At 45.5% G+C, this 144,179-nt stretch overlaps 1 protein-coding gene and 1 non-coding gene across 3 annotated transcripts; one reads left to right on the forward strand and one right to left on the reverse strand.

Moving 5' to 3' along the window:
* Nucleotides 1-5,690: 5,690 nt before the first annotated feature.
* ELOVL5 (ELOVL fatty acid elongase 5) lies at nt 5,691-63,495 on the reverse strand. 2 transcript variants are annotated; one of them, XM_074348916.1, is made up of 8 exons: nt 63,341-63,495; nt 26,802-26,867; nt 23,750-23,937; nt 12,603-12,680; nt 11,351-11,522; nt 9,497-9,621; nt 6,950-7,084; nt 5,691-5,980 (listed from the first exon to the last, which is right to left on the reverse strand). In XM_074348916.1, exons 2-8 carry the CDS (start codon nt 26,857-26,859, stop codon nt 5,837-5,839), a joined length of 900 nt encoding a protein of 299 aa, XP_074205017.1. In that variant the 5' UTR covers nt 26,860-26,867; nt 63,341-63,495; the 3' UTR covers nt 5,691-5,836. The 2 variants fall into 2 exon arrangements, with proteins under 2 accessions (XP_074205017.1, XP_045365180.1); XM_045509224.2 differs by lacking the exons at nt 26,802-26,867; nt 63,341-63,495 and adding an exon at nt 15,095-15,172 and having other exon boundaries at nt 23,750-23,827.
* Nucleotides 57,769-57,841, forward strand: TRNAA-GGC (transfer RNA alanine (anticodon GGC)). Its single transcript has one exon. It is a non-coding gene; the product is annotated as a tRNA-Ala (tRNA).
* Nucleotides 63,496-144,179: the final 80,684 nt, after the last annotated feature.

Genomic DNA, 144,179 nt, shown 5'->3' on the forward strand with positions numbered 1-144,179 from the left:
TCTCCAGTGCTTTCATTCCATCCGTGTTCCTGTCTCTTCCTGTTGTCTTTCTTCTCTGCTTTTCCTGCCTCTGCTTCTTCAGAAACCTCATTACAAATCCTACTGCAGGTCCTGGGACGTGGGCCACGCGGGCTCGGATGCTGGGCTGGTGTGGACACTGGAGGTGCTTGAGTTCCTTGACCTCCTGTCTTAAAGAACCACAGTTAAATCCCCTCCCATCAGTTCTTTCCTGTGTTGGGATAATTTTAAAGCATACTGTAAAAAAATAAAAATAGAAAGTTCTTAAACATTGTCGCCAAACATGAGGGATGAATCTAAAAGAGGCCAAACAAAATGATGCTTTAATAAATCCAGACAAGAAAGGTCTCACCTACTCTCACACTGAGTGCTCTTCTTCAGGGCTGCTTTCCCAAGCAGCCCCGGGCCCCCCAGAGCCGGAGGTTTACTGTGCACAGGATTCCCTGCGTTATACGCCGTATGTGTCCAAGGTCTCACCTTGGATATGTGCAGGAAGCATTTTCTGCCCTTACATCAAGGTCCTGGAAAGGCAAGGCGCTAGGTCCAAGTCCTGCTTTGGAATCACGGAAGGTTCCATGGTCGGGGCCAGAACGCTCCTACCACCTCCTCCTTTACAGGTGAGACCCAGCGTCTCAGGCTGTGCCCTCCCAGAACTGCCTGTAGAGGATAACTTTTTTGAGTGACCACTTATAGTAAGACAATCCTATTTAAAAATCATTGGGTGAGGGGATTAAATTAAAACATTCAATTCATCCAATTAATTTTTTTAGAAATTTGAGTTCCCTTAGCAAACGCTAGTATTAACTGAGCTTCAACCCAGGACACCTTAGTGGACATAGTTTGTGTTGAGCAACAGAATTTAAAATCTGAAGCAAAGCTGACGAATGCAAGCCTTTTTCCTCATTTACTTACCCACCTGGTCCTTCATCCTTGATGATAAATGGGTGGCTTACTGTAAAGCCGTGTGCCAAACACTTCCTGTCTCCTCCCGGCACTTAATCCCTCGTGGGAGCATGGCGTGACTTTGGTTTTGGTCTTAAAATACATTTTACTGGAGGGCTGAGCTCTGCATTGACCAGCACGGTGAGCAGGCAGGTGGGGCTTGGCGTTTCACGGTCCCTTCAACGTTTCTGAACTTGGAATGCTGTCTCCTCGGCAAGCTGCAGCAGTCACCTACTGAAACCCAGGTCGTCTCTGAAGTCTCAGATTGAAGCAGCTCTCGGTAATCACCGTGCTAGGAGAATTCTCTCTCCCTGGACTCCGAGGGTTTACAACAATCTCACGCACCCACCACAAAACAGAGTTATCTGCGTGTATGCACGATCCCAACCCAGCAAAGGCTCCTCTGGGGACTGAAGTCTTTTCTCACAGTACACCTAACTCAGTCTTCCGCACCAGGAACACTCCTAGAGAACTGGGTAACATGCTTCGAAGGTCTGGTCCACACAAAAACATACACGGGCAACAGAGGGGGCAGTGAGCACCACTCGGGGGAGCCCAGATGACCTGAGGACACCCCTGACCACCAGGATTGGCGCTCTGCCACCACCACAGCACCAGTCACTGTGTCCCACTCTGCCTGTTCCTACAACTTCCAACCAGGAGCCCCAAGCCATGTTCTTCCACAAGCTTCGACCACAAGTCGGTGGCAACATGCATGCAAACACACCAAAAGTCGGCTGGGGAACTGTCTCCCTTTGAGTGAATGCCATCAATATGTTGGAAAAGAGAGACAATGAAGCTCATTGGATGACAAAAGATGAGTTTTATTTATTTTTAAAAATTTGGGGGGGGGGGAAGGTAACTAGATTTATTTATTTACTTATTTATTTTTAGTGCAGGTACTGGGGATTGAACCCAGGGCCTCATGCATGCTAAGCACGCACTCTACCACTGAGCTGCACCCTCTCCCCACAAAATGAGCTGTAAATCTCCATCTGGAATGAGACCTAGTGGCTGGCGGTGCCATGCTGGGAGTCAAGAGCAAACCAGCGAAGGTGACCACTCTTTCGTTGCCAGCTTCTCCATCCAGGACAACAGCCTCCAAGCGAACATGGAAAAGAAAAGCTGCTTAGTATTGGAGTCCAGGGCTGATGGGGGGATGGTGGGAGACACCCATTTAGAATTAGTTCACGTGGGACACGCCCACGGCTGCAGGTGGGACTGCGAGGCTGCTGTCAGAGCTCCGGAGGGATGATGGGCAACAGCAGACCAGGGACTGATGGACACTGCTCTGTGGCCCCAAGAGGAAGTAAGGCAGATGCTAGAAATTCCAAAATGGTAAGTCTAATATAAAACTTTGGCAAAAACTAGAGTAATATAGATGGTAAACATTTTGGCTCCCAATAATTGGTTTCTTTTCAACTCTTGAGTCAATGAAGTCTCACATCAAACTAACTTCCTCTCCTTGGAGCGACCCACCAAGGAAATAACAGTAAAACAATAGACGATCCTTTAAAGAGACCAGAGGGGTGGGCTGAAGGTTCCAGCTAACACAGTTTACATGATGCGCTAGCCGTGGTTGCAAAAGCTTCGTATGTATTAACGTATTCAGTCCTCCTAACGACCCTGTGATGTAGGGGCTGACGTTATTCCAACCTGGCAGATGGGAACACGGAAGCCAAGTTAAAGCAATTCCAACCAGGCCACGGGGCCCCCGGGCTGTGCTTCTCATGTGAGGCTGCACTGCCTTTCCTATAAATGGCGAGGCTGCTCTAAAGGGGAAGCGGTGAGCAAGTGTGCCCTTCCACTCCCACGCTGGAGACAGAAGAGGGCGGGGGTACACCCGGCCTGCCCCGCCCCCACCCACCCACATCTCTCAGGGGAGGAGGGCGTGTTCCGATCGCCAGGGTTGGGAGGTACCGCTGAGCATGGTAAGGTTATCCGGGCAGAACCTGTTACCGCAAGGGAGCTTGGAGTTTACAGTGGGTAAATTCCAGGGCTGATACTCAAAATATCTTAATAATGAGACCAACAGACTGGAGGAAGCCATAACCCTGGTGTGCCCGTGCGGCCCCGGACGTCACCAGGGTTATTGGTGGGGGCACTCAGCAAGCCCTGCTGCGGTCTCTGTGCCGCCGATCCGACCTTCTCAGTAACAGACGAGCTATCCTGATCTCCATCAGTCTGATTTCTCTGTCTTTTCAATGTGTTCTGGACTCAAGGGGCAGGACAAGGATATAGTCATCACCACCCAACCCCAACAGTCCTCTGCACTCTCCAGATGACGTCTCTAATACTAAGTTCAGTTTCTCAGGACATTTTGAAGGTGATACTGACAAACTAGAACGCACTGAGAAGCCAGGGTCACGCCTGCACTGGGACCATGCGCTATGACTCCCACTGTGGGTGCAGACGGGCCTGTACGTCAGACTGGGGTGGGCCTGGGGGAGGGGGAGCAGCATCTGTGACACGAAATGGTCTTTGGCAAAGAAGATGCCAGAGGTGGGCCTTATTACTCTAGAGTTGGGGTCAGGGAACTCTGCCCACAGACCTTCTGTTTGCAAATGAAGTTTGACTGGAACACAGCCACGCCCATCCACCTCCATCCTGCCGCTGCTCTTGTGCTCTACAAAGGCACAGCTGAGCAGCCTGGACAGAGACAGTGTGGACTGTGAAGCCTAACATATGTACTATCTGGCTCTTGAGAGAAAAAATTTGCAGACCTCTTGTCTAGACCTAGGAGAGTAACTCTAACAGCCTGGCGGTATAGAGAGGGAGAGAGGGGCTGACGGAGGGAGGGAGGGAGGGAGGGATGGATGTATGGGTGGGTGGATAGACGGATGGATGGATGGGTGGGTGGGTGGGTAGATAGATGGATAGATGGATAGATGGATGGATGGATGGATGGATGGATGGATGAAGGAAAAATGAGTGGGCTTAGAGCTGGGGCCTTTAGTGGGGAAACCGGGAAAGGCTAACAGGAAGGGGCTGGGGTGGAACCCCCCTCACCAGGCCTTCCTGTGTGGGACTCCCTCCTCACATGAGCTGAGCCAGGCTGAATTATTTACACCTAGCTGGGTGAGTTGCTAGATGCTGAAGAAAGCGGATTTTTCTCTCCTCTTTGAGGATGGGCAGCATATAAACAATGTAAAACCAAGCACAGGTAATCAAAACCGTTTTAATGATTACTGTTTAGACATTAACATTGTGGGAGTACCCCGATGAGCTGAAGCACACTCTGACCGCACACTACTGAGTGTTATAGTTTCTGTATTGAAATATGTAAAGACGTTCGCAAACTAGTACCTAGGGAGACACACATTTACAAATACACACATTCTAGATCGGATAAGGTAAATGTAAACAGAGGCCGAACTCCTTCCAAACAAAACCCACGAGACACGTTAGGAGAACCAACCAGCTCCCTGTAATATGAATGTGCAAAATTAAAGCATGATAAACTGATATTTACATAAATACCAAACCAACAATTAGCTTCTACATTGTCAGTGACCTTCTCAAATGTGTCACGAGTGGTTTTTCAATCCCCTCCTTGGAGAAGGTGGTTCGGAGGCTAAATTCCAACACTTTTAAAATGACACACACTACCGTCCTTACCTGTCCGACCACGGCCTCGAGGGCATGAGACATGATTTTATGATCAGCAGTCTTATTTTTAAACAAGCAGTTCTAAACGAATCTTTAGCTTCTAAGTAGGGAAGAAAACAAAAATTACAGTTGCTATTAGATTTACACTGAACAAATGATCCAATTCCCCAGTTCTCCTATGCTGTAGCTGTCTGTTTAATTTTACCTTAAATTTTTCTAAGGTCCCTTCCCCTCCCTTTATTCATTTTGGTAAGCTAGGCACATTTTAAAAGGAAGTTTGTGTCAAAACAGATTAGCAGTACAGAAGGTAACCCAAATTTGGACCCCGGCAACCAGTTTACCAGCACTCATCTATGGGACTCTGTCAAACAGTAAATATTCAATCCTCTCTCTTGAAAAGTATCTCTCTTCTCTCACAAGTGGAAAGCAAGACGGGCTTTGTTTCCCGAATAAAAACACTTAGCACTTCTGAAATTTAAAACAGCCTACTCAACCCACACACTTCCTAAAATCTTGAAGACAAAGAATATACATTTACGTTCCATCGAGACGGCTTTAGAACCTCCCCCCTGCCTCGCTTTTTACATTATTCATAGTGGCACTCAAAATAAAAAAATAAGATCTGTTAAAAAGTTAGACTGACTATTCCACTAGATTTGAGCCCGTCTGACTTAAAGCCAATATTACAAAACCGAAGGTGCCGACTTCACACGTACAAGTCACTTGACATTATGTGTCACATGATAGTTGTGTAAATCACAATCTTTGATTTTTCTGGAGCTATTAAGAAAGGAATGAAAACTTGAAACATACCCTAATTGAAACTAATACACTTTGGGCCCTGCTTTTTAAATTTTAAGGCATGTGTGTTTCTCTGCTGTAACAACATTATACAAATTTACAATCACATGCATGATCTACAGGTTAAAAAAAAAAAGGTTTGGATTACAGTGTTCTTCAGTTGTGAATCACAATTCAGCACCCATCATGTTACAACTAATAAGGCAACAGCAGTGTCGGGTACCGCGGCAACACTCCCTCCAGTCTAGCGCAGGGGTCGGGGAGAGCCCAGAAATGTTAAAAATCTTATGCCTGCTTGGGTAACCTGTCTACGTTTCCTAGGGGTTTGGAGCTGATGGAAGAGGTCCTACGCGAGTCACGCTATGGAGGCCGGCTAGTGACAGCAGCTGTGAACGAGCGACGGGCACAAGTCGTACTGTGCTTACGATCTGACCACGTGGTTCCAACCGGGTTCCGCGCTCGGTCCTCAGTCCTTCCGCTGCCTCCTCGGCTTCACATTGTTTTCCAGGGAAGAAAACCTGCCGGCGTGGCCGTTCACGGCAGCCACGGAGCCATTCTGGTGGTCCTTCTGCTGCTCTCTCCTCCGCGAGGCCCCCTTCTTGTTGTAGGTCTGCAAGACAGACGGGCGGGTGGGAGCTCGGCCGGGGACCCACTGCATCCCCGGCGCCAGGCCTGGTCCTTTTGGGGCCAGGTGCCATCTGCGGCCAGGCACCCAAGAAAGCCTTGCCCTTCCAGTGTCTGGAGGGCAGGGGAGTGGGCCACGCTGGCCCCTCCCGCTGCAGTACCTCCTCCTCCTGTCCCCTGGCATCCTGTGCCTTCACACTCAGCTCATGACTTTAGCAGTCACTTCGGCCCTTTATGTACGAAGTGCTCTGCTGCTAAGAGCAGGTAAATCAGGTGTGGTTTCGGCTTCGGTGGGCCCTGTCCTTTAACCTCCCCCGTGCCTGGTCACTGCCCCAAAGTGCAGCTCAAACCTGCCACCCCCGCTGTGTCTGGGGAAAGGTGTTGGTCTGCAGGGGGCGCAGGAAGGGGCAAACGCACTGAGCACCCCCCTGCCTGGGACACATGAGGTCCAGGGCTGATGGGAGGCAGGTGGGGGGCGTCCAGCAGCGGCCACGAGAGGTCAGGCTCCCTTTAACGGACCCTCCCATGAGCAGAAATCTACATCACGGGACATACTTGGGAAGGACCATCGGCCCCACACCTGAGCAGTGGGCATGTAAGAAAACCAGGACTTGGGGCAGATTTCTATCTACAGCTGGGGACTAAGATGGAAATTTCTTCAGATGTTTAACTTAGCCCCGAAGTGCAGGGCAGTGGGGCTACGACACCTTGGCCTGTGAATCCCCTACTGCGTGTCTGCAGTGGCGGCGGAGGGAAAGGTCCGGGGTCTGCTGGATAGCTTTGCTTTCCCACGTGGACCCCAAGCCTCCCTGGCCAAAGACCTGCAACTCCAGGGGCCTGGGGCAGACTTCAGCCCCTCCTACACTGGCAGTCACTCCCTCCCCCAACCCAAGAAAGATGGGGGCCTTGACTGAAAAGATCCCAAATCCCAACCACACAGGAGAGTGAGATTTACCTGAATGTAGAAGTTTGTGAAGAGGGCGATCAGAGAAATCATGTATCCAATCTGGAAATACAGCCACCCAAGAGGGAAGGCACACGGCCAGATGACCCCGCAGGTGGTCTGGATGATGGTCAGCACAAACTGAAGCTGGGGGTTGGGGACAGGGGACACAGCTAAGAAGTGCAGCCACCGCCCATGGACAAGGCATCTGCCAAGTGGACGCTCTGCCCTGTACCCCCGAGTGTGGGCACTAAGACTTACAAACCTTCCTGTGGGTACAGTCATCTCAAAACCACGGTGCGCCCTCACTGTGTCCCCAACTGTATATGCACCTGTATCTGTCTTATGTACGTGTTTCTCCACTTTCAGCTACTGGAACCACCTTCTCTAAAGCTCACCATACTCTATCACCTGGAAGTTGCCGAGAGGAGATCTGAAAACTTCCCACTGTGAGAGATAAAAATCCAACTCCATATGGTGACAGATGCTTAACTAAACTTAACCGCTGCGACCCTTTTACAATACACACATGTATCAAATCACCATGTTGTACAACTTAGACACTGACTTCAGGGACACAGTATGGGAGAGGCAAGAGGTTTTTTGTTTGATTTTTAAAAGGCAGGAAGGGTGCGGGCTGGTGTTTAGAGGGACTGGGGACATCCTGGCAGGGCGTGCGCTCCCACGGCACACTTTCCCCATCCTTATCCTTCTGGTTTGGTGAAGGCTGAGGCTGGTAAGCAGACTTACACTGTTACTGGGATATAATGCTAGTTCTGTAGATTATTTCTGATGCGCAAGTCTCGACAAGCAAGTGGGACTGCTTGGGGAGACAGGGAGGAGGGCTTAAGATAAGGTGTAGCTGCTGGAGGTGTGTCTGTTTAGAGTAGTAACAGCCTGGGGCTAGGCTCTGCCCACTGGATTTCTGGGCCACCTCCCAGGGTTTCTATATAGGGAACATTGTTTGGTTTTGTTTCCTTATTTTTTTAAGGTTAAGTATTCTAGACTGCCAAGTAGGTAGGAGGGGTGCTCAGAATAAATCTAGGCACACTGGGCGTAATCTTCTATGTCAAAGGGCAGACTGGATACATGTGGGAGGCAGCGCTCCAGTCTGTTCTTCTAAATCTGCTTTTGCAGAGCCGCGCTAGCTGCACTGCTTGGTGTCTCCCGGTCTCTGCATCACTTCTCCTCGAGGGTCTGGTTAAAGAACAATTGTCCTCCCTCACAGGTGGGTGAGAAAAGCATTAACAAGGATGACAGAGCTGCCAGCAAAGAGGTGGTAACAAAATGTCAAACACAGACGCAGCTCAGAAGATGGAGGACTTTTTCCCCCAGGTTATTTTTCAAATGGGAAAAATCACAGCTGACTTGGAGGGATCTGAATCAGGTGGTTTCGTTTATTCTTTTCTTTTTTTTTCTTTTTTTTTTAATATTTCACTAGGCTTTCTTTCTTTTTTTTAATTTTTAGTTTTTTGGAGAAAGGTCATTAGATTTACTTATTTGTTTTTAGAGGAGTGACTGGGGACTGAACCCAGGACCTCGTGCATGCTAAGCACATGCTCTACCACTGAGCTCTACCCTCTCCCCAGCTTGGTTTCTTTAGAAAAGAATGTGTCAGTAAGGCAAGGCCACGGCTAAGAGTTTCATATCTGCTATCAACAGGTCAGCGAGCTCTGGCCTACTGCCTCTGTGTCCTTGTCTATAAAACAGGGGTAATAACAGGAAATCAGGCTACAGGAACAATCCGTGTAAAACTGCTTGAGTGCCCGGCACACAGTACACTCAGCAAACGTCAGTGTTTAACGTGAGCAGTAACAGTGTTAATGATTAAATAACAGTAATAATAAAATACATATAATATATGTAAGATATATAATAATATTATATAATTAATAATAATAAAGTTTATGAAAGCAATCAGGAGGGGAGAGGAACAGGGTGTATGCTACACTGGCAAGTGAGGAAAGCTTAAGAATGGACGGTCGGTAATAACCACCAAGTGCGAAGGGTTGCCGGGGGCCCTGGTGTGCGAGTCCGGGCAGGGGGCCATCACCGGAAGCACAGCAGGCACCACTGTCCCCACTACACAGGCCGGGAGGCCACCTGCCTCAGCCAAGCATCCCTGCTGCCTAATGAGCTACCGGGAAAGAAGCCTGGGCCCATGCTCCTCAAAAGCTCCTCCCGAAACTCCTGAAACACAATAAACACATTTCACCTAGGATCTGGATCATAGTTGGCAGTTGTGTGGATGCACGTGTGCTGTGTGCACAAACTAAGAACAAAGAAAGGGCTGAACCTGAAGTCAAGGAACCAGATTCCAGTCCTTGTTCTGCCATCCAACTAGCTACACACCCACGGGCACGGTTCCCCCATCGACTGAAGTGAGCAGAATTCCCGGCTCTGTCCACTTCAGGGAGTTTAACTCGTCCAAGAGAGGGGGCGGGAGAGGCACAGCTCCGGTGCTGGTCAAACCCCATGAAGCCGGGCAGAGCGCGTGGCCCAGGGAGAGCTCAGCGCCCCCCCGTGGCGAGGCCTGGGGGGCGAGGCTGCGTCACTCACCAGCTGCCCCTGAGTGATGTACTTCTTCCACCAGAGGTACGGCCGCATGGACGGGATGGATGACAGGCCGTAGTACGAGTACATGAGGACGTGGATGAAGCTGTTAAGGGTGGCACCGAAATAAGCTGCCGGGACAGAGAGGGTGGGGGAGGGGTGCATCAATGCTTTACATACAACAGGTGAAAAATAAATAAAACCCAAGATTCTTGTTAAATCCAAAAAAAAAAAAAAAAAGTTTTGATCAGGGGCTGGCAAACGCTGCTGCAGCAAGCCCTGCACGGGCGTGTGATCAGTCAACTCCCACCCCAGCAGGGCAGGCAGCCGCAAGGCTGCGTTAAGCCCAGCTCAGCTGTGGCTGCACCCAGCCGGGGGCGGGGTGGGGCGGGGAGGGCAGCTAACGCAGGAGTCAGGAGCCTAAAGGCTTTGCTGCCAGGCCCCCACCAACCCCCAGAGGCACCTTCCCGAGTGCCTCCAACTGCTGCGTGGGCGACTCGGGGAGGGCAGCCGACGGCGGGACGCTGGAGGCCAGAAGCCAGCTGGCTCTACACACCTGCTGACGCTGGAGAGAACCACCGCCTAACTCCTCCCCGGGCTGAGGCGCGCAGGCTGTACGCGCAGCCTTGCCAGTCATCCAGCCCCAGCCCAGCTCCTTGCAGACGAGAGACCCATCTTTCATCTCAGGCTTCGTAACCTCCAGGAGGACCACCGGATCCTGCAGGCTCTCCGTTCCCTGCCGCCACAGCAAGCAGCCAGGCAGAGCCCCCCGCCTGCCCCCGTGCGGGCAGAGGCCCCCCGCCTGCCTCCATGCAGGCAGAGGCGCCCGGGCCGGGGTCAGAAAATGGGCTCTACTCCCCGGCTGTGACAGTAACTGGACAAGTCACGTCCACTCTCTGGCCATCTCCCGTTGGCCAGGTGGGGCTGGCTGCAGCCTGTTCCCCTGCGGGCTCTCTGACATTTCTAGCCCCGTTCCAGTGTCGGGAGGTGCTGTTCCTACTACGGTTATGCCAGGTCACCCACTGCCGAGGTGCAGGCTCTCCCAACCCTCCCACAACCTCAGGTCTCTCCCACACCGGAAGGAGTCGTACTTGCAACCTTTCTGGTTCTAAAATTCTCTGACTGTGTGGCTATCGGTGGGTCGAGTTAACCAGGGGCAGCCTATCCTGGGGGAAAATGTATGTAAGTAGACTCAGAGGCTCCCAGTCAAATTTGTCGGTGACAGATGCGGGAATTTTGACTGGGACACGCTAGAACTCCTGGGCTGAAACTGGTGGTGACAACTTAATCTCTGAAAATGACAGGACCCTTCAGACCACAAGCTTTCCAAAACCACCCATGTCCTCTCTAGAGAATTTACGTCAAATGGTGCTTGTCACAGAAGCCGCCCAGCCAAAGGGGCTTCAGGGTAAGAGTCGCTGTCTCAGAATACACACAGGTCCCTGAGGTTCTACTCAGGTAAAGCTATTCCCTGGTGCCCACTCAGTGGTGTGAGTCCCTCTTCCTGCTCTGTCCTTGTCAGTCAAACACCTTCCCAACTGTAGAGAAATACAGATGAGAAATCGCCTGGAAAAGCACCCTTGATGATGAAGAACTCTGTTCCAATTTCTTAACATGCCCCAGGCTGGGAATCTGGTATCTCCTTCATCCTGCCAAACTGGCACAGGATGTGTCCCAAACTGGAAAAAGGGTCCGTCGGCTCGCTGGGTGCACAGCCACACAGACTATCATAAGAAGCGACCTGGACACCAAGCTCAAATGCGTGACCCAGACATCTACAGACACTGCACCTTTTCTCAAAGCCCCAGTTTCAAATTCAGCTTCTCCGCTCACAACTGTCCCCAAAGACATGAGACTCACAGTGGCCACAGGGCACCCAGTTCATCACGAACCACCAGATGTTGAACATGCTGGCGTGGTGGTAGACGTGCAGGACGGTGATCTGGTGGTTGTTCTTGCGCAGGATGAAGAAGAAGGTGTCCATGAACTCGATGAGCTTGGAGAAGTAGTACCACCAGAGCACGCGGATGATCTAGGAGGAAGGGGCCGTCAGTGCCTCCTGCCGGGGTCCGCTCCCTCCCGGCATCCCGCGGGAGCCCCTGCATCCGGGGGCGCCGGTCACTCTGTGCTGCCTCGAACCAGAACACCAAGGAGGGGGCCCTCAAGTGACCACAGGGAAAGCTTTAAAAGGGCTGCAACACCCTTCAAGCCCTTAACAAAACCTGCTCCCTCTGCAGGAGCCTGCTGAGCCATTGGAAGAGGGAAGCCACGGGGGGGGGGGGGGGGCACTTGCGATCTCAGGGGCCGGCAGGGGACAGAACACGAGGCAGAGGAGCGGAGGAACTGGGGCCCCCAGCACCAGGTCCTGCCCAATTAAATATGCCACACAGGGGCTCTAGGGGAATGACTGGCAGGGGAGGGTAGACCTCAGTGGTAGAGCACATGCTTAGCATGCACGAGGTCCCGGGTTCAATCCCCAGTACCTCTGTTAAATAAACGAACCCTAATCACACATCCCCCAAAAAGAGAATTAAAAAAAAAAAAAAAGGAAACAACTGCCCTGCTGAGTGTACCCTGATAGCCCTTCATTAAAAACAAAAACCCCCAAACACTCATGGAAGCTGGAATCTAAAGACCACACTTGAGGGCACTTAGAGGAATGGTTTAAGCATTTAAGACATTATCCTCACGATTCCGTTTATATTATATAAACAGAGCTTAAATACTGATAAATGCAAGCACATTTTCCCCCTCCCGGAAGCTGTTAACAGGACTTAACCTTTGCAGAGAGGGAAATTTTAGTTTCCACTCTATACCTCCTTCATGCTGTTTAACTGTTCACAACATGTGTACATATTGCTTTAAAATTTAAAAAAAAAATGTCAGCAGGGATAACCTGAACAGCCACCTTGTCTATTGTACAATTTCTTTCTTTCTTTTTTTTAAAATAGACTTTAGAGCAGTTTCAGGTTCACAACAGAACTGAGCAGAAAATACAGAGTTCGCACACAGCCCTCCCCACTCACACACATACACTCCCCTGCCCTCAGCATCCCTCATCAGTGCGGCATATTTGTGTACAATTTCTTAATTAAAAAAAAACAGACAGTACCTTCATATCTGCTTCTCCTGCGCTGTGTGTGCCCTGACAGAAGTAGTTATATTTGCCTTCCCATACTCCCATCACTAACTGGAAAAGAAAGACAAAAGGGAAGCGCCGATTAGCAACAAAATCAGAACCAGGACGAGCCCTGATGATCAATTAAACTTCATTAGTTTAGGAATCTGGGCGAACTGACCTTGGGCTGTGCCGAGGCAAGTCTGCTCTGACAACACGCATGAAGATAAAGGTGTGTGAACGGGGGTTTAAACCACGCCTCCTCTTCACATGGGGTGGGGGGCCGGGGTCACTCGGGAGGCCCTGCTTTGCTAAGCGGCCTCTCTCCAGACCCTTGGTTCCCCTGGGTCCCTCACGGGCACCCAAGTGACCCCATCATGGCTCTGGTCCTGCCCTGCATGGCCTCAGGGAAGCCGCAGGTTTTCACAATCAGACTTTCCCTAAGCCAAGCTTTCTCAGACTTGCCAGTGCAGGGCCAAGTAATCTCAAGGGCACGTTGAAATGCTCATGGCCGGGAGGCCTTTCTGGCCCGTAGGTCTGGGTGGTGTCCAAGAATTCCTATTTCGAGCACTTCCCAGGTGATATGCTGGCTGATTCCCCCAGGCGGAGAGCCACTGCTGCAAGCCTGGGGGTGGTGGAGCCCAGCCTCAGTCTTCATGACTCCCCGAAGCTGTGTCATCCCCTGATCTGCAGACCGAGGAAACTGTGGCCAGCCTCAGAGTTCACCTGCAGCAGAGCAGGCACTGTGGCATTGCAGAGAGGGCACCCGGCCTGGGGACAGGCCCCAGGGAGCAGGGTGGCAGGGCCCCCAGCACTCCAGGAGGGCCACAGATGCCTCATCTGCACACGGGGACGAGGCCCGGCCAGGGTGAGCCCTGCGGACCTGCTCTGGCAGTCCAGAGGGAAGGTCTGATCTGGCCACCAGGTGTGTGACCATGCCATCTGTCCACTATGTTCCAGACAGAGAAACCTGCATGAGATGCTCCTTCTTCACGCAGACGGCGGCTCACCGCCACGTGTGGGAGCCCCAGCACCCTTCAGGGGTCCTGGTGGCTCTCCCTCTAGTGGTCAAGTGGGGCCGCGGGAGGAGAAACCTGGGGTGGTCCAATAAAGAGGAACTGACCACTGGGCCTCAAAGTGTGGTTCCTGATGTGTCCCCCCAGTCTGGAGCACGAGCACATGTGGGAACTCGTAAGACATGCACGTTCTTGAGCCCCGCCCAGACCTTCAGAATTAAAACCCTTGAGAACACAGCAGTGCGGTTTACAAAGGGTGCCCCACCCGCCCTCACCGCAGCACCAGAATCACCATCACCCAGCATTGCCCAGGAATTTGCTAGAAATAAGAAACCTCGAGCCCCACCCCACACCTACTGAATCAGAAATTATTGGGTGTGAAACCCAGTTACTTGGCAGGTTATTCTAATGTAACTGACGTTTGAGAACCTCTGGCTTAACGTCCTGCTGCAGGATGGGCTCCCCTGGGGAGCTTTTAAAAAATCACTAATGCCTGTCCCACCCCCACCCACCCAGCAGACCATTAAACCAGAAGCTTACAGGGCCTTTTACCAGCTCTCAAGCTCCCAATGGGCAGCGAGGAGTGGGAGCCACTGGTTTCGTGCTACCTGATTCAAGTGAGAAACAGTTCACTTCCAGTGCTGTGGGAAGACGCAACAGACACGGGACTCTAGAGCCTCTTGCTGCGCACCTCCCCCCCGCCCCCAACTGTCCTTGAGCAGAGTTTGCTGCGGGAGCCACACAGATGCTCTCCGGGAACAGAAGCTGATCACAAGGGTCTGAAGACAAACCGTTAAACTTCCACCCAGTCTGACCTCAGAAATAAAAGCCAGCAGTGGGTGCATCCCTGCTTCAATCTGATTTTGTTTCTGATCACAGGAGCAACTAGCTGAGACGGTGTGGATACTTCAAAGAAAACTCATCATCACTTCTGGGCGTCTCCTCTAAGCCCCTGGGCAGTAAGAGGCAAACATTTTTAAATATACCAGGAGAAAGTAAAATCTTTGTTCACAGAAGACTTCCTTTGAAAATAGAAATTTATAGTTGTTTTACATCATTAAAGAAGGAGAGGCAGGTGGTGCATTTAAAAAATACTATGGAACACCAGACCACACCTGCCATCTATTTCTGTAAATAAAGTTTTATTGGAACAAAGTCACTCCAGTTCATTTACAGTGTCTGCCGTTCATGCTAAAATGGCAGACTGGCTCACAAAGCCTTAAAAAGAAAGCAAAGTTGTGGACCTTGATGACATTTTCATAGGTCTACCGCCAATGAGAGAAGTAAGTACAACACAGCAAAGTTCAATGAAGATAAAAGCGTGCAACTTATACCTTTATTTAGAACAGCATTACTTGGCAACATTTAAAATTTACTAACACATGGTTATCCTCACTAGATATATTTTTTGGAAATTTCATCATCTTAAGAATCTAAAATTCTACATGGCTGTGTTCACGATTGTCTTACCTTGGCAGGGCTTGAGAAAAGCCAGGAGCGCTCGGGAAGAGGACCCATCCTTCCCCACAGTCATGCAGGTGCCCCAGCCTGCAGGGTGGGCCGAGACGGAGGGATCTGTCAACTCTCCCGGGAGGGACTCTCTGGCACATGACTCCTGTCTTTCAGAAGAAATCCAGGTGGCATTGCCTCAACTCTTTAAGCAAATTAATCTAAAATTCCATCTGCCTCTCCCCTTGTAACAGGAAAGAAAAAAAAATCTCTGTATAAAACACTGACTGTCTCTGGAGGCTAAAGAACTGACACCGAGGTGCTGGGTGGTGCACTTGGCCGTGCTGAAGCACAGAGCAGAGGCACGAACCAGAAGCTTCTCACTCAGGGCCCCTCACTGTCTGGAGGAGCCCACCCCGCATCTTCCACCTGCAGAGGCTCAGTGCAGGCGCCCCCATCACTGCTGCCCCTGCACTTCTGCAGGGGGCCCTGGTGCCTCTCCAAGCACTGAAGCCTGCGTTCAAATCCTTCAACGATTCTCACTACCTTCAGATCGAAACCCGAAACCCTAAACCCTAAACACAGCACGCAGGCACTCATGACCTTCCAAGAACGTACCTCCAAGCCGATCTTCTTCCCTTCCTCCCTTTCCCCCAGCCAGACCATGGCCCCTCTGCTCCCCAAGCACGCCCTTCCTTCAGCGGCCAGGGAGCGCGGGTAATCAGCTCCCCCGCCTGGTTTGGCCAGGTGACCTGGGACAAGGAACTCCAAGCTTTTGGCCTCAGTGTCCTCACCCCTCAAACAGGATAAAACAACTCTCTCGCCTGCCCAGGCTGCCTAAGAAGCTGGAGGTGACATGATGCTCACCTTGACCCACCTGGCAGAGAGGCAGCACAGGAATTTTCATCCTTTTCAGCTGCAACGCGCTCAGCACCCAGACCCCCATCGCCAGCTTCCACCATCCCACCTGTGCGTCCGAGTCTGGCTCCAACCCTCTCTTCTTCACGACTGCCCCCCCACCCCCCGAGCACTCCTGTGGAAGCCCCTTCTCCTGCCTGAGCCCACCCCGCCCTATCATTTGCTCACCTGCCCCCGCAGGCCCTCCGTCACTAGCCCTGTAAACCCTCGGAGGTGGTGGCCGCCGTGTCCACACCCAGAGCCCAGCGGGGGGCGGGGGGCAGGGGGACTTGTATACAAGAGGTGCTGGACAAATATTTGCCAAACTAACGACCAAGAATTCAAGGTGCTGCTTTCTGTCCCATAAATCTAGGCCCGGTGTTTTCTTTGCGGCAAAAGAAAAAAAAAAAGCAGCCGCAACTTTATTTCATTTCTACTTTGCAAATAAAGAAACTGAAGTATGAGGAAGTATGTTAACGAGGCTTGACTGTGACAATTCTGCTCCCAAGATGAAAACCAGTTCCTCATCAAGCGTCATCCTGGTGACACAGAAAGTTTAATTCTTACACATCCTTGGTTTCAGAAGGGATAGAATGGTCTAATACAGGAGGACCAAGCCCCCAAGTTGAAGTTTATTCCTCTAAGCCTCTCAGCCGCCCTCCACAGAAGTGGTCCAGATCAAGGTCCTGCCTCTTCCTGCATTCCCATCAGAAGAGAACGGCTTGTCCGTGGGTAACAGACCCCAGGGGCTCTCGGAGCCGAGGCCTGGCCTTCCCTGCAGCCCCCGAGGAGCACCTCGGGGTAGAGACAATGCTCGTGCCTCACCAGGCTTCTTTCCCAGAGCCGCTCTGGTCCCGCCCTGGAAACTCATCACTCTGCGGCCACCGTGGGGAGAGGGCCCCAAAAGTGGGACAAAGCGAGGCGCTGGCAGTGAGGGCAGGACTGGGGCCCCGTGGACAAGAAGGCCAGGCGAGCGGCTGGCCACTACCTCTGCAGCTCCTGAGACCACCGGCTACTCCAGGAGCAGCCGAGGGGCACTTGTGACCCTACCTGGCTTTTCCCAAGTAACCAAGATGCACACAGCACCGCTGCAAACCCCACGTGCTTTCTCCTTCTTTGGAGTAAAGCAAACTCTAATCAGGCCGGAGGCTTGTGCAGGCTCTGATGAAAGCGTAGCTAAAAGCTCTCTTCTCTCCTTCTGAGAAAATTCAGTAAAAGATGGTCTTGTGCGTCCTCTCATGCATGAAAGAAGAAAACCGAGGTGGGTCTCCTAGCTGGGTCTGGATGACGCAGTTTGTGGAGTGAATCATCTCTTAACGGTCAGAGCCGACTTCTCTCATCGGACCCCTCGATTTAACCACAGATGAGGTATACCCCGCCCCCAGCACGATAACCACTTCCATGGCACTTTCTGGAATGCTACCAAAGCATCTCAAGAAGCAGTCATTCGAAACCCTTCAGGCAGAAAACTGTCTTCCTGTGTGACCCTTATCCGTCCTTCACCCCAACATCCCAAGATGTCAGAACAAGACGACCCCTTTCCAAAGGGGCTGACCAGTTTAGTGATGAGGGTTTGACAAGTGCAGTGGTTATTATTTACCCCCTAAGCAGAAATGGAATGAAAAGTAATGAGAACAGGCACCGTCCATGCTGAGACTCAACTAGCCCAGGACGCGGGGACTTTTCTAAGCAACACCCCCAGAAGAATGTGAGGCTGACGTCTTCACAGATTCCACCATTCCTGTGTCAATCTCCAAATGCGTAGCTTTTAGGTCTGGGACAAGTTCATGTTTTTAATAAGGAAACAGAGATGAGCAGTGCTACAGGTGGTCCAAAGTCACACAGCTTCCTGGTGGCACCGCTGGGACCAGCACCCAGGAATGCCAACCCTCGGTCCACGTGCAATCTCCAATGGCATTTCCAGGCTCCTCTGACCTTCTCTGTCCGGTGTTGAATCCTCAGGAAGAGCTCGATGGAGATACTCTACCCACGAACAAGTCTATGAAAAAGTAGGCCTTCCACTGCACTTGTATCTTCAGCAGATGTTTGGTTTGAAATGAACCATCAGCTATGCCAAAATCGACAGCCCCTCCATGGGTTAGCTGGCCCATCCTGGCAGCGCCCTTGTGGAACAGGGTCCAGTCCGAGCACCTGGGTTTGAATTTCAGATCTTTTATGTCCAGAGCGTAAGGATGCTCATTACGATAACTTCATACCCGTGACCTCCAAAAGTGTTTTTCCCCCTTAAGACCAGGAACACCCCTGGGTTATGGCTGAACGCAACACTCCTGCGTCATTTACTCCTAAGTTGTAAGGACAGGCTCCAGACCCTAGAGAAGCCTTCAGAACAAAGCACAAGGAAACAGCTTGTCCTCAGCCCAACCTGCAACAGGCATGTCCGGCATTCTTCCCTGCACCCGCGGCCCTTCCCTCTGAGGCTGGCAGGACTCTCCTCTCACTCTTCAGTCTCCTGAGAAGTGCTTTCTGGTAGGTTGCTTCCACGTACCCCAGGAGAAATGCTCATTTTATGTTTTGGGGGGTGCTGGTGGCTGGCAGAGAGAACCCACGCTGAGACTCAGTGTTCTAAGGCCGTGAGCACAGCGGGCTGAAGCACTGACTTGAACTTCGGGTCCCCCCGGAGCTCTGCCTCTGCAGAAGGCGGCAGGAACAGTTCGATGAACACTGAGTGAGTTAGCTCCATACTCGGCACACAGAAGGCCCTATGTGTGTCTTTGCTATGATTCCAGCCAAACATCTGCTCTTTCTGCTCCAACATGTGAAGGCTCCTGACTAGGTGTGCAGTGGTGTTGCTCCTACTGTATACAGAAGTCCCCCAGAGCATCCCCTGCAAAATTTCAAGAGGGCTCTCCAGCTTCCTTCCTGACTGAGGATTTGCAGAGTGGTTCTGGGTCATACCAGCAGCGAGGCCAAGGTTACCAAGGTCTGTAGGTCAATGCAGGCAAGTCAGGTGTGGCTCCAGACCAATGCCAAAGGCCCCTCTGCACTGGAAGGCATCCCCTCCCTGTCCCCTGGGTGTGTGGCTGTGGGGAGGGCGGGCTGGGCTAAGTCCTTCTCTCAGGGCGATGCCAGGTGCACGGACAGGTAAGTAACCCAGGCAGTGTTTCCAGTCTCTGAGAGAAGCTTCCTTCTGAGCAGGGAATTTCAGTTGTGCAGGAACTAAGAGTGACAGGCGTTTTAGGTAATGGTCAGGCCTCTCTTCCAAGTATCAGTCTCACCAGGGTTTCAACTTCTCTGCACCTCTGCTCAGTGGGGTCCAGCAGAACAGTCCTGATGGTCTTTTTCAAAGTATTTTTTGGTACACGTAAGCATTTTTTTTTAATAAAACTGGCCAATTATGACTGGCCAGGTCTTTTAAGTGTTTTTTCCAAATCTTATTTTCCCACAATAACATAGCTATTTTAGGAAAGCCTGAAGGGAAAGAAAAACAACGAGACTGTTTAGAATATGATGTTTCCAGAGCAGCTGCTCTGCATCTCCATCGAGGACCTTCAAAGCCAGAGCCGGGAGGCAGCGCAGTCAGGTGCCCGGGGGGACAGGGGGACGGGGGGGGGGGCCGGATCCACGGCACCAACTCCACAAAGGGCAGAAAGCCGAAGCAAAACGCCCTTCCCATCAAATGCCCCATTTCTTTCATCTTCCCAATAAAGCAGCATCGGAAATCTTTAAAAGAAAATTCAAACAAAAAAACTGACTTGTGGTTCTAGCAAAGCTGTGAACTGAAGAAAAGCAGAAGCCGCTCCCCCACTGTTAATGCAGAAATGCTACGTGAAGCGCCAAAACAAAACCCTCCAACGTTGCTGATGCCTAACTATAAGGTGAGGTTTCCCCCAGAAAAAATAACTCAGAAAGAGGAAGTGAGCTTACACTCAAGTCCTTTTGAAAAACTCTTTATTTGGGGAGGACACAGTTATCTGAGATGACCCCAGCAACACTAGTTTGGGATGCTCATACCCAAAAAACCATTCTGGTTTTGTTTTTAAAGAGATAAAGAAATTTAACATAGCTATAATAATTATTCCCAGAGGCACGACCTCACAGACACAGCTAAAAGAAAACTTTTGAAAGAATATTTTTAAAAGCAATACAGCAAATGGTTAAGTTTGAGGTCATGGTCATATCCAAGCTATGGAGGGAAAAAACCTAACAATTCCTTGTTATGGGATGAAAAAAGTCAAGCAGGGAACTTTCAGAAATAAAAGATGTAAAGTAAAACCAAAAATGGATGGAACAGCACATCAGACACAACTGAAAGTACGAGTGAATCAGAGGAGCTTGGAAGGCGGGCGTAAAGATGCAGAAAATGTGAGAGGATGTGCAGAGGGTGAGAGTCCAACACACGTCTAACAGGAGCCCCAGACGGAGCCGATGGAGGAGGAGGAGATGATGCCTGAGCACTTTCCTGAATTAATGAAACGTGTAAACTCTCAGAGTGAAGGAGAGGCTGGGGTCACTGCTCCCACTTGGTGCCATCACGATGTCACAGAGGAGCTGACCTTGAGCTGGGTCCTCAGAAACGAGACAGGCACTGTCAAACCAAGGCAGGCTTAGGTTTAAAGGAAGCAGTTTCTAAGGGAGAACCAGGATTGGGGTGAGAGGAGCCCTGGCATCCGTGCACAGACCAGGGGGTCAGTGCAGACACTGCCCTTTGGACTGTGACAAGCCAAGCAATCAGATCCTCGCTGCTTAAGGTGACAGGAGTCCAGAGGTCAGGAGAGGGGTGGACACACCAAAAAGGCTGCTTGTCAGGACAGAGCAGGTGCCTGAGTGATGTGTTAACTAAGGGGTCATATTACCGGGACGGCCAGGGGAACCCGGAGTCCAGCCCTATTTTCCTCATGCAAAATGAGGAAAAAGCCACCATCTGGCATCGGGGAGATGAGGGTTCTCAATCTCGGGGACAAAGGGAAAGATATGGATAGTTTGAAAAAAAAATTGGGGGGGCTTCCACTGAGATGAAATAAGCCTTAGATCTTGGGGGGTAAAAAGGTACACAAGATTTTTATGTTGGCTATGAAAACAGTTACAAAACTGAGGAATGAACGCAGACTAAGTTGTTTCTCTTCTGTGTCTGGGCATTTTAGTCCTGAGCCGTCTCCACTGACTGATCCTACATGACACCTAATTTAACAAGTAAAAGCTAAAAGGCTTGCCCTAAAGTCCTCTCCTTCTAACCTAAAACGTACCACTGTTCAAATACGCGTCTATTCAAGGAGCTACGATTTTCTTCCCTGAAATAAAGGACAAGTTCCCGAGGCAATCAGAAGTCAGGCCATGCCTCTCCTTTTAATTTTCTTTCTACCCAACGCAGAAGCCAGGAACAAGTCCACATTCTTTCTACATCCTAAACTCAGTCTCACAGTTTTGAGACAGTCCTTTGGTTATTTTCCTTCTGGCCATTTTAAAGCTTCAGTGATTCCCCTTTCAGTTTCCTTTTTATCTCCCTCTTCCAAGATTCTTCCTTGTCGTCTTTAAGCAACAGTTCATTTCATTTGCATCAGCCTAGAACTTTGCCAAGGCGGCTCTGAATTCATACCACAGGGTTAAATAAACAAAAATATCAATGGCTACATGTTTATTTTTTTAAATTTCTTATAGACCCAAATAGGCAGATAAGCAGGAGGATAAATAGAGGCTAACAGTGTGACCACACCAGTGGTGTGACCTCAGGCAGTGGCTTCAACCCTCGGGGCATTCCTCTGAAATGAGGGGCCCAGCTGGGCCCTGCAGTATTCACTGGAATATAAATGCTAAGCGGGGAAAAAAAAAAAAAAAAAAAAGAGAGAGAGAGAGAGAAACCAGTAGTCAAAATGAAATTTAAAAGCTGACCAAAAATATGAGTACTACAGATGGGCTTAAGTAAGTATAGGGGGAAAAAAAAAGAAGAATCAGACAAAATCAAACACAAATATCAACTCAGGTGGGTAGTTGGGTTTATTTTCAACTCAGGAATATCTGATCTGGGTGTTATTTTTATAAACTTGATTTAAGGAATTACTGCCACCTTATCTATGACTTCTCTACGCACGTTGAATTGTGGCTTAAAACGGTTATTTTCCTCCTCTGTGTATTGCCCGAATCTCTATATTCAGGGCTTAGACACTGCTCCGTGTTTTGTAATGCTCTCGCCAAGCTGTCGGGGGAAAATCTGTACTTCCGATGACAGTGCTTTCAGGACCCCCCAGACTCACTCACGTGCAGGGAGCAGCCATTTACACAGCACTTGTCTTCCCCTCTTTACAGGGAATTACCTGCTTGAGAGAGGTCGACCCCGAAGTTGTCATTGTATCTCTAGGGCTGGAGAAACACATTAAGGCAGATACTTAAGTTCTATGAGATTTAACAGTCTTAAATATGCCTTCTCTAGAATACTGCTACGTGTGATAAATAAACTCTACAAAGCCTTCTTAACAAAATGGCTCTACTGTTAATCGATTACGGGAAAGCGAATAGTTCACCCTGAGACCTGACAGCTGGCTGTGGCTTTGTCCCTGGAACACGGAGATGAGCTCGGTGCCGGGCCCAGTCCTGGGCACCAGCCTTGTGATATCCGTCTGGGAGGCTAATTAAACTGCCTTCGCTCTAGAACACGGCAGGGAGAAAAAAAGCAGAAAAGGAGCTGTAAGCATTTCACAGAACGTCAGGCATAAAAGCTGTGACAGGAGCATCTATCTACCACCCCAGTCAGAAATCTCTCCCTGGGCTTCCGAACCAGACCCGGATCTCCCAAAGCTGTGGGTCCTCCTCTGGCTCCTGCAGCCACCCACCCACCCACATGCAGCCGGGAGACCCCTGTCACCGCCCTGGGCTGATGGGGGATTCATTTTCAGATGCGTAGTAATTTCTCCCCTTCTCCTTTACGAAGCCTTGGAGAATTAAAACCACACTGAAAGGTTAAAGATCTAAGCAGGAGTACGTGACAGTGGTCACATGGGGCTGAATTCACCCCAGAGATTCAGCAACAGTTTTGTGTTGCAAACCTCAACGGTGCAGTTCTGCCCCTAAAAACGTACACAAATCGTGCTTTCCAGGGGAGAGAGCTCCCTCCCCTTCTAGCTTTAAAGGCTCATTTACTAGATTGTCAAATAGGGAGGCGTTGGCTCCGGTGTGTCTTTCACTCTTATTTAAGCCTCTGAGATCATCCGATTTGTTTTTCCACATCTCTGCTATATAAGAGAACTAATCCGACCTGAACTTACACAGACCATGCAAACCCTCAACCTAGACCCCACTATCCACTCTACTTAGCTTTTAAAAACTAACCTTTCGGATTGCGGCTGTTTGCAGCGATCTGATCAGGAAGGGAGGCTGACTTACCCAAACACACCCAACTCACGCACCGCCCACCTCTTCCCTCCATCAGCTTCCAAACAAGAACCAGGCATTTATTAAATGCTGAATAACAAAACGCTCACAGGGCTGGGTTTCACGTTCTGTTCGTTTTCCACTCTGTATTTTGCCTGCATAAGAGTATTTCTGAAGCATTTATTTTAAGTCTGAGTATAACACAAAACATAAATAATGAAAGAATCAATAGCCAAGGCTTCTATTTTAGATATTCCAGAAGGCGCATTTGTACAAATAACTCTGGCATTTTGAAAAATCGATCTTAAGACATCCTCGGAACACATTCCTGTACCAGCCCTCCTCGGTCCCGCCACCCACCCCCCCACCTCTGCCCTTCTTCCCTTAGGAGCCCAATTCAGGGCAGCAAGACCAGTACCTTCCAGGGAGAGGGGGCCGCGCCGACCTCTGACCTACCTCACAGAACATATAAAGAGACAGCAGCGTGAGTCCGAGGTTGTACACCACCAGAATCCCCCGGCAAGAGAACGGCTGCCTCATCTTCATGTATTTTGGTCCCAGCCATACAATCAGCAAGTACAGGATGGAGCAGACCAAAGTCGGGATGTAATTGTCCAGGAGAAACCATCCTTTTACCCTGGGATCTGGGACACAGTAAAAGAACAACATTTCATGAGTAATAACGTAGATATAAAAATAACCAGAATGTCTTTCAAACGTTTAAAAACAAAAAATGTCTCTAACCACAATTTTACAAGTCACCTAACACTGACGTTCCTAAGCCAACAAAGCAAAGAAGAGGACATGTGAGTCTTTGACACACAGCGTCCGGGTGAAGCGTTGGTTCACGTGACAACGTGCCTGTCAGTCATGGGTTTTGCTAAGTAAAATAATTTTTAAAAATCCTTTCCAAAGACTCTTCAAGAAAACAAGGAGAAAGCTAATGTTTCCATTAACTGGACTTATTAACCAGGCTGGCTGAATTATGCATGGGACAATGAAACCCCGACACACTGTCTCTGGGCGCCAGAGTCCTCCGTCGCTGCCAAGGGTCAGCAGGTCTGCCAGCAGGTGTGGACTCAGAAAACGTGCCCTCGGCCAGCTCAGTGACGGTCCCCAGTCCCACAGGCAGTGAGTGCCGTGGTCACCAGAAGAGGAGACAATGACTTTTTTTTTAAAGGGAGGTTGTGAAGCAGCAGTTATCGACTTAAGCGAGGAGACCTACATGGATTCCAGAAAATTCCTGGTGTGGGAGGGAGGCTCCTCTGCCCCCCTCTCCTTTCTTAGGCAGGAAGGAGTAAAAGGGAAATCAGTTCTAAGAAGCTGCTGGCGGCATCCTGACAGCCCTCCCTGGGATGGGGGCGAACTCCCTGGCAGCCAGATCCCCCAGGTGTCACTTGTCCCCTGCAAGATTTGACTCTATCCACTGGCTGATCCCAGGAAGCCACCTCTGCATCCTGCTATGGGGAGCCCCCAAACCTGTAGCCCCTCCACCTATCTACCCCCCTGAGCCCCACCCACCCCCAAGGAGCGCCGAGGCACCTGCGGGTTCCATCCCACCTTCTAAGCAGAAGCAGCCAAGAGGGTACAGTCTTCGCCCCTCCTTGACCTCCCGGCCGGACCATCTTGCTTCTCTCTCTAGCGCTCCTTCCCTTGACCTTATAGGACAAGCAAAGGTGAGGGAGCACACAGGACCCCTGGGGGAACCACCATCAGTCTCCTTTCTTGCAGACGCTCTAAATTCCCCACCCCCTGTCAGTGTATCTTCCATCAGCTTCAGAGGGAGACGCCCCCCCACCCCCACCCCACAAGTGATGCAGGGATGCTGGAGGTGGTTACTGTCGGCTCTGCTGAACTGTGCTTCTCAGAAGCCCTTCAGGGAAGGGGCTGCCCTGCTGAACGATTCTCAACACCTTCTATTCTCAGCTCTGGGCCTTAAGCTGTCAGTTCTGAGAAAACAAGTTCCTGCTTAGCAGCTAACATCAGACTGTTCCATACGTTTGTGTGCACACACGTATGTGTCACAAACACAGCGCACACACAGAAACCTCCCATTTACTTTTACTGAAAGCTGTTTTGCACCTTGCTTTTTAAAATTTTATAACAAATCTCCACTTTTCCGTGTCACCAAGGCTCCAAGTACCTCCTGGGTGGCTGGCCCCAACCCAGGTGGTAACTCCTTGGGGATCTGGCCGATTGTTGAGCCCTCACCCCACACCCTGGTGACTGGTTCCAACTCAGGCACCCCTGAGCTCTGAGGAGGTGTCAGTTTGTGCGGTTAAAATCATGCAAACGATCTGATCTCTTTCCCTGCCTCTGGAGGTGCAGCCTGGAGTGGCAGCAGGCAGCCTGCAACCACGAAAGGTGGGGGAACCTCTCCCGAGGATGCAGCTGCTCACTGAGGTATGCGGAGTAGGAAATGAGAAGATGGGTCCCTGGGTAACATCACTGAGTCCCTGAAATAACCCAGAGCTTGTAACGTAACCTAGTAATTTTACTATTGTTTCAGCCTTTCAAAATTTGATTTTTTTGGAGGGGGGGTGCTCCCATAAAACTAAAAGAAGGCATCCTCCCAACACAGGCGCAGATAGATCTGGCTTGTTCCTTTCCACGGGCTGGACGCTAACCTGTCCCCTACTGATGGGCATCTAGAGTGATTCCAGTTTTGACAAGCACTGCTGCGAAGGACGGTCCTCACTCTGCTGAGGGCATTTTAATTTCAACAGAAAACACCACTGCCCCCCAGAGAGTTTACCGCAAGTGAGACTCTCTCCACATCCTCGCTATCAGCACAGATGGTATCAGCCTGATTTCATCTCTGCTGTACTAACAGATGAAGTTCCTTCTATTGCTTCCTTTTCTATTTTAAAAATCATGAGTCAAACTGAGAACCTCTTTATCTGTTTAAAAGCCTCTTGCAGTTTCCCAATGACTCGTTCTATGAGCCTAAAAGTTCCTTCTTTACAGATAAGACGTTAGATGACACTAGAAGCAGGTGTTGTGTGAAGCTGACTTGCTTCCTACAAGATAATAAAAGAGGAAGAGCAGGACAAGGAGCGAGCCCGGGTGTACACATTTACACACCGAGGTGCCACAGCACGGGAGGACGTGAGAAAGCCCTTAAAATCGTAAAAAGGGAAGGGTTTTCACTCCTCCTGCAGTGCCGCACTGTGAAAAGCCATTTCAGCTGGAGAGTCACAAGAATGGAGGGAGACGTGGCACCAAGCGTGGCGAGACCACTCCCCGGTTACAAGCTGCACATCTCATCTCCCGCTCAAGTCCGCGGAGGGTCAAAGCGCCCAGGTCTCTGCTCCGGCAGCCAGGGTACCCTGCACCAGGTCACGACCTCAGGGGACTCCAAGCCCCTGGTGTCCAGGACAAAGCATCAGTTTAATCACAGGAAACGCTGATGTTTTTTAGAATCTCTTCATGCAATATTTACAAGTGCCTGTAACAAGGGGCGGGGGAAGGGAGAGGGGAGAGTAAGCAGAACCCCAGACCACCTTACCTCGGGTGCCTAGCCATGCCTTGAAGTAGGTACTAAGTGAAGCGTCAAAGTGTTCCATTTTCAAACCTATTAAGAAAAAAGAAACATGGATTAATCTCTACTCAAAATGCTTCTTATAAAGTACTTTTTCATAGAACAAGAACAAACGCTTCGCAAAGAATATGCTCTAGATGAGGTTTAAGTTCCTTGTGTTAAATTTTTTTTTTTAAACTCACAAGAGTTATGTGCTAGTTCTAATTTGAAAATCCAGACGAAAGACACCATCCTGTGAATTCACTTCATAAATGAAGCACCAGTTCTCTGTGCTGCTTTTCTCAGTTCCGTAACAGCTCTCCCGGTGAAGATGCGGTCTCGGCGGGGAGGAGGGGAGGACTGGGTGAAGGGGGAGCGGGGGTGGCGCAGGGGGTGGGGAGCCGGCAGACAGGCACGCGGGTTGGGGGGAGAAGGCGGTGTCCTCTGCTGGGTGCTCTGACCAAGCACTGTCTTAAAGCTCTTCACGTCCACAGGAAAAAAATCCCAACAGTTAAAATGAAAAGAGGAAGTGAGAAAAGCTCATCACTTGGCTCCAACACAACCCCTCAGCCCCACTTTTAGAAGGAACCCACTGGTACCATTTCTTAGGTGTAAATTTCAGAGATTTCTCTCTCTTGAGCACAAAAGAAGTCACACCAAATGGGTGTGTTGACCATTGTGGATCACGACCCGTGAACAGATGATCAAGTCAATTCCTCATTCAAAATAACAAACTGGTCATAATAAGAGAGCTGAGCCCTCGGTGAGAATGAAGATACACTGTTTCGTGAACCTTCAGTGTTAGTGTTACTGTATCTTCTAAGTATGATGTACTGAGCTGTGATGTGAAATATATTCTGTGGTAACCACAAGAAAAAAAAAGCTGGAAAAACACTTACAACTGAGTAGTGTATATACCGCTTGCTTATTTTACTGAAGATGGATATACAAGCACTGATAGACTATCTCCACCTCCTAAGATTTTATAACTCCCTACATTTTCCCCCCATTTAAGATCTGTATTTACAGGGTAGCTTAGCATCTTTTCATGGCATATTGGCTAGATTTTCTATATTAAAGTTAGGAGGCATATGTTTTCAACTTTCTTGGTCATTCCTCTTATAACCACTTTCTAAGGGCAAAGGCAAAATTGGTTTAATTAACTAGGCAGTTAATAATTTAATGCTACCTCTCTCTTTGGCCTGTCACACTATAGTGTATGTATCCTTTGCCTAATTTCATTGATAAAACCCATGAATATGAAATTAATATATAGAAATCTGTTGCATTTCTGTATACTTAACAATGAAATAGCAGAAGGAGAAATTAAGGAAACAATTGTATTTATCATCACACCAAAAAGAACAAAATACCTAGGAATAAACCTACCTAAGGAAGCAAAAGACCTGAATTCCCCAAACTGAGCTATTTGTAGACAAGTTAATTGGACCTCCTGCCCGTGACACGGAGGAAATAATAAACTGCCTCTACAGCTGTTAGGAAGAGCAAATGGTCTAGTGCAGCCAAGGTCCTCAGAGCAGCGTCCAGCATGCAGCAAGCCCTCCCGTAAAAGTCTCCTACCGTGTGTCCGCCGCGGCCTCTCCTCCACAGTGGCACTGCCGGCCGGCCACGCGTCCTTGCCCACCAAATGCCACCAGTGAGCCCGCAACGCCCACTGCAGGTCCTAACACCCCTGGAGGGACAGCAGCCGAAGGTGGAAAGACATCTCAGGAGACAGGAGCTTGTCAGCAGGAGACGTTATCTCAGTAAGAAAGACAAGGCTGATGTGAACGTACTAATTAAATACCTACTGTGTACAAAGGACAGTGGAATAGGGAAAGACACAGGGGCACACCTGGAGACCTGGAGCAGACTGGACGTTCACAAGGGGGGAGAGGCAGATGCTGAACACCAAAACCAACCCAGGCTGCCAATGAGAGGATGTGCAATGTGGCATGAACAAGCCGTGCATACACGTGTAACACCAGGCAGGCTGTGAAAGTCCCGCCAAACAGCAAGTGTCCTGGGCTCTAACGCCCGGGGCACATCTGACAGAGCAGGGAGGGCATCACTCAAATCTGTAACTAAGAGCCCTTTCAGGGGCCTGGAACCGGTTTTGGTTTCTGTGTAGGGAGGATGCTGCAGAAAAGCCAGAAGCACAAGAAAAGGCATGTCCAGAAACGACAGGACAGACCTGTGGCATGCACGTGGGGGACCTAGAAAACCATCAGGGGACTTAGAAAACCAAGAAGCCCAGGAATGGGGGTAGGGGGCCAGTCGTTACAGATGACGGTGCTGATGTCACGGCAACAGAAGAGCGGCCAGGGTGACTGTGAGGCACAATTTCAGTCCAAACGGGCGAGACCCAGAGGCGGGCTCCCAAGGGACGAGGAGTGCGGCCTGGGGAGACACGGAAGATGTCTGCCACCGGCCGCCTGTCCCGAATGATCCGAATCCAAACCCGTCCTGAGCGGCGGCCCTGCGGACTGACGGAGCACGCGCTCCCCGATGGAGCACCTCCTCCACGAAGGCACACGCGAGAGGGGCTTGTCAGTAACGGCACATCTGCTCTTTGCCGGCATCTCTTCCCAGCCTGAAAATTCTCCCCTTAGGTCTGCAGAACTTCTCACGGTCAAACTCGGCACACGTGAAGGAGCTGGCCCAATGTTCTCTGAAAGAACATGTGCAGAAAATCCCAACAGTGAGAATTTTCAAAGAGAGTTGCTCCTTATTCCTGAAATGTTGGTTAAAACGAGGTGGAACATGGGCCCCTAACCTGCAGTGTCCTGGTCTGGGAATCACAGGCCTGGTTCTGGGCTGGACTCGGCCACGTTAAATGCGTTCCCCAGTCGCTCCCCCTGCCACGCCCATGACTGGACACGTCCTGGGACAACCTTGGGGGGGGGTGTTTTTACACAGGTGACCAAGGGACGCCTTCACCAGCGGCTTCTTTCCTCATCTATTTAGCACGGCACCACCATGCTACTGTCCAGCTGGCCGCACATTCAGATCCCTTGACACCATGGATCCATCTTTTCATTCACTCCCATGCTGACCACGTGCTACCACGTGCCAGGCGCAGAGGCACAAAGGATGCAGCAGGGAACGAAATTCCAGGCTGAGGCAGGTCAAAGAGGAAGAGATCAGAGTGGAGATTTACTTTGGAAAGTGTAGTTGGAGGCCACCCCACGAAGGTGACCGCAGAGCAGAGAGAGAGGGCACTGCTGGCTGAGGGCAGTGATCCAGGGACACAGGCCGCCTGTCCTTCCCTCCCTGCCCACCGTGGTCCACAGAAATCAGTTCCACAGTGCAGAGGGCACATGGCCGACAGGCACGGCACCATTCTTAACCGCACCCCCACCTGTCTGCATCCCTGCATCCCCAGAGCAGCCTGCCTGCTAGCACCGTGCCCGCCCCTTCACAGCTCCCTGGCCGCCTGTCCGCTGTGCACAGGAACAGGACAAAAGGTCTCAGCGAGCGAACTCCTCTGGCCAGGCTGGCCCACCGCATTGGGTGGACTGGGCACTTGCTGAGCGATGGCCTGTGGGCTGAACTTTCCTCTTTTGTACTTTTCTAAAGGAACGGGAGAGGCACGGGGCCCTGCAAAGCCCTTGACACACTGCCCAGTGATCTGGGATCACGGGAACGGCATGACCCACTTTGCACAAGATGCCCAAGTGCATGGCCAGGTCTGTGGCCAGCCTGACCGCGGCGGATCCCTGTCTTCCGAGCTGGACGTAGGCCAGGGACGTCACTTCTGAGCAACCTCTCCAGGCAGCCTGGACAAGTGGGGCCACAGCTACTCTGGACCATCGTACTGGCAGGGACGGAGCCCAGGAGCTGAGGGGCTTTGGTCCTGAGTGCAGCAGAAGAATAAGCCAGTCTCTGATGTGACTGGTTCCCCACACGCAGACAGGGATAGGGTGGCCATCACCTCCCGAGAGCTGGGTCACGCTGACACCCCGCCAAGCATTGCATCCCCATCCTCTTTAACCAGGAATCTTCAGCACCCACTCAGCCTATGGGGGGCTTCCCAGAATTACAGGTCTTGTCGGGGAGCGATCAGACCCCTGAAAGAGAACGCCAACCACAACAGCTTGGAGGAGTTCCTCACCAGCTCACAGGCCATACGTGGAAAACGACGACAGTGAAAACGGGGCGAGGGAAGGCAGCAGACGCAGGTGAATTAGCATAGCCATTAAATTCTTTTACGCACATTTTCTCAAAGATACTCTTAGTTGAAAGCCACTGCTCACTATCAAATCCCAGTGTTTCTGGTAACCAGGCAACTGTATTACAACTGTGCCTCCTTGCAAGTTTCCTGCTAAGAGAAGAAATCATGAATCGGAGCTGACAGTTCTCTATAAATGAGCCCATATGTGAAGGGGACGTGAGGGAGTTCAGCACACCTTCACCTCATCGAGGACTCGTTCTGCGACCTGGGGCAGGTTCCTGGCACGTGTGCTGAGGATTTGAAGACTGAGGTGAGCCTCAGGCCTGGAGCCAAGAGGAAGGTCAGGACCACCACAGCTCAGAATACACAAACTTGGAAATGCTGATGCCAGCAGGACACAAAGGGGCAAACCCTGGATCCCCCAGAGAGAGCCCTGCTCCCATGGGAGATCCATCTGTCCGTCTGTCACTCTCCCCACAGGGGCAGCGTCCCGGGTGAGTCAGCCACGTGACGTTACCCAAGCACTCGTGTTCACTGGGCTCTAGGAGCAAACTGGAGGCTTGAAAAAAGAGTCCATGATAAGCTTTACAATAAACAAGGCCCCTCCCCTCCCCTCTCACTTCACCCCAAGAGGGACAACAAAGTGTGAGCAGATAGGGGCGGTGGGGACAGCCAGGATGGAAGGTTGCTGGGGCTAATGGGAGGTGGCCCTGGGGACACTCCCATCAATCTCAAGATAAAGGTATCCGTCTGGATAAGAATGCAAACGCTAATCATCTGGGCCGTTTACATCTGGAGCAGGAGAACGTGAGACAGCTGCTAAGCGAATGAAAAGTACTGGGATCTTAAGGCAAATCTATTTTAACAGATACCAAGACTTTAAAAAATTATTATAGCAAAGGAAGTTAATTTCCTAAACCCACAACCAGACTGTCTGCTGACTCAGGTTTAGCAGCAAAGATTTTTCAGGGTCAAACCTTGGTTTTTCTTGCTGTCAAGGCAATGGTAGCAGAGGGCACTTGCTTTGAAAGCCCCCTTTCCTGTGAAATCAGTCAAGTCACACTGCTTTTGGTTTGAAAACATCTTTGTTACTAGTTTGAAAAGATACAGGCACCCCAATGTCCACAGCAGCAGCATTTATAATTGCCAAGAGATGGAAGCAACCTAAGTGTCCACCAACAGGTAAAGATACAAAGACGTGGTGTGTGTGTATATATATATATATATGTATATATATATATATATATATATATATATATATATATATACATATATATATATATATATAGGAATACTACTCAGCCATAAAAAAGAATGAAACAATGCCATTTGCAGCAACATGGATGGACTTGGAGGGCATTATGCTAAGTGAAATAAGTCAAAGGCAAATACTGTATAATATCACTTATATGTGTAATCTAAATACAACTAGTGAACACAACAAAGAAGGAGACTCACAAATACAGAGAACAAACCAGTGGTTACCAGTGGTGAGGGCAGGGTGGGGCAGTAGAGGGGTGGGGTAGTGGGAGGTACAAACTACTGGGTGTAAGACTGGCTCGAGGATGTATTGCATAACATGGAGAATACTTTGTAATAACTGTAAATGGAAAGCAACCTTTAAAAATTGCATAAAAAATATTAAAGTGGAAATAAAAATGTGTTTCCTGCAGATGTTGAACCACTGTTAACTTCCTCACCAAGTCCTGTTTTCCTTTTTGTTTTGAATTGTCGCAGTTCATTTGAAAATGAGTCAGCGAGGCTGGGCTGACAGCTCTGTAGGGACAGAGGGAAATCTCCCTCCACCTTCTGCCCTCCTACCCTTAGCAGTCTTGCATCAAGCAAGCACAGGCACATTCTTCAGGTTGGCTGCCAACAGCACAAAGCACTAAAGGGTGCTTTAATTTGGTAGGCGCGGCCCTGTTTCTTGAATTTAAAAAGGTTTTCCTAGGCTGGAGAAAATCAGCTCCGGAATGAAAAGGCAAAAAGAACCACACCTGCTTGGGAATGTTACAATATCAAACGATGTCGTCCCAGAACACCAAAAAATAACCGCTGTCACGAAGACGTAAGGGAAAAACCAGCTAAGAACTAACGAGCTTCCAGATAGGAAAGCAGCGTGACAGGAGAAGCCCTTCAGGATGCTGACAGTTAAATAGAGGGTAACCTGAGATGAGATCTTGGCTGGGGAGAAGTATCTGCCCCATGGACAGCGGTCCCGTCGTTCTGACAGCCGGGGGGGGGGGGCTTACTCTCCGGCCTTCATGCTGTGGGCACGTCCAACTCTCCTTGAGATTCTGATGGAGTCACTTCCTGCTACCATACAGCATGCAGGTGAGAAAGGACACGGCTCTACACGGGCTTCAGACAAGTCACTGGGGAACCGGGGCGCCACCTAGTCCCGCAACAGGTGGGCACTGCGGTTAAAGAGGGCTGAGCCCTCAGCCTGGTGGGAACTGTAAATGCCCCAACACTCAAGTCCTCCCTTGAACAAAAATAAGACTAGACAGGTTAAAAGGGAAGCTCCATCACCTCCAGCTCCTTGGCTGCCACCGGTTAAGTGAAAAGCACTTTTCTAACCACTGCTGGAGAAGGACATTCTATTCTTTGGAGAGTCCCCTGGTGGCTTTGTTCTTAAATGAATCATCCCTGGTCCGCCCTCCCTGATCTGTCCTCACTGTTCTCCAAGGCCCAGATTAGGTATCAGATGCCCCCCGCCTTTGGTGTCTCCTAACTTCAAGGAGAATTCCTATTCACAGCTAAAGAACAGAATGTACTGTCAAATTCAAAGTGCTTCCCCTAGTTCTTGGGAGCGGCGGGGGCAGGTGGGGGGGACACGGACCCCACACACCAATCCACTTACCCGACAAGCATTTGGAGAGGGGTTCACTGTAGCAAAATCATTCTTGGATGACTTCATGTTCATCTGAACCAGAAGACTAAGCACCAGTGATCTTCGGCTTGAGCTGAAGCACACTGCCACTTGGAGGACAATGCTAATTACACAGAGTGCCCCTTGCTGGTGGGTGAAGGCCAGACTGCTGCAGGCAGAAGGACAGAGGGACGGACGGACGGATGGAGAACTTTGCTCCCAAAAAGCTCGGCTGACAGTAACTCACTAATCCCCCCAAGGCCGCCGTGAGACAAAGTAAAAGATCCAAGGGCCGGGATCAGGTTGTCCCCAGGGCTGGATTTATTTCTATGGGTTTCTGTGTGAGGCTCAGAATGACTGCCTTTCATGCTACCAGTCATCGGAAAGGCAGCTGTCTCACTAAGTTAACAAATATTTAACAAGTGCTTACTATGTGCCAAGCAGTGTACTGCTCATTAGGAAAATGACAGTAACAGAGACAGATGTCACCCCATCCTCCTGAAACCTCAAGTGGTGAGCAAGCCATGTGCAACGGCCCCGCTGGGTCACCCACCCGTGGGGAGCAGCGGTCAGGAGCACGGGCTGCAGCCAGATGGCCTGGGTTCCAACTCTGCTCCACCTCCGAGCAGCTGTGTGACCCTGGACAAGTCACCTAACCTCCTCGTAACTTCGTTTTCTCATCTGTAAAACAAGCACCTTCCCCATGGGGCTAAATGAGCGAAACACTCCCAGCCATGCATGCACACAATAAACGCACACGTATCTGTATTGTTGTCACTGCAAAGACCTTTGGCACTGACCGATTTCACATATTTCTGCTACACATAACGAGGATTTACTGTAGAGCACAGGGAACAATATTCAATATCTCGTAATAACCCATAATGAAAAACAATCTAAAAAAATATATATATATACTGAATCACTTTGCTGGACACCTGAAACTAATACAATATTGTAAATCAACTATAGTTCAATTAAAAAAACAGTTGTGTTCCCCTAGGATGCTTGGTAACAGAGGCCTCAGAACTCCCTGTAGTTAAGACCTATCTGGGAAGCCAGTGGGAAAAGGCTGGCAGTCCTCCTGGGCCTCCTTTTCACACGCCCATCATCACTTCTACTGTATTTCAATCAGTGATGAAATCCCAGGCTTATTTTTTTTAAGTGCTGTGATTGTCAGTTACACTGTAATCATCTGCTCATTTGTTCACAACCTCATTAAGCTCCAAGCTCTCCTAGGGCAGAATCTCTGATGTTCCCACTTGCATCTTCAGAGCCTGGATCTGTGCCTGACAGATCGCTGATCACTGGCTGGACCCATGAACGACTGAGGGAGTGAACGAACACCTTCATGCCTTTGAGAGTTTCACATCGATGGGTTCTCCAATCTGTCTGCATCTCAGAATCTACTAGAAGCTTTGAAAAACAGATTTCTGGGACCCACCCCGAGAGACTGATTCAGGAGCCAAGAGGCTGAGAAGTTTGGTGTTCTGAAAAGTTCCTTAGGTAATTTTGAGGAGCAGCCTTCTTTGGGAGACACTTCTATGTACATAAACTGGGCTATCAGACCCTAATAAGCCTGCTGCAGACAGTATCCAAACACTGCACTACAATGGCAGAGTCTAGACCAGGACAGGGGTCACAGACGAAGTGTTTTTCATTCCTACAAACTCGGTTACAACTCCCCGTTCGCTCCAACTCTGCCAGCCGGGGTTGGGGTGCGTGTGGAGGCGGGGAATCACCTTTCAAGCTGAACTAAAACCCCATTAAGGTAGAGATCAGTTCTCACATCTCTCAAACACGGCGTTACCCACGACACACACCACACCGCCAGCATGCACTAAGTGGTGCAAGCGCTTCGACCACTCGGGAATGTGGCTGTAAAGGACATCACCGTCGGTCCGTAGGGAAGAGTGTTTCCCAAGCCGGGCATCCGTGGTGGCCGGGTCTGGGAAACTCAGGACGGCAGGTCTGTCCTGCTCCCTGTGACCCCGGCAGGTGCACACAGAGGGGATTTAGCAGCCACCTGCCTGAGCCTACTGAGCTGGGGCTGCGTGGGTACCACTGGGTGGCTCACCCTCACCCACAGCCAACTGGCCGCACTCCTTGGAAGGAGGCAAGGTGGACGACGGGCAGGAGCCGGACACCGGCTGAGAGGTGGGCTCTGGCTCAGGCCTTGTTATCAACCCTCAGCTGAGCCTCTCCCGTCAGCTTCCTTCTTTCCCTGGATTAGAGGATTGGGGTATCTCACGTGAACCTGCTACCCGCGGAAGGACTCCGGACCCAGGGCTGTGTGTGCCACCAACAGAACACAGCGAAACTGATGGTGTGTCACTTCTGGGATCAGCTTATAAAAGACACTGTGACTCTCTTCGTGGTCAGTGTGCTTGTGTTCTCAGACCCCTGGCTCTGGGAGAAGTTGGGCGAGGCCCTGATGCAAGTCATCCTATGGTGAGGCCAAGGGGGCAAGAAGCTGAGGTCTGCCCAAGATCACCTGAGCATGAGGAAGCCACCCCCTGGCCCAGCCTGGCCGGTGACCTGACCCCCCACTGCCACCTCATCACAGACTCGGTGCCAGAACCACCCAGCCAAGCCTCCCCAGGACTCTGACCCTCAGAAACTGCTTGGGACAACAAATATTTGCTGTTTTAAGCTGCTGGATTTTGCAGGAACCTGTTACTCAGCAGTTGACCACATTAATGGGTCTGTGGGGCTAGAGGGGGTTCTTCAAAGCCAGCCCTCCCTTCCCTTGATGGCCTTCCTCCTGCCCTCAACCAAGGCGTCAATTAGAAGCACGGCCCTAAAAAATAAATACCCCCTGGACCTTTGATTTCATTGGTGTCAGGAAGGAAATTGAAAGGCTTGTTACCTAGAGCGCAGAATTTGGTTATAAAAAGAATCTGACCCTCGCTGCTAGCCCTGCAGCCTAACAGACAGGGGAGCTAACGTTTATTATTACGCGCTCAGGTTTTCCAAGACTCAGTAAGGAATTATCCCCTTACTGAACTAAACTTCAGAGATTTTAAGTAACTTGATCAAACAACCAACAGACTCATTTAGTTCGCTGCAGGTTTATATGACTTAGGGTGGTCACCTGTTTTGGTTTATTGGAATTGGATTTCCTGGGACTCAGCATGGGGGGAAAACCCAGGGACGTCCCGAGCACACGGGGAGAGTTAGTTACCCACCTATGTCCAAGTCTTGTGCTCTTTGTAAACCACCACATAGCTGATTTTTTTTTAAGTACATTTGAAAGCTATCATTTTGGTAGTGTATGATCTGCAATGAATTTTGAAACGTCACCTATGAAAAGGAAAACCACAAGCCTTTCTAGCCTTTAGCTCACAGAATCCAAGAAAGACTGGGTTTTTTTGGTTTGTGTTTCCTGTGAAAGAGTAAAACACAATTGCTATTCTTATGATACAGGTCAGGATGAAAACTTTTCAGCTTCAGAGTTTCTGCAGGGGGGAGGGTATAGCTCAGTGGCAGAGCGCGTGCTTAGCATGCACAAGGTCCTGGGTTCAAACCCCAGTGCCTCCTCTAAAAATAAGTAAGCCTAACTACCTCTCCCTGCCCCTTCCCCCCCCCCCCAAAAGTTTCTGCAAACTTCTGTTCCACAACTGGCAGCTCCCCCCACCTCTGTGCCCTCGCAGACCCCAAGTCTAAGTCAGTTGCTCTGGCCAGGAGGGGCAAGGAGGTTCACAATCTCCTCTTCTCCTACAGAAGCCCAGAGACAGCCTGCTGGCACCACTGGAACCTCCCCACATGGGCACTGCTCCCGGGGTCTCTGTACCTGGTGGGCAGGTGGCTGCTACCAGCACAGCAGCACTGGCCAAACAGCCCTGGTCCTTCCTTTCTGTTTAAAAAAAAAAAGAACCCATAGAACACCCACTAGGATGGCTATAATCAAAAAGACAGATGCTAACAAATGCTGGTGAGGATATGGAGAAACGGGAACCCTCGTGCACTGCTGGTGGGATTGTCAAATGGTACGTTTACTGTGGAAATAGTCTAGCAGGTCCCCAAAACGTGAAACAGGGATACCATACGACCCAGCCTTTCTCCTCCCAGGTACAGACCCAGAAGAAATGAAGACGCGCGCGTGCGTGTAAAAACCTGCACACAAATACTCACAGCAGTGTTATTTACCACAGCCCCCAAATCGGAACCACTCAAATGCCCATCAACTGATGAATAAACAAAATGTCATCCAGCCACACAATGGAATGCTTCTCAGCCACAAAAAGGAATAAAGTGCTGGTATACCCTACAACACAGATGGACCCTGAAAACACGCTACATTAACGAAGTCAGACATCAAAGGCCGCGTATTACACGATTCTGTTTTACAGGAAAGGTCTGGAACAGACAAATTCATACAAAGTTCACCAGTGGTTGCCGGGGGCTGGGGGAGGGCTGGGTGGGAACCAACTGCTCACGTGGGTGATGAGAACGCCCTGAAATTAGATGCACTTAAAAACATTAAAAATAAATTTTAAAAAATGAGATACTTTTTCTTAAAGGCTTTAAAATTTCGCATACTCAAGCTCACTTGTAGAAATCCTTATACTAAGAGAATAAAGGCAGACGTGCGTTAAGATTTACTTATAAGACTGTCATCAGTTCTACAGCAGCAGAAAAATGGGGGGAGGGGCTTTAAACACCCATCTAAAAGTAACCTGCTAAATAAATTATGACACAGGCATACAATTAAATAGCAGGCCATCCTTGAAACAAAGTTACTGGGCATTTATGTATTTATTCCAGAGAAATGTGGACTGACACTCACACCTGCACGTGGATGTTCACAGTAGCTTTATCTGTAATGACCCCAAACTGGAAACAACCAAGCTGCTCTTTTAACAGGTGAATGACTAAACCGAGGTGCACCCACCCCATGGAATACTGCCCAGCAAGAGCAAGCGTTTGATACATGTAACAACCTGAATGAATCACCAGAGATTTGTGCTCAGTCGGAAAAAGCCAATCCACTTACGTAACTTTTTTTTCTTGGAAAGGACATTACAGAGATGAAGAGATTAGTGATCTGCTCAGGTCAGAGGTGCGTGAAGGCAGGAGGAAGCAGATGTGGCTATAAAAGGGCAACGTGTGCTGATGAAACATTCTCTGAATCTCTCCTGTAAGATGCCAGTAACCTGGCTGTGGGCTGTCCTGCCCCACGTTCCCAGGGAGGGGGCCTGGGTAAAGGATTCTTGGGATCTGGGAGCTCCGTGTTATTTCTTACAACTGCTTATGCACCTGTAATTACCTATGAAAATAACAAGTTACATTTTTTACAAAAGATCCGTAAAAGTGAGGAAAGCCAATAAACAAGAATAAGCATTTGATTTTTTAAAAAATTCAAACATCCCCACCCCTACCCCCACTAACACACAGTTGTGACTTTCGGGCTGGAAAGGAATAGTCTGAACTCTGACCTCACTCATGAAAGCTTAACCCTCCACCTAAATGCCGGCGTCTTTTTTGCTGTGTTAGTTTTCACAGCTGTCTGACTTACTGTTCCTCTAGCCCCTTCTTTATCCGGACTCCTCGGGACGGGGAACACTGGTCAGTCTGACATTCTCACCCACTTCAAGGGGTCATACATCTGACACCAAAGCATTTTCATAGAATAAGAAGACCATTAAATATATCAAACAAAATCTTCCTGCATGGAATCTAACCTTTGATGATTCGGGGAAGGGGGTCATTCTGGGATCTTCAAGTGTTTCAGGGTCAGAATTAGGAATGCCAAATACCCTTTTACAGGCCGTGCGTGAGCAGGCAGAGATCACTGGGATAAATCTGTGAACCTGCGAGGCCTCTACGTTTAAGCAGTAAGTTCCTGCAATCCGCTGTTTCCTTGCCACTTTGCATTCTCATCCACGGGCCGTAGAAAACTTTAGATGTCAATGGTTTCAAGTTGTCAGGTTCTATGTGTTTTCTGATAGTGAAAAATACCAATACAAGCTTATCGCATGACGAAAAATACAAACGGCTTCCTTCTATCTTTGGGGTCATTTTCTTGTCAATCCGCTGAAAAACGAAGTGTTAATAAGGAGCAATGAGGAGCACGTTTACAAAGTGGTGGAGTCATTTGTGACTCCACAGTTCACTTCAGGGCCTTCCAGGCCCACCGCTCTTCAGGGCAGGGAAACCATCCAAGGAAGGCGGAGGGGACGTCTCTGTAACTCTCTCTGGAGAGTCTCCAAGGAAGAAGATCAGATCTCTTCCTAGCAGAGCTGGTCTCCTCTCCACCAAGGGCTCCTGTCAGCAGCTGCCCCGCTCTGTTTAAAACACCCCCTGACAACCATCAGAGGCAAAGCCCTGAGAGTTAGGCCCTAAGGTGATCACACATTAGTGGAGCTGCAAGTACTTTTGCAAAAAAAAGTTCACGTAACTGAACACTCCGACTGGCTAACGACAAGACTTTCCCTTCATTTCAGTTCTCCCCAAGTGCCAGTGTTCAATTCCAAACTGTCACAAAAGCCATTTTGCTGGAACCAAGTGAAGAAAGGAAAGTCAGTGATCAAATTCGCATGAAGTCAGTTAGGTGCCCACCCACGGCCAGAACAGCAAAGGAGAGACACACTAACAGGCCCGAAAATGAGAAGTGGGCACAAGTTAAGGAGGGGGGAAAATACTTTACTTGCATAAAAGAACTTGTAAAATACCTTTCCTAGACACGTCAACCAGGTGAAAATTTTAGGAAAAGAACTGAGGTTGTAAAAGGCACCGATGACAGTTAACAACACACCTTCAGCCCACCAAAAATGCAGAAGGCATCATGGCAGCTGGGAGAGACTGGGAACGTGGTCCTTCTGAAGCTCAGAGAGCCAGCTATCTAACATCCAATCGGAATTCACATTCTGAGCTCATTTGAAAACACAAATTCGGCACAAATCAACCACAGGGTAACCCCAGCCCAAGACAAGAACATTCAATTGGTGGGAGGGAGGGGGACACAAAAGGACACACAATAGCCCACTTTGATTCAGCAAAGCTACTGTACTTCCTAGGCGGGGCCCAGCACACTTACTTGAAGGAAATCAATGGGACCATGCTGCCGATGTATCGTGGTTTGCCCCAGGACTTTTTCCAGCCACGTGAACGTCGTCGCAGGTGCCCTGGCTGTAACAGGCACGCAGACGGCAGCTCAAACAACAGATATCTCCCTCTCACGGTTCTCGGGGCTGGCCTGACCAAGGTCAAGGCTCTTCTAAGCCCAATTATCTCCCAAGGGCCTCACCTCCAAACACCACCCCACTGAGGGTTAGGGCCACAATGTAAGGAATTGGGGGTTGGAGTTGGGGGACAAATATTCAGTCTCTAACACAGAGATGCTTTTAAGAGGTAAAGGGAATGACTGTTTACAGTCTGAAGAAAATTGCTACTTTTTGAAAAACCTAGTCTCTAAAGTGAGTCATTTTCATTCATTCATTCCTCCAACTTATCAAAACACATGATCTCTAGTTTTACACAAGGGTCGTGTTCCAGATGTTAATTTGTAAACCAGTCATATGGCCTTTTCTGTATTCTGTTGTCCATAGAAATAATGTTCTGGACCTTTGGGGGATCCCACAAACAAATCATAAAAGCATGATTAAAGCAAAGGAGACCCTCTATCTCCAAATGACAGAGTTGGGATTAAAGTGACATTTAGAGTCCCCCGAACCCCAGGGACCCTCAATTCCAGATGAAGAAGATTAGCTGTCAGTGGATGCCGGACCTCCAGATGGCCCGGCACCACTCGACTCATAATGGTGTGGTGCACCCTCACTATTTCTATGAGAAAACAAGCTCACGTAACACATATAAGGTGAGGTTCAACCCTCTGGGCTCTGACACTTGTCACCGTAACGTGGTCTTTGGTCACCGTGCAGATCTCAGTCTCCTGACTGATAGGCGTGTACGTAACGATGCCAGTACCCCACGGGCTTGCTGTGAGATTACATGAAACACTTGGTACGACGCGTGGGCACCTTGATTCACAGAGGCTGTTTCCACGATCACCAAGCACACGTTCACTACACTGGGTAAGCGCGGGGACAGACGCCAGGAGACCACATCTGCCTCGGGAGAAGTCAGAGTCGAGCCAGGGGGAGAGAAGTGGTAACTAATAAGATGAGGGGGGGCCTGGGCAAAGTGGGTGCAGGGAAAACGGGGACAAAGAGAGCGCGGTTGACTCTGGGGAGGGACTTGCAGGTCACAGGGTCAAGGGTGAGGTCTGCCAGTGGAGGGGCGGGAGAGACAAGTGAAAACCCACACTGCAGAAGTGACGCCTCTGGTGCTTGATTCTAACCCTGGGTGGGGGGAGGTGAGGCTGGAAAAGTGAGATCAAGGTCAAGTCAGAAGACAGCCACAACAGCCCATGGGAGATGGAGGACACCGTGAGGCCACAGCGGGGGAGAGACCACAGTGAGGGATGTCGGGGAGGGCGAGGCGGGGAGAGGAGGAGCCCAGGTTCTGGTTCTGGCTCTCACCCTGGATGCTGTGCTCTGGGCAGAGTCGGGGAGCGCAGGGATGAACAGGCAGGGAGAGGGGAACAGAAAAGTCGTGACCATCTAGACGCGGACCGCTGGCCACGAATTTTATCAACCCCCAGACCAACTGTACGGTTTCAAAGGCACCTGCTGAGTCAGTGAGAATTACGTGCAAATTAGTGAACATTCACTGTAAAGACACGTGCTCTTACAGGGAAGAGGATAAACTGTGCGTTGAGTTTATCGTGTGACGTCTAAGCAGTTCAAGCTCAAGCCAGGACCGAAGCCGCATGTTTATTTAGGGACTTACGCTCTTGTTGGCCTCAGAAAACACCAACCCAGCTACGCTCTAACATGAATGACACACTTCAGGGAGGTTGAATTATTTAGCAAATTGCTATTTCCCTTCCCTAAATGGTCTGCTAATGACTGCTACAAAGCAGCTTTCCAAAGTCATTCTCCTATCGTGCCCACATCTCTCCAGGAGAACCTGAAAACCACTTAGGACCTAGCCCAGCCCACCATTTCAAATGACTTTATTTTCAAGTCCTCATCTTTGAAATACCAAGAGCAACTAACGCTCAGCCCTTACTGCGTGCCAGTCTCCCTGCTATAAATTCACAAGGACAATCTCACTGCCCCTCACGCCAGCCCTCGCACACCTCCCCTTCATCACAGGCGAGCACCCTGAGCCGGAGCAGCGAAGTCGTTGACCCCAGGTCCCCGCAAGAGCAGACAGCGACCCTTCTCATCACCACACGCTCCTGCCTCCCCACGTTAAAGATAAAACAGTGATGTTTATTTGCAGAAACTTGAAAAAGCAAAGAGGGGTCCTTTTGTTTCATTTTAAGGTAAAAACAAAAAGCATTTGAGCACGTGGCAGAATCCATGACCCCCTTTCTCTCACTGACAAGGAGACGGATCTTGGGCAAGTTAACCTCGGAAAGCCTCAGTCTCCCTGCCTGGAACAGTCCCTTCAGATGGGAGTAAAAACAAGACCCAATCAGATGAAATGGTGTGTGGACAGCTTTTAGCACAGAGCTATGCTAATATCATATACTAAATATATAAATAAAATGCAAATATATTCCACGTTTTTCTATGCTTTCAAATACTTGTGTAATCTTGCATTTCAACACTGCAGCAAGGACTTTCTTCATGAACCTAATTTGAGTTTTGAAGCAATATTTATATAAATGCTTTAATTATTCCCCCATTGTTAGTCATTTCGCCTGTTTACAAGTTTCTACTATTCTTTTTCTGTATGTATACTTTCACTGAAGTATAGTTAGTTTACAATGTTGTGTCAAGTTTCTACTATTTTTAAATAATATTGTGATGAACATCTTCGAATGTAAAACTTGAGCTGTATATTAAGTTATTTCTTTGGATGAGATTTCCCCAAATTGGCCAATTACATCAAAGCTCTTTATAGCACAAAATTTCTTCCCAAAACATTCTCACCTATTAACATTCCCACCAGCAGGGACTCTGTGAACAGCATATAAAGCTCCCTCCTTGGCCGACACTGGGTAATCTCATGAAGGAAAAAGATTTTTTTTTAAAGTCTAATACAGCATGCTCTATGTATATATCAAAAATATAAATCATACAGAAAGCCCAATAGCTGAATAAATAAACACTGAATATGGGTATAAGGAGTCATTTCTGGCTAATGTTCGTAAAAGAAAAATACTAAATTCCGTGTATGCTCCACTTCCTAAAGGACTGATTTGTGACTGTACGCTGGTATTTGCAACTGGCCACTTAAAAGAGTTTTTCTTTCTCTCAGGTTATTAGTAAGTGGAATTGTCTGCATTCCACAAACCACCCTCCTCAAACCAAGGAGCTCAGTCTAGTCACCAATTTTTAAACCCGTAAGAGGAGCATTTGTCTTACATGCACAATAGTGACCCTGAGGACAGCAGGCATCTTAAAAAGCACAATTCAAGCATTTACTTGTTAAGTGTCTATTTTGTCCAGGGACACGGACTGTTTTTTTTTAAAAAACTGAATCTACAATCCCAACTACAAAGGAGCCCCACCAAATAACAGTAAAATCTGGTCCTAGTAAAAGAGGCTCAAAAACCCAGCTTTTAAAAAGCTGAACGTTTTATGTATCAAGACGACGCTTCCAGGTGGTTTTTCATCCGTGCACATGACATTTTGCAGAAGACAGACTTCTTCACCAGTAGTTGAAGTTGGCCAAATTCAGTTTATGTCATTAGTATTACTGTCAATAAAGCACCATAAAACAGCGTGGTTTTTCCAATCCCACGTCGGCCCTGTGGCAGCAGTTAGAAAAGCATTCTGACTTGCTCGTGGAGAAACTTCACGTGCGTGTCTCAGGACACATGCGGAACCCCACCCAAGCAGTCCCCTGGTCTGCTCAGTCACCACAGCCGCAACTAACAAAGTGGCCCAGGACCCAAAGCTTCCACTCAGAGTCAGCCAGCTGCTACTCGGGCCACACAAACTCTCGTGGGGACAAGCCGGCCAGCACCCGAGACAGAAGTCAGGCTGCAGGAAAAACGCGATCAGCACAAAGTCAGGCAGGCACTGGGCTGAGCTATCCGAGTGCTAATAGGATGAGACGGCATTAACTCTGGCCTAATTTGTTCCAGCATCAAACCAGTCCCGGATCATTGCAGGCTGGTAACGCCTCACTAATGAGTTAAGAGGATTTCATTATGAAGTCATAATCGTCTTCCCTGGGAGAGCCCCTTGGCTTCAAGATGGTAACATCAGAAAACACACACAACACAAGCATTCACATATAACTGAATCACGCTGCTGTACACCAGGCACTAACACAACACTGTAAACCAGCTCTATTCCAATCCAAAAAAAAAAAAAAGACAACACAACAATGGTAACAGTCAGAACAGTAATTAACACTGAACATTCAGTGTGTGCTAAGCACCACAACTGAGTTCTCAGTCACCTTGTAAAGGGTCTTTTCCTCACTACGGAGAAGTGGAGGCCCCGGAACTAGAAAGGACCACATACGACCGGAGCCTGCACTTGGTTCATGGGATTCAAACAACCTGAGCTCTTAATTGCCTCTCACGCTAGAATAAGGCTAAGTTTAACTCTGCTCGGAAAATATAAAAATGCATCAAACTGGCCAAATACCTGTAACAGCCCCCTGGGTTCTAAGTAACCATCCAAGGTTTTGTGAGAACGATGCAGGCCCAAGGCCATCTAGCCCCTGAACAACGGTGCACAGAGTGTCGGGGGCCAGCGGTTACGGCTGGGTACGATGCTTACGAGGCACAGGCTTGATCTGGTTTTCCTTCCCCGCTCAAACGAACCGTCAGGAAGAGGCTGGCTCCTGCCGACAGCACCAGTGAGGTCTTATTAAACCTCAGGCAGCAGGCCTGCTTCCAAAGGACAGAAAAGGAAACACTGGTGATAATGTAATCTAGGTGAGGCTAAGGCTGAAAAAAAGATCTCAAGGGGAAACTTCTGGTTTGGTGTCCTGGAGGATAACACGACTGGAACGGGAAATGTGTCCGCCACATTTGGTCAGTTTCCAGAGCCAGCAGGAGTCATGAATTTTTCCCTTATGCCTTTAAAATATGGATACGCAGCATATAATAAAATCAGCAATCGATCTATCTCTAGATATTAACTACATCAATTTATAGAACTAAAAATACGTATCTTTTAAGAACATGAATACACAGTTAAATGATCAAAACAAAACAGAGAGACCTATGGCAAAGAGTTTGGGAAAACTATCTAGTCTAACCTAGCTGAAGAACGGGAGATCATAAAAACCAGAATGTCTCCATCTCCAGAGTCGGAAAGGAGGACGAGCTTGAGGTCTGAGGTGGAAGAATCCGCACAGAAGATGTGCAAAACACCAGACAGGCCGTGGGGATGCTTCAGTGGCTGGGAGTGCAGATTAACCCGGAGCCAAGGACAGTTTTTTAGACGCTAACAACCCCACTCTTACATGGACTGAAAAAGTCAGAGGCACTGTGTTAATGATCACCGGGTCTCCTGATTCTGCCTCACCCCCAGGCCTACTTTTCGAGGTGAAAAGCCCACGGGGTTAAGTTCCACCAGGAGGGTCAGTGCTCCCCTCACCCTCCAAAGCGCTATTTGCTCCACACTCCACTCAGCACTGACCAGTCTCCCCTGAGTTTAGACTTCGGTCCAGGAATAAAACAATGCGTGGAAAGCTACTGCAGAGGAGAACCACATGCGTATGACCCTTCAGTCCAAAATTCTAGGGTCAGATACTGTTACTGTGTCATAAGCCAAACACAAGACACTCATACCCAAATGCAGGGCGAGCTCCCTTAGCCTCCTGCCGTCTCCCTGACCTCAGCTCTGCTGAAAGGTCCTTCACTACAGGGTAACCTCCCGACTCAGCTTCACCCAGGACCCAGGCCTGGCTCTGGCCCAGACACAAGTAGGCTCTGGTTAGGGCCTAGGTCCCGGGGGCCGGGCCGGGGCCTGTCTGGCTCACAGGTATCGGCTCAGCGCCTGGCACACGGGCGAATCTGGGGAGTGAGTGGTACTGGGTGGAGAGGCTGGAGAGCAGACTTGGGACACAAGGGGAGACCCTGAAAGTCCTGTGACCTCTACTCAGCAGGCAGTCGGGAGAAGGCAGCTGGCTCGTGGCAGCCTCGCAGGCAACACTGCTATCTCCATCGCTGCTCTCGGCACCAACCGCGGCTGACTCAGCTTTACCACCTTCACCAGAGGAAGCGGCCAGCTCGTCCAGGTCGGCCGTCCATCCCTGTTTCCAGTGGCCAGAGCAGCCCTCAGAGCAGCAGGGCAGTGCCATCGCCCAGCCAGCAGGGCCGGATGACAGTGCTCCCACCTCGCCCGCCTCAGATGTGGTCCATCCCCCTGTTCATGGGGCAGGCAGCATGGGGGATCCAGGTCTGCCGACAGAGGACCTGGCAGACGGGTCTACCTTGGGGCCCCAAGTTTACCCCATTGGGAAACAGAACACCCTCTTGCCTTACAGGTTCCTCCCCTCCCCAACCCTCCCCCCACGCCCCCGCTGGCAGTCAGTTTACTCCTGGTGATCACCATGACCAGATCCAGATCTTGGGCGCCTCCATCCTCCCAGCACTGGCTCTTGGGGGGGTTGTCCACTTGGCCTGGACCTCAGCCGGCCATTCCACAAACACTCTGGACACCACATCCGCCCCCGGGGGAAGCCAGGCTCCTCGGTAAACCCAACCATCTGAACTGACTCGTTTTATGGAGATTCAGGCTGTCAGCGTGAATCCCTCAAAACTCCCTCTCCTTATAATGTCCCGTCTCTTATTACACAACAGGGACCTCGAAACATAATGCCAAGTAAAAGAAGCCAGACACAAAAGGCTACATGTATGATTCTATTTGCACGAAATACGCAGAACAGGCAAGTCCACAAAGATGGAAAGATCAGTGTTGCCTGGAGGCTGTGGGGGAAGGGAAGACAGAGAAGGGCTGCTGACTTGGGGGAGGGGGATGAAAATGTTTCAGGATTGGACAGAGGTGGTCAGAGTACAACACTGTGTGTGAACGCAGTGTTGCTGAGCTGTCCACTTTTAAATGGTTAATTTCATATTACGTGACTTTCACATCAAAAAAAATACTCAAATACTTAAAAAACACACTTTCCTTTCCAATTCATACAGAGAGGCTCAGCCTCTCTACCAGCTCTCAGGATCCCTAACTGCCGCCAAGCATTTACTATTTGACTCCCATTCCCCCGTTACCTTCCACTTCCTCTCTCTGTAGGATTCTTTTTCAGCTGATAAATCTGTTCAAGTCTTTCCAACCTAAAATCCTTCCCTTAACCATCTTCCCCTCGAATCTCACCTAGAATCATCACAAGATTTCATAAAATATCAACAACCTCCACTTTTTTACTCCGACATTCCCTCTAGTTCCATTTCTGGCGGCGAAGCCGGCTACAGGTGCTGAAACCTACCTGCGACAACACTCAGAAATTGACAGACAAAATATATACAAAACTCTTGTGAAAATGAATCGGATGAGTCTGCAAGAAACTGTGGAGTCAAGACCGAGGCGGGCACGAGTCAGCAAAAGGAAGCTGTCAGAGACCCTGGGAGTTGCACGTCCAGTAAGACAGGGGCCACATGCGGCTACTTAAGTGGAAACTTAAATGGAAAAGGCCCTGCATGAGCCACATTCCAAGGGCTCAATAACTGCTTGTGACTGGTGACGATGACAGTGAACAGTGCAGAATGCAACGCACAGAAACATCTCAGCATCTGGAACGGAGCAGCTCAACGTGTACCTGCTCAGGCACCACAGAACGCAAGGTTACGACAATCTCGAAAGACGTCCCCGAGAGCAAAAGGAAGGGGGAGGGAGATGCTGTGTTCATGAGTCCCCAGAGCAGAGCTCCACCTGATCAGACACACAGAAAGGCCAGAAGAACCTTTCTGTAGCACATGACATTATAAAGGTTAAATGGTTACACAGAATACGCTGGAGATGTGGGGGCATGATGCAGCAATGAAAAAGGGCGCTGCCCAAAATGAACAGTAATTTTAAAAAAAAGTATCTACCCATCAGACAGGCAGGAAACAAAAAGAAAATCAGGCATTTAAAAAATTCTTCCAAAAGACAGACGATCTGAAGGACCAAATATTATAATGCAGAGATGGCAGAGAGAATGGGATAAATAAAAGTAAATAAAGTGAACATCTAAAAAGCTATGAGTGCCACACTGAGATCTTACCCCCTTAATTTACTCTTTTCTGTCTGGATTTTTATTTTAAAAACCGACCACCACAGCCCTCGACAGAGCACCCATGCAGGCGACCCACGTTGTCAGAGGACACGAATCCACTTTTAAATATCATCCCACCTGAGAGTGGGACCCGACAGATACACTTACTTCACAAAATGATCAAAACTAGTCTGCCTGATGAAGTTTGCACGTGAAGGTGACACTCAGAGGTCCTCCTGTGGCAGAAATTAAGAAACTCATTCAGCAGAAGGAAGCAGGGGGCCAAAGGTGATGAAATAAGAACCCTTGCCACTCCCCCTTCCCCAAAAAAGGACATTTTCACAGCCAAGCAGAAGGGCAGTCCCTTCTCCTGTGAAGTAAGAATCTGCCTGTGATGTTTCCGCGCCCCAAGCATGACCTACAGAATCCAGATGCATGTTCCTCTGAAAGAGGGCAGTGTCCACGGGAGAACAAATCCTGGGTGAGGTTTAACACTTCCTTGCTATAAAAGTGCACTACAGTACACCAGAAACCAACACAACACTGTAACTGACTGTACTTCAATTAAAAAATGTTTTTTTTAAAAAAAAGTACACTGTGTCCTCCCATCTGCTGTGAGGAAACCCGGTGCTTTTCAATCAGAGCTCAGGGCGTCCACCTTACTTAGGTCATGCACATGGAGAAGATATTTTACAGGTTTCTCTCCACAAAATGTTTTCTCTGTTTGCTGTCTTAGTTGGAAAGCGTCACAGAGAGATGCCTGTATGCCAAGCAGACTGTCTCATTAGGGGAAATCAACCTGATTTCAAGAAAGAAAAAAAAAATCCTGACCGCGTACAGGGAACAGCATGGCGGAAAAGTCAAAAACGAGCATAAGGGAGGGACCCCCAATGCTTCCGCCTCTGCCTCCCCCACAAGCCGGCTCAGCCCTGCTGCACCTGGTTTCTGCTTCCTGGATGCTGTGGGGGCTTTGTTTTATGGGGACACTGATTAATGTAAAGGATAGCCCACAGGGAGTACCCGTAAATCTTATTTAATCAAATCAAAGAGCAAAGGGAAGGGAGAATACAAAGTTTTGTCGGTTAACTTAGAACGAATGAGATCTCTTGCGTTAATCCTATTTCCTTTACTGGAGAATGAAATACAAGTAACTCATTGACATTAAAGTGATTTTCACGAACGGTGTATGGACGTCATTATTCGTCCTAACTCTTATCTTTCTTTATAGGCTTTACATTTTTAAAAAATTATATTCAATACAGTCCCCACCGAAAACTTGTAAATTCCAATTATATGGTGTGACTGCCACCAGGCAGAAGGACAGTGATCACAGGGCTAAGACAGCAGCACTAGACAGGTAGGAAAGGAAAACATCCCTCGTGGCCATACATCCCACACAGCAGCGTGATGTGGTCACTCTCATTTCTCAGGAAATAGGCTGTAACTTCAATCATTACAACCAAGTTCGTTATGAAGAACAAAGGGATTCAGAAACCAAGAACTTTCAGGATGCAACCACGTCTAAAATAAGTGCATATATGGCTCAGTGGCAAACTAACGTTTTAAAAAACAGATGCGGAAATGTTACAGCAATTACCACCCATGCCCCTTTTTCTAGCACAAGCCAAGTTTTGTTTAGGGCTCCATTTTCCCCAGCTCAGTAGGTGAGATCTGATCGGGTCAGGACCCGGAGGGGACAGAGCATGTGACCCCCAGTGACCTGCTGGGTGACAAAGACCAACCAGAGCCAGCGAGGCTTCCGGGGCGATGACCTGCGGCACAGGGTAAAATGTGCAAGGAAGGGTCACGAGTTACGCTATTTTTATTTGTTTTTTTAAAAATTTTTACTATTGACCTTTTATTTACTAAAAAAATTTTTTTAAAAGATACACAGAATTCAAATGGTAACAAAAATAATTTAGGTAAAAAAAAACACTGGAAAAATCTTAATTCTGAGGTTATGTGGCATGTTAGACTCTTCAAAAGGGTGGTGAGTCTCTTTACTGGAGAGATTTAGAGGGTACAAACCAATCATGACCAGTGACCCCCAATCCTGTAACTCCAGCCCCACCCCAAGGACTGGTTTCCACCTGATCTACCTATAATACGTGTGGTGCTTCTTAACCTCAAACTCAACAAGTCAACCTTCCTCCTGACCCCTTCTTTCTGCCTAATAATCTTCCCAGGAACCCAGCCCTGAGAGCACCCTGCATGGGTACCAGGCCACCCAGGGCTTCGGGTCCTGTTGAGGGGCCCTGCAATTCCAGCCATCCCCCAACTCCCACCCCTGTCCTGTCTCATCCTCGTCACCTCTTAGCCAGAACCATCTTCTAAGCCTCCGTGGGCTCCTGAACAACCCCCCCTCCAGTGCATCTAATACATGACTCTGCCACGCTGACCTCTGAAAGCACTGTGCCCACTCAGCAAACAAGCACCAGCAGCTGTATCCATTTCCAAGCGCTGCTGTAACCAAGGACCACAAACGAAGTGGCTTAAAACAACACAAGTGCGCCTCACAGCTCGGAAGGCCGAACGGATCTCACTGGACCACAACCAAGTTGGGAGCAGTGAGGGGTTCCTTTCTGGAGGCTTCAGGGGAGAACCCTTTCCCAGCCTCCAGGGGCTGCGCACATCTCTCCGCTCATGTCCCTCCTCCTTCTTCAAGGCCAGCAACAGCGGACCAACTCTCCCCATGCCCGCAGCTTCCAGTTCCCCCACCTCCCTCCTCCAAGCGTCAGGACCCTCGGGGTTACACCGAGCCCCCCTGGGTAATCGGGGATGCTCCCCCTGCTTCAGTCAGCTGATCAGAAACCTTAATTATACCTGCAACCTTTAATTCTCCTCGGCCTGGAACCCAGCATCTTCACAGGGGCTGGGATTAGGACATGTACATCTTCTGGGGGCTGTTACTCTGCTGACCACAAGCACCCGAGGAAAGCACCTGGGCAGAGGGATGGCCCGGTGCTGCCCGCACCACCTGACCTCCCAACTTTGCCCTCATCATCTGCCAGGTGAAAAGGTGGGCCAGTGTCTACATCCGTTCCCAGTTCTTAGGCTCTATGAAACTGGGAGGGTGTGTATCCACTTCTCTGGATCCCCAAGGCCGTGATCTGGTCAAGGCCACCATCACGTCAACGAGATTAGCACACCCCCTCTGGAGGGTCTTCCTGGCCTCCATCCTACGTTGCTCCCCCTCCCCACTTCAGAAAAGCCTCCTTCTAGGCTACTCACCTCCTGAAATCCAGATTAAGGCTCCAAATGTCCAAACCCCTCAAAGTGGCCCCTGCTTTCTCCTCTGATGTTCCTGACTTTCAGTTCCACACAGGCTACCTGCCCCTGCACCTCAGGGCCTCTGCCTGCACGCCCATGTCCTCTCCTGCTGACTCTCCAGGCACCCTTCCCATTTACAGAGCCCACAGCATCCTGGGCAGCGCTCCTCACAGTCCTCCTCACTGTGGGCTAGTGTCTGTCCACCTGTCAGCATCCTCCCCAGGCTGGGACGCCCACGTGGGCAGCACCGTCTCATCCACCACCTGAGGTACAGACCAGTAGGGGAGGCCCAAATCCTGGACAGAGTAGCAGGCCTGTGAGCGGACCACAGCCACCCAGAATCATGACGCCATCTCCCGGTCTCTCTTATAGCCCCCTGCGGCTGCATGTTTAAGTTCCACCCAAGGAGACGTGAGCAACATTGTCCAGAGGCAGAGAAAGCACCAATGAATCTCCCGCCCCTTCCACTTTCTTTGTCTCTTCCTCCATCCTGCTGCCTAGAAGACAGGCCACACCCAAAGCCAGATACACAGCGAGTGAGAAGGAACCTTTGGTTTGTCAGGCCAGCCCTGCATCCCTTCCCCAGCCTCTTATGGGAAACACGAACCTCTACCTTGTTTTGACATCCCATTATTAAAGCCACAGTAATTCTGGGATCTCTGTCACTTGTACCCAAAGCTAACTGCAAGCCACACGGCCACATCCACAGTAGCAGCAAGTATCCGCTGTGGCAGGCACACACCTCACTCCCACTGGAGCAGAATCACTTCATCAGCGGTGTAATATCACGTGTCTTCACCGGACCCACGCACCTCAGCAGAGGGCAGCACACAGAAACTCTCAACAGTGTTTATTTCATACCTGGTAGTGTGGCTGATCCCAAACTCCTGATTTATCCCCCGGGCCGCCCTTTCCCCTTTGGCAGCCATAAGTTTGTTTTCTATGTCTGTGACCCTGTTTCTGTTTTCTAACTAAGTTCATTTGAATCATATTGTTCAGATTCCACATATAATGAAAAAGAATATATATGTATAACTGAGTCTGTGCTGTTCACCAGAAACTAACGCTATGTTGTAAATCAACTATACTTCAATTAAAAAGAAAAAAGAAATCCTCAACTGTGAGTGAGTGGATGATCAGTGAATCCATGACCACGCGGCCACAGAGGTGGACGGCTCTGTCCAACCTGCATGGGCTACTTTAACCAGTGCTTGATGCGGTGGCCAAGATAAATACAGTTAAAAGAGAGTGCCAGCTCCTTCCATCCCCGATCACGGAGTAGCTGGGTACTAGACACCAGCGCTCCCCCTCGCCGTCCTCGGGCACAGGGAGACCCCTGCAGTCGATCACTGGCTTCGTTCCCCGAGAGCTCTACAATGTAACGTGCAAATAAGCCAGGTCCTGTATAACAGCACGTTAGAAAAGCATCCTCCGCGCCTGGGCAGGGGGATGTCTAGCGTCTGCTCTACTCCTTCGGCCTGGCAGGGGGAACAGCAGCCCTGAGCAGGGTAGCCAGCCTCCACCCAGGGCCCTGGGGCCGGGGTAGGCGGGGAGGGGTCCACAGTCACAGGCTTCTCAGGCTGTCAGGTCACCTTCACACAGCCATCAGCACAGATCACAGAGCTAATCAGACGCCAACGGTACACACTTAGACAGTCAGGCAGATAACTGCCGGATGCTTACCACCGGCCAGACAGTGCGCAGGCCCTGGGGGTGCAGGGAGGGGAGGAGAAGGCTCGCTGCCCTGACTGTGAGGAGGAGGAGGGTGGGGACATATATAACCAAGGTCATACTGGCCGGAAGGGGCGGGAACATCTGATTCAGTCAAAAGCAAAGGTTCCAGGGTGTGAGGGTTTGACTTCGGAAGAACAGAGCTTTCTCTGTTCTTCAGTCTGCTTCACTTTTGTCTTTTTGTCTGTTGGTAGGGAGCAGTTAAGGAAGCATCCAGACACAGCCTGTGCAGAGCAGAGGCGGGAGCGGAAGAGGCATGTCTGGGGGATGTGAGTCGGTGGTGGGTTGAGAGTGACCCACCAGTGATTATCAGCAGGTCAGACAACCTCGGGGACAGTACAGTGGGAACTGGACACAGGAGGCAGGAACTGTAGTCACCAAGGGCGGGACCACTGTGCTGCGGGGGTGGGGGGGCGGGAGGAGCGAGGGGGACAGAGCAGAGCTGATGGACAACACGCGGTGCCTGACGGCCACAGGGAGTGCAGGAAGGATGCGGCTGATGAGAAGGACCCAGGCACCGTGGTCAGCTCAGCGGCTCAGGCAAACAGGTGACCGTGGTGGTCTGACCACGCTGGCCAACAGGGGACAGGTCTGCAGTGCATCCAGGTGAACCCAGCTGATGAGAAGCTATGAATCCGGAGCGCAGAAGAAAGAAGTAGGTTAGAAATCCAGTCTGAGATGGACAAAGGGTGGGGGCTGGGTACCTGAATCCATGGGCAAGTAGACCACCCACCAAGACTGGTTTTCCAACAGTATGTCCCAACTATTCACCTGCGTCCTGAATTTTGGGAAGCCCTTTGAAACATACCAGTTCCATTTACAAGATGATGGTAAACTCAGGCATGAAGCCCTGTACCAGGGCTCAGTGTAGAGTGTCTATCTCACTGTGCACAGCACTCACAGCCACCCTCTTCTGCGGTCACTGTCTCTTCCAAACCTACCACCCTTGCAAAGACAACAAAAAAGGAGCCTCCAAAGCAAGCATAGTCCATACAGTGCTCTCTTGGGTACACAGAGGTCCTGAGACACTCTCTTTAAGCAGGTATTTGGAGAAGTTCGGACCGGTTTGACAACGCAACCACCTTCTTGGCTGAAGCATCCTAGCAGACAATCAATGCCCATGGCAGACCAGGACATCAGATTCCCCGCCTGCCTCTGACAGTTCCCTTAAAGACCTGCTTAAAAAGGCTGAGCTCTACTTCAATCATATTTCTAACATACAAGTCAGACAGCAATTGCAGCTGGGAGACAGACATTTAAGAGGCTTTTAAGCAACATTTTTTGTAATTCTAATCTGACTGCAGTCTTTTAACCGATGCGATCACCTGAATATTCATAATAAATTATCTCATTCTCCAACCTAATCTGTACAAAGTGTACAAAGGCCGTGTTACAGCCTCAGCTGAAATTAAAAGAGGGCAGAGAAACATAATTAACAAAGGTAAGTTACACACCTCCTCAAGAGAAAATATCTTAAAAGATTTCAATTCAAACCTGTGTAACATAAATGAGGAAGTGACATGAAAACACATTTATCTTTTTAAACTCCATCGAAATCCTCTCATTGTATAACTGCTGTTCGAGTGTGGGGGTGAATGAGGCACAGGCAAGGTTAGATTGTACCTAAGAGAAAAAAAAAAAAAAAGCCTGCCACAATGTGGCATTTTTAAAAGCAAACACAATCCAGTAATCATCCATCCATCCATCTCCTCTACAGGTGTCTAAAGCCAACAGTTGTTTCATCACCTGGTCACATTCTGTCCTAATATACGAGCCATCCTGTGAATTCGGTGATCCTTGTATTTTAGGAATTACAGTGCTTACAGCCATCACAGTGTCGTCAGACCTAGTGAGCCACACCCAGAAAGAACACCAAGAAGTTCCAGGAGAGTCAGGATCCCAAGAGAACTGAAGGGATGGGCAAGGTGTCATTTCAGACATCCCGAACAAGCAGCCTCGAACCGAGCCTGTGACAGAGTGATCCAGATGAAATACAGGAGATGTGCACCTCCACCCACGGGAAACCAGTCCGGAGGTGGAGCCTCCCTGGAGGATGCGGGTGCCTCTCCCTCCCAGCCCACACCCCTCAGGCCTTACACACCTTGTTACGAACCCAGGTGGAGGCCCCTCTTCATCAGTCTGGGTCTGAATCCTGCCCCTGCCACCTGCCAGCTGTGGAGCCTTGAACAAGTCTCTTAACCTTCCTATGCCTTTGCTTCCTCATCTGTGAAATGGGGTACCTACCTCGTGGGGTTTGGTGAGGCCAAAATCAAAGAGCAGATGTACAGACGTGAGAAAAGCACCTTGCACGGGGCATACTCAGCACCCCCAGAGCGTCCTCTTTGTAAGTTGCTAGGTATTACAGTGCCCAACTGTAGTGTAATTTACTCTCAGCTGGCACTATTACAAACAATGCTTCAATGAACATTCTATCCACAGAGGGCTGGTTCCAGGACCCTCCACAAATACTAGGATGCTTTCAAGTCCCTTATATAAAATGGTATATAGTACAGTCAGCTCTTTGTATCCACAGGTTCCCCACCCGCAGACAAGAAGGGCCAATTGTATGTATTTATTGTGAAATGACAGCCACAGCAAGTTCAGTTGACATCCATCACTTCATGCTGTACTTCGCATTCTCAGCACTAGTCATCTTATAATTGGAAGTTTGTAACTTTGGACCACATTTACCCTTTTTTTCTCTCTTTTTTTTTTTTTTAACTGTATTCATCAAATTGAGGCAGCCCCCTATTTAACTTTCATGTATAATGCTGACAGTCTGAACACCCAGGTCGGCACAGGTATCTTTACCTGCAAGTTCCACAAAGATGCCTCAAGGATGCGAAGTGTCTGGCCCGTCAGGCCCGCACGGCCTCGAGGGGCAGCGTGGACCCTACCCAGGTGGGCGGCTGCCAACCTGAAAGGCCTCTTCTCCAATCCCCTTCCTACAGCTTTGCTAACTTAAAAAAAAAAAAAAACAAACATAGTAAGTGCTCTTACAAACACACCTCAGATCCAGAGTAGAGATAAACATTTGGAGGTTCTGTAAAAAGTAAACTCAAATTTTCAGAGAGGTGCAGCTCAGCTCACAAACAGGGCAAATCCGAGTGTCGACAACTCCTAGGAGTATGAAGGTAACGTATTTCTTCTGCTAAAGCCTCCAGCAGAGGCGCCCTGAACGCCACCCCAGGACACAGGCCACCTGCCGCACGCCCCAGGGGAGCAACTGAAGGATTATTGAATTCGGAGTCATGAGAACTGTCCTCTGGGGAAGGAGAAAGTGGTAACAATTACTTTGCAGGAGCACGGGCCACGCGGAGACAGAAGTGGGAAGTGGTCCGGGGTTCAGGACAACTCGGACAAAATAAAGTCCCAAGTGGCCAGCTCTCCGGTGTGGGTTTTGTAATCAGGTGTGTTTAGCACGGACTTCTCAGAGATGACCTGGGCCACATAAAACTGCTGATGATGGGGAAAGAAAAGATGTTCAAAGACAGAACTGAACAGAGATGGAGCCGGTGACTGGCAAGTGCTGGCGGGAGGGTGCTAACGCAGCTTAGAAACGGCAGGTGATTCAAGAAAATACTCTAGCTAGAGGAACCATGGCAGTCCCAGAACTAAAAATCTTAAGAAACTACGTCCTGGATCCCAGGCAGCAAGAAGACACAAAAAGGCAGAGAGGTCTAACTTAAGATATAAGGAATACAGGGCAGAGGGGAGGGTGTAGCTCAGTGGTAGAGCGTGTGCTTGGCATGCACAAGGTCCTGGGTTCAATCCCCAGTTCCTCCATTTAAAAGAAACAAAAAAACAAGTACTGAGACATTACACACAACTGTGCTTAAACAGAACTGGCAGGGGAGGGGTGAGGAAAGAAAGGGATTCAGTCTTTCTAAAAACTTACCTAGTATGAATATTTTAAATCCAGGGACCACACATTTTGAAAAGCAAATGCAGACAGTGTTCCCATGGAGGACACGTGCCCCTGGGAGCCAAAGAGCATGGTAATCGGGGTGGGGTGGGGAAGACTCTATGACAGAAACTCAAAATGAGGTCAGTTTACCTTCCTTGACACCTGGCTTTGCTCAGCTACGTTTAACCTCTTACAGAGAAAACTATCATTTCCGTCTGACACCTCACTTTCTGAGACCTAAAGATTTCAACTTCCATTCTCTATCCCTGGTCAAATACAAACAAAGGATGTGCTCTTGGCAAAAGCAAAAACAAAAAAGTTTAGTTTCGAAAGGGACTTGAAAATCACCTTAGTTTAATATTTCGTTTTTAAAGGAAGAGATCAAAGCCCAGAGCTGATTTTTTTAAGGCTGGTGGCAGGTTTCGGGTAAGCAACCAGGGCAGCCAGGTTCCACCCAAGGATGACGCACCTACTTAGACAACCGTGCCTTCTAATCTTCTTGAATTACTTTCTTTTTCAAAAACACAGAAATATGCACATGCTTTACTATAATCCTGTGTGATGAGGCAATGTTTACCTTAATGCCTCTCATGTGAGCTGAGGTAAACCAGCTGATGGAAGGAGCCCAGAGGCCTGGGTTCTTACCCCCGGCCCTGCCAGGAACTGCCTCCCTGAGCTTCAGCAAGACGGGGACTTTCTTTTTCCCATCAGCTTACTTCATTAAAAGGTGGGAAGCGTCCTGACTTCGGCAACATTAAAAAGTGAAACAGTGTTCGTGTGATTTTTAGATGCCACTGATGGTAAGCGGCATCTCTAGCAAGCTATGTGAAGGTGTGAAAAACCGAGAATGGATGAAATGTGGTGGAAACACGTACTCACAGAAGGGCCGCCAGAAAGTGGCGGACAGACACTGGCTGCAAAGAGGAACTGGGGCTGGCCAGGGAGAAACGGCTTGTCTGGATGGTGACAAAGCCTCTTCCTACTCCTCCCTCTGTGATATCACATTTCTCCGACCACCCAGGCCTCAGAGGGCCCTTCCTCTCGCTGGCCCTCAATCCAACTGGTCTCCAAGTCATGCAGCTTTTATCCTAGAAACATTCTCGTACAATTAGCGCTCTCCTATCTGGGCTCATGGCTGCGGCTCCAGGTGGGGCCTTCCCATTGGCCTCCTGGTCCGCCCTCCACATTCCTAGTGTCTGTCCACGCCAATCCATTCTACACACTCTGACAATCTTGTGTTATGTTCTTGGAGCACAGCATTCACGACGCACTCCCAGTTCAAAAGCTTCAGTGGTACTGTTGTCCAACATCTCAAGAAAGAGAGCAGGCTAGGGGTCAAGACCACCCAGGGCCGGAATGCTCTGTGACCCTGGGCAAGTGTCTCAACTTTTCTGAGCCTCCACTTCCCCTCCTGTAAAGTCATAGTACCAACAACTAGTACTTGAGATAAATCCACATAAAAGGGCTCAATGCAGGGTTTGACGTTCAGAAACAGTTTAATGAAAGTTAGTTTACCTTTACTATTAGCAACCTTCCACTTCTGCCCTGTAATCTTCAGGCAACTGGGCTACTTGCTTTTTGCCCAGTGACTCATCTGTTTGCTCTCCAAACTCCCTCCCAGATGCCCATCCTCTGATCTCTGTGCATATATAGGATTTCCATATGATGTATAAGGCTAAATTCAAATGTTGATTCAGTTCTGTTTCATTTAATCCAATCATCTCTTTGATGGGGTCTGACATCCTCAGATGGCCTTTACAGCCACACCCCTCACCATGTCCACAGGGGCCCTCCCTGAAGGAGCAGTTAGCGGCCAGGTAGGTGAGATGAAACTTAGAGCCCCTTCCCCAGTGTGGGACAGGCCCCAGGTTATTAGATTCCTATTGTTCCAGCTATTACTTCAAGTAACCAACGCCTCAATCAATCTCCTCAAGGCCAAGGCCCCTCTTCGGAAAGTGGTGGGAAAGCAAGTTCCCACAGGAGAGTACGGTAAAAGGGGCTGGGGCGGGGGGGGGCCAGACTTTAGCTGACAGTCATCTTGCAAATGGACCAACATCTGAAGAGGACTTCAGAGAAAACAGAGCAAAAGTTCCGCATATAGGACTTTTCAGGTCAGGTGGTCATTTAAGTCCATCTGAACTGGAATTTCTGTCTCTTGCACGGAAAGCATCCTAACCAACTCAGCAGTGCTAGGCACTGATCCGTCCAACGTGGCCAGCTCTGCCACAAAGCGTTTGCAGACACAAAGATACAAGTCCCCCAGAAATAAGCTTCTGACCCCCTTTTAGTCCAAGATTCAGATTAAACGATTCAAGTGTAAGCTAACTTAGGAAGCTCTCTGTAGACAGAAACTGTCATTCAACTTTGTATACAACCTCTCCCCCCAACACACACAGACACACACTGCACATGCTCAGTAACTGACAAGACAATAAATTAATAAGAGTGAATCAAGTGTGGGCTAAAAAGGAAAGGACTTTACACAGATTTGAAAGATGGCAAGTTGTTCATCTTGAATGATCTGAAGAATGGATCTTTAATCATGAGGTTAGATTTTTGAGTTACAGAGCTACATAAATGGCACAGAGCCCACTGACCATCCGAGCAGCACAAGGACAGACCAGGGAGCAGGCATGTTGCAGGAGACAGAGCTATGTGAAACTGGACAAGTCACCTGGCATCTCTAGGCCTTAGTTCTCAATTCTTTAAAAAAGAGGTAGGCGATAACAATTCTTACAGGGAGGCTGTAAGAATTATGCATGTAAAGCAACTACTATTAACAGAAAGGTGTTCACATCAATAATACCTAAAACTGAATGCATGCGAAGACAGGCCTATTTATGGATAACTAATGGAAAAAGTATCCCTTCAATGACAGAAGACTTGATAGGCACAAAGGAAGAATTAAAAATAATTACAAAATTTCTTAGGGGAGAGGAAGGATGTGACTGAATAAGGAAGAAGTAAATCCGGGGGCAGGTATAGCTTGGTGATAGAGCATATGCTTAGCATGGACGAGATCCTGGGTTCAGGCTCCAATACCTTCATTAAAAAAAAAAAAAGAAAGAAAGAAAAGAGAGACAGTAAAGAAAGAAGTAAAACTTCCACTCACACTCTCTCTACTATCTACTTAGGCATCAAAGTCACCCTAAAGGAAGGTAAACAGTTGCCTTGATTTGTATAATTCAAGTTGGAAATAAGACACCCAAGCATGGATACTCACCTCTACAAACAGGAGGACAATCAGTTAGGCTGAGAGGATAAGAGGAGGCAGTGGAAAAAAGATTCTTGCAGACATTAAAAAATTAAGAACTATGACAACCTCCCCCCACCAAAAAAAAAAAAAAAAGGAAAAGGAAGCTCAGTTGGTCCCCAGGAGAGAGATAACTCACCTCATTTTCAAAAGTGGCTTCGTGGGGATACTGGAATTAGTGTCTGTGAAAACTCAGTTTTGAATATTTTCCCAGTTATTTGAGATTCTCAAGCTTTGTCCTTGGTCACATCCCCTAAACCTCATTTTCCCTTCCCCAAGAAGAAAAATAAGTGAAGAAGAAACATTTATCAAACCATTATTGTGCAAGCCCCATGCTGGGCAATTTCACCCTCTCTTGGAATCCCTAACAATTCTGCAACATGAAATCCCCATTTACAGACAAGGAAATTGAGTCACGGCGGTGAGGACAGTGTTTGAAGTTATGAGGTACTTTTTTTGAAAAAAATTCTGACCATCGAGTCTTAATACACTTTCTACTTTCACTTTTCAGCAAAGTTCCCTCCTATATTCTGTAAAATCTGTAACCACCAATAACATTCTTTTGTCCTCATTGAGAAAGAGAAAGGCAAAAAAAAAAAAAAAAAAGGAAAACCGTAAAATTCCTGGCAATGAGAAGCTATAACCTGGGTAAGAATCTAAAAGGGACGTGAGTGACATTTTTCTTTTGAGTGCGGAGCTTTCTCTTGGAGAATCCCAGCCAGCCTCTAAGTGGACTAAAAAAAAAAGTGAGCCGCTTGCTCCCTAACCTCAGATGTAAGTTAGTGTTTGTCCACAGCCATCGAATGCAACACCAGCTGTGTCTGTATTTGTAGATTCTGCACCGAATGCTGCTGGCTGACGTGTAAGCAAAACAAGTGCAAACCAACAGGTTACTACCGGGCGGTTAGGGGAACAAATTACAAAACCGAACAAGCAACATTAGCTCTTCCTTGCTACCTTATAAAGCACTTCCTGCAGCGCGTCCTGCTATTAAAGAATTAAGGCTGCTCGCTTCCTACCACTCTCCCGCCGCATCCCTGGGTTCCGAACTCAGCTAATAAGTCATTCCCTAGATCCTTCCATTCGGGACCCCCTACCCCGACCCCAAAGCAGGCCAAATGCAGTCTCCAAATCTGCAAGCAAGAAGCCGAGAACTGAGTTTAAGTATAATCCTGAAAAGGACAAACCACCACCCTTAAGAGTGCAAGGGCACGGAACGGATCGGTTGCAAGTCAGTTTAAAAGAACAACTTTTGCTGCAGGCACGACTCCCTCCACCCCGAGGCCGGCGTGCGCACGCGAGGGTGGGGTGGGGAGGGCTGAGTCATATTGGCGTCTAACTGTAAAAGGGCACTTAGTCTTGTCACTGGCAGCAAACGCGACCCCAGGGCTTCCCCGACCCCGAGCCACTCCCGCCCGCACCTCCGCCGCCCCCAGACTCCCGTAAGGACCGCCCAGGTGGCTCTCGCGTCCCCGCCCCACCGCTTCCCCACCGGCCTCCTCCTCCCCAAGGACCGCTGGCTGCCGATGTCCTATTTTAATAAAAACAGAAGCGGTCCCGGGCTAGAGGGCTTCCCTCCGGGGGCAGGAAGGGCAGAGGCAGGAGGGAAAGGGAGAAAAGGAAAGGACGAAGGGGCAGCGCACCGACCCCTGCCGCGACCCCGCGGCCCCGCAGAGGTTCTCCCGGCTCACCCGGGTTTTGTTCTCCCCCGAAGAAGCCAGATCGCTTTCGGGACGCTTTCCCGGACCTCCGGCCGCGAGTTTATCCCGCTCGGGCGGGCTGACCCGAGCGCGCAGCCCACCCACCCTGACTTCCGTCGGCGCGCGGGGTGCGTTCCAGCCGCGCCCGTCAGCGTGCACACTGCCCGCCCGCGGCTTCCCCCGCCGAACAGGTGAGACAGCATCGCGCCGAAACTCCCGAGGCGCCAGCACGGCTCTCCCGGCGCCCGGGAGCGGGCCGGGCTCCTCCGCCACGCGGGCGCAGCGCGGGCCGCGCCGGCAGCCGCTCGTCCGCACCGGGTCCGGGACCCAGCGGCGGGTCGCAGCCCTCGGTCCCGGCCGCGCGCCGGCGTGGGTGTCATGGCCGAGCGGCGGCCGGGCGAAGTTTCCCGGAGCTGCCCGCTTACCTCTTAGCCCGAGGGCGGCGGTGGCGACTCGGAGAAGCGGCGAGGCGGCGGCGGCAGCGCCCAGGGCCAGCCGAGCCGGCAGGAGGCGGGAGGGAGGCACCGGCCAGCAGGAGCTGCCGCGAAGGGAAGAGGGAAGAGGCTGATATCTACAATCAGAACGTGGGCTGACCGTGACGTCACAATGGCGCGGCCAGCCAATCGCCGCCCGGAGGCCGAATCAAGCGCTATGATGTCATGTGCCCCGGGAGCCAATCGCGAGACAATAGAACTTTCGTGATTGTAAATTCCAGAATCCGATGCTGTGGGGGGCAGTGGCCCGGGTTGGTCCCCTCCGGTTCACGTGTCTCTGGGCAATTTTATCCTCTTTGGTCCTAATAAGCCTGCGTGGAACGCAGAGCCTGCGCAATAGCAACACTGAAGTTCCCGATGCCCTGAACTCTGATTCTGTCAATACCAGGCGTGTCAGGGTCGCGTGGCCGCGTTTGGACCGCAGAAGCCCACGCTGGTACCGTCACCTCGCGCGTTGTGGAAGGGAGCCTGTTCTCCTTGGTTTTAACTGAAAGGGTTTGATGCCTACAGAGACCACCGGAGCGAACAAGATAAGGCAACAAGAAAGCACTCAAAACGGATGCTTATAGCGTTAACTCCTAGGTGATAGATTGACCGCGATTTTTCTTAGGGATTCTGATTTTTCCTTAGAGATCACTACCAGCTCAATTTCTACTCTAGAAATTATTCCATAGTCTTGTAGAAGGAGGAAAAGTGGTGGGGTAAGCGACGTGTTTTCAGCTAGACAAATTTAAACACGTAAGACAAAGTGCTTTGTGTTCAGGACACAAGTAGGAGATTCTTGCTGTTTTTCATTGACACTCGGTTAATTTAAGGCCTTCATCAGCCTTGTTTCCTATGCTTCCCCCATATCAAGCCCCAGAAATTAAGCCTTTCTCCCTGTGCTCTCTGGCTGTATTTTTGCTACTCCGTGTCCATCAACCCAGCATAGTCAACCATTTAATGTATGCACACTTATTCTTTTACATTTTTTACGATGTAATGTTTATCATGTGCCAGCTGCGTTCCCAGTACTGAGCCATTGCCCTCGAAATACAGGTGTACAAACCATATACAAATTAGGTAATGTAAACATATTCAAATAGAATTTTAGCAGTCGAATGCCATTCAACTCCACAAACACTGAATGACTTCAAAGCCAGAGCTGGTTCAGCTCTGTCACCGTATCCAAGTTCTATCTTTCCAGCTCTTAAAAGTTTCCAATTTAACGTGATATTCCAAAAATCTCAAGTTTTACACCACACACTATTGATCTTATTGTGTTCACCTATCAATAAAATGTTTTAAGCCAATTTTTCCAAAACAGCTGCTTTATGGACTTACAGAACTGTCAAGTCATACGTTAAATATGAAACAGGGTTTTTTTTTCTATTTTAAGATTAAAGTAAAGTTCTATTATTTTATTCCTACCCACCCCACAACTAACGCCTTTTCACATGCCCCTGACAGATGTCTAGGTTATCTGTGTATCTTGGTTCCCATTATAGAACTTTTCACTCTGTACTGTAGTTTCCAGACTGTACCATCTTGCTGAGTCCATGGGGCGGGTTTGTACCTCCAATTTAAACACTGCTGCTCTAGATTGTAGACTCCATTAGAGGGGGAAACATGTTGAATCTTGCTCATTATTTATCCACAGATCTTACCACAGTCCCTGGTGTAAAATAAGAGCTTAGGAAATACGTTCTGAATGAGGGCGTGAACTCTCACTGCCAACCTCAGCATCACTATCATCACACAGGTGCTTCCACTTTCTTCTCCAGAATTCCAGTCCTTGGTCAGACAGTTACATCCCAGGACTATTGACTCTTCTCAGCCCTAAGTTAGCCAGGTCATGTTCTCATTCTTTCACGATTCAGAGACTTAGGGTTTCCAATGCTTCAGGGGAGATTTCTGCCCACATGCAGCTCATCTTACACCCTCTAGTGTAAACTGACTACCATGACCTCAGTATGAATGACTCCATATGGCAGCACCATTACATTCACGGATAAAGCTGCAAGAAATGACTCCCCAATTTAACTATGGGTATTTTTTTTTAAATAAATCAAAAGAATGCCTAGGATTCAATGCCAGGGTTCAGAGAAAGTGTTTTAGTGAGCATCAGAATCAGATTCCTGGCCATCTGGGTCCTAGAACCTGGTCTGGAGCCATCCCAGTCCTTATAACCAGCCTATCAAAAGTGAACAGGTAGGGTGCAGCGACAAAGCCCTGTAACTCTTGCCTGTTTCCTTATGGCATCCCTGTGGTAGTCCCCCAAGAAGTGATCATTGAATTATCTTCATAAAATAGTTAACTGTTTTATTCCTCCTCCCCTTCCTCCTCCTGCTTTTCTTTAGTTTTGAATTCTGGCAGCATTTTCCTTCTGTGGTCCCAGATCTTCTCCAACCACACACTTCCAAGTGTGTGAGAAGATTGCTTCAATATTGAGAAATATTGGGAAATTTGTTCTAATGATTGAGTGTCTGAAGCTGAATTCAGAAATATGATTGAAGATTTCATTAGAATGCCATTCTAATTAACAAGAATGTTGTTTCATTTAAAGAGGATATATTCTATGTGCTTGGAAGATGTTTGCATGGCATCATGAAACCTGTCTTTCAAGATAAAATCCATGCCTCTGGACATTTGAATGTGGACGAAAACATAGGCCAAGTATAAGCTGGTTTATGCAAAGGATGCCTCTATTCAATCTCTGCCTTGTCTTTTTCTTCCCTGTGATCTTGCTTTCTTTTTTTTTTTTTTCTTTTTTCCTGATTTGTATTTTCTGATACCGTGTTGCCAGGTTTCCCATTGGCTTGGCTTGTCTTTGCTGGAGACCGAGATTAAAAGGCAATGTCCTTCCATCCTCAAACCTTGGGTTAGGTCTGTACTTCCATTGTTACTTTGCTGTTACTCCTCTTCATTGCGATTCAACACGTACCCAGATTTATCTCTGTCGCTGTCCTTGAGTGTTCGTCATGATGGATATGAGCTACTGGAAGGCACAGCCCATGCCTGGCCTGCCATGTTGTTTTCCCAGGGTCTAGCAGAACCTCCGGCAAATAGCAGATGCTTGTAAATATCTGCTGAATGAGTGAACAATTTGAACTATTTCTGGATTCTCTGGTCCTTCCTCCTCTACTTGCTTTTATAATCTTTAGTATCCTGTCCGGGAGCCACTGTGCAACAAAAGGGGTCTATATTTACTTCCTAGGTGATAGTATCACGCCCTTTTATGGCTCTGGATTCCATCTATACTCTGCTGACTCGCAAATGTATTTCTCCAGCCCAGACCTTTCCCCAGAATTCCAGACCTACATACCTGCTGCCTGTTAATGTCTTCTCCTCTCGGATGTCTAAAAGGCACCTCAAATTGAGAATAATTTTTAAAAAATGAACTCTTGATTTTCCCCTAGACCCACTCCTCCTGTCTTCCCCAGCTTTGTAAATGACAACTCCATCCAGCTAATTTCTCAAGACAAACACCTGAAAGTTACATGTAGGTCCTCTCTTCCTTTCATGTCCCGTTTCAATGCATTAGCCAAATCCTGCCTCCTCCATCTTCAGAACATATCCAGAATCTGTTTACTCTTCACCCATCTTTACCACAGCCAGCGGTTTAGGTCACTCTCAACTGTTGCCCAGAATTTTGCAATAGTCTCCTAACTTGACCTCTACTTCTGCATTTTTCTTCTAGTCTATTTCCACCCCAGCAGCCCAAGAGAGCCTCTTAAAAGCAAAACTAGATCACGTCACCTGTCTGCTTAAAACCATCTGTCAAACACTCATCTCAGTAAGAGTAAAAAAATCAAAACCCTTACAGCGGCATATAGGGTCTGTGCCATTTCTTGGACCTTCTCAAGCTACTCTGTCTTCCACCTACAATGGCCTCGTTCCTATTCCTTGAGCATACTGAGCACTAGAACTGCCTCAGGACCTTTGCACTTACTCACCCCCTATACCAAGAATAATCTAACCCAGAAATTTCCAAGTCTTACACCCTTGCTTCACTCTGATCTCTGCATGTGTCATCCTATTAGAGAGTTCTTCTTGGTCACCCTCTAAATTTGCAGCACCTCCCTCCTTGCCTCCCACATCCTGGAACCATTTTACTCTGCTCTGTTTTTCTCCTTAGCACTCATCACTGTCTGAAATACTATAGGTTTGCTCTTATCCTCACTGCCCCCCAAACACTCACTGAGGGCATAGATTTTGTTCTGTTCACTGCTACGTGGAACCTTGCGCTTGAAACACTGCCTGGCATCTGGTAAGAGCTCAGTCAATATTTATATAGTGGGTAAATTAACAAATGAATGGAAAGTTGAAATGTAGGTCCGTAAGATATACTTTTACTAGGTACCATTTGGCCAAAAATTAAGAGAAAAAAGATACTGATTGCAATAAGTTAAAAATTATCGGCAGGTGTTATTTTCCTGGTCCCCATTAATGATAATGAGTTTTTCCTGCCACCTTTCTGAAATTTTAGAATCTGAAACGTTAACACATTCCAAAAGAGTATTTAATATTTTTAAAGTGCTATAAGAGAACAAAGATTATTGCTATGGTTATGATGAAAAAGACATACCATTGTCTAAAGTTGATATGAATTTGAGATGCCTTACTCATCTATAAATGCATCACTTAACTTGAATATCAAGCACTTTCTCTTGAAATAGAAATTGTTATGATATTTATTTCAATGATGAGTCAAATTTGGTACCAGTTCTTTTTCTTTTTATTACTTTTCCATGTCTAAGGCCATTCCCACTACACTCTCCTTTCAGCACCAGAATGAGATGAGAACACTGAGCCACAGGAGAGTTCAGCGGCGTCCCAAGGCTACAAAGCCAGCTAGTGTAGAATTATGATTGAATTCAGGTCTCAAGTCTCAACTTCTTTACATGTTGACCTACGTTAAAGATAAGATTTTTACATCATGACAGCTTCTCAATGTGTCTTTCACTTTGCTGGTTATCGGAAGAGAAATTTCTTAGTTGATATATTTCATTCTGTAACATGTTAAGGAACTAAAGTTTTCTAGGAAATAGAGAAAAGCAGATGATAATCAAACTTCTATCCCCAAACTGTGTGCAACTGGCAAAGAGTAGTGATGTGGTTCTGTTGTGAGGAACATACTGGTGTTCCTACTGGTGTATACTATGTTCCAGTCGAGCAGTGTGTTCTATTAAGTGTTCTAGATGATCCTGGAGCTGTTGATATAGTACAGAATATGCTTTGCCCTAATTCTGTCACTTTAAAAACAAGTTCTCCAAATATTAGCCAACTAAGTAATTTAACCATTCTAGGTCATGTGATGAATTCGTTCTATGCATAATGTGTCATAAAATGCCTTGCTTTTGTGCACCTACACTATTAGACATGTTCTTACATGTCAGAAACTAGCAGTGCCATTTCTTTTCAAATCTCAAGTTTCCATTTTGCCGAGAGTGACTGTAGCATCTCACATGGCAAGTGAAGTCTACAAATGTGTGTTGCAAGTTGATTATTTCTGCAAACTACTGCTTGGCATCTGATTGCGAAGCACTTTTTTTTTTCTTTTTTGAAATTCACATATTCTCTAATGTCAGGTTCACTCAGTCAATTTTCTTGCCAGTTAATAGAGAACACTGTTCCCATTAATGATAAGTTTTTCCTGCTGAATGAGTGAACAATTTAAACTATTTCTGGATTCTCTTGTCTTCTAATCTGAGTGGTCAAATGATGCACTGCCCTCCATCAGATGGCTTTTAATCAAATGAACTCAGCTATACAACCTTAAAAGCTGCCAAATAGATACCTTATACATATAAAATTGAGGCAATTTTAGGCTCTTTAAAGTCTAGAGAATAAAAGAATAAAATAAATTACTTCTTGTGCATTTTGCTGATCAGTAACAGTAACTTCTATGTAGTCTTTTTTTTTTTTTTTTTTTTTTTGCAAGGGTTGGGGATGTGATTAGGTTTACTTATTGATTTAATTTTAGAGGAGATCCTGGGGATTAAACCTTGTGTATGCTAAGCATGAGCTCTACCACTTGAGCAATATCCTCCCCCACTACCTAGTCTTAATCTGTATCTAATCTTTTCATTTTTCTGTCTACCTCCTCCTACCCTTTTTACGTCCTGAATGTGACCTAGAACAGAATCATTCTTTCCTGTTCTCCCTTTAACCAGAGCAGTATGTGCAGGCCTTTGTTTTATCACTGATAATACTAAGCCTGCACTTACTTGCTCATCCCTCTCTTTCCCAACTTGAGGCCAGAAAATGTGTCACTTATTTTTGTATCTCTAGCATTACGCTATGCCAGATACACAGTAGGCAGTCAACAAATGTTTAGTGAACTAGACTTTCAAAGACCATTTACTTTCTTCATGGTAAAGAGAGCAAATAAAACATAGGCAGCTGTTTCAGGATATGCAAGAAAGACTTTTGGTGCCCCAGATTTATTTCATCAGTGTAATGTGCTTCGTGGGGAGGGTATAGCTCAAGTGTTAGAGTGTGTGCTTAGGTTGCACGAGGTCCTGGGTTTAATCCCCAGTACCTCCTCTAAAAATAGAATAAATAAAACCTAATTATCTTCCCCCTAAAAAAATGTGCTTTAATAATAAAGTAGGCAGCTTCTGAAAGTGCCCCCAATGATCTCTGGCACCAGATTGGTACTCATATCCATGGGCTAGACCTAGTCACTTGTCCCTAACAGATAGAACATGGCAAAAATGATGGAATGACACTTCTAAGATTAGGTAGGAGTGACTTCTATCTCATTGGTACTCTCTATATCGCTTCTTGACTTGCATCCTTTAATGAAACAAGGGGCCCTATTGGAGATGCTCACATAATAAAAAAACTAAGGGTGGTCTCTGGCCAATGGGTAGGAACTGAGATCCTCTGTATGACAGCCTACAAGGAACAGAATCTTGCTAACAGCCACTTGGGTGAACTTGGAAGTGGGTCCTTCCCCAGCAAAGCCTGGAGATGACTGACCACAGGCCCAGTGGGTGTCCTGATTGTGGTCTGAGAGAAACTCTGGAGTAGAGAACCCACCTAAGTAAGCAGCACCCCAATTCCTCACCTACAGAAGCTTTGAGATAAAAAATGGTTCAAGCCACCAAGCTGTGGGATAATAGTTACGAAGCAGAAAATAACTAAGAGTGATAACATTAATAGTTTTACTTTTAAAAACGGAAGTCAGAGACAGAAGAATTTAAATCAAGTTTATTTACTCTGCTTGTCTGAACAATCAAGGTATGACTAGTATTTTGATAACTATGTCAATATTCTTGTTAGAAGAATTTGCCTTTCCCAATATGGTTTTCTGATATCACAAAAAAAAATTATTTACTCATACAGGGATCGGTTGCCAAATTTGAAAAAGAAGACATAACAGATGAAGGCAGGCCATCCTATAAACAAATTCATTGAATGAAGGCTGCTGGGAAGGAATCTTCATTCTCATCTCAACATCAATAAACATTTTTTTCAAGTCAGGGGTTGGTTAAGTGCCTCAGATTTTTATTTATTACTCTGAATTGAGGCATTACAGGTTACTTTAAAAACCCCAACATAAAAACAAACATAAACATTATATGGGAAGAATAATGCATTGTCCTTTCATCCACTAATGGGTAGACCCAATTAGATGATTGGACCAGCCAATTAAGCTCTGAAAGGAAGAAAGCCTGGAAAGTGGGGTGGTGGTTAAATAAATCAAGAAAAATTCTCGAAGCCTGGGGATAAAGGGTGCGACAGTGAGTGTATGGGGAAAAGCACAAAAGGACAAAATGAATACTCAGGAAACAGTATTCACTTTTCTTTCTTTGCTTATTTTTATTTTTTGGTGGGGGGAGGTGATTAGATTTACTAATTCACTTTTTAGAGGAGCTACCGGGGATTGAACTCAGGACATCAGTCATGCTAAGCATGGGGTCTACCACTTGGCCCATACCTTCCCCCTGCTCTATTTGCTTTTTTAAATTAACCTGGGCATGTAGCAGCGTTCCTGCGAGTCAGTGGATGCTAAGTTGGTACTTACTGAATGTTCTTTGGGGACCTAGTACGTGCCAGGAATTTAGTTAATAAAACTAGAATACTTGGTAAAAAAAAAAAAAAAGTGATGTACCTTGAGAAGTGCCGCGGAAATTTAGATGTTGGAGAGGATGAGAAAAGGGTTTGGAAGCAGCAGGGTCTTTGCCAAGGCTCTACCCTCTGCTTAAAACTGCCCACCTCCCCTCTTTCAAGCTTCAACTTGAAAGTCACCTTTTCAGATAGGTCTCTTAATATCAGTCCCTTCTCATCTCCCTTCCCTCAGCCCCTAGTTTACCCTCAATTCACAGCACTTCGCACAATCTGCGATTGTTTTACTTACTATTTTTATCCCTACCTTCCCAATTAGCCTTTAAACTTCGGGATGGCAAAAACAAGTCCGCCTTGTTCACTGGGGTGTGCCAGGCACAAAGTATGCGTTCAATAGATGTTTGCTGGATGACCGAATGTAAAATATGAAGTCAAAAACTGGTATTGGTGTAGGGAGGGAAAAAAGCTGCGTGTCTGGACAAGGATTTCAATCAGAGCCCTTCCTCGGAGGAGCTCCGGGCCATCTTTGCACAATGTGATCCGGGCGCCGGGGAGGGATCCTCAGGGGCGGGGACGCCTTTTGTCGCTGGCCCGCGGGGCCGGCGGGGCTTCTGGCTGACTCTGCCCCCAACCCTCCCACGAGTCTGGACCGCAACCCCCCTGGGGACACCCCCATCACTTCCGAGCCCCGACAAGCCTGCCCGGCGGGCGGGGACCAGAGCCCCCGCGAGGGCCCCTCCTCCATTCGCAGGGCTTGGGGACCGTTAACCGCCCGCGGCGCAGGGCGGTGCCGCCCCCGCCCCGCGCCGACCGCGTCCCCACCCCGCTCCCCCGCCGCGGTCACCCCATTCATCCCGCGGCCGCGCCCGCCAATCACCGCGCACCCGCGGCGCCGCATCTGGCGATGGGGCGGGGCCTCGCCGGCGCGCGCTCGCCCCGTCCCCGCCCTGGGCTCGCGCCCGGCCCGGGTCACTGCCGGGCAGTGACCGGCCTCGGCCTGGCGCTGACCCGGCGGGAACTAGGATGGGGGTGGGGAGACGCTGGGCGAGGGAGCGGGGAGCTGCGCGGTCCCGACGGAGGAGTCCTGGGATCTGAGGGTGGCCGGGGCCTCGCGGGGAAGAATGGAAGGTGGTCCTGACTGCGGACGCTCCCCGGACCCAGAGCCGAGAGCATCTTGATTGGCGCGTAGGACCCCCCTCCGGTAGAACTGCGTGGGGCGGGAGGAAAGGGGGAGATGAGGCATCAAGAAAATTGTATCTCGGCAGCTCAGCCCAAGTGTGGTGCTAGGAAGGACTGGAGAGAAGCCTGAAGTCCTTACTCATCTTTCACAGTCATCTTTTATAATCCGGGAATTAGCCCCGCGTTGATAGACTTTGTTAATACTTGTCCAGGCCGCCGAGATTGGGGGTAAAACAAAAGGCTGCTTCTTTTGAGGTTAAAATTACATTTACTTTTTGTATCCTCATAAATCGTGATATTGAAAATATTTCTCCCAGTATATTTCATAAATTGGCTTTTTTTTTCCTTCTGAGATCTCTTCCACAGTGTCTGTATTCACGAGAAAGGAAAAGAGGAAACTTAGTAGCTTTTCTACTAGTGGCAAAGATTACTCCCTATTCCGCCTTCTTCCGCTCCCCTCCCTCGAAGCCTTAAAGGCACAAAACGCAGTTTGACCACAAACTTACACTAGACATTTTCAGTTCTCACCTAATCCTCCTAACCGTCTGTAGGAATAGGTATTACCAGCCGTTTTAGATGTCAGAACAGGCTCAGAGATTAATCTGGCCAAGGTCACAGTTTATAAGGGACAAAGTTTGGGCCCTTCCCGCACTTCTTTTCTCTAGATCATGAAATGCACAGTAATTGGGAGGAGGTAAGGAATCTAATGCTTTTGGCGCCTCGAGCTAAGGACAGTGCACTTCTTGGAGATGGCTTTGTTTTGTCTGTTTCTTGAGAACTCTGCTAAGGACATGGTTTTCATGCCAGGACTTTGAAGGGTAGAAAGAGGGTTCCTTGAAGCTCTGTAATGCCAGGTCACATACGGGCTGGTGCCTTTTGTAACCCTAGCCTGACCTGAAACAAACCCCTTTTTGTTATTAAGCATTGCCATCCCAGATGCTGGAGGGCTGCCCAGGTCTTGTTCGGGGACTTCAGTCTTTGTGGCAAGCAGAGTACCGAAAATTTGGATCAAAGACAGAGTTAATTAGGTCACAGAAGGCTTTTTGGAGGGAGAAAGTTGCAAACTCTGATCAGACTTTGAACTCAATCCGATTTAACAGATTGGCGGGGTCTATCTGTTCCATACTCCATGCCCTGGGCACACAAAGATGGGTGAGAAGCTTTTGATGTCTGCTTGAAGATTACAGTTAGGGTGAGATGCATCAGTGAGCTGAGTATATGAACAACAGGAAAGGAAGATAGTGCATAAAATGACAACAGGCGAATACAGGCAAGAATTATGGTTGAGCTTTGACCACGCAGCAGAGGTCAAAATGCCGAAGAAGGAAAGGAGGGCTCTTTAGGCTTCAAGCTGAAGAGTCAGGACTTTTATTCACCCAACCACCACAGTCGTCTTTAAGAAGAAATGCCAGTCCAGCACCCTTAAACATTCTCTAATAGCTTTCCTGTTGCACTTGGTAGAAAGTCCCAGATCCTTACTATGATGTGAAGACCTGCACAGGCTGGGTCCTGCTTGTCTGCCCACCCCACCAGGGTGCCCCTGTCTATACTTGCACCAACTACTCATCTCTTTGTTTCTTAGAGACTTTTTCTCACCCCTGACCTTTGACACGTGCTCACCTGGTTACTGTACTACGCCGACCTGCTTCTGAACCCCTTTCCCCAGCTCGTCCGTCACTCCTTCTCAGCTTCATGTTACTTCTCCTGAGAAGCTTCTCTTCGGCAAAAAGCCCACTTATTAAACTCCCATCAGACCTTTTTTCCCCCCGGGTACTTATTAAAACTGTTAAGATATTGTTATTCATGTGATTATCTCTTTGACAAGTGCTTGCCCTGTCTTCGCACTCCTTTTTTTCCATAGGGTTTATAACAATTTTTATATAAATATATATATATATATATATATATATATATATATATATATATTTGTGCAATTACTTGTCTTTAATGTCTGCTGGCCCCACCTGTTTTGGGGCTCCAAGCAGAACATGGATTTTTCCCCCCTGTCATATCCAGTGGTCAGCACAGTGCTTGGTGCATTGCCCATGCATTTCCTGAGCTGACGATCAGTCCGTCTAGAATACATGTTGGGGAAAGTGCAAGGCAGGCTGAGCAAGGTAGGATGGAACAGATTGTGTGGGGCCAAAGAGAGGCCTTTCTACCCAATTATTTAGGCTTGCACTGTTCAAAGTGGGAGCCACTGGCCACGTGTGGTCCTTGAGCACTTGAAATGTGACTAAGGGACTGAATTTTAAATTCTGTTTAATTTTAATTAATTTACATATTCTAAAGTGTATTTGGAATAACATGGGTGTGTGACTCTACCTTTTCAACGATGAATTTAATGAAATCTAAATACAAGGATTTTGTTGAAAATTTACTGTCTGAATTGGAAAGTACTGTAAGTACCCTGGGATTTGAAAGCCTCATACAAAAACATTAATGCAAATTATCTCCATTTTTCCTGTTGATTGCATGTTGAAATGGTAATGTTTAGGATATATTAAGTAAAATATATTTTTAGGATTAGTTTCCCTGATTCTAGGTATACACCCCCAAAAGTTGAAAGCAGGGACTCAGATACTTGAATACCAAAGTTCGTAGCAGCATTACTCATAATAGCCAAAAGATGGTTACACCCAGATTTCCATCAACAGAGGAGTCAATAAGCAAAATGTGATATATATATATAATGAAATAGAGGAGAGGGTATAGCTCGTGGTAGAGCGAGTGCTTAGCATGCACAAGGTCCTGGGTTCAATCCCTAGTACCTCCATTAAAATAAATAAATTAAATAAATAAACCTAATCACCCCCCCCAAAAAAACAAAGCAAACAAACAGAAAGAAACATTATTCAGCCTTAAAGAGGAATGAAATTCAGACATACACTACAACAAAGATGAATCCTGTGGGCCTCATGCTAAATGAAACAAGCCAATCACAAAAGGACAAATAGCATATGATTCCACTTATGTGAAGTACCCAGAGCGTTCAAGTTTGTAGAGACAAATGTAGAATAGAGATTACTAGGGGCTGGGGAAGGGGGAAATGAATGGGGAGTTAGTGTTTAATGGGTACAGAATGTCTGTTTGGGAGGATGAAAAAGTTCTGGAAATGGACAGTGGGGATGTCCACACAGCCTTGTGAAAGTACTTAATGCCACTGAATTGCACACTTAAAACTAGTTAAAACCGACGGTACTTCAATTTAAGAAAATGGTTAAAATATGAATTTTATCTGCAATTTACCATAATAAATTTTTGAAAATTGATTTCATGTATTCCTTTTTCCTTTTTTTAAATGGCTACTGGACAACTTAAAATTGCATAAGTAGCTTTCGCATTGTGTTTGTATTGGATGACACTGGGTTAGTCAACTGGGAACCCTGGGGGAGGACGAGTCAATTTCCGAGATGAAGGTGTCACAGATGCCCGTGGCACCAGGAGGTCTACTTTACCAGGAGGGCAAGAGGGTAGCAGACAAGGATGAATCCAGGAATTTAGGATTTGGTGGAATGTGCTGTGTCTAAAAGGCACTCGAGGAAAAGCCAGGCTCGGAGGGGGTGGTGCAAGGAGTTCACAGTAGGATTTAACCTGGGAGGGGCTTTCTTTTCGGCCTAAGTGAAAGTGTTGCTTTTACTACAATAGGATGGCATGGCACAAAGTCTAGTGTGATGTTCCTTAATTGTGGGATCAAATGAGTACCACGTGTTAACGGGCAGGCTCCTCTGAGGCCAGAGGCGCAGGTGACGCACAGGTAAGGTTAATCACAAGCACGGGATTGTTTCCTTGTGATCCTGGCGTTGCTTGCCACCTGCTGTGGTTTCTGCAGAGAAGCTCTAGCTTTGGTACTTTTTCTCCCGGTACCACATATTTGATCTTTTATAGAAAACTGTGAGATGGATCATCCATTATGACCCACCCCCTCTATACCTCAACTATGGAAACCCATGCCTCCAAACTCGCAGTGACACCAGTTTAAGAAGGTCGTTCTTGGAGAACGGTTGTCTTCACGTGTCCAACATTGTCCTACTTATGAGGTTTACAACCACCCAGAATCCAGGCACAGAATGATGCCAACACAGAAATGTGCACTGGGCCCCAGGATAAGAGGTATGGGAGAAGGTGGCAGACGGTGGTCAGAGACAAATGCCGTTGTTCAACGGTGTCTGACGGAAGCCAGTGTGAGACACATGGTCCGGCACTGCTGTAGGGCTGATCTTGTGGATTTTCTGCGATCTGAGCCACACTGGGCACCGGGGTCTAGCCCCAACACATCCTTACTGCCCTCCACACAGTTTAGGAAACAGTCCAGCTCTTTGGGCTTGCCCCAGATTAAGGACAGCCATCACTGGGGTTGGAACACCAGGTCCAGCCTGGTCAGAAGGATGTATGCATCTCCAGGAGTAAAATTTCACCTGAGTTGGGCTGAAACTGACCCTGGAAATGTAGTGAGAATATCTGACCCATGGTCACTGGAGAAAAATCTATATTCCTAGAATATGAATTCAATATACAACCAATCAGGACCCCCGGGGGGGGGGCTTCCCAGGAGAGACCCCTCCCCCACACCCTCTGCTGTAGCTCCTGGCTGAAGTACCCAGAGAATAGAATCTCATGCAGATGTCCTGAGTTTTTCAGATGCTAAGAACCACCACCTAAGGGAAGAAATGAACTACTTGATGATTGTGAGCACAGGGCCCTCAGACCTTCTGGCTCCTAAGGATTGAGCACTGTCAATCAGAGAATTGGGCACCGCTGACCACACACCCTGGGAAGCCCCTCCCTCAGCTAGCCTTTCAAAGTGCTCAGCTGAAACGGTTAAACCCTTGGGTGAGTTCCAGGCTTTGGGGGCATAAGTCACTCATTCTTCTTTCTCTGCCCCAAACTCTTGACGTTTTGGTATTATTTGGCCTCACCGTGTTGCATTCAGAAACAATTTTGTCCAAACCAGCCTAGGAGTCTGTGCCCATGGTAGGTCGACGGCAGCCAGGGACAGCCCCCTCCTGGGGTCCCAGCAGCTGCCAGAGCTCACTTGGCTCTGGGGAAACCGGGATGGACTCTCCTTGACCGGCATCAGCCGCCCTGGCCGGAGGCTGTTTGGAGTCAAGAAACGTCCAGAGCTGCGGACCGCACTCGGTGTCGCTTGGGGTAAGTCGCTCCAGCTCGCACAGGCTGGGAATCTCTCCATTCTCGCCGGGCTCATTTCCACCAGGATGTGAGCAGCTCTGGGCTCAGCATGAACCATCCTGGGTCATTTCCCTTTAAGAACTGGGCCCATCTGTTTGGAGGCTTCCATCTGGGAGTGGAAGTGGAGTTTTTTAGACGGCATCACCTCTGATTGTCTGTGTGACCTTGGCTTATTTGTTTGTGTTTTTATGTGTATGGTTTTGGGGTGAGCCACTCTGACTTGTGCAGGATGGGAAAATTCTACCCGCTCCACCTGGGCTCCTTCCCTTCCGGGAAGTGAGCCACTCTGGGCTCACTGGGAGCCACTCTGGGTCCGTTCTCTTTTGGTTGTGTTTTGGGAATGTCTCCTTAAAAGTGATCTCTCCAGATATTTGGTAACTTGAAGTTAAATGATGGAGGTTTGTTGGATGGCTAAGTCGTTCCCAAAGAGAGAAAGATACTGCTGAAAGCTGGCTTCCTTTGCAGAGAAACTAGAGGCATTTAGGACTATTGATGCGTATGCTTGGTGCCACCCTGAGATACTTCTTACAAACACATGTTTTTAGGAATTATTACTGGCCTTTGGGTTTGCCAGTCTACAGAATGCTGAAGGACAGTTCATGAGTGTTTGCTCCTTGGTTTTCACTGGTGGTCGAATATTTTGAGAGCTGAGGACTCTAATTTAAATACGTCATTGAAGTTAGGAACAATGATGAAGGAAACACTTCAGTACACAGTAGGAAAGTGGGACACACGTTTTGAATGAGGAAAGGTGTGAGGAATGGAATCGCTTTTTGTTAAGAGAAAAAAGATTTTGTCCTAAAGCTGGTTGTTTATAGATGAGGGAAAAAAGGGGACGGGGGCAACACACTAATACGGATACAGAAAGTTGTGCAGAAGGAGCCCTAAAAAAAGGAGTTCTGTGCACGTCGGGCTGAGATTAGATGGATTTTGTTTTTAAGTTAGGCCACAAGCCCCCTGTCCTCCTTGCTCGGCCCTGCAATAAACCTTTCTCTGCTCCCAGCACCCGGTGTTCACTATTGTTTGGCTTCAAGGTGTGTTGCGCAGGCAAACACAAGGTAACAGATACTCTACAAAACAATGCAGGGCCTTTCTCTGTCCAAAGGAAATCGGAAGCGTAGTAGATCAGCTAAAAGTTTGTATGAAGTAAGTTCTTAACCTATGGATCTGTTTATATTTGTTACTGTTTTAAGATTAGTTCAGTGTAGCTTGGTTCTTTTTAAAGATCTCTGTAAGGTCTAAGATTATGTCCTGATCTGACCATTCCAATAGTTACCAGAAGTCTGTTCCTGGATCAGCACAGTTGCTGGTAGGGGATAAAGGAGAATTTTTTAAATACCATCCAAATTCCTACATCCTAGCCCTGGTGAAAATGGTGTCTTTGATGAGGCTTTACCCTTAACTCCTATTGTGATGGCCAGATCACGGCTAGGACTTTGCATTCTGTTTCTAGGTATCGTAAGTGATTGAGTTACTCACGTAAGTTACTCCTTTTCTGTCAGTTCTGAGAAGAATGCTACTTCTATGCTCCACTGTGTCTAAGACACTCCATGGCTACGCTTGCTCCTGAGCTAGTAAGAATTCAAGATAGTTATCAGTAAGTAGAGAAGGATCCCCTTTGGCCTGAATCTCTTAAGTAACAATTGGCTTAACTTAAGTTGGGAACGATTCCAGCATCAATCACTTCCCACTTCAATGGGAAATGTGGGCATTGCACAGATTCCCAGGCAAACAAAGATGCCTGGGGAGGAAGTTCTTATCTCCTAAATGATTTAATTGTCTGAGATTAACTATACAACAGGAGCCAAATAGGAGCCTATTAAAAATCTCTTTTAGGGGGCGGGGAAAAAAAAAATCTCTTTTATAGACAACAAACTGTGTTCACCAGGGGAGTAAGCGGAGAGGGGAGGTTTAGATTAGGGGTCTGGGATTAGCAGATACACACTACTGTATACAAAATAGATAAGCAACAAGGACCTACAGTATAGCACAGAGAACTATACTTAATTTTTTGTAATGAGCTGTAATGGAAAAGAATCTGAAAAAATACGTACGTGTATGTATAACTGAATTGCTTTGCTGAACTGAAACTAACATTGTAAATTGATGGCACTTCAATAAAAAATAAGAATTTAACAAAATCACTATTTTATAAATTAGCAAGTTTCCTGATTCTTTTCTGTAATGCCAGAGAATGCATTTCAGGTAAAGATGCTAGGGGGTTAAGAGCTAACCTAAACCTTTTATTCTAGTGGTAACTACGTCAGACCAATTTCAGAGTTCTTTATGTAATCTTTTGGATGGTTTGGGAGAGCCCCAATAATATTATATGTAATGTGGTTATGTCTGCACACTAAATTGTGGTGTGGACGTTTCTGGGTTCTAAATTCATGGTAGTAGTTACTACAGTTTTTTTTAATGGGCCAGCTAAATGGTTATGGTTCTGTAGTGTGTCTATTGAGAAATTTAAGCCTTTTCCTAAAGCCACGTAAGAATTTACTCACATTAATTAGAACCCTAATGGGAAGGACAGGAACCATTGTTTTTGGGTGTTTCTGTTTTCTGAAGTGGTCATAAATCCCCCAATCCAAATACTGGTTTGAATGAATATAGATTTAAAAAATCACCTAAGCAACATTATAGCCCTCAAAGTAAAAGGAAGACAGTAATCCACTCTCCATATTCTTTTTTTTTGCAATATTCTAGATTAACAGATCAATCTTGTATCTTATCAGTTTGCATATATATATTTTACACAGTTGTGCAATTTTGGCTTTGCTTTTTAATTGCTTTCCTATTGCTCCATCATATTTTAATAAAATGTCCATTAAATGATTGTGCCACAGACACTACTTAAGCCGTTGGTGCCCAATGCCAGTTTCTAGACATTGAGCTAAACCTACTGAAGTCAAAATACCATTGGCCCTTGAACAACAAGGGTGTTAGGGGCACTGATGCCCTGTGGTCCAAAACCTGAGTGTGATTTTTACAGCGAGCCCTCTGTATTCACATTTCCTCTGCATCCTTGGATTCAGCCAACCTCGGGTCGGTAGTACTGTATTTACTACTGAACAGAATTTACATATAAGCGGACCCATGCCAATCAAACCTCTGTGTTCAAGGGTCAGCCGTTCTGGGCGGTGAGCTCAAGAGCATCACTGCATAGTTCTGCTTTACCAAAGGCACTCGTCCTGAGGCTGGAGGACAGCAGGTCTTCTGGAGCTCCACCAGAGCCGGAGAGGGAAGTCGTCCTTTCCCACTGTTGCAAATTAATGTTGCAGTACCTTTGGGAACATATTTTTTCCCCTCCTTGGATAGTTCTTATTTTTTGGTTTATCAATATTGAGCCAAAAGGATGCCTACTTTTTCTCTTTCCTGACTTTCTTACATTTTGCCCACAGGAATCAACCAATATTTCCAACAGTAATAAACAGGATTTTAGCTACAATTTAAATTCTAGATGTGAGGCAGCTGATAGTTTAAATCTAGGGGGATAGATTAATGGATAGAAGATAAAAATTTCTCCCTTACTTAACCTGGTTGACTAACTAGGTTAGGGAAGAAGGCAGTGGCGGGGTGAGGGGTCTGCAGCCACACATGGGAACTGACCAGTGGTAATAGGATCAACTAATGTTAGTGAACCTTCTTGTACTTAGAAAGCAAGTTCACATGCATTATCTGACCAGGTTCTCCCAACCCTGTGGCACAGGTGGGACTGTTCTCACTGCACATATGAGGAAGTCAAGACAAGGTTACTAATTTGTTCTGAGAACCTAGTCGTTGTCTGAATGGGGAAGATTTTCTGCCTTTTGTGTTCCAAGCCTCACATCATACCCTGAGATCTATTTATTGGCAGCATCCTGCTCTTCCTATAATGTGCAGAGGTTTTCTTCTTTACCTCTAATTTTGTTTGTTTTTAAAAATCAGACAACTGCAGTCACTTCAGTGAAAAAAACAGAGAATAAGTAACAATTAGTTGCAAGAACTGTCCCTGGTACCGCAAGGAATACAAAGGGGAGAAGGCACAGCCCCCGGTCTCCTGGAATTTGCATCTGGGAAATGTGAACACCATGTTCAAGACCAGAAAGCACCAGGGAGTGTAGAGGGTTTAGTCGCTTTCTTCCTTGATGGACGGGAAACCACGGTCTACCCTGGAGGGCTCCCCACCGGAGTTATTCCAAATGGTCCCCTTGTGTTGGTCACCTTCTCTGGGTACAAGCTCTTCACCAGCAGGATCTGGCTTCCTTTGCCAATTGCCATTCCGGTGTCCAAGCACTGTCAGGTGCAGAGGGGATGTACACAAAATGCACCTTGACCTCAGTTTCTTCCGTACAGAAATGCCTCCTGATCTATGTCCTCCTTCAAAAGGTATTTAAAGTTTCTCCTGCGTGGCAGGTACTGTTCTAGGCTCTTGGAAGATTGACAGACAGTCTCTTGGAACAAGACAGACAAAAAGCCCTGAGCGTTCTGAGTCAGAATGTATCACCACTTTTTGCTTTCTAGAAGTTTGACACCCATTCGGTTTAACGTCGCAGGGATTTTTTTTTTTAATAAACTGCATGCTTTATTCATGCTTTGTTTCTCTTTCTTTCTTTCTTTTTTTTTTTTAACTGGAGGGACTAGGGATTGGACCCAGGAGCTTGCCTGTGCTCTACCACTGAGCTATACTACCCCCAAGGGATGCTGTTGAGTGTCTCTGCTTCTAGATTTTGTTCTTCTGCCCTTTTATTGAGAAAGAAATGCATGACTTCTAATAGCTAAAGACGTTTCTGCTACCTCTCTATCATCTCTTTCTGTGAAACTCGACTACGTAAATCTGAGCCTCAAGAATTTTTGAAAATTTGGGCAACTGATTAGGTCCACTGTCACCCTGATGAAAGAAGTAAGTACAAACAATAATAAAAGGTAAAATACAATATTTCATAAGAGGGGTAGGGGAGCCATCAAGACCTGAAGAAGGGAAAGGATATAATCCTTTAGGGGCAAGCTGTAATGGTTAGAATAGGATAGGATAATTCTGATTTTTGTTTTTAGATTTTGGGGATTTTGTATTTATTTTTGTTTTGCAGGGGGGAGGTAGTTATGGTTTGTTTGGTTTTTTTTTTTTTTCCTTCCTTCCTTCCTTCCTTCCTTCCTTCCTTCCTTCCTTTCTTTCTTTTCTTCTCTCCCGACCCCTCCCCTCTCCTCCTTTTCCTCCTCTCCACTCCTCTCCTTTTCTGTTTTTATTTAGTGGAGGCACTGGGGATTGAACCTAGGACCTTGTGCGTGCCAAGCACATGCTCTACCACTGAGCTTTACCCTCCCTCCCCGCCCTGAAAATACTGTTTTTAATTTTAAAACTTTTTTTCTTAAATGCCAAAAGTATCTATTGAAATAATCAAATTCAGAGACAGCTAATAAATGTTGACCCAGTGTGCATCCAAGTGCAATGACTACACTATGAAAATCTTAGTGAATTTCTTCCAAGGGAATGGTGTGAGATGTGTGGGCAGAAATCCATGCCTCAAAAAATGGCCAAGAAAAAGAGACTGGCCAAGATGACTGGGGATGTTTCGACTTCCTGTGGACTATACTTACAGACTAGGGATGTGCACACTTTGGTGATCTCTTGTTTCTGCTCCTGGACGATCTGCGATGCTAAGTCAGTAGGCTTTCTATGAGCTGGTCAACCTGGCTGTGGAGAGCAGCTTCTCTCAGCACCACAGTGCACACTCTGAGCACCTGGACAAATCTCTTTTGCAACTCCTAGATTTTTCAGTCCTGCTTTTCTGAGTTTATTTGAAAAAAACTAACATGCATTTTCTTCCAAACTGTCAGAGGTAAGGTCTGCACTAGGTAAGTGGTACATGAGAGCCAGGCTGTGCTGCAAAGCTTCCTTCCTTCCTGGGAGGAAGTCCATGCCTGCTCAGGTCCAGTACAGTGACCAATAGTGTGTTTTTAATATTTCCTTAAAAAACTCTTTTTTGGAGTTTCTCCTTTTCTTTGCATTGTTACAAGCTGCTTCCTGTCTCCTAGCTGGGAAATATTTTAAAAAATCTCTGGTATCAGAAGAGCTGGAAGTACTGCCCATGATTCTATTGGCTCTTCTTTTTTTGTAGATGATAAACCGTTTCGTTCCAACATCTTTGCTTTATTTAGTAATTGTGAGGCTGGCTTCTCATGGCGCCCCATCATTAACTACAGACTGAGACGGCTCACAAGCTGTGACTCTGTGTGCTTTTAGTAGAGCAGTGCATCGTTTTCAGCTTGCGTGTTCTCTGATCACCAGACACCTATATTTTCCTTTTGTCTCATTACTGGGAGGTGATTGGAACCGCCAGTCGTGGTGGACTTCCCAGCAGCTCTGCCAAAGCCTTGGTCCCATTCCAGACAGGTTGCTAGAGGTGGTCCAGGCTGAGGATCAGGTTTTTAAACATATTTAAAAAATGTTAATGAGGTATCATTGGCTTGTAACATGTTTCATGTGTACAACATGATATTTCTGCTTCTGTATACCCTATAGTACGCTCACCACCAACAATTTAGTTTCCATCCATCACTCGTGTTGGTCCCATTTGGTCCTCCCACCCCTCCGCCCCACTGAGCCCCTTTCTGTCTGGAAACCACTACTCTGTTCTCTGTATCTGTGTGTTTGTTTTGTTTTGTTTTTGTTTGTTCATTTATTTTGTTTGTTTTTTTATATTCCACATATGAGAGAAATTGTAAGATATTTTTCTCTCTGATGTATTTCACTTAGCTTAGTACCTCCTAGTACCATTCATGTTGTTGTAGATGGTAAGGTCTCACCTTTGTGATGGCTGAGTAATATTCCTGTGTGTGTGTGTGTGTGTGTGTGTGTATACAAACAACTCAGGTTGTTTCCATATCTTGGCTATTATAAATAATGCCACAGTGAACATAGCGGTGCATATATATCTTTTCAAATCAGTGTTTTTGTGTTTTTTGTTTAAGTGCCTAGAAGTGGGATAGCTCTATTCTTCATTTTTTGAGGAATTTCCATACTATCTTCCATAGAGGCTTCACCAATTTACATTCTCATCAACCATGTATAAGGGTTTCCTTTTAAATTGTGCTGGTTCCAGCTGTTTTCATTGAGAATCTGTTTCAGTTTAAAAAAAAAAATCCTAGTTTCTTTTAGTATGTGTTTCTGTTCATAAAAGTAATACAGATTCATTGTTTACAAAAGTAATGCAGATTCATTGTAGAAAACTTGAATAGTGGAATGCTAAAGTTTGCAGAAAATAACCCAAACTACCCATCATAGCACAATTTGTTATTAATATTTTATTTTGTTGCTTCCCATCTTTTTTCTCATTTATATGTATAAATTATGTTTTTATAAACTCTAGTTATATATATATACATATATGTATATGTATATATATAGATACATTCTTAGCATAATCTTAGCAAATTTTGTGTTTTTATGTTTAAACAACAAATCCTTTGTACTTTGGATTTGGCTTTGCCTCCCTCTGTTACACATTTACTCAACACAAGAACCCTTGTGTCTGGCCAGCATGGGCCCTTTGGCCACATTTCATTCGTACAGCAGAGCCCAGGAGGGGGAATTATGCTGCTTTCCAGCCCTGATGAGAGCATCCCAGTGCGTGTCTTTTCATTTCAGGTACCTCATGGGTGATCTGATGACTCTAATGCAAGTCAGTAGGAATGGGCAGTCCTCAGTCATGCCAGAAACTCTTTCGTAGAAGACCTGGACCTGCTCCGGGGCCATCCTATTAATCATAGCCATGAAGCGGTCTATGGAAGCCCTAAAATGATTTTCAGAGAATTTATCGTTATTTGTTCGGAGACCCAGAATTCCCAGTTTCTGCAGCTGGATTTTATGTAAACCCAGTAGTTTCTAGGGTTCATGATTGGCTGCAGCTCTGGGAGACTCCAGTGCATCCAGGGAGCAGAAAATTAAGAGAGCAAATCACCCATAATCTCCTCTGCCTTCTTTCTTTTTCAAAATGTTGCTTGTGGCCACTCCGTGGAGCCCAGACCTGGAACTTCAATTGTGTGATTGTGTAGCTGGGAAACTGTAAGTAGCCACGCTGATAGGTTCTTATCAGGGTCAGCTGGGATGACAGAAATCACATTTCTGAGCTTTACTGACATCTGTGGAATTCACCAAGCAAAGGGGGTCGATGATTAAAGACAAATAACTGAAAATTCAGAAGAGGCTCCACTTTTGTCTTACTTCCTCCCAGAACAGCCTGGTTGGCTGAAACTGACTATGATGTCAGCTCCCAGTGTAGCCAGACCCGTGTTCTCTCATCGTTACTTGTGTAACGTGCTTTAAAAATTTCTTGTTTTAATCACTTTGTTTCCCTGTGCAGTGTTGTCCCAAAAGTGCTTCCATTTCTGACTGAGAAAGATGTTACATTAGCACATAGCAAAGGGCTATCGTCTCTAAGTTGGTAAACTTTCTGAGTCGAAATGCCTTAGTACTGAATTTGTGACCTGCTCGAGACACGGTTAACCAAGGTGGGTCAGAGGATGAGGGCATAAGACCGTGTAGGGGCACCTACCGCACATGGGTTTCAGAGCTCTTCGACCTTAACTTCAGAAGGTGATCAATAAGGGTATTAATAACAGATGATTAATTGATAATAATAGCTAAACGAATCAACATGTCAATACACCGAATGTTGTATTAACTCCCATAATGTGCTTTATCGTGTTTCATCTTCATCACAGCTCTTTGAGGTGGCTGGAGTAACGTTCCCCATTTTGTAGACCACAGAGAGGTTAAGGGCTTTCCCAAGGTCATGGAGTCCGTAAAGGCAGAGCCACGTCTTGAACTCGGGTCTGCTTGACAATAAACACAGGTGGTGAAGCGTTGTGCTCTGTGCATCACTTCTTGGTGATGAGCCCTTACATCTTGGGAAATCAAAGGTGTGGCTGTTGTGTTACCGTGCTCAGGTTCACGGATAAACTCAGAGCAACACTAAGCCAAGACCTCAGGGGGAGGGTCACGCCTTCTCCTGCTGCTGTTTCCTTCTCGATTTGGGTTCTGCAGGCACAAGAATACAAAACTGGTGTGTCTTTTAGTCTCTGGTAGTGCATGCTTTTCTTATTTAAATCGTTTTTAAAAGTACAGACACATCTCACTTATGCTAAGATCCTGCACAAAATATTAGCACACAGGGGGAAGGGTATAGCTCAAGTGGTAGAGCGCTTCCTCAGCACCCAAGAGGTCAGGGGTTCAATCCCCAGTACCTCCTCCAAGTGGAAATCAATGAAGAAATCTAATTATTTCTCCTTCATAAAAGGAAAAAAAAAACAAAATATTATCACATAGAATAATGACTACGTTAAAATTTCAACAGAGCAGACATGCAAAAATAATTATACAGTGGGATTAATATTATATAATCAGCCATACTGGTAGATGAAGAAATATAGTGTGATCATCCTAATAAATGCTAAAAAGGCATTTGAAAAACGTCAACATCCATTTTTGGTAAGAATTCCCATAGTAGAATAGACATAGATTAATATAGCCTTCATTTGATAAACGTGTATATTTCAAAGCAAGTATCATATCACATTTAATAGTGAAACACAGGAACACTAATTTTGCTATGAAAATTAAATAAAAAAGATAAGAATGTGCACCCTACAGTGAACACAGTTCTGAAATATAATATACAAACATGTTAGATTCATAGCTGAGACCAGCTCCAGGCATACAGTAGGAACTCAATTATTTGTTGAATGAATTAATGACAGATAAAATAAAAGTTTCTATTTTGGAATAGAGGAGGCAAAAATCGTTCTTCGTGAATAATAGAATATATTCCAAGAGAATCAACTGAAAAATTATTAGAAGCTGAAGGAACATTCAGAACAGTAGCTGGTTTCAGAATTAATGTATAAAAATATAACACACTTAGTGTAATGGAAGGAACGATCCCTTATATTCTTAGCAGAACTAACTACCATAACAAAAAAAAAAACCTGTCCTGTACGAAGACAACCTTACGATTCCACTGAAGATATTAAAAATGGACATAATCTGTTCTTAGCAATTGTCACAGTGCCCATCCTAAATTAACCTACACAGTAATAGAAACCTAATAAAAATGCCAACAGGAATTTTAAAAACCACCCAATTGATTAGAAAGTTCGGTAAAAAAAAAAGTTCGGCAATGCTCAATACAGGCAAAGGATTTGCGGTGAAAGGCTAATTATGTGAAAATTTAAAAGAGCAGTTTAATAACACCTATCACAGTAGAAAAATACATCCATCTCGACCCAGTATTTTCACTTTAAGAAATTTATCCTCCAGGTAATTCACAACATGCACCAAATTCATTATGTCTGTAACCACAGGTGGGTCTGCATCAAAGAGAAAAACGTATGTTTGTACAAGAATTTCTTTTTTTGCAGCCTTGACTCTTTTATTGCCTAAACAATGAGGACCAGCATTTATTACTTTTTAAAACATTTTTTAAAATTTATTTTTATTGAAGTACCATCAGTTACAATGTGTTGATCTCTGGTGCACAGCACACTGTCCCAGTCATGCATATACATGCATATATTCATTTTCATATCCTTTTTATTAAAGGTTGTTACAAGATACTGAACATAGTTCCGTGTGTGTTACTTTTCAATGAAAGAGGTATTCCAGTTTGTGTTACACTCATGTGTGCAAGCACACACACACACACACACACCCCCCACACATGGGACCTTATCTATTTATGGAGTTCTTCCTAAAACCACCTTGCAGGGCAGTTGTTATTTACTTTTTTAAAGACTTGCTTTTCCTTTTTCTGTATATCTTAGCCCAGGTCCTCTAGAAAGCAGCCTGGAGCAAAAATAAAGTGTCTGCACTTTACCTTGGAAGTGCAGGTTTTAGGGCTTGCGGGTGAGGAATAAAGGGTAAGTAAGGCTGGGAAAATCGTGAAGCAGCAGTGATCCCTCGCTGGCCGGTGCTGGCCGCCTGAGTGCAGAGAGTCAGCCGGGACTGGTGTGGGAGGAGCTGAGGGGAGAGCCCCCAGAGGAGACAATTGGGATGCTCATCTCATTTTTTATTAAGGTTCATCCTTTATTAAGTTTCATCAGGACTCCCCGTGCTTCTGGCCTGGGTCATCTGGCTCCTTGATGGCGACCCTGACCTCCAGGTCCCGCACCCCAGAGTGTGGGGCTTTGAGTCTGGAGGCCAACCTGGTGGGTGTCTTCAGCCAAAGGAGGTGATCAAGGGACTCAGAAAACAGGGCCCATGCCCAAGAGAGAGCACAGCCAGCATGTGTGTGTGTGTGTGTGTGTGTGTTGATAAAAGAAATTTTCACGTCTTGAGATAAGGGAAGTCATTCTGGCTTATCCATGAGTTAACGTGGATTTTACACTAACTAAACCAGCCTGTTGGTGGCCTGTCATTCATTCATTGTGCGTTTGTGTTCTTTATTAAAAGGGCACATCGACCAGAGATAAAGAATGTCCTTGTTAAAAATAAAGATTAAATGTCTCTCTTCCTGGGATGTCCATACTGGTCCTCCCTTGATGATAACACTCTCTTCCCAGGTGCCAAGGCTGTGCTGACTTGCTGATTTGTGTCTGTGAGTTTTTTCTTTTTTCTTGAAACCTTAAAGAAATGTGTCCCTGACTTGTTGATTGTTCTTTGTTCTGACAAGATAAAATACTATGCTAGAAACCCGGCTTCTTTAGAACAGTTTCTCAGAGTCATCTGGGAGGTGGGCTTTCAAGCTAGTCCTCAGTTTGGCTCAAATAAGACTCTTTTCTATTCTTATTTGGGTGGGGAGAGATAATTCGATTTATTTATTCATTTATTTAATGGAGGCACTGGGGATAGAACTCAGGACCCCTCATGCATTGTTTAAATGGAAATCACTTTTATCTATACTTTCAATACTGCATTGTTCACTTACCTGTTGAAAAGGTAGATCTCAAGTCTCTTATAATTTAAAAACAAGTAAAATGAAAAAGTATACATGAGACATGCTTAGGGGTAGAAACGGTTAAAAATATAAAAAAGTGTAAGGAGGGAAAGAAAATCTACCTGTAATTCTACCAGCTAGAGATAACCACTGTTACTATTTTGTGATGTTCCTTCTAATATACGTTCTGTGCACATGCATACATAATTATAACTTGAATTTGGATGAGATCATGCCTACATGTTGAGTGTTGCTCGTGTTTTATTGAATCTGTGGTTTTCCAGGTTAAGAAACCTCTTTGAAGAGCCACTTATGAAAGATAAAATAAGAGGTTCTATTTTGGAATAGAGGATGACTCTACTGTAATTTGTTGACTCATTCAAAAAATGTTCCTTTGCTGACCATCTTAAGTTCCCTCTAGCAGGTCAACAAGCCAGGATGCCCGTTCTTGGCAAAGCTCTAACCACACTGTAGGGTCCTCCTGCTAAGACAGCGGTGAGGATGGCCTTGGGGACCCCTGGCAGTGTTTCTGGCACGTGTTAGCATCCCCCTCAGAGAGGCCTCTCTGATTGACTTTCCTAAGTGTCACTGCCTTCCGTCACTGCCTAGCTCCTCACCCGGCTTTTTATCGCCATTGCTAATTGTGGTGGCATGCTTCTTCCGGATGATAGCATCGTCGCCACCTGACCATGCCGCATGTGCCTTTGTTTGCTGCCTGTCTCCCCACCTGGATTGCAGATTCCACAGACGGCAGGGCCTTTGTGTGGTTTTTTCCTGCTGTATCCCCTGCGCACCATCAGTGCCAGGCACGTGGCAGGTCATCAGGAAGCAGAAACAGCCAGGAGGAGGGTCTTCATCGCTTCTATGCCTCTTTCCTACTTAAAGAAGGTAATTACCATTCAGCTCCTAAGTGTCGTCCCTAAGCAGCCCTGGTGCGATCAGCCTGATGTACTTCTTGGGTTCCTCCTGTTTGCTCTTAGAATTATCAAATGTTCGATCAAGATACAGGGCCCATTAGGTGATCGAATCCATCCTTTTGTAGACAAAAGGATAACTTAGTTTCATCACAAGTGTAAGGGGCAGAGAAGTGAAGGAGGAACAGAAGTATTTAACTTGAGGAAGTACATCATTATGTGTCAAACTGTGTATGTAACTCCATTTTTTACCTTCGAGGGTTTTATAATCTCATAAGAGACTATTTAAGCACACGATCTACTTAGAGTGTTAAGTAGAGACCGAGAATGACAGCGGTGGAGTGGGCTTTGGGAGCAGACTGGAGGGAGGATTCATTTTGCCTGGAAGAGCTGCAGTGGTTCAAGGAGGAAGGGCCAGTTACACTGGGGTTGAAGGGTCTGTAAAGCATGCTGGTCAGATGGGATAGTGTGGAGAGGAAGGCACCTCAGCAGAGGGAATCATGTAGACAAAGGCACAGAGAAGTGAAAATGTTGGGACAGAATTGAAAAATGGCAACCCTGTTGCCTAGAAGACAGGAGAGGGGTCCAGGCGACGAGGGCTGGCCAGGGAGGGAGGGGGAGAGGCAGACGGAGGTCTCAGCCAGTTGGTACCTCTGTGCTGAGGGTTAGCAGTTAAGTAATACGGAGACACTGAGGGTTTTTCAGCGGGGAAGTTCTGAGATCAGATCTGTGTCTTAGGTGATTCTGATCGGAGGTCAATAACTTACTGGATGGAGGTGGAGTGGAGAGCTAGAAACAGTAAAACACAAGGAAGAAACCTGTGCAGTTGGTGGTCACAATGTGGGTTCGTGGAGATCTGGATGAGGAAATCTTTGGAAATGGAGTAACCCTCTTAATGGGTTTAAAGAGAGTTCAGAAGTGAGTTGGTTGGAAGGACTTCAGTGGAGATTTAGGAAGACGCTTAGAGGAATGTTTACAGGTGATCAGACTCTGCTGGCAGATCCCGAGAAGCTGATAGGTTTTCAGACTGTGGCCTTTGACAGGGTGGGAGCAAAATAAAACAAAACAAACAGAAAAAAAACCCCCAAGACAATGATAACAAAACCCCTGAAAAGTAAAAAGCGCATCTCTGCCTCCACCCCAGTCCACTCCAACCCTCAAGGTAACTCGGGTCCTCTGTGTTCCAAGGGTCTCAGCACAGAAACCGCAGGTGGATGAGCCCCATTAAGCTAACTCCGGGCCTTCTTCTTAGATGTTACTCAGAAGAGTCTCTACTTGAGTCAGGGAAGCCCTTCCTGGTTTGCACACAATCACCCTGGTGCGCTGGACAGAGCCTTTCCTTGGCCACGTGGGAGAAGAGGCCACTCAGCCGAGCATGGCGGCCCCTGTGACCTGCTCTGGGTCTCAGCCCTGAGCCAGTGTTCCCCTGGTTATGGGCTCTCTCACCACCTGGATTCTCCCAAGACTCCCTTCTTCCTTTATGATCCTCACCCCTCCACTCTCACTAAATTGGTCACTCAAACGATGTCCATGCCCACCACTGAGTTCCCTGACAAGACCGTGTGGGGCTGGATGTGACCTGTGACTCTTCCCTAAACAGTAAGGGTCTTCTTACTTCTTTTCTCAAAACTCCTCCTTTCTGAAACACTTCCCTGATCAAATATCATCATTCCGCTGTAAAACCTCTGACCTCCTGTTTTGATCCCTCTAGTCTTGGAGCTGGGTCTGTATTTATGGTGTGTGGGTCCTGTCACTGGATTGTCAGCCCCTCGTGGGCTCTCTGCCATTCAGCCCCTTTTTGGTGACGGCTAAATCGTATCAAAGCTGGACAGGCGTTCCCGTGGTCAGGGCAGAACTGAGCCAGTCACCCACTACTGCAGTAGGGGAAAGAAGCCAGCGTGAGCTGAGCTCAACCTTGACTTAAACAGAAGTGCATTTAAAGGGAATGAGGGTATAAAGGAGGTGAGCAGGGCTCTGTATACTCAAGGAAGTGAAAAACTTACAAAAATCAGGGTGGGGGGTTGCATAGAAGGCTGGGTCCACATGGAACCCAGCTGGGTTTGCTAACTGGCAGGCCCTTTAAGGGGAGGGCGAGGGCCTTCCTAGGGAACTCAGCCTTGAGCTGTTAGAACTATGCTGTTTGTTCCAGCCTTTCTAGGCCAAGGCTGAGGCCTTGTGAAGAGGCTCGGAGGAGCCCGGCTGGAGTTTGGGCGAGGAGAGACCCTTTACCAGTACAGGTGCACTGGCTTTATTGTATGTTTTACAAACTGAAAGTTTGCGGCAACCCCGTGTCCAGCAAGTCTGTCGGAGCCATGTTTCCACCAGCATTTGCTGGCTTTGTGTCTCTGTGACATTTTGGTAATTCACACAATATTTCCAGCTTTTTCATTATTGTTGTACTTGTTACGGTGATCTGTGATCTTTGCTGCTCCTACCACGACTCGTGAAGGCTCAGATGATGGTTAGTCTTTTTAGCGATATTTTTAGATTAAGGTATGTACATTGTGATTTTTAGCCATGATGTTATTGCACACATAATAATAGACTACAGTAGAGTGTAAACAGAAATTTTATATGCACTGCGGAGCAACTCCATTCAGATAATTGTTTTATTGCAGTGGTCTGGAATGGAACCCACAATATCTCCACGGTATGCCTTTAGGTCAAGAAAATCAAGAACAGGGAGGTGGGGGGAGATGTCCACTTTGATCTCAGTGGAAGGTTTTGAGACAAGGAGAGGAAGATTACAGGGAAATGAGATAAGGGATCATTTTAATTACACTGCCCACTGAAAAGATGGCTAAATTCCAACCACCAAAACCTAGGTGTATTGTCCATTTTATGTGCTGCTGAAGTCCAAATGAGCTATTTACTTCGTCGATATCTAGTCTCTTACGATAAACAAAAATTATTATTGTGAGTCAGATTTTAGTTTAAATGCCTTGGCTACTGTTAACTAGTTCCTAGTGAAGCACAGAAATAGCAATGCAGATTGCCTTGTTACTTAAAACATTGCTCTCTTAGAAATAAAGGAATGTGACTTTCAAATACCTAGCATTGTTACTTAAAGATGGTTAAATATTAGGCCATTAGCCTTTCTTACGCACCTGTTGTAATGTACAATGTTCCCCTTTAAATTTTTGCCTGTTTCTGTTTGACACAGGTGATATGACTTATTTCCCCTGGTACTCTGGTCTGCTGTGGTTGATGACTGGGGACACAGGGACCCCCATTTTCCCATGTGATGCTCATGCCATCACAGTTCAAAAGGCTAAGAGATGAGGTGGACGGGTGTGGGAAGAGACCTCACATCTTAATGTGCTTTTTACGGAAAGTGTAAGGAGGGCTCGTGCTCAAAAACTCGAACTCCCCAGTGGTTTTCAGGGGGAAGTTTTTAAAGGCAAACTTTGGGGTGAGGGCTGCAGGGTGTGTGGCTTTCTTCTGATTGGCTGGTGGTGGGGTACCAGGGCGGTGCTCCAGGAATCTTGTCTGATAGCTGGGGGCTAGGACTTCCAATACTTTGTTGAATAAAATCTCAAGAGTGGGCATCCTTGTCTGGTTCCTGATCTCAGGGGAAATGCTTTCAGCTTTTCCCTGTTGAGGAGTACGTTAGCTATAGGTCATACATGGCCTTTATTATGTTCAAGTGTCTTTCTTCTGTGCCTACTTCATTGAGAATTTTTTCATGAATGGATGCTGAATTTTTTCAAAAGTCTTTTTCTGCATCTGTTGAAGTAATCACACAATTTTGTCCAATTTGTGAATGAGGTGAATCACACTGATTGCTTTACAGATGTTGAACTATGCTTGCATCCCAGGAAGAAATCCCACTTGATCGTGCTGTATGATTCTTTTAATGTATTGTTGAATTCAATTTGCTAATGTTTTGCTGAGGACATTCCCATTTATGTTCATCAGTGACACTGGCCTGCGACTTTTTTCTCTTTCCTGTCTTTCCTCTGTTTCTCTCTTTTTCTTGTCTTTGAGTGTAAAAATGGACAAATGGCCACGTGGCACATATGTCAGGCCCAATAGCACAGTATTCACCAGGGGAAGCTCACAGGCACAGGACTGTTCTCCCCTTGTCCACCCCAGGTGCGGCAGAGGGCCAGACTTCCCCTCCCTTGTGCCGTGGGACATGTAAGCTAAAAGATGGAGGCAGCTCGGGCCCCTCCCCTGTCACCAGGACTGGGTCCATAGCAATACAGTGTGGCATCGCCTAGTTTCTGGTCCCGATGAGTTTTCAGGTTGGGAGAATCACCAGCCCTCTCAGTGGGATCGGGGCCTGGGGTCCAAGCTGGGCAGTTGATGCAGGAAAACAGATGTAGGACATGAGAAGGGCTGTGTCCAGGCTTCGGTTGAGCCCCTGGGATGTGCCCCGCCACGCGTGGGTCCTTGGCTTCGCGCAGGGAAGAATTCAAGAGCGAGCCACAGTTGAGTGAAGGTAGATTTATTCAGAGAGATACATTGAAAAGCAGGAGAAAGGCCACGAGGCGTGGGGGTTGGGTGCTCTGATTAAAGTGCTTACACACTCCACAGACAGAGTGCGGGCCGTCTCCGAAGAGCGAGAGAGAGGGGCAGCGAGGCGCTGGTTGCTGGTTTTTATGGGCTTGGTGGCCTCATATGCTAATAAGTGGAAGGAGCAGTCTAAGGGGAAGGGGCTGGGATTCCCAGGAAGTTGGCCATTTCCCACCCTTTGACCTTTTGTGGCTAGCCTTGGGACTGCCATGGTGCCTGTGGGCATGTTATTCACCATGTTAATATGTTACAGTGGGCATATAATGAAGCTCAGGATCTGCTAGAAGTCAAATCTCTCATTATCCTGAGCATCAAGGCCTACTGGGGATTGAATCTTTCACCATTTTGATGTTAATTGCTGTGGCATTCCTTGAATGGCTGTGCCCTGCCCCCTTCCCTCCTGTCTCCCGGTGGCAGATCCTGGAGTTGGTGTGCTGGCGGCAGGATCTTCCCCATGAGCGTTCAGGATTGAGGCAGTTCTAGCCCAGCCCTGACGTCATCAGGAGGAGGGGGGCTGTGGGGTCTAAGCCAACCAGACTCAGTCACCTTAAGCATGGGGCCACAGTGGCTTTTTGTTTTCATTGAAGTATAGTCAGTTACAATGTTGTGTCACTTTCTGGCATATAGCATCATGTTTCAGTCATATATATACACACATATATTCCTTTTCATATTCTTTTTCATTATAGGTACTAAAAGATATTGAATATAGTTGCCTGTGCTGTACAGCAGAAACTTCTTGTATATCTATTTTATATGTAGTTGTGTGTATCTGCAAATCTTGAACTCCCATTTTATCCCTTCCCACCTCCTTTTCCCCCTGGAACCATGAGTTTGTTTTCTATGTCTGTGAGTCTGTTTCTATTTTGTAAATAAGTTCATTGGTGTCTTTTTTTTTTTTTTTAAGATTCCATATATAAGTGACATCATATGGTATTTTTCTTTCTCTTTCTGGTTTACTTCACTTAGAATGATGATCTCCAGGCCCATCCATGTTACAGCAAATGGCATTATTTTATTCTTTCTTATGGCTGAGAAGTATTCCATTGTATAAATATACCACAGCTTCTTTATCCAGTCATCTGTCAAGGAACATTTGGGTTGCTTCCATGTCTTGGCTATTGTAAATAGTGCTGCTACGAGTATTGGGGTGCACGTATCTTTTCAAGGTAGTTTTCATCTTTTCCGGATATTTGCCCAGGAGTTTCCCCATCCCTTGTTGGTGAGTGGTGATGTCTTATTGAAGCCTGGACTCAGCCATCACTGAGAATGATAGGTTGTAATTTCCCTGGAATATGTACAGAGAGCCCAAAGGCTTTTAGGGAGAGAGAAATGCTTCATGTGCAGTCTGCTAAGCCACTTGTTAACCATCCATACACCTCAGGAAATCTGGAGGAGGCTTGTCTACTAACACAGTAGAAAGTACATTCTTAGTGAGAGGAGGACCAGCACCTGTAGCATCTGTTCTCTCTGGGCCAGAAACGAGGGTGAGAGATGGTGCAGGGTAGTTGCAATGGGAATGATGGAATCCGGGGGTGGGGAAGGCCACGTGGCAGCAAAAGACAAGGACGGAGCGTTAGTACCATACATCACGGGCACTCCTTAGTAGAAACAAGTTTTGATCTACAGGGATCTGTGACAGTGGCTAATTGATCACGGCATCCTTAGGAGTGAAATAGATGAGGATGGACTTCTAAGGGTACTGCTTGACCTGACGAGCAGAAAAAAATTCTAGAAAAGAAATCTGACCTGGTCTCTTGTTCAGTTTCCAGCTCTAAGATAGTCCACAGGCTCGGAGCCCCTTGATGGAGAAAGAGGTAAGATGTATTGAGGAAGGACTCAGAAATGTGGCCACAAACCTTCCTTGGAGAAACTTGCAGTCATTTGCCAGGCTGACTATACAATAGAAAAAGTGTATACCCCGACCTTGGAGTTACTGGATCCTGATTCTAATGCGAAGCTAATTTCTAGAGACCCCAAATGCCATTGTGGTCCCCCTGCTCAGAAGAGGCTTACAGAGGTTGGGTGATAGATGAAGCCTGGTTCCAAGCCCACTGCAGAGTGGGATCTGGTGGGGTCCTGAGCTTATTTCTCTTGTCCCATGTAGTAGCGGGGTAACAGATATACTCTGCAAATCGATGGCCCCTTGACCCACGGAGCAAGTGCTGTTAGGTAGCAAGGGGTCAAATAGAAACGCCTGGAACTCTCCTCATCCTGACCTCCAACCCAAGATAGTAAACCAAAAGTAACATTATATGCCTAGGGGAGGGATTAATAACTCAATCAGAAACTTAAAAAACACAGAATGCGTAATTTCCACCACATCTCCCAGTAAGTCACCTGTTTGAAGGGTGCAGTAGCCCGAGGGTCTCAGAGAACATAGATGATTTCAAACTTGTTCAGGAGTGGTGCCGCTCTCAGCGGGCGGGCGGGCACGCACACGCAGTATCCTCACCCTCAGTGCCGGCATCCTGCCATTGAGGGGTCAGAGACTTGGCGTTCGTTGCCATCACCAGAGATAATCAAAAGCCTTTTGCCTTCATGCAGCAGAGAGATTGGTGCTTTTGCTGTTTCACCTCAGGGCTGTGTTTGTTTCGGTCAGAACATAGCCCAAGCAGAACTTGCTCACCTTGTTGGTCAGCAGCACTGATAAAGTTATACTAACTGGACCTGGTGAGCGGGAAGGCACCAGGACCCTAAATGCCACAGTGAAAAAAAGAATGCCCGAGGATTGGAATTAAATCCAGCAAGGGGCTTGGTCTCAATGAAAAGACTCTAGCAAGTCAAGGCTGCGGTACGAAGTGCCCTGCCCCTTGGGCCTTGTGACCCAGCAGGCCTGGTGGCTTTGGGAGTGTCCGTGGCAGCCCGGGGCACTACAGTGAGCCCCTGGTAGGACCAGTGAAAGAATGACAGCCCCGGCTCCCAGGGTGAGGCCACATTCTCTCCTGACAACTGTTCCCTCTTTGAAAAGCAGCTCCTGGCTTATTTCTGGGTCTTGGTAAAGACTGAATGAATATCTGACTGTAGCATACTGATCTCAACTCTGTGTCCCAAGTTACCCGTCATGAACTAGATGTTATCTGAGCCACAAAATCATAAAACTGGACGTGGGCAGCAGAGCTCCCTTGTTAAATGGGAGTGGAATAGCCAAGACCAGGCAGAGGAGGTCTGGAAGGCAGCTCGGACGCCAGTGGTCAGAACATCAGGTGGATGGACATTTGGTTGTCCACTCTGCCTGGAAGGAGAAATGGCCTGAGGTTATGGGTCCATCCAAACTTACAGGCAGGGACTAATGCACTGGTCTGCTTGTCAGGGAAAGAACAAGGCTGGAAGATTAGGGACAAAGAAATTGGGGGGCGGGGGAGGTATGTTGATAGAGCAGACAGAGTGTGAAAATATTTTGGGGGCCATGGGAGAGCTCTCCAAAGGTCATGCACTGCAGGGGAGTTTCTCAGTAACTGAGGGGACAAGATGACCCTCACTCTGCAAGTCAGGCGGCTCCTCTCCCCAGTCGCCCTGTGCTTCTTGCTCAACGGGACAGAGTACAACGTGACCATGGCAGCAGGGACTTCACTCACCCAGGTGATCGACTGTCATCACAGCTTGAAGCCTCAACCTGTTGATAGCAGACACCCAGGGTGGTGTCCTAATGTGGTCCATCCCCAAGGGATCAGCTGGGAACCTGGTGTATGTTGATTACATGAGACCCCTTCCGTCTGGGTGGGTTGGGGGCGGCAATCCGTTCTTAATGGATACGTACATTTTCAGGTTATGGACTTGCCTTCGCTCCTTGCACAGTGCTGCTCCCAGCATTTGTTGACTAACAGGGGATCTGATCCGTTCTGAACTCACCAGTTGAAGGACACTAAAACTGTTCCTACTTTTTGGCTATTATGAATAATGCTGCTATGAACATTCATGAACCTATTTTAATGTGGGCATCTATTTTGTTCTCTTTTGGTTATCTACCTAGAAGAGGAGTAGCTGGGAAATAGAGTAATTGTGTTCAACATTTTCATGAACTTCCCGACTGTTTTCCACCGTGCCACACAATTTTACGTACCTACTGACAATGAATGAGGGTTCCATTTTCTCTCCACACACCTGTTAGCAGTATTACATAATTGACTGATCAATCAATTGCTTGATTGCTCTCCTAGCAAGTATGAAGTGTTATCTCATTGTGGCTTTAATTTGCATTTCTCTTAGGACTAATAATGTTGACCATCTTCTCATGTGCTTATTGACCATTTATATATATTCTTTGGAGAACTATCTATCATATCCTTCCCTGCTATTTATTTATTTATTTATTTATTGGGTGGTAATTAGGTTTTCTGTTTATTTAAATGGAGGTACTGGGGATTGAACCCAGGACCTCTGGCATGCTAAGCATGTGCTCTACCACTGAGCTATACCTTCCCTCCCTTCCCTGCTTTTTAATGGACTTACTTTTTTTTTTTTTTAATTGTTGCATCATTAGAATTCTTTGTGTATTTTAGATACCAGACCCTTGTCAGATATATGATTTACAAATTTTGCCTCCCATTCTGTGGATTGTTTTCCACTGTCTGGATGGTATCATTTGCCACACAAAAGTTTTAAGTTTTGATGAAGTTCAGTTTATTTATTTTTCCTTTGGTGGCTTGTGCTTTTGGTGTCATATTTAAGAAACTGGCCGACTCCAAAGACACAGAGATCTATACCAACGTTTCCTTCTAAGAGTTTTACAGTTCAACTGTTGAGTTTAGGTCTTTGTTTTATTTTGAGTTAGTTTTTGTATATGATATGATGCAGAGGTCCAAATTCATTCTTTCATGTGGGTATCCACTTATCTCAGGACCATATTTTGAAAAGGCTATTCTTTCCCTATTCAAAGGTCTTGGTACCCTTGACAAAAATCAATTGAATATAAATGTATGGCTTGGGAGAGAAGCAAGATGGCAGAGTAGTAGGATGCTCGTAGCTCACCCTCTCCCACAAATACACCAAAACTCACATCTATGGACCCACTCAGCCAACCAGAGCACCTACTGAACTCCGACAGAACATCGTCCTCTTCAAAAGACAAAGACGTCAAAAATCTGGTAGGAGAAAAGGGGAGAAAAAAGAAGAAAAAGCAAAACAGTGTGGGATTGGTCCCGTGGGGAAGGAGCAGCAAAAGAGGACTGGCGCTCGTTTGCTGGGGCTCCAATGGAGAGGCCAGTGGGACAGAGGGGGAGCCTCTGAGGCTCAGCTCAGATCTGCCCCGAGCACCCCTTGACTGACAGAACTAACTTAGATGGGCACAAAGGGTCCCTGCGACACCCAGCCCGAGACATGGGCCAACAGCTGGGGGCCGGGCTGGGCCACCCAAGCGGGTCAGAGGACGGGGGGCATTGAGGCAGCCCCGGGGGACTGCAGGGGGCTGCGTGCTGTGGCTGGGAGGGGATACGGAGCAGAACAAACTCGGTCCCCCATAAATTGCAAAAAAAGCAAAGCAACAAGGCTGGTGTGCCCTGGGTAGGGGAGGGGTGCTGTAGCCTTTGTCTCCTCAGACCCGCGGCACCATTACTGGAGCTTCTTGTGAGAAGAGAAGCAGGGCGCAGCCACAGCTGCCATCTCCTCCTGTGCGCAGTGCTCGGGCGGGGCGGGGGGACCGAGACCTGAATCCACACCCGGGGGCTCTGCAACCTCCTAGGCAGGACTGAGGCAGATAGGATCTTTCTGCCCTGGCACGTCAGAGAACTCGCATGCCAAGACAAACAGGGAGCTGGGATTTAGCAGGGAGCTGGGATTTAGCACGGAGCAGGGACAAGGCTGTTCTACGGTCTTCCCCAGCCCACCTACAGCGTGCCAACCCGAGGAGAAGCAGCCAGCTGCACAGAGCAGTGGAGCAACCAGCAGTGGGAGAGGGCAGGCAGCCACCCGCCTTCCTGGCAGGAATGCAGCACATGACCGCAGTGCTGGGAGGGGGCACAATTTGCCCACTTGCCTCGCCCGAGTGCAGCATCTGACTGCAGCATTGGGAGGGGGAGTGACCTGCCCGCCCACTGGTGTCAGAGAGAGATGAGCAATATGAAGAAGCAGAGGAAGCACTCCCAATTAAAAGATCAAGGAAATAGACATTGATGGCCTACTAGATCAAGATTTCAAAAAAGGAGTGATCAAAGTACTGAAGGAACTAAAAGTAATAGTGTTTAGAGATATAAAATATGTCAAAAATGAAATAGAAGCTATAAAGAAGAACCAAGTAGAATTAGTAAACTAAAATTTGCTGAGATGAGAGCTGACCTAAAGGCTGTACAAAGCAGGCTAGATAATGCAGAGGAACGAATAAGTGACCTAGAAGATGGGACAACAGAAAGCACCCAATCAGAACAGCTGAGAGAAAAACAAATAAAAAAACAATGAAAACAATATAAGGGACCTATGGGATAATATAAAGTGTTTCATTCTACACATAATCGGGGTTCCAGAAGGGGAAGAAAGAACAAGGGGGATTGAAAAGGTATTTGAAGAAATCATGACTGAAAATTTCCCAAACCTATAGAAAGAATCAGATATCCAAGTACAGGAGGCTCAGAGAGTCCCAAACAGGAAAAACCCAAACAGACTCACACCAAGACATATCATAATCAAGATGGCCAGAGTCAAGGATAAAGAAATGATCCTAAAGGCAGCAAGAGAAAAGCAAAGAGTGAGTTGCAAGGGAACCCCCATAAGGCTCTCAGCTGATTTCTCTGCACAAACACTACAGGCCAGAAGGGAGTGGCAAGATATATCCAAAGTCCTGAATGAAAAAAGATGCAGCCTAGGATACTCTATCCAGCAAGGCTATCCTTTAGAATAGAAGGAGAGATAAAGAAGTTCATAGACAAGCAAAAACTAGGAGTTTAGCAACACTAAAGCCATGCTAAAAGAAATATTGACAGGTCTAGTCTAAATACAAAAGAAGCAGGATGCTACAAAAATGAGAAACTCATAACTGGAAGGGAGATAACTGCCATGTATTACAAAAATAAACACAAAATTGTAAAAGAAGACATCTAAATCATTAAGAGTGGGAGTGGGAAGCAAGGAAAACTACTGTGGAAAACAGTATAGAGATTCCTCAAAAGACTAGGAATAGACTTAACATATGACCCAGGAATCCTGCTCCTGGGCATATATCCAGAAGGAACCCTAGTTCAGGATGACACCTGCACCCCAATATTCATAGCAGCACTATTTACAATAACCAAGACATGGAAACAGCCTAAATGTCCATCAGCAGATGACGAGATAAAGAAGATGTGGTATATTTTTACAATGGAATACTACTCAGCCACAAAAACCGACAACATAACACCATTTTCAGCAATATGGATGTTCCTGGAGAATGTCATTCAAAGTGAAGTAAGCCAGAAAGAGAAAGAAAAATACCATATGAGATCATTCATATCTGCAATCTAAAAAAAAAAAAAAAAAAAAGAACATAAATACAAAACAGGAACAGACTCATAGACATAGAATACAAACTTGTGGTTGCCAAGGGGGCGGGGGGTGGGAAGGGACAGACTGGGATTTTAAAATGTAGAACAGATAAACCAGATTATACTGTATAGCACAGGGAAATATATACAAGATCTTGTGGTAGCTCACAGTGAAAAAAAAATGTGACAATGAATATATGTATGTTCATGTATAACTGAAAAATTGTGCTGTACACCAGAATTTGACACAACATTGTAAAATGACTATTACTCAATAAAAGAATGTTAAATAAAATAAAGTAAAATAAAAGACAACTTCCTTATACATTAAAGAAAATCTGTATCAACAAACAAACAAACAAAATAAATGCATAGCCTTATTGCTGGATTCTCAGTCTATTCCATTGATCTATAGCAACACCCTGTTTTGATTACTATTGCTTGGTAGTAAGTTTTAAAATCAGGAGATGTGAGTCCTCCAACTCTGTTCTTTTTTCTCAGTGTTTTTTTAAGAATCAGCCTGTCCATTCCTGCAAAAACAAACAAACAAACAAAAAACCAAAAAAACTAATTGGAAATTGTAGATCCCCCAGAGGATTTAAGTGAAGAGCAATCTAATGGCTGAAGTTTAATGAGATTGGAATATGACTGAGTGACATCACCCTATGAATGTGTGGTGGCCAGTGGGACTTTGTATGTTTCCAGTGTTGGGGATGCAAATTTCCCTTCCAAACAAAGTACCAAGTAGATGCTGAGAAGTAACGTGGGTGGCTGGTGCTGGGTATTTTCTGTGTCTCCTCTGCCTTTCTGCATACTGCTCTGGGCTCCAAGGGGGTGAACTTTGTGGACTTCATCAACCAAGCTGCCTCGCCCTCTGGCTTCTGGTTGGATTTAGGAAGTGGGAGGCACCTGCAGGAGATTGGACAATAGTAAGAAACAGATGAGGGTATTTCTCGGGCTCCCTCCCTGCTGAGGTGAAGATTGGAATTGGCTGTTTTTTTGTTGTTATTGTTGTTGCTTTTTGGTTTTTTGTTAAATCAAAATTCACACTTCTGTTGGGTCACCCCTACTTGTAGGAACAGACGTCTCTGAGTTCTGATAACCAGTCCATCTACTTATCTTTTCAGACCTAAGGGTACTAGTGGCTTCCCCCTCCCTTACTGGTTTCTCCTCACTCGTTCCCATATCTCTATAAATAATGCTGTCATTTTCCTCTTATAACCTGTTTGTATGTGCCATCTGCTTCCTGTCCTCCCTGGCAGTACAACATGGAAAAATCTACAAGATACATCATTAAGTCAAAGAAGCAAGATACAGAGCCATGGAATATTAAATTATGTAATATTCTATTATTTTTGTAGAAGGGGGTAGGGAGACTGTATCCTTATATTTTTAAAAATATTGTATTAGTTAGGAATTAGGGTTAGCTTTACATGATAACACGCAAGAAAAGAACAGTAGCTTAAAAAAGATGATAGATTATTTCTCTCTGTAAATATCCAGGGGAAGGCAGTCCAGAGTGGAGACAGGGCTGGGTCCACCCCTGGGTTACACACTCAGGGGGCTAGTTTGCTTCTGGCTCCCCTACCCTCCATTCTGAGGGCATGGCCTTGTCCTTGGTCCCAGGAAGCGTCTGCTTTCCAGACCAGGGGGTGGAGAATGAGAAGAAGAAGGGGCAAAGGGCGTACACCCAGGAAGGTTCCTGGAAGCTGCCACCCAGCCCTTCTGTTTCTATACCACCTGGTCACTCCTAGCTGTAAGGGACCCTGGGAAATACAGTTTTTATTCTTGGCTGCAATTTTCCCCAATAAAAATGCTAATACTATTTAAGAAGAGGATAATTGACACTGGAAGTAATTAACAGTCTTTGTCACCTACGTGCATTTGAAATAACTCAGGAAGGGTATCAAGAAACTAGGGGGAGGATTGGCGGGTGAGAAGCGACCGATGAGGGATAACCCGGCAGAGAGGGGTGGACGGTCCCTGTTACGTACTTTGGTGACCCACATACAGACTTAAATAGACTCATTTTAAAAAGCCTTCCCTAAAAACATAAATTAAAAAAGGAAAAAAAGAAAAAAAATTCCATTCAGTCTCCACTTTGCTCAGAACAAAGGAGCCATGGAGAGCGGTGGACTACTGGCCCCAGCGATTAGAATGACCTCATCGGAAGAGGAAGGTGTGAGCGCGGTGTAGTAGTTTTCTCTTGCTGTGTAACAGACACCACAAAGTCAGCGACTCAGAATAACAGAAATTGACTACCTCGCCGTTTCTGTGTGTCAGCGGGCTGGCAGGTTTTAACTAGGTCCTCTGTTCAGGGACTCATGAGGCTCAAATCAAAATGTAGGATGTTGTGTTATCATCAGGAGGTTTGACAAGAAAAAGACCCACTTCCCAAGCTCATTCAGATTGTTGGCAGAGTTCATTTCCTTGCAGTTGCCAGCTGTCAACTGGGGGACACTCTTAGCTCCAACAGGCTGCTCTCAGGTTTTAGCCACAGGTCCCCCTCATCTCAGTAACCTGCCTTTGTCAAATCTTGCTCATGTGGCCAACCAGAGAAAATTCTCTGCTCTTACAAGGCTCCTGCGATTGGGTTAGGCACATGCAAATGATCTTTGTTTCTTAAAGTCAACTGTGCCCATATAGACCAATGAAATAGCCCAAAAACAAATCCTCGTATATATGCACAAATGATTTTCGACAAGAGTTCCAAGACCACTCAATGGGGAAAGGCTGGTCTCTTCAACAGATGAGGCCCGGAAAACCAGACAGTCACATAGAAAATAATAAAACTGGACCCTTATCTTGCAATACATACAAAAGTTAACACAAAATGGATTAAAGAGCTAAATGGAAGACCCAAAATTATAGAATTCCTAGGGGGAAAAAAACCAGGGAAAATTCATGACATTAGATTTGGCAGTGATTTCTTGGATCTGATATCAAAAGCACAGGCAGCAAAAGCCAAAATATACACGGGGTGCTCCACCAAGCTGAAAAGCTGCTGTGCATCAAAGGAAACAATCAACAGTAAAAGGTAACCAATGGAATGAGAGAAACATTCATAAATCATACATCTGATAAGGAATTAATATCCAGGATATATAAAGAACTCCTTCAACTAAACAACAACAAAAAATAGCCTAATTAAACAGTTAAGTAAAGGTTTAAATAGACATTTCTCCAAAAATGGTATAAGTGGCCAAAAGTCATAGGACACGATGATCAGCATCACTAATCATTATATAAATGCAAATCAAAAACCACAATGAGAGATCATCTCATACCCATTTGGATGGCTATTATCAAAAAGCAGAAAGTAGCAAGCGTTGGCAAGCATGTGGAAAAATTGGAACCATTGGGCACTGTTGGTGGGATTGTAAAAACAGTGCACTGCTATGGAAAACATTATGGCAGTGCTTCAAAAAATTAAAGATAGAACTCCTGTATGATTCAGCCATCCCCACTTCTGGGTATATATCCCAAAGAATCGAAAACAGTCTCAAGAGTTATTTGCACACCATGTTCACAGCAGCTTTATTCCCAATAGCCAAAAGGCAGAAGCAACCCAAATGTCCATCAGTGGTTGGATAGACAAAATGTGGTTTATATATACAATGAAATAGTAATTAGCCTTAAGAAAGAAGGAAGTCCTGTCATATGCTATGCCATGCATGATCGTTAAGGACATTGTGTTAAGTGAAACAAACCAGTCACAAAAAGACAGATACTGTCTAATTTCCCTTACATGATATATCTAGTTCTCCAATTCATAGAAACAGAAAGCAGAATGTAAGTTGTCCGGGGATGGAGGGAGGGGGAAATGGGGAGTTACTTTTCAATTGGTCCAGAGTTTCGATTTTGCAAGATGAAAAAGTTCTGGAGATCTGTTGCACAACAGTGTAAATATACTGAACACTACGAACCTGTAAACTTCAAAATGGCTAAGATGGTAAATTTTTGGATTTTTTTTTTTTTACTACAATTGGAAAAAATTGTCAGTTGTGATATATAATGCAACCTAATCACAGGAGTAGTATCGCCTCATAGTTTCTACCCATACCCCTAGGAGGAGAGATTACATACGGGTGGGTGTTACTTGGGGTCACCTTGGAATTCTGCCTACCACATAGTAGGACTACAACAACTCACTTTTCTGGAGACCTTTCCTATCCAGATTTTAACTTCCTAGCTACGAGCTTTGGAGGTTCTGGATTCTATTTTATTTAGGAGAGACAGGATTTCCTTCTTTCATAATATTCGGTGATGCCTGAGTACCACTCCTCTTGGTAGAAATTTATTTTCCAGTGTGGGGTGCCTGCTCATTTCTGGTGTATCCTTTATGTTAGACTGACCTGCTTGCAGCAGATCTGGGTTTGTTCACCTGTGATGATCATCAAAACTTTTTTGGGAAAACCTTATTTTTAGTGAAGAAATATTTTCTTAAGAGTTAATGGTTTGAAGACACATGGGAAATAAGGAGAGGTAAGGACTTGGAGGTATGATTTCGAGCACTTTTAACATTGTCCCAGATCTTGAGGATTAAGCAGTACCCGTGAAAAAAATCTGACCTTGAATCATATAGTGGCTAATAAATACTCCTAAAAGTTAGAAGCCTGGGAGGATGGTAAATAAAATATTTTATGGAGCAAAGATACGCAAATGAAGGCACAATGGCTGGTTTACAAAGAGACCTTAATTTAATCACAGTATATAAAGAATAATCTAGCTGTAAGAGAGGTGGGCAATAAACCAAGCAGTTAAATTTGATTTATAGCACTAGTATCCTAAAAGCAAAAGAAAAAACAATCTTTTGTGTGTGTGCGTATACACACACACACACACACACGTACATACTTGAATATATAACTTGCTTGCAGGGAGAAGGCCCCTGTAAATACTCTTCCTCTTAAATTAGAACATGAACTTTAAAGAGCATGCCAGCAGCCCACGGTTTTTCCCATCTCAACTTCTGTTTCCTAGTGTCCTCATTTTTAGAAGTCAGACATCGTTCTTGTGGGGAGGAAGATTAGCGGAGCGCGTTTAATGATTTGGATCATTAACCTGTTAGATGACCCCGAATTTCACTCAGCTTAATGTTCCCAAAAATATCACAAGGAGTCTGAAGGGCCATTCTTCTTCGCAAATGAAAGTCTGGAGAGACCGTGTCTTGGCTGTTTGCCCGCCCAGCTATTGAACGCCGGGAAAGAACACCTGAGCTAGAAAAGAGAGGTAGTGCCCCTTCCCCAGACAAGATGCTGTCAATTTTTCAGGAACACTCAGTGATTTGCTGCCGAGAGCATAACCCAGTTTCAAAGCTAGTCTTGCCAAAGCACCGCTTCAGTGTTTCCAAGCAGTACGTCGATCGCGTTGTCAACGATAGCCTGTCCCGTTTGAGACCCAGTTTTGACCCTGAGACATGGAAATACACTAATGAAGTGTCTTAACTGGTCACAATCGTGGGGGCTGCTGATGCCCGCTCCTCCTGGCGGAAGGTCTGTCTACACAATAAGGAGCCAGACTGTATGGTCTGTGGACGGGGACATGACAGGACAAATTCTGTTCCACTCTGAACCGATCTTTGATGATACCATTTGTCCCTTGCCTTCCCCTGAGGGCTCTCTGAGCAATGTCCTGACTCCAGGGGATACCGTCTGAGCTGTGATAAGCACCTTAAATTGTGTCTTCCATGCCTTGTCTGAGGCTATGCTTATCCTAAAGAGAGCTCTGAGTCATTCAGATCAGCCTAGAAAATCCTCTAAACACCATTCTCTGCTGAGCACCCCCTGAACCTATTACCTGATTTTTCTGATTTCTGTCCTGTTGGTTTTTTGTATGTGGATTCGTTTCGCTCTCTCCGCCAGGGCTTTTCTGGTTTCCAGTGGATTGTGCACCGGGTTTTGGGATTCGGCTTCTCCCTGAGATCATGCTGGGATGTGAACACGCGGCCTGGACTCCGGAGCACGCGGGTGTGGGCCGGTCTGGAGGGAGGTCCTTGGGGCACACTGCTTTCTGGAGGCAGCCCTTCCTTTCTGTCCCCAGTCCTGTGTGTCTTGGAAGGCAACTCTCTGTGGTATTTCCTGTACTTTGTGGACCATCTGTTCAAGGATGTTTGAGGGAGGAGCAAATGACCTTGGAAGCTAGAGATAGTAGAGCTTAGAAGTGTCTCCCTCCCCAGACACATTCCAGGTTAGTCAAACCCTCTTCCCCTCCCTGGAGAGATTTGCTTACATGCCAGAGGAAAGATAAATCCTCTTCCTTTCTTGGAGGGGAGAGCGGGCGAGGCAGTCTCAACCCTAGATCAATCAGTTTCCCCTAGTTTGGGTGTTTCTCTCTTGTGGTGCCCCAGTACCTGCCCACGTAGCATCTGGTCCCCACTGCATCACCCTGGGGGGACTGGGGCTTTGGGAACGGATGCAAGGTACTGCTTTGGCTGCTGATTTTGTTGCGCTTAAAAAACAGTTTTGTCTCTGGCCCAAAGAGTGTGTTCTTCTGACACTGTATATGTGTAAAATGGCCCGTAGCGGGCTGACGTGGTAGCTTGCAAGTAAGGTCTCCCACTCTTCAGTTTCCACCTTAGTAATCTCCCTCAGTGGTCCAAGTTCTGAAATGGAAGAATGCAGTGCATGCGACCCCAAATTCTGGACGAAAATAAGATACAAGTCCCACTCCAGACTCTTAGGCTCTGCAGTATGAACACGTAGCGGGCTTTGCTGGGATCTACCCATGTCTTCTCTAGGATAACCTCATCACTCTGTATTGGGAGGTCCAAGCGGTTTATGTTTCTCGTTTTATGTAATGACAGAAAGCTTCTATGAGGAATAACAATCCAGAAATAAGTATGGGGGATGAGAGCAATAAGAGAACACTTCCACTTAGGAAAGCAGTTTGCTTTGTCGTAGAAATAAGTTGAAACACCACACTGCCACCTTGGAGATTCTGCCCTGACGATTGTGTGAAGCTGAGTTCAGTAAACCAACTGGGGGAAAACAAAGCAAAGCGAGGCAGAAACAAGCAATCGCCTGATGTGAAGATCGGTCCAATTAATTAAAATAGGAACTATTTTGGTTTCCTTGAAATAAACGATTATCGAAGCCTCTGGGCGGTGTGAGAAATTTTCTCTTCGTAGAACACTGCCAGGTGAGGTTTGAGGGCTGACTTAGGAGAAATGAAAACAAGCCTCCTTCCAGTTTCATAAGAAGTCACATGTCTTTTGCAATTTATCTTCTTTGCAAAATAAGTTAGAGCTTCCACTTTGCCTTGAGGCTTTGCACTTCTTTTTTTTTAATTTTTAATTTTTTAAATTGAAGTATAGTTGATTTATAATGTTTCAGGTGTACAGAAAAGTGATTCAGTTATACATATACATGGCTATTCTTTTTCAGATTCTTTTTCATTATAGGTTATTACAAGGTATTAGACACAGTTCCCTGTGCTGTACAGGGGGACCTTGTTGTTTATCTGTTTTATATACAGTAGTATGTATTTGTTAATTCCGAACTCCTAATTTTTCCCTCCCGTCTTTCCCCTTTGGTAACCATAAGTTTGTCTTCTATGTCCATGGGTCCGAGGCTTCGCAAGTCTTGAGCCCAAAGCCAGCAGCGTGGTGTTAAGTAATAATCGATGACATAATGCTTTTTAATGCAATTACCTACCTGCGTTTGTTGTTACATCCAAGCAGAACAGAGGCATATTCAGTAGGTGGTAGGATTGTGGCTCAGAGCTACAAAAAAGATGTTTGACATCAACACAACCCACCACTGTGTTTGGGTATCATGGGTGTATTCATGAAAAGTAAGCCTTTTGCATGCAAAATGAATATTGCACATAGAGTTTAGAGGTGACCGTGACCTTAAAGACTGCACAGAGAGAACAAGAGTCAGGGCTTTGCCAGGGTCCCTCTGCTGGAGGGAGTGTGCCCGGGACTGAAGGGGCAGGTGCCTCCAGTACTGAGTGGTGTCCTGTGCTTGATCTGTCCTCAGCACCTGTTTGGTGGGACTCTCAGGTGAACCATCAGCTTGGACAGTTCCCTGTGAAGGGCTTACAGGGTAGTTTCAGGACTAACGTTTCTCCGGCTGTTTTCTGTAGTTGACATTGGGATGGCGTCCTGGCTGGGAGCCTGGGCTTGAATCTGGACTTGAATCTGTTACTGAGCCCAAGCTCCTACTGCTCACTGCACGACAGGCCAATAAGTCAAGAGACAAGGTGCTGGGGCAAGGAATAGCGACTTTATTTGGAAAGCCAGCAGACCGAGAAGATGATGGACTAGCGTCCCAAGGAACCGTCTTAACCTAAGTCAGAATTAAGGCTCCTCTTGTACTAAAATGGGGAAGGGGTGTGGTTGGTTGTTGCAAACTTCTTGGTGTTGGAATCCTTTGTTCTTGCAGCTGTCTGCTTTGATCAGGTTGGTGTCCCTGTAAACCTCCAACAGGGCAAGCGTTATTTTCTATGCTGCATCTTTTTATCTTTATGTGAATGGGAAGGTGTTACACCCTTAACGGTCAGAGCCTTGAGAATGGGCTCTCCTGTCTGTTTCAGGCTCTAGGCAACATTCTTTTACAAAAGGTGCAGAACCAGCACGACTGAGCCCAGGAAAAAGCACAGGGTGAGAGCTAAAGGAACAGATCTAATACGGAGTCAGGCTTGCTCTTCCCTATGACAATACCAGAGTACTGGGTCTCTCAAAGGCACTCGGTGAATAATAATAATAGGTGAGTTGATATGCTGTGGCCACCAATGACACAGGCCATGTTCAAGAGCAAGTCAGGATTTGAGAGAGCCATAACTGCCAAACCCAAGTCAGGATATGTGATTTGGCAAGTACAAGTTGACTTAGGGGAAAATGGAGCAGAAGATTTGAACTTGGCACTATCCCAGAAAATGCAGGTGGCCTCTTTATAAGTCAGGTGGAGACTAGACATCAAGGTAGCAAATTATTTATTTATCCTCAGTGAATCATCTTAGCATGAAAAGTATTTTTTTTTTAAATTCTGGTTCATAAATCTCTTCTGGCCAATAAAACCTTGACGACCTCTCTGATTGTTGTTTCTTCCTTTTTCCTCTCCTTTTCTTCCTCCTCCTCTCCTTCTTTTTAACAAATTTTGTGTAGAAGAACTGGGGCAATAACACTGAGTGGGAAAAACAAATAGACAAGGAGGATCTTAATGCACCTACTGATCAAATTTTAACTTTAAATTTCATAAGAATGTTCTGGCTGGAAATTATAACTCCTACATACTCCTGTTCGACTCCTATAAAGCATATACAAATATGCTTTGCTCAGAAGTCTTCCCCCTAAATTGAGTGTAAGTTGATTTCAGGAAAGGCTTATCATTTTTTTTTTTAATGGAGGTGCTGGGGATTGAACCCAGGACCTCGTGCATGCTGAGCACATGCTCTGCCACTGAGCTATGACCCACTCCCCCGGCTTATCATATTTTGAATCCATAGGTCTTTATAGACATTCTACAGAGACTCCTTTTGTCAAGAGATGGGTGTATTAGTTGCGTTTTGTTGTATAAAAATTACCCCAACATGTAGCAGCTTGCAACAGTGACATACATTATCTCTGTGTCTTTGGGTCAGGAATCTAGAACTGCTTGCCTGGGTCCTGTGGCTTTGGGTTTCTGCGATCAAGGTGTCCAGCAGAGTTGTGGTCATCTCCAGGGCGGTTGGAAATGGATTCATTTCCAAGTTCACACACATGATTGTTGGTCACAGTCTTCCTGCAGATCTTTACTTGTGGGGTCACGCCATAGGGCAGCTCACAACATGGACACTTGCTTCACCGCAGCAAGCAAGCAAGCAGGCCAGCAAGGCAGTCACTGCTGTGTATAAATTAACCTCAGAGGGGACACCCTGTCACTTTCATTGCATTCTGTTTATTAGGTGTGACTCACAGCTCACACTTCCAGGTTGGGGGTTACACAAAAACATGCAGACCATGAAGTGTGGATCGCTGGTGCCTGTCCCAGAGGACAGGGGGCAAAGGAAGGCAATTGCCTTCGTTAATCTGGATTTTTGCATTTCAAGATTGTGTAACATATCTCTGTGCAGAGTTGAGAACTTCCTAATTCATTTTTCATCTGCTGTGTCCCCTACGAAAATCCTTGTGGAGACGACTGAATCATTGAGAGTTAACCTCTGCTTTCTTCAGGCTCATTCATGAAATTACAGGTTAAATCAGAAAGCAGAAAAAAAAAATCACAAAAGGAAAAACATTGGAACCCAAAATTTACTTGTTACTATAAAATTTTTTCAAGATACAGGAAAGTAGAGAAAATAGAGTAACAAATTGCCAAGTACCCTTTACTCAGAAGAAGGGGGTTTGAGCACTTGTGCAAATCATTGTACAAATGTTTCCAGAACATTGTTTTCACTAATCCATTCAACAGCCTTGTAAAACAAATAGCATTTTACTTAAGGATAAGATGAATATTATACTTTATGTAGATGGGGTAAAAAAAATTGCTCAAGGTGGTACACTTGGCAGAGCTAGGATTTACTGTATTTTCTTTATTTTCTCCAATTTTTTTCTATTTCAGTGTTGTTCTTTTCTCTCTTCCCTTTTTTTTTTTTTTTCATTGAAGTATAGTCAGTTTAGAATGTTGTGTTAATTTCTGGTGTATTAATGTTGTGTTAATTTCACAGTGATTTGACACATATGAAAAGGAATATATGTATGTATCATATTCTTTTTCATTATAGGCTATTACCAGGTATTCACTATAGTTCCCTGGGCTGTACAGTAGGACCTCGTTGTTTATCTGTTTTATATATGGTAGCGTGTATCTGCAGATCTGGAACTCCCACTTTAACCCTGCCCTTTGCCCTTTCCAGGCTGGTACCCATGTTTGTTTTCTATGTCTGTGAGTCTGTTTCTGTTTTGTAAATAAGTTCATTTGTGTCATTTTTTTTTTCTAAGATTCCACATGTATGTGATATCATATGGTATTTGTCTTTCTCTTTCTGGCTTACTTCATTTAGTATGACAATCTCCCTGTCCATCCATGTTGCTGCAAATGGCAGTATTATATTCCTTTTTATGGCTGAGTAGTATCCCATTGTATAAATATACCACAACTTTATCCAGTCACCTGTTGATGGACATTTAGGTTGCTTCATGTCTCGTTTATTGTAAATAGTGCTGCTATGAACATTGGGGTGCATGTATCTTTTCAAATTAGAATTTTTTCCAGATATATGCCCAGGAGTGGGATTGCTGGATCATATGGGGAGTCTATTTTTAGTTTTTTGAGGAATCGCCATACTGTTCTCCACAGTGGCTGCACCAAACTGCATTCCCACTGGCAGTGTAGGAGGGTTCCCTTTTCTCCACACCCTCTCCAGCATTTATCATTCGTCTTCCCTCCTTTGTGCTATTATTTTTCTACAACTGCATCTTTATATATTATAAGCCCATCAACAGTTTTATAATTATTGCTTTAGGCAGTTGTCTTTAAAGTCAGCTAGAGGGAAAAAGTTACTAACAAAAATATATTTATGCTATTTTTTATATTTACCTATGTAGTTACCCTTACTGGTCCCCTTTGTTTCTTTTCTTTTGAATTGAAGTCTAGTTGATTCACACTATTGTGTTAGTTTCAAATGTACAGCAAAATGATCCAGTTTCATGCATGTGCAGGTGGGTGGAGAATTTTGTGGTGTGAAGGTGAGGTGACTTCTGTTTTCCTGTTGTCATAAAAGGTTATGATGAGTCCACAGAAACTGACCTGTCCAGTTGCATGATTCTCTCTGGCAATGCTCACATGCCCCTTTGTGTGCAAAGGAAAGGTCCACCCACCTTGGGGAGGCGGGTCTGGGAAGCCTGTGGCTGGCCTGAAGAAAGAGAATTGGGCAGAGAAAGAGCCTCTAAAGGGGAAGCAAAGAAGAGGGTGATAGGGCACTGTTGACCAAAGACCCATTTCACAGTGTTCTCTGGAGCTGCCCTTGCATTTAGAATGGATAGGAGCCAGAGTGCTCAGGGCTCAGGGCAGGGATACAAGTCTGATTCTGTCTGTCCACACGTAGTTCCAGTTGGCAGGGGCTGGCTGGTCTTTCTGTTGGTTTTCTCCCAGGTGTTGCTCTTCTGGCTGCCGGATGACAGTGGGATTTGGCTGCTCCAAACCACAATCGCCCTCTTACTTTGACCCAGATGGCTCTGGTTATGGGTCATTTCATTGCTGTACTCCATCAACCCACACATCTTGGCTGGGCTTCTAGTGTCTGCTCCCAGGAACTGCTAATGCTGCTGATGGCTGTGGATGGTGAGAGCAGCAGGTGGAAAAGTCTCATGGAAGACAAGAGAATATGAGTGAACTGAACAGAGGGTTTAGAAAAAAAAAAAAGATGATGCATTGAGAAAGTAGCCGAAGCTTCATCCTTTTAATAAACATCTAACAAAAGCTGATCACAGAGTAGACACTGGGTTAGAAGACTGAACGACTCCTAAGCCATTCCCAAAAAGGGAGGGGGCACGATTCCACCTTTCAGCTCATCTCTGAAGCTGCTGGTTACTGGTCATGGTGCAAACCAGGTGCTTATTAAATGACTGTTGAGTGGTTAGGAAAAGAAAGGAGGGGATATCTTAGTGTCTTTGCTTGTGTCATTCTCTTTACCTGGAGAACTTTTCTCTTTCTACTACAACTACGTAAACCCACTCCCCGCACCTCCATGTGAAGGCTCCCTCTCCTCCTGGAAGCTTTCCCTGGGGAATTCCTGCTCACACTTAACTTTCCCTTCCTGATGTCTGTTGTACAAATACCATCTTTGTTTGCTTCCAAGTCCTCTCTCTTGCTCTTTCTCATGCTATATAGATACACACATAAGCATCTCCTGCTTTCCAACAAGTGTATACATTTCCTAAAGGCAGGGGCCCCCTCTTTTACTTTTTTCTCCGATACCTACGGTTACTGATACGGTGCTAGGTATAAAGAATTGCCCTTGGAATACGTATTGATTTAACTTCTTGTTGTCTCCAATCAATGCTGGCAGAAAAAAGCTAAGGACTTCTTGTCAATCTAGACTGGATGCAGAATTGCAATGACTTTTCTGCCTAATCCTCTGGCCCTGAAAACATTAGCATCTTTGGTCCATCAAGGATGCGATTAAGCAGTGAACATGGAATCCTTATTTGGCAGTATCATGAAACTGCTGAGGTTTGTAGACATGAACTTCATGTCAACGTTAAAGGTAAACACTCATTATCGGTCCACGTTCAAGTCCAGTGTCCCTGAGCCACGAATGCAGCAACTCACTGATTTTTCTTTGAGCATTCTTTATTGAGTCTGTCAGCTCTAGGTTAATTTAAAAAAATCAATTTTTTTCTCTCTCTAGTGTATATCATCATGATTTTTGCTTTATACTAGTCAAAAACTTCTGGGATTTTTTGTTTGTTTGTTTGCAGGCTAGCAGCAGGTTATGAAGATTCAAAGAGACAAAATTCCAAAGTACATGATTATTTGTTGACTTAGCTTCCAAGACAAGCAGACGTCAAACTTTGTCCTCTTGCTTTATACTAGTGTGAATGTGCATTCCACGTTTTAATTACAAAGAAGAACAGGCAGAAGTGAGCCAGAAACAGTGTGGGGTGGATGGAGCACGGACAGTCCAGAGGTTTCCTCTTCCAAGCCTGAATGTTCTTTTGCATTTTTATTACTGGACCAGCCGTCGTCTGAAGGTTTATGCCAGACTTTTGTGGCCATTTCAAGGTTGCAGTCTCATGACCAAACCACATTTAAGGTTTTATGGGAAGGAGTGAAGATGAAAGGACATTTGTTTGACTTATAAAATAATTTGATATACTCATGGAAACTCACTTTTGGACTAAATGACGTCTGATATCTTATTCTAGCCCCAGATTCTACATCAGTTTCTTTTCATAAACCTAAATGCACTTTCTAACTATTTTCACCTATTCAAGTTTTACTCCATTCAAATAGGACATTTTCTGTGATTTTTTTTCCCCCCTGGAAGTGAGCAGCTTTTCCTTTGAACGCTCCCTAGGCATTAACTTGTAACCCTTTATAGCCCTTAACTCTCGCTGGCTGGTGGCTTAATTACAGGTGTGGGTAACGTCTTCTTCAGTGAACAAGAAGCTTCTTAAAGGCCAGGAGAGTGCCTTGGTCTTATGTATGCTAACCATGGCAGAGTACTGTGCCTTTTGAGTATTTTTTTTAATGCTCACTGAACTCTTATTGAATTGAGTAAGCTCCTTTGGTGATTAATGTTAAGATACGTATTCATTCATTCAAGAAATAGGTGTATCTGGGCAAAGTGAATAGCACACAGGGTGGGGAATTTGTGTAGGTAGAGCCGTCGAGAGTACGGTGGAGACATGTGAGTGGGTAAGAAAAAGGCATCCTAATTGTCTTCCTGTCTCCAGGCTCGTGGCCACGGTCTACCCATCCGGAACAATGCTTCTGCCCTTAAATCAGATAAAGGTACTCTCCTGCTTAAAAACCTCCAGTGGTTTCCCGTCATTGTATCTGGGTAAAATCCGGGGTCCTTCTCCCGCCTTACAAAGCCCTACAGGGCTGGCCCCTCTGCAGCTCTCCATCCTTCTCCACTCCCTGTATCCACACTAGACATCTTTTGGTTCTTTGGACATGTCAGTCTCACTTTCTTCCTAACTGTTCTTGACCTTCCCTCTGCCTGCGGTGCCCTTCCACTGGAGTCTCTCTTGGTGAGTTTCTTATTGTAACAGCAAGTGCAGAGGCTTGGAGCGGGCAGCCTGCTCAGCCTGCTTAGGAAAGAGCAGAGTGAACACGGAGACTGAAGCAGGGTGAGTGATGGGGAGAAGGGAGAAATAAAGGCTGAGCTGTGGTCAGGCACCATCAGGTGAGGCTTGTCTGCCATGGTGAGGTCGCTGGATTTTATTTTGGATCAGAGAGATGGTGTAAGGGATTCTGAGCAGAGGAATGACAAAATCTGACTTACACTTAAAATGAATTACTCTATACATGCACTCCAATGTTCATAGCAGCACTATTTACAATAAACGAGACATGAAGCAACCTAAATGTCCATTGACAGATGACTGGATAAAGAAGATGTGGTATATATACATAAGGGAGTACTACTCAGCCACAAAAAAGAATACAATGATGCCATTTACAGCAACACGGATGGACCTGGAGATGATCATATTAAGTGAAATAAGTCAGACAGAGAAAGACAAATATCATATCACATATCACATAAAACTTCTATGTGGGATCTTAAAAAAAATGACACAAATGAACTTATTTACAAAACAGAATCAGACTCACAGTCATAAAAATAAACTTATAGTTACCAAAGGGGAAAGTAGGGGCAGGGGGAGGGATAAATTGGGAGTTTGGGATTTGCAAGGTCCTACTGTATAGTATAGGGAACTATATTCAGTATCTTATAGTAACCCATACTGAAAAAGAATATGAAAAAATTATATATGTACATAATTCAATCACTATGCTGTACACTAGAGATTAACACAACATTGTAAATCAACTCTATGTGAATAAAAAAAGAAAAGCTACATACAAACTCACATGATCTATAAAGATAAAAAGGCTGAGGAACTTAAACATTAATTACTCTGACTGCTGTGTGGGGAATGCAATATAAAGATTAAATGGAAGCAAGAAGTTGAGATAATTAGTTCTAATGAGAGACGATGGCTTCTTAGACAGAAGTGCCAGCTTCTTAATCTTCATTGCATCAGAGTGTCCACACGAACCCACTGTCCACCGTTTCCATAGGGATGGAACTGTGGTCTGGCACAGGGCTGCCTTGCCTCACCCCATCTCCCTGGGTCCCTTGTGTAAGCGTGGCCACGTAGCTCAGTTCTCCCCAGAGGACGTGTCTGGCCTGGGCTGAGACCTTCAGACCGTAGGCATGCTTTCCCTAGACTCTTTTCCTTTCCACTGGTCAGTTTTGAACATGCAAATGAGGGCAATGCACTAGGCGATGGTAAAGAAACAAATCAGAAGGAACTGGTTTTCTGAATGACCATGTGGAGCAAAGTTCAGTCAACCTGCTGGGCTGACCCCAGACCATAATGGGAGACGTAAGCCCCTGAATAATTTGAGGTCTCTAGCTGCATCCTAGATTTACCTGCTAATACACTGATCGAGTTACTTAACCTCTTTTGAGTCTCACTTTTCCTCATCTGTAGAGTGGGAATATTAGCACATCCCTTGTGAGGCTGTGGTGACAAAATACATGAGATAATCCAAGGAAAGGGCTGAGCCTGATGCCCTTCTCATGGTTATCCTGTGATAACTGTTTTCTACTAGAATTAATCATGGAGAGAATTCCATCTTCGGTTTGGACAATGGCTATTGGGCTAGTAAGGCAGATGGGGTTGGTGAATTGACAGAAAGATCTACTGAAACAGACTTGGCATGAGTGGAACCCTCATATTCATATTTTCTTAACTTCATAGTCTTCATAACTCATGAAATTTCCCCAGATAGTTTTGGTGAGTACCTTGGTTTGGGTATGCATACTTTATGTTTGCTATATATGTCATGCAGGATCTGTCAATTAATTGCCTTATTGCCTTCCTTTGGGAGGAAGACAAGTCTGTGATTGCTGATAAGCCCCCAAGGTGATAGAACAGGGAGAAATAGGCCAGGTAAGGGGGAAATAGGGCAAATAAGGCAGTAAGCAAATTTCCTATGGATACTGATGTTAAAAAAAAATAAACCAATAAACGGCCAACCAGCCTTGCATGAGAGACTTCCAATTTGGGCAGTATGGTTACCTAAGGTCTCCAAAGATCTCTCCTACAAAACAATTAGATCCTGAATAAGTATGTAAATTTTATTGCACTTCTGGGCTTAGGACATGGAAATCTCCAGGCCCACAAACTCAACTAAACAAATCTGTGAGCTGAAACTTGAGAGATGAGTTGTGAGCAGACATGTAATGTGAGGCCGCCTTAAGCGCTAACATCAGCACTGAAACCAGGAGACCAACTCTTGGGTTTGCGTCCAGTTCAGGAGATAAACCTGAGATTTCTGGAGTAAATTAAATGGGAGGTTCTTAGGGTGTCATATGGTCCCAGGTCAACAGCATCCCTGGGCCACTGGCAGAAGCAAATGCAAATAGTCTCTGGAGGAGAGCAGGATTTCTAGGGGTAAAGGGCCCAAGATTTCTAGGGATATAAAGATCAATCAAATATGAGCTAATAAATGAAGACCAACAGATAATGAAACATGCCTTCATGAGTGACGAAAGAAACCCAAAGGTCATCAGATACTGGAATGGTCACATTCAAATCAAGATAACTCTGTATAAAGTTAAAAAAAAAACCAAACAGCTTTTTTGGGATATAAGTCACATACCATGCCGTTTACCAATTTAACCCATTTAAAGTGTGCCTTTCAGGGCAGAAGGGTATAGCTCAGTGGTAGGGTGCGTGCCTAGCATGCATGAGGTCAAGTGTTCAATCCCAAATACCTATATTCAATAACTAAATAAATAAACCGAATTACCTCCCTCCTTCAAAAAATAAAATAAAAATAAAGTAAATAAACCTATTAAAAACTGTTTTTAAAAAAGTAAGCATGCAAACTAAAAATGAAAAAGTTCAAAAGTGTGCAATTCAATGATTTTTAGTATATTCACAAATGCACACAACCATCATGAAAGTCGATTTTAGAACATGTTCATCATCTCAAAAAGAAATTCCATACCCTTTAACTGTCACCCCCATCTCCCATTTCTTTCTCCCCCAGCTCTGGGCAACCACCAATCTATTTTCCATACCTCTAGATTTCCTATTCTGGACTTTCATATGAGTGAAGTTATATACTATGTGGTCTTTTGTGACTGTCTTCTGTCACTTAGCATAATGTTTTCAAGGTTCAACTATGTCACAGCGTATATTAATACCTCATTCCTTTTTATGGCTGACTAATACCCCATACACTTCATTGTATGAATATATCCTATTTTGTCTATCCATTTGTCCATTGATATGTGAGCCTTTTCAGCCGTTTGGTTATTATGAATAATGCTGCTGTAAACATTCATTTACAAATTTTTGTGTGGACAAATGTTTTTATTTTTCTTGAGTATTTACCCAGGACTGAAATTGCTGGATCATATGGTAACTCTATGTTTAATCATTGGTGGAACGCATCAGGCTGTTTTCCAAAGTGGCTGAGCTATTTTACATTCCTACCAGCAATGTATAAGTGTTCTGATTTCTCCACATCCTCGCCAACACTTGTTGTTATCTGACTTTGCGATTCTAGCCATTTCAGTGGTTATGAAATGGTACCTCATTGTGGTTTTGATTTGCATTTCTCTGATGATAAGCATTTCATCATGGGCTTGTTTGCCAACTGCATATCTTCTTTGAAGGAATGTCTGTTTAGATCTGTTATGAACTGAACATGTGTCCCCTCAAAACACATAATGTTGGGGCCCTAACCCCCCAAAATGTAATCTTATTTGGAGGTGGAGTCGTTGGGAGGTAATTAGGTTTAGATGAAGTCATATGGGTGGGGCCCCATGATGGGATTAGTGCCCTTATGAGAAGAGGAAGAAAGAACAGCTCTCTTTCTCTAAATATCCACCATGTGAGGACACAGTGAGAAGGTGGCTGTGAGCTAGGAAGAGTGCCCTCATCAGGAACTGAATCTGCTGGCATCTTGAGCTTGGACTTCCCAGCCTCCAAAAATGTGAGAAATAAATGTCTGTTGTTTACGCTACCCAGCTATGTGGTATTTTGTTATGGCAGCCTCAGATGACTCATACAAGAACTTTTGTCCATTTTTAGTTGGAATATTTATCTTTTTATTATTGAGTTGTGAGAGTTCTTTATGTATGCTAGATACAAGTCCCTTTTCAGTTATTTGAATGCAAATATTTTCTACCATTCCATGGATTATCTTTTCACTTTTCTTGATGGTGTCCTTTGAAGCACAAAAGCTTTTAATTTACTGACATTAACTTATCTATTTCTATGGTTGCTTGTGCTTTTGGTGTCAAATCAAAGAATCCTTCACCAAGTCCAAAGTCATAAAGTTTACCCTTATGCTTCCTTTTAAGAGTTTTAAATTTTTTCCTCTTAATTTAGGTCTTTGATCCATTCTGAGTAGACTTTTGTATATGGTGTGAGGTAAGGGTCCATTCTCATTATTTTGCATGTGGCTATCCAGTTGTGCTGTTGCCATTTGTTGAAAAAAATGATTCTTTCCCCCATTGAATGGGCTCAGCACCTTTGTCAAAAATCAGTGGCCATATATGTGAAGGTTTATTTCTCTACTCCTAATTCGATTCCATTGATTTATATGTCTATCATTGTGCCAGTACCATACAATCTTGTTTATTGTTGCTTGGTAATGAGTCTTGAAATCAGAAAGTATTAGTCCTACTACTTAATTCCTCTTTTCCAGGATGATTTTATTTATTCTGAGTCCCTTGCAATTCTGTATGCATTTTAGAATCAGTTTGTCAATTTCTAAAAACCAGTCATCTGGGATTCTGATGGTGATTGCCTTGAATCTGTAGATGAGTTTGGGGAGTAAGTCTATCATAACAATGTTAAGGCTACAGATCAATGAACATGGAATGTTTTCCATTTATTTAGATCTTTAATTTCAATAATATTTTGTAGTTTTTAGTATATGAGACATAATTCCTCTTAAATTTATTTTTGATGATGTTGAAAATGTTAATTTCATTTTTAGGTTGTTCATTGTAAATATATAGAAACACAGTTCATGTATATTATTCTTACACCTTGCAACCTTGCTGAACTCACTCATTAGTTCTAATGGGTAGAGGAATGCCATTTATTTTATTCAAATATATGTGTGCATTTTTACTCTAACATTTGTGACTAACATTGTATAAGACAAACGTTTGTGGTCTTACATTAACTTTTAACCAGGACCGACATATAATCAAAGCCAACTGTTTATACAACTTCTATTTTTTCAATTTAGAGTAATAGCGTTCTAAAAACAATTTAGCCACCTTGACTCATATTTATGCAAAATATAAAAAGGATCTAGACAATTTCACTGTATTCTATATTTCTGTAATTTTATATTTTAAAAAAGTAAGTGGATTTGTGATGTAATTTTTCTGAAACACAGCTTTTATTAGAGCCTACTCTAAATCAGATATACCTTTCCCTATAAACAGTTTGCATGCTCACTGAAAATTTGGTCTCCTGAATAGGCATAATGAACAAGTATTTGCAAAATTGTTCAAGCAAGTTTCCCTTGAAAAACTTAATTATTATCATCTTCGAAAAATAACAAATATGCTAAGAAATGGTGAGCATGTTGGGTAAGTGTGTGACTGAGCATCACAGAAAAGGGTGGGGATGGCGCACTGGGGAGAAAGTTACTGTGACCTTTTTATAGATGCTTTTTTCAGATTGAGGAAGTTCCCTTTTATATTCCTAGTTTGTTGAGTTTTTATCAGGAAAGGATGATAGTATTTGACAAATGCTTTTTCTGCATCTATTGATATGATCATGTGATTAAAAAATTTTATACTATTGATAAAATGTTTTCAGGTATTAAACCAACCTTTCATCCCTGGGGTAAACCTCTTTTGGCTGTGATGTATACCGCCATCTCTCAGTATCTGCAGAGGATTGTTCCAGGACCCCCCATGGATCCCAGAATCCACAGATGTTCATGTCCCTTGTATAAAATGGCATCATATAGCTGGTCTTCTGTATCTGTTCATATATATTGCAGGATTCAGTTAGTTGGTTTTTTTTTAGAATTTTTTTGGGTCCATAATCATAAGAGATACTAATCTGTAGTTTTCCTTTCTTGTGATTCTTTGTCTTGTTTTGTCTTTTTTATCAAAGTAATATTGCTGTTTTCTCTTAGGACCACTACTAGAGGCTTCAAGTAGTCAATTTTTAGAAATAATTTTCACCAGTTTCACCAGGAAGCAGGTCAGCAGAAGCATATGTAGGTTTTAAGGAATAATAAGATGCAATACAAAAATTAGAAACTAGCAAAAGACATTAAAAAATGACCACATTTACAAAGTAACCTGGTAGAATAATCAGAAAAAAAATCTTGTTTAAATAAAGAAGACCCAGTGGATGGGTTAAATAGCAGATTAAATATAGCTGAAGAAAGAATTTGTGAACTGAAAGCAGAGATGAAATCTGAGACATGAAGGAGAGGTTAAATTATGGAGGACGGATGGAGATGTCTACCTCGCTTCCAACTGGTCTTCACTATTTGAAGGAATAATGATGAAGAAGGGCTGTCCAGAAGTGGAATAAAAATTGAATACAAGGCTGTAGAAAGCCCACACCTAGTTAACTGACATGAATCTTTAGAAGACCAAACTGAAAAGGAAGCTGTTAAAAGTGGTCGGAGCAAAAAACAGCTCTACTACAAGACCAATGATTACACGAACAGACGACTTCTCAGCAGCACAACAGAAGTCAGAGGACAATGAAATAATATGATCAATATACTGAGAGTTAATAATAGTCTAATAAAATGCTCTTTTGGGACTGGGGACAGAAATGAAGCTATCAGAGATGCAGTTTACCACCAACAGACCCCAACAAAAGGAACTGCAAGAATACACTTCAGGATGAAGAAAAAATAATTCCAAAAAGTCTCAGGTACAAAAATGGTGGTCAAGGCGGGGTGGTGGTTAGCTCAATGGTAGAGCACATCCTTAGCATGCACATGATTCTGGGTTCAATCTCCAGTACCTCCATTAAAGAAAAAAATACGGTCAAGGTAAAAAGATAAAGTTAAAAAAACAAAACAAAAAAACCCAACAAAACAAAACAAAAATTGTGGGCAAAGAAAATGATAAACATCTAAGTCTTATCACATTGTTTTCAAATAATAATAATAATAATAATAATAATAATAATAATAATAATAATAATAATAATAATTCTATCTTGTGGGATTAGGTCAAAGGACATAACTAACCTTTTGTTTACAAAGCAGGTACATCATAGGGGTGAAAGCATTCTAAGATTAGGATGAAAATACGTTCTGCTTTGCCTAGGATAGTCCATGTGAATGCCTGTTATCTCAGTGTAATGATGAATATCACTCTCCCCTCACTCTGGGTAGCATCTGGCTTGGATGATACATTCTTTGCTCGCTCTGGGTATACAAAACTTAGTGACCCGGGGGATTTCAGGGACCATCAATAGGGTAGTAGCCAAGATAAAGCTAAGATCTCATTTCTGGTTGCCTAGGAGGTGGCTGGAGCCACTGACAAACAGCAGGTAAGCTTGTGGATACTTGTTTCAGGTCAGGAACTTTTTGGAGGATCTTTTAGATTGGAAGGATGGTTGATTCCACCCACTCCAACTGCTTAAGGTTTTGATTCATCTGAGGCATTTCAGTAAGTTAAACTTGATGGATGATTACCTTGGTTCTTCTTTGAGTAGATGAGAACATTGAGCAGCCTCCCAAATCGGCTGCCACATCTGGTAGTTCTCCAGTAAGAAGTCCAGAGAGACCCGGTGGTTGTCAGCCTCATGTCTGCCTTGATGGGATCCACAGTTAAACGTGGTTCCTATTTGCATTAAGTTACAGAGAACAGGAGAAACATTTTCCTGTCCTCTGTGAATAGATGTTTAAACAGCGTGATTGAAAGTTGCTGAGAGAGTAGGTCTTAAGTGTTCTCACCCCAAAAAAGAAATGGTAATTATGTGATGAGATGGAGATGTGAGTTAACACTGTTGCCATATCTAAGTGTATGAAATCCATACATTGCACACCTTAAAGTTACAGGATGCTATGTGTCAATTACATCTTCATAAAGTTGGGGAGGGAATGTGAATACCCCCAAAATTGACAAACAGAAATAAGATTCAGAATGTGCTGACGGAATTGACAGCTCGTCATGTGGTAATTATTTTGCTGATTCTAAAGAGTAAAGTGGAATAAACAGCTTAAGGAAGAGATGAGAGTGTTAAGGCGAGAAGAGTGAGGTCTGGATTCTGGCTTTGGTTGTGCCCCTTCTGACAATGGGAGCTTGAGTAAGTCACTTACCTTGTCTGAATTTCAGTTTCTTCCATGAAAACATTTATAAATATTCTATGAGAACATTCATAAGCTCTGGCCAGGTGTCAGGCACTAGTCGAAACACTTAAAACAAACCAGTGTATTGCTGTCTTCATTTCTACTTTAAAGAAGAGGAGATGGAGACATCTAGAGATGAATTGACTTTCCTAAGACCGTGGATCAGTTTATCAGTGGCGCCCCTAAGATCTGAAATGGGATACCGTGCTTTAACCCTCCCGACCAGGTCACCTGGCTCGCAGAAGCCTTTCACCTACCCCGTTCTGCATTCTGCTCTATGTCTTGAGGGGATGACACGGGCAGGTGTCCTTGCCCTCTGGCTCTGGTTGAGTCCCAGCAAGACCAAGTTCTCAGAGTGTGGGAGGAGAGAGGAGGGCTCATCTTTCCCCTAATTCCCTGCCTGAGGGGTAACCACAGCTTAGCTGCCTTCTAGTATCAAAGGTGATGTCTCTGGTGTTCACCCATTCGGGTTCTAGAAGCTCCCTCTGGCCCAGGGATGGTGACAGTCCTCCCCTCTCGCCAGCCACATCACACCATCCCTTGCTGCTCAGATACAGCGTGGGTGTTACATACCTCTCCTTCCTGCCGGAATAGACCAGTATCTTCATTACATGCTCTATTAGCTTTCGGGAGCTTTCCTAGGCAGCACGTACCTAGTTCTAGTCTCTAGTTCTACATTTGGTGATGACTTGGTGCATGCCTCATATCTCATTACGAGCGGGGCTCCAGGAGGCCTGGGGTCATTGCTTCTGGATTTGCTCACCATGAAGTTTCCAGAGCTGAGGGCCGTAACTCCGGTGCACTTTGAAAACGCTTGTTGAACGAATGGGTGGGTGTCACATAAAAGGGCGAAGATGGTGGACTGGGGAGAAAAAGGCAGGAGAGTGTGATTTAGTGGCTCCCGAGCATCTCAGCAAAATGGGAACATGATTTTGCCCGTGGCCTTGCTAAGGTATTGAAATGCTCCTGGAAAAGTTTTCTTTTTCTCAGGAGACATTAGAATATCCCCTGAGGGCTGGTGGCTAGCCTGGTGTCAGTAGTGACAAGGGGAAGAAAACATCACTACGACGTTTAACAAGTTCCACTTCCATCGTGAACGTGAGAAGTGAGGCCTCCAGGAGCCGGGAGGGGATGGGGAAGTTTCCTAGCATCGTCACCCCTGGACCACAGGTGGAGCCGAAGGCAGGGCCGGACAGAACAGGCCACGTGAGTTGCAGGCCCTGGGCTTCAGAGAACTTTTGGTACCGAGAAGAATGTGTAGGAAACTCCGGAATCCAGTTAGAAGGATTTTGAAGGGCACCAGTGATTGCAGTGGTGTAGGCTTGAAATATGTTCTTTACTCTGTATTTCATATTGTTATCCACACACCCCTTTTAATTATGTGTCTCACCAGATGTGGGACGTGTGTGTTAGAAGGTGATATCTTTTGCTGTTGTTGTTGTTTTAATGGAGGAACTGGGGACTGAACCCAGGACCTAGTGCGTGCTAAGCACACACTCTACCGCCGAGCCACACCCACCCCTAGAAGACAATGTCTTAATGTAGCCATTGCTTCTATGCTGTCTTCATCCTCTCTTCCCCACCAAAAATGATATTTCAGAGTTGATTCTGGCTCTTTCTGTAACCGATATCTTTTTCACGGTATTTCTGTACATTGGCACCACATAGGAATTTAGAATCATGAACCATTCACTGACTAACCTATTTCCTAATTCGCTTGGACCCAGAATTTGGCAGCACCTTTAATTTTCAGTATGTTTTTATTTGGTTTGGCATTTTTTTTTCCCATTTAGCTTGTACCCTTGGAGAAAGGCTTTCCTCAATATACGTTGCTTATTTAAATCAGCTGACAATTTAATACCCTAAATGGGGAAAAACCCTCACTTCACATGTAAGTAAGAAATAGCATTTCTAAGTTTAGCCAGAAGTTTATTATTCAGTTCCGCAGGGAACTGATTGAACGAACCCCAAATACCATCCGTTTTTGACAAATTGGTATGAGTAGTTATAAATAGTGCAGTGAACTCTGTAAGGCTACAAGCCAAAAATCTTTGTGTCATAAAGGGACTGTTGTTCTTTGTGAATAGGCAATTTTTAAATGGAATTTCTGAAACCAAAAGCTGAGTAAACCAGTTTGTCGGTAGACAGCCTAATTAAAAAGAAATTGGTTTGATAAAAGTTCTATTCAAACATGGTTTGGGTACTTTGTACACTATGTATATATCTATTTACACATGTAAAAATTACTTCTATATACAGGGAACATTGATGAGGTATTCATATTTAAAATGCATTCATTAGACGGGGGAAGGTATAGCTCAGGGGTAGAGCACACGCTTAACGTGCAGGAGGTCCTGAGTTCAAACCCCAGTACCTCCATTAAAATGAATTTTAAAAACACTAATGACTTCCCCCCACCAAAAAAAAAAATTGTTTAATGCATTCATTAGAGCAAGTTGTATGGTGTTGAAAATCTTGGCAGCTTTTTAGCGTAAAAATTGTGCTTTCAAAACCCATTCTGTTTATAAATCTAATACATACTTGCTGTAGAGTGTGCAAAAAATAAATCCATAATAGCCAAAAAGAAAAAAAGAGAAATGTCCAAATCTTGCCATCTAGAACCAACCAGGGTTAAGTTCCCTTCCAAAATGACTTTGAGCTCTTTCCAAGCTAGTGGATATCACTATAAATCATCATTTTTTTTAAATTAAAACAAGTTTTTAATAGACTTTATTTTTTTAGAGCAGTTTCAGGTTTACAGCAGAATTGAACAGAAGATACAGAGTTCGCACATAGCCCTCCCCCCACACACATATACTCCCCCACCCTCAGCATCCCTCATCCGTGTGGCACATTTGGTACAATCAATGAACCAACATGGGCACATTATTATCAATCAAAGTCCATAGTTTGCATTAGGGCTCACTCTTGTTGTTGTACATTCTATGGGCTTTGACAAATGCATAATGACACGTAGCCACCACTATAGTATTATACAGAATAATTCCGTTGCCCTAAAAATCCCTTGTGCTCCATCTGTTCATTCCTCCCTCCCTCCCTCTCCCCAAACTCCTGAAAACCACGATCTTTTTTATTGTTTCTGTAGCTGTGCCTTTTCCAAAATGTCATTTGGTTGGAATCATACAGTTTGTAGCCTTTTCAGACTGGCTTCTTTCATTTAGAAATATGTCTTTTTAAGTTTCTTTTATGACTTTCACGGCTTGATAGATCATTTTTTTCCACGTATATTTTAAAATTTACATATATGTACTGTTCATTGTTTCTAAGAATGTTTAGAGCTTTAGCTTTTTAAACTTTTATAGTTATCCAAGGAATAAAGCCAACCACAAAATAAGAATTAGTTCAAAAAGATACATACACCCCACTATTAACAGCAACATTATTTATAATTGCTGTTGTTGACACGTCAAATTTCAAAACCAGTTTTCAAAACCAATCTGTCCTAACCCAGGTGCCCTGTGAAATAGAACCCAAGACGGGAAATGCATGCTTGTGTTTTATTTGGGAGGTGTAGTCCCAGGGCAGCAAGAGTGAAGGAAAAGACGCGTGAAGTGATGAAAGCTGGGAGGCCCTGCCACACGAGATGTTCTGCTCCATGACGAGACTTGAAGGGGCAAATCCTGTTCCTTAGTAGGTCCACTTGCTTACTCCAGCAGGAGGTGCTCAGAAAGACCATGCGGAGAAGCCATGCCTCAGAACAGTCCTTTGGAAGGAAGAAGCAAGAAGAAATTGATCTGCCAGCCCCCTCTGCTCACCTCTCTTCCATTGGTAGAAGTTTCCCAAACCGATAAGTCAACACCATCACACTCCCTCTCATCACTGCCCATCTTTAGCGGTCACTTGCCAAGCCAGATCTCAGGTTCTGCAGCAAAGTTCTCCACCGGGATTTGGAAGTGACAGGAAGGACCGGACACTGTGAGCTCGTGGTGCGTTGGCCGCAGGGCGTGGACTTTTCTGGGTCCACACAGAGTAGGTCGGCCACAGCAATAGCTAAGGCAAAGCAAAGGGTCTCTGAGATAGGTGAGGCTGAGAGGACCTGTAGAGGCAAATAAAATATATACTGAAAAAATACAATTTTCCAGTTTTCATCATAATATCTAAGGCTGCAATGAAAATCATTTTATATGCCTCTTGCATACTTGTCTGTATATTACCTCAGAATAAAGTCTCAGACATTTATACTGCTGAGTCCAAGGCTTCCAAATCCCTGGGAATTTTCCATGTTCCCTTAAGAGACAAGAACAAGGAAGGGCAGATTGCCCAGGGAGCGTGGCTGGAATCTAGTTTCACAGGGTGCCTCCTGCCTTGGAAGCTGGCTGGATCCCGCTGCATGAGTTAGATGGAAAACAGAAGGTTTAGAATGGTCCCTTTTCTTTCTTTTTTAAAAAACTTTATTTATTGTTATTATTTTATTATTTTTTGTCAGGGGAGAGGTATTTAGGTTTTATTATTTATTTTTATAGGAGGTACTGGGGATTGAACCCAGGACCTTGTGCACGCTAAGCATGCGCTCTACCACTTGAGCTACCACCTCCCCCCCAGAATGATCCCTTATCTTATCTTCTCAGTTTTCACCTTTTTTCTTACTTTTGTCCATGACGTCCAGCCTAAAGATGTTTCCACCAAGATGTTCTAGCAGAGAAATGCAGCCATTTTGGCTTTAGAAACTCCTCTTTCCTTCTGGGAAGGGTGTCTACAACAATAGAGGATGTGGATTCAAAAGGGATTATGAGACTGATGGGTGGGAGATGGGACTTCTACCCTGGTCCGCCTTGCCAGCTGGGGGGGCAGTGGTCAGGCAGATGGTGCAGCCAGACTGGCCTGTGTTCCATCCCAGGCCTCCTGCTAACTTGCTGTGGCCTTGGGCAAGTCACTCACTCTCTGCCTCACTTCCCTCCTTCTGCTAAATGAGGTGATTATACTAACCTAGATGAATGCTAAGGGACCCTGTAGCTTCAAGCTTTTGTTCAAACCCAGCTGCACTGTTTAACCAACTTTTATTTCTTCCTTAGTGCTGGACAAAAAAATAAAATATGGTGAATAGAAAATCACAAAGCTCTGCCAATTCATAGCAATACTTTAACAGTTTTTTTATAAACATTATTTATAGTTGTGAAAAAATTGGAAACATTCCAAATGCCACAAACTACGAGAATGTATAAATCTTATATTTCTTTGGGATGGAATATTATACAGCCATTAAAAATAGTGTTTTCAACTGGAAAGATGAATAATAAGTTAAAGTGGTTACTCTAGTATAGAGAGAGTGAGGGTGATTGGTAGATGAGTGGGTGGGTCAAGATGGAGTGAGATTTCTTAATATGCATGTAATTTTATTGTTCTCTAATTCAGTCAATATCAACTTTTTAAAAAATTAATGTTTTCCAAATATATTTAATTACATTTAAAGGTGTTCATCTTATAATTTTAAGATTTTTAAAAGCAGAGTATGGTACTTGACCTATGTGCGTATATAAAATGACCTTGATTTTGTTTTAAAGTGCATAGAAAAAATTTAAAGAAATACTTAAAAATACTCTCTTTGGGAAATGAGATTTGAAGTAATATTTTTGTTTTTTATTCCTTTTTATGCTATGTAATTTTTCAGCAATGAATGTGTATTTGTTTCCTCAATGAGAAAAAAATACGAACACATACATATATATATATGCATATATATATATATGTATTTGAAAGTATATGTCGAAGAAGAAAGTCTTTGTTTCTTTCAGCTTGCTTTACTTCTACAGTGTCGCCCCCTTTCCTCTCCACCCTCCCTCAGGACCGGAAGGGATGAGCTTTCTCTGCCCCCTCTTCCTGTCTGGCTGGGACTTCTCTTGGGTAAAATGCTGTTCATTGATCTGTTTCTAGGTTTGTTCTCCTACGTCTTTGATCTCTGGTTCCATGAGCAATGATTGCTAGCGCCCTCAGCTATTTCTTTTTCTTCTAAGTTGTGTAATTTTTCCTCTTTGCCTATGATGTCATTCTGTCCCCAGAGCAGTCTTGTAACATTTCCATACATTTTACCTTGTAAATGTTTGGGAATCTCCATCTAGGCACTCAATGTGTTCTCACAGAGTGTGTGTGACTTTTTAAAGTTTTGTTCGGCAAGAATGTATTTACAGGCAGTCCTTCTGCTGAATGTTGGGAGTAAAATGATGAATAAAATCCGGCTTCTGCCATAGAGACACTCAGAATCTCCATCAACAAACACAAATAACCCATCTGTGCCTCAGTGTCTTCATCTACAGAAAAATGGTGTCTACCTCACAGGGTTGGTATGAGGACTGGATGAATTACTACATATAAAGTGCTTAGAACAGTGCTGGAACAGCATAGTAACTCTATAAAGTCTTCTTACATCATTGCTGCTAATTTTTTGCCTTCAAATTCTGACTCGTGTGTGTCTGCTGTGAGAAGTACTACCGAGAGTCAGAAGCTATGTTCCTAGTTTAACCGCTTATTAACTCACTGGGCTAATTTGAACCTCAGTTTTCTCATCTGTAAAATATGCACAATAGTACCTACCTTACAGGGTTGCCATGAAAATTTCACTAGAAAAACCTATATCCAGGTGTAGAAAAGTGGAAGTTCTTATTATGGTTTGAGTTCAGGGAAAGTTGTATAGAAACAAGCATCTTCATTCACACTTGCTCTATGTCTTTCAAGGAATGTGACTTAAATAAGATACAATTCACTCGGAATTAAATAGATGTGGCAGAGTTACCGTCAGAAGCCTGATTGAGCATTCGGGTTCAGCAGGAAGACTTGATTTTGAATAGGTGTGTATCAGAAGAAAGGGCAGTAAGGAACTACATTTATGTCATGGGAGCATCCAGAAGAGAGCTTCTGGATCCATCAGTGATGCTGGAGGTGGAAGAGGAGAGTCTGAGGGAGAAGTGAGCTTTGGGAGTGTGTGCTGTCCCAGCACGTGTGGGTGCTTATACCACATAATCCCAACTCTGCCAGGAGCCTGCAGTGACTGGCTGTGAGCTCAGTGATTTTGAGGGTGGCCAGAGGTGCCAGAGAGTCGTCTTCCAACACTCAGTCAGTTCTGGAAGAGTCTGAGATTGTAATCCAGTCTGAGCCTAAGAAAGAATGTGTGTTGTAGACTGATATTCATGGAAATATGGCTTCCTTTATATCAGCAATAGAGTAAAAAGAAGGCTTTTAAAAAATATGTGACAGGTATAGCTCAGGGGTAGAGTGCATGCTTAGCATGCATGAGGTCCTGGGTTCAATCCCCAGTACATCCATTAGAATAAATAAGTAAATAAATAAATAAATGTAATTAGCTCCCCCCCCCAGCAAATAATAAAATGTTTTTTAATACATAAAAATATATGACAGTGAATTCATGTCCTTAATAAGAAAAAGACGTAAGGGCAGAAAAAACATGCAAAGGACAGGAAAAGGCAATTCACGGAAGATAATAAAGTGGCCTCCACCTGTCTGAAAGGATGCTCAATATCTCCTAAGGAACCATAAAGTAACACAAGAATGAGATTTTTTGCTCAGTATATTGGCAAACAGGAAAAAGGTTGATAATCTTCTGGCGTGTTTTCTGTTTTAGCATAAACGTTTGCTAAGGGTTTAGATATTTTGGTTGACCGGATGGCTCCTGTTTGAAAATCCACGTGCACTGCTCCCTCTCCCCATTTAAGGTCATCAGTGAAATCTAGCGAAGTCCTCTGGAACAGATCTCAGAAGGCCCAGAATCAGGCAGCAGCTCTGAAACTGATTTCTTCAGTGACCTTAAGTGTAGACTTTCAGTACCTTATTCTTCTAAAACTTAAGGAGGACAAGACCTACTTTTTCTATGTGTTGCTGAAATGTGATCAAGATAAATGACCTAACATAGAAAATGTTTCCAGTGCCTTGAAAGGCCAGGCACATTATTCAACACTCGAATCTATAAATCAGGCAAAAAAAAAAAAAAAAAAAATCAGTCTAATTCACTTAATTTGGGGAAAATGCTCACTTAAAAATCTTACAATTAGAACAGGGTGTTTCCAACTGATCTAACTCAGTGTTTTTCAAAGTGTTCCTCAGACTGAGAGTGTTAACTCAGACTTGGGGAACTGATTGACTGTGTCGATTTAGAAGCCATGGACAGCAGAGACTAAGTGCACACAACTCCTGTACCTGCCTCACACGTGAGCACACCTTTCCCAACCCTGGGCTACGCTGTTGGCGGTGTTGAGTTCGTGCGACCTAGCACTGAAACGTCCTGTTTGAAAATGCTTTGTTGCTCCAATTTTTAAACCTTTACAGCGTGACACACGTTATTTTTTCCGAAGTAACCTAGAATCAAATTTCTCAGGCTTCATACTGCTTTCTTTAGCAGCTTTTGAGGGAGGGTCTCTGTACCTTTTTCATTGGTAAAAAAAATAATCCAGATTAGAAGTCCTGGTTTTTTTTTCTTTTTAAAATTTAAACCATGTACAACTTTAGTCCAAATTGTGTTCAATATGTCAAGCTAAATTACACTACACTAACCAATATAAGTGTACTCCTATAAGCATAGTTAGGCTAGAATAACCTATATTTAAAAAAAACCAAATCCCAGCTCACCTAGAATCCTGGGCGGGGGGGTGGAGCTCTGCCCTCCTCCCCTCAACAAAACACTAAACAGAAAAATGTCTTCTAGGTGATGAGTGTTACTATGTGTCAAGTGTTATACTTTATTCAGCTTATTTCACCCTCAAGTCTACTTCTATTTTAATTATTATTCCTATTGTTATATTTTATTGACGTATAGTCAGTTACAATGTGTCAGTTTCTGGTGTACAGCATCATGTCCCAGACATATATATATACATACACATATTTGTTTTAATATTATTTCTCATTAAAGGTCATTACAAGATACTGAGTTTACTATACTGAAATTATCTTTTAATGGAGGTATGGGGGACTGAACCCAGGACCTCCTGCATGCTAAGCACACGCTCTACCACTGAGCTATACCCTCCCCTCAAGAGTCTACTTCCACTTTATAAATGAGACAGCTGAGGCTGAGTGGGATTCAGTAACTTACCTAACATTTCACAGGTGCTAAAGCATCCAAGTTGAAGAACTGAAAGGTACTCTGCCATTTCTTTCTTAAGTCCGAGCAGCTACATTTTAATCTATTTCAAATGTTGAGCTTTCCTTTCTGACACTGGTGAACGCTTCCCATAGAGCCTTGAGGTAACCAAAATGCAACTTTAACAATGTTACTTCTCCACTTGAAACCTCTGAATAGCTTCTCATCACCTAGAGCAGTGGTCCTCAAAGTGTGGTCCCCAGACCAGCAGCACAAGCACCACCCAGGAATTGCTGGAAATGCAAATTCTCAGACACCCATCTCCCCACTTCATACCTACTGAACTGGAAGCTAAGGCTGAGAAATCTGGGTACAGACAAGCTCTCTGGATGCTTATGATGCCACATGCTCAAGCCTCATCTTTAGGTGACGTTCAAGACCCTTGTGTGATAAGGATTACCTCTCTAGCCTCATCTGGCTGCTCATTGCTTCCCACTTGTATCCGCTAAATGCACCACTGCTGCTTCCTGACCAAGGACAGTGTCACCTGTGGTTAAGCACAAGAATTCTGGAGCCAGACTGCCTGGCCTTGAACACCACCTATGTCACACTCTCAGTGTGACCTGGGTCAGGTTACCAAGCCTACTGAGTCTTAGTTTACCCACATATGAAATGGGGGTGAAGGTAATAATGACATCTGCTTCATTTGCTGCTGTGAGAATTAAATAACTCTCAGAATAGTGTCCAGAACACAGTGCTTACTCTGCAAATACGTCCCTGTACAGGCGGCCCCCAGCTTAGCATGGAGCCGGCCCATCGAGGCTCAACGTAACGGTTTTTTTTATTTTACGAGGATGTGAAAGTGATATGCTTTCAGTGGAAACCGTACTTAGAGTTTTGAATTTTGATCTATTCCAGGTTAGCGACATGCTGTGAGGTGGTCTCTGGTGATTGTGTTACATAGTTTCACCCAGCTGTGGGCTCGTGTAAGTGCCCTGGGCACAGTGAAGACAAGCTAGGCTAAGCTGTGATGTTTGGTAGGTTAGCTGTACCAAATGCATTTTTGACTTTTCAGGTTTTCAAATTAATGGCAGGTTTATGGAGACTTGACCCCGTCATAAGTCAAGGAAGATGTGTATTCGCTTGTTGTATTAGTTTCTTGTGGCTTTTATAACAAATCATCGCAAACTTAGTGCCTTGTAAACAACAAGAATGGATCTTTCACAGTTCTGGAGGCCAGAATTTCAACGTCAGTTCCACTGGGCTGAAGTCGAGGTGCGGCAGTTCATCACTTCCTCCAGAGGCCCTGGGGGGACCCATCCCTCGTCTCTTTCAGCTTCTGGTAGCCTGGTTCCTGGCTTGCGGCCACATCATGCCATCTCTGCCTGTACTTTCACATTGCCTTCTTCTCTGTGTGTAACCGCCCTCTGCCTCTCTGAAGCACACTTGTGATTGGATTTAGAACCCACCCCGATAATTCAGGATAATCTCCCCATGGGGAGATTCTTAATCACATCTCGAAGACCCCCTTTCCTTACAACATCTGCAGGTTCCAGTGATTAGGGCTTGACACCTTGGGGTGGCCGTTGTTCAGCCTGCAGCCCTTGTGTGATCCTGACCCCCCGTAACATCCTTTGCTCTGTTTCCTCCTTCTCTTTGACTCCGAGTTTGCCTCCTTCAGGAAGTCTTCCCTCACTTCCCCTGTGCCAGCTTTAGTCCAGCTCCACTGTGCTCCCATAACGTCCTGAACACGCCCCATCACTATTTTTTTTTAAATAGACTATGAAACAACTAGTTTCTATTGTACAGCACAGGGAACTATAGTCAACATCTTGCAGTAACTTACGGTGAAAAAGAATATGAAAACGAATACATGTATGTTCCCATGTGACTGAAGCACTGTGCTGTACACCAGAAATTGACACAGCATTGAAAACTGACTATACTTCAATAAAAATATATTAAAAAATAAAATAGACTGTATCATTACTTTTAATAGGTTTCTTTTTCCAGTTTTATTGCGATATAATGGACATCCAGCACTGTATAAGCTTAAGGCATACAGCATCACGATTTGACTTACATACCTTGCGAAATGATTATCATGGTAAGTTTAGTGAGCATCCGTCATCCCATACAGGCGCAAAATTAAAGAAACAGAAAAAATTTCCTTGTGATGAGAACTCCTAGGAGTCACTCTCTTAACAACTGTCATATGTAACATACAGCAGCGTTAATTCTACTTACCATGTTGTATGTTGCATCCCTAGTACTTAATGTATCTTATAGCTGGAAGTTTGTATCTTTTGACGACCTTCGTTTTTCTAGAGCAGTTTTACGTTTACAGGAAAAAAAAATATATAGGAAGACCAAAGCTTTTCCGTATACGCCCTCTTCCTGACCCCTCTTCTCAATTTCCCCTATTATAAACATCTTGCCTTTGTATGGTACTTTTGTTATCATCGATGAACCAGTATTGATTCATTACTAATGAAAGTCCATCATTTATATTAGGATTCATTCTTTCTGCTTTACAGTTCTGTGGGTTTTGATGAATGCATAATGTTCTGTATCCACCTTTACCTTGTCGCACAGAACAGTTTCCTTGTCCTGAAAACGTCCCGTGTTCCACCTACTCATCTCGCTCCCCAGCCCCCTGCATTCTTGGCAACCACTGATCTTTTCATTGTCTCCATAGTTTTGCCTTTTCCAGAATGCCATGGAGCTGGAATTATACCATATGTGGCCTTTTCAGATTGGCTTCTTTCACTCAGCAATATGCACTTGAGTTTCCTCCATGTCTTTTTGTAGCTTGCATGTTTATTTCTTGTTATTGCTGAAAACGATTTCATGGTTGGGGTGTACCACATTTACCCACTCACCTATTGAAAGGCAACTTGGTTGCTCTCAAGTTTTGACGGCTTTGAATAAGACTGCTGTAAACACGCCTGTGCAGATTTTTGTGAGGACATAAATTTTCAACTCCAAATACCCGGGAGTGCAATTGCTGAATCACATGATAACAGTATGTTTAGTTTGGTAAGAAACTGCCAAAATAGCTTCCAAAGTGGCTGTACCATTTTACATTCCCACCAGCAGCAATGAGTGACAGTTCCCGTTGCTTCACACCCTTGCCAGTGTTTGGTGTTGTCTATGTTTTGGACTCTGGCCCATCTCGTAGGTGTGTAGTGATGTCTCACTGTTGTTCTAATTTGCATTTCTCTGATAGCATAAGATGTAGAGCAGCTTTCATAGGCTGATTTGCATCCGTGTATCTTCTTTGGGGAGGCACCTGTTCAGATCTTCCTCCCTTTTAAAGTGGGTGGTTTGCTTTCTTATTGTTGAGTTACGTAGCATATCTGGTATGTTACGGCAGGCTCCCAGGCTCCCAGTCTGTGGCTTTTCTTTTCATTCTCCACAGTGTCTTTTGCAGGACAGGCATTTTAATTTTAATGAAGTCCAGCTTCATTTTTTCCTCTCATGAATTGTGTTTTTGGTGCTGTGTCTAAAAATCCATTGCTAAACCCAAAGTCACTTTGATCTGTCTGGATTAAATATGTCAATACTATCTAGATAAAAATAAATGTATCTAGTCTTACCCCTGTCTTCTAGAAGCTTTATCCTCTTGCATTTTATCTGTAGGTCTGTGATCCCTTTGAGTTGTCAGTGTCTTTTTGTTGTGCATCTCTTCTGCTTCCTTGCACCTGTCTGTGAGTTCTCCTTGAGATTAACAGATGTCTTATGTGCTCCAGTACTTGGTACTAAGTAGACCTCAAAAAAATAAGTGAGGGTGTTGACAAACATAGTAAGCGATCTATAATAGAAATAGAAGAGAGTTTTATTTGAGCCAAACTGAGGGCTATAGCCCTGAAGACAGCCTCTCACATAACTGAGGAACTGCTCCAGAGAAGCATGGTTTTCAGCAGTTTCATGTCCTGTCAGGACCAAGAACATCAAACAAGTCAGGGATACTTTCCTTCAAGGTTTAAAAAAAAACCCAGATCAATGGGTACACAGCAAGTCAGCACGGCCTTGGCACCTAGGAAGGAAGTCTTATCATTGAAGCAGGGCCAGCGTTGGCGTCTCAGGAAGGGAGGCATTTAATCTTTATTTTTAACAAAGACATTCTTTACTTCCGGTCAGTGTGCTCTTTTCTTTAATAATGAAAGCAGATGTACAAATGTGTGATTGATAAGCCACCAGCAGGCTGTTCTAGTTAGCATAAAATCCAAGTTGACTGATGTATAAGCCAGAATGACTTCCCTGTACCTCAGTATGTACAGATTTCTTTCATCAAGGGAGTAAGCTTTATCTTGCTCACCAGCAACTCAACCATTCTTTTTTTTTTTTATAAATTTTTTAAAATAAAAAAAAATTTATTTAATGGAGGTACTGGGGATGGAACCCAGGACCTCATGCACGCTAAGCATGAGCTGTATGCCTGAGTAGAGTGCACGTTATTTTCTCTTTATATGCCTATGGATTTAGAAATAAAAGCAAAGCCTCTTAATCAGGGAAAGAATACAGAGTACTTGTTTCTATTCTAAATCCGAAAAATGCCTGTATTAGCCCCAATTTCCTTTTTCATACACAAAAATCAAATGTCAGATTTGACTGGCACAGTGATCAAACGGTATAATTTTTCTGTGACAATCCCAATTTCAGATACACCTGATTTATCTTATTCCTTTCAAAAAGCTTTTATGTAAATACGTTCACAAATCAGGAAAATTCTTTGTTGGTTTCTCCTGGAAGGTGTCCCTGGGACATTCCCCTTTTGGAGTCTTGGGGCCCACCAGGCAAGCTCCACTTTCTTACAGATTCAACCTTTAAAGTCTTGGAGTCTCGCCCTTAAACTTGAGTTGGCCGCTGCAGCTTTATTGCAGTGCAGCGATTTTGTTCAGTGCCAGTGTGCTGTTTGCAACGGAAGCAGGTGGTTGTCCTTTGGGGCACATATTTTTAAAGGATTGGTGGGTTACTTGTGTTTGGTGGACTATTTGACCATCTGGTAAAAGTCACGTTTTACTTCTGGACTTCACAGCAGGACCTAAGTAGGGAAAGCCCAGTGGTCAGCTTTGCACGAGCCAGTGTCTTGGGACCACATGAAACAGATCAGCTCTGTTGAATGTGGGACCTTGTGCACGCTAAGCATGCACTCTATTACTGAGCTATACCCTCCCCGCCCCCAATTTTTTTTACATCATCCACCATGTGATACATACAAAGATAAATATTATTTTGATCAGTAAAAGATCTTAGGACATAGCACAAAATACCAGGAGATAAAGATTTTCATTTTCATAGATTACTTAGTTATAAGTCTTGACATGTGTGTATGCGCACACGTGCACATGCACACACATGCACACACACACGCACACACACACAGCCCTTCTGTGCATAGTCTGCATTCAGGACGGCCAGTTATGACTGAAGTGGATGAGGGCTTCAGATTCTGAGGTGGGGTGAGTAGGGTGTTCCCATGAACTTTTCATTCTCAAGGCTTTCTTGTGTAAGTGTGAGCACCTTGAACCCTAACCAGTGTTTGATGACGTTGGAGCATATTTGATCTTGGGTTGAGGGCTGTCATGGCACCACTGGGAAGCTGGACCCTAGAGTCCCGGTTACCATACACGAGCCTGCACAGTCAGAGGGTAAATATGGACACCCCAGTGTTGGCTATCACTGCTGTTGCCCTCCCGAGACCGTAGGACCAAACCCAGAATGCACGGGGGCCAAGTTCAACCCCAGACTTGATAGCAGAGTGACTTACCGAAGGAGGGGCAGAGTCTGGGATGAGGTGGAATGAACAGAAGTGGCACCCATGGCTTGGCCTTTGGGGGTGTCACAGATCTGAGCTGGGAATACTGCACTGCTGCCCCTAAATGCGGGGTTCCCACAAAGGACGGGGGTGGCACAAAGGTGATTAGGACAGAGAATATTGACTATTTTATGTTTCTATTTAATCTCTGTTTTTGAGAAGGATGTAGAAAATCACCCAAAAGGAAGTTTTTAGGTTGCGATGGACTTCAACTTCTATGTGTAGCCCTGTCTCCTCTTAGCAGGGATAGTGAAGAATAACCTGGCTTCCAGAGGAATGAGAAGTCAGTGATTTAATGACTGATGGTAATTTGGAGTGAAAAGCAAGATGGTTGTTGTCTAAGAAGCACTGAGGTACTGAGAAGCTCCCCTGTATACTGGCTGATGAGTGAGGATGGGCGCCGGCTTTTCGTAGGCTTCAGCCAGATGCTCTCGATTCTTCAGGCAGATAATTTGACATAAAAGCCTTTGCTGTGCTTTCCCTTCAAGGCAAGCTAGCAAATAGAGGACAGGCTTTCAAACAGTTCTGACTGTGCTGTACAGTGGAAAGGACATTTTACACTATGGTCAGGGTATTTACCCCCTGAAACTGACACACATGCACACACACACCGCGGAAATAAAGCTGCAGAAGCAATGCCCTTTAGGAATTATACACTGGGAAATTGTCTCTTCTCTGCCCAGTTGCATTAAAAACACAATTATTTACAATACACTGAATTGCTTGGCTGATGTGTCATAATTTGCAGTTTGGAATCTGGTAACATAAGAGAGGAAGAATAGAACTCATGCCAGGTTGAAACTGCCTCCCTCCTTCAGCCTCTGAATTCTGTCACATTAGCTCTGCATTCCGGAGTTAAACATTAGAGGCGCTACTTGTGCCCAGGTAGTTCATTAAGTTCCCTGAAGAAAGTTTCCACCCCACAGCTCCAGGTTAGTGACGACTATTACTTGTTGTAGATACGTTTGCTTCTAGCCTTGAAACCTTGCGAATAAGCAGAGATGAGAATGGTGAAGGAGAAATTACTGTTACCAACTTGAAGTCTTGCGGAAGCCTTGTGACCCAGCCCACTTGAGCAAGCAGAACAAAGATATGTTATGCTTCCCTTAAAGGTCAGGTGGCTCTAAGAAGTCTGCAACCCCCCTTTGCCCTTTAATCATGAACCCTCCCACTCCCCCTTCTCCCTTAGCCTGAAGTAAATAAAGATTTCATTAAATTAAATAAATTATTTAATTAAAAATTTAAAATTAAATAAAATACATAAATAAAAGAAGCCTGAATTCTCTTCCAAGTTAAGGTGGTTCTTTGGGACGTTAGTCCGCCATCTTCTTGATCTACTGGCTTTCCCAATCGAGTTGCTATTCCTTGCCCCAACACCTTGTCTCTCAGCTTATTGGCCTGTTGTGTGGTGAGCAGCACGAGCTTAGACTCCATAACAGTGATGGAGAGGGTGTTGGGGATAAAGACATGCTCTTTGCATTGGGGCAGGTCATCCTAAGATTGTCTGCAACCGCAATTTCTCTGTCTGAAAAGCCAGGAAAAATCGCTCAGTTGGGTACAGCTGGTGGTACATGTGGACAGAGGGGTCCAGGTGTTTCAGTTTTTTCCAACCTGCAGGGAGATAGTCTGCTTTGGAATAGCACCCTAGGAACTGCTTAGGGGACCGAGGTAGGGCCAAGATGTTCCACACTGGTTCCAAGTTCCTGCAACTGTATTGTGTCTAATAGAAACCAATCTGCCAGGATGAAGGAGCTGTCAAGGGCTCGGCAGACTCTGGACGTGCTGTGAGGGAGGCCAGGACTCAAATCCTAGCAGGGAATTGCAGTGCCAATCAGAGCCCAGGCTGAGCCCCTCGGAGTCCTCAGTTGCAGAACCCTTTGAGGGTCTCATGTTGTGGGTCCCAAAGTGTGGGCCCCAGTCAGCAGTATCACCCAGGAACTTGTTAGAAACACAGAATGTTGGCCTCCCCTCCTGAACCTACTGAATCAAAACTTTGCAGCGGGGCCCAGCAATGGGGGTTTTAGTATGTCCCCCAGCTGATTTAAAAAAAATTTTTTTATACTTTTTTTGGTTGTTACGGGTTTTTTTTTGGGGGGAGGGGTAATTAGGTTTTTATTTATTTTAATAGAGGTGCTGGGGATTGAACCCAGGACCTTGTGCATGCTAGGCACACACTCTACCTCTGAGCTATACCTTCCCCCACTCCAGCTGATTTTGACACAAGTTAAATTTGAAAACCACTGATTTAATGAAATGAATAGGCAGTTTTATTAGGAAAATGTATATATACTCATGGGATTTTTTTTTTGAAGTATAGTAATTTTCAATGTAGTGTTAATCTCTGTGTACAGCATGGTGATTCAGTTACATACATATACACATATACATATATATTTTATTTTCAGATTCTTTTTCATTATAAGTTATTGCAACATATTGAATATAGTTCCCTGTGCTGTACAGTAGAAATGTATTGTTCATCTGTTTTATATATAGTAGTTCATAACTGCAAACCCTAAACTCCCAATTTGTCCCTCCCCTCCCTTTCCCACTCTGGTAACCATAAGTTTGTTTTCTGTGTTTGTGAGTCTGTTTCTGTTTTGTGAATAAGTTCATTTGTCATTTTTTTTAGATCCCATATATGAGTGATATCATGATTTTTGTCTTTCTGTCTGATTGACTTCACTTAATATGATAATCTCTAGGTCCATCCATGTTGCTACAAATGACATTATTTCATTCTTTTTTTAAAATTTTAATTCTTACTTTTTATTAAGTGTAGTCAATTTGCAATGTTAGTTTCAGGTGTACAGCAAAGCAATTCAGTTATACACATATATGTATATATTTTCAGTTTCTTTTCCATTACGGCTCATTATAAGTAACTGAATATAGTTCCCTGTGTTATATATATGTAGGTCCTTGCTGCTTTATTTTATTCTTTTTTATGGCTGAGTAGTATTCCATTGTATATGTGTATATGTACCATAACTTCTTTATCCATTCATCTGTTGATGGACATTTAGGTTGTTTCCATGTCTTAGCTGTTGTAAATAGTGCTGCTGTGAACATTGGGGTGCACATATCTTTTCGAGTTAGGGTTTTCTCTGGATATATTCCCATCTCCAGGTATATCTTAGTAATGAGTCATCACAGGGAGCATTCTAGAGCAATGGGAGGGGCTGACGGCCTGGCTAGATCATTCAGGGGGCTTAGGACATGGCAATCATTTCTGACCAGCCAATCAATGGCAGGGGTCAGACTAGGAGGGAGTAGGTAAGTAATTGTACCCCAAAAGGTGGGTAGACTTTGAGAAGAAATTTGCTTTATGCAGTAATCGCCAAGTGTCAGCTCATCCTCATTATGTCCATTTCCTAGGGCTGCTGTAGCAAGGTACAACAAACTGGGTGGCTTAAGACAACAGAAGTGTATTCTCTGAGTTCTGGAGACTAGAAATGTGAAACCGAGGTGCCAGCAGGGCTGTGACCTCTCTGAAGGCTCTGGGGAAGAATTCTTCCTTGTGGCGTCGACTTTCTGGTGGTTATCGGCAACCCTTGGCATTCCTTGGTTTGTGGCAGAATAACTCCAATCTCTGCCTCCATCTTCATGGGACTTGCATGTCTCCGAATCTCTTACAAGGAC

Source organism: Camelus bactrianus, chromosome 20, assembly GCF_048773025.1.
Source record: "Camelus bactrianus isolate YW-2024 breed Bactrian camel chromosome 20, ASM4877302v1, whole genome shotgun sequence".
Taxonomy (NCBI): Eukaryota; Metazoa; Chordata; class Mammalia; order Artiodactyla; family Camelidae; genus Camelus; species Camelus bactrianus.

What these genes read in the sequence shown, in the direction of transcription:
- ELOVL5 (XM_074348916.1), bottom strand. Translation starts at nt 26,859, where the DNA reads ATGGAACACTTTGACGCTTCACTTAGTACCTACTTCAAGGCATGGCTA. An exon ending in CTCTTTATATGTTCTGTGAG is followed by an intron (nt 12,681 to 23,749) that starts GTAGGTCAGAGG and finishes TTTCTTTTCCAG; the next exon opens with TTAGTGATGGGAGTATGGGA. An exon ending in TCACAAACTTCTACATTCAG is followed by an intron (nt 5,981 to 6,949) that starts GTAAATCTCACT and finishes TCTGTCTTGCAG; the next exon opens with ACCTACAACAAGAAGGGGGC.